We start from the raw sequence: 144,179 nt of genomic DNA, 5'->3' as shown, positions 1-144,179 counted from the left end.
TATTATGCTATCAAACCTCACATGCATGGGAACAGAACCACAATGCCTGCTGCTGTTTCAAAGACCCTAAAGCTTGAATTTTAGTTGGTAACACATACAGGCATCTTTCCATTGTGAGCTTTTCCTCACTTTATGTATATCTTTCCCTTGTGTGCTTCTCAATGCCTTTTCCCAGTTTTGTTGCTCCGAATTCCTAATGTATGGTTATGCTGATTTTCTTTAGAATTGTCAAAGAAACGATCTAGCTGGCATGGTCCTGAGAGGATTTTAATTTAAAATTGCCATTAATAATAAAATGTAAAAACAATAATAATGCTAAATTACAGCTTTTTTGTTAAAGCGCTTTGGAAAGGTAACAGCAGAGGCACTGCTGTCTCCATTGCATGGTTAAGTTGTGTCTGGGGAGAAACCATTCACACAAGGTCATGGGTGAGGTTTGTACTAGAGTCAGGAGATTAATAAGTGTTCCTGGTAGTCCATCTGTTCTACCATACGCTTCCTTCCTACAGAAAGTTTGCTTTCCTTCAGCTTTTGTTTTCCCATGTCCTGAATCTCCCTCTTGATTTTTGTTCAAGACTCCAAGAAAAGAAACTGGCACTGTGCTGTGAGCCGAGGATTAACAGACTTTGCTCAGGCCCAAAATGAGTGATTCAGTGTAAGCACTTGTACTTTCACTGTCCAGGGGATAGCCATGAAACACACAGCCAGTGAGACTGCTCCTCAGGACTCAGGGTTCACTAGGGCTCTGTAAAACAGCAGCTGCACCTTGAACTTTCTCTGTAAACTAATGCAACTGTGAAAGAAAGGGTGAGATAGGCCAAAACAAAAACTCCTAAATCTCTGCCTTTCACCCCGTACACATTGTTTCACCTGACAGGAGTGAGGTCTGTCAGCCTAGATGAACTTTTCAGTATACTTTATGTGGTTTCCTTTGCAAATCTGAATCATCTGTAAACATCATCAGTAAAGGAGCTCAAGGAAATTAGACTCCCAGGTCCTTTTGAAATCCAGTGGAAGCTGGGCATCTCTAACTAAATTCACTTAGTTAAAAAAATCTGTGACAGGGACATCCAAGAGGCTTATCAGAGCAAGCTTCTTTGAAAGACTTAATGCCATATTTCTGTAGTCATTAGTACCTGATCTCTGCAATACTGGATCCCCCAGTAGTGCTAATGCGATTGATTCTGCTGTGGGTACAGGTGGAACTTCTCTTCGGTGTGATGGAGCACTTGGTAGTTTTTCTAGGCATGCAGTGTTTTTCAGCTTTACAGGGCATGCAGGAGAGCTGTGCTTGGGCAAACAGAAGTCATGGTGTGATGGGTCTGTGACTTGAGTCGTTACGGACTCTTTTGAAGAGATATTTCTATGGACAGTTCATTCCATAAAATACAGCTTTGCTGAAGCTGCTCTGATATATTCCAGTTTCCCCCTGCAACAGCCCAGTATACCGAAGTTACACAGGAGGTAAATGCTCACTCCTTTAGTTTAGAGGTTCAACATAAAAGCTTATTCCTTATTTATTTAATTTTATTTTCTCAGTGGTGCCTGTCACTTTAATGTCTTGCTTTCTTTCCCTGCATCTTTCCTTTCCTCCTCCTTCCTCTTGCCCTTCTTTTCCTCCCTTTCTTCCCTCAGCCCTCTACTTCCCTGCCTCTTGATTAAAATGTTGACTTTAACTTGGAATTAACCTGATTAATGTAATTGAAAGTAAAAGTCCGCTGCTCAGCACTTTGGGTGATGAGTGGAGATGGATTGAGAAAGAAAGCTTTCAGATTGAATACACTTCTCTCCTCTGGCTGTTAATTGCACCGTTTACTGGTACCTGACTCACTGACCGTCAGTGTTTAGTCCAGTTAATGATGATACACAGTCCATACTTTCCAGAGATAATTAAAAAACATTCCAGCAGACACTGCTGCAGAGAGCTTTTCTATCTGTCGCAGTCAGCAGGCCCCAGGGGTTAGGGGTTCTAGTGTGTAAAGACAGAGAGTTCTCTGGGCAGGGTTGAGCTGGCCTTGGTTATGCAGGCACTTTGAGGAGTATCACAGAATGGTTTGGGCTGGAAGGGATCTTAAAGCTCACCTAGTTTTGCCCTCTGCGTCATGGACAGCGATGGCTCCCACACGTGTAGAAGGTGGGTAGTCCATGTAGAAGGTGGGTAGTCCAGCTGTTGGGCTCAGACACAGCCTGCTCAGTCGCTGTCTCTCCAGGCCAGTCTCTCCAGCTGCTGACATGCAGGCTGCCGGGGCTGCAGGCCTGCTCCAGTTGTTCCAACAGACCATCACACTGGCCAGGACTTTCCAGGTCGCCAGTAGCTAATCCACCTGATCTGGACACCTGTTCCCAGTGGCTCAAGGCTGGTGATTTCACAACTGGAGAGTGGAGCTGATGAAGCAGGACGGTGACTTCTTCACATGTTGGCTTTAGTGTGTCTGTCTCTTGACTCTGCAATGGAGTGTGTAGGTGAGCACGGAGGTTCTTTGGAGCTGGGAATCTATTTTTGTATTTCTAAAGCGCTTTGCCTAAGACATAAGATTTTTAAGTAGAGTGCTCTCCCCTCAGTCATTTGAGATCTTATCCATAAGGGATAAGAGTTCAGTGAGAACTAGACATTTAAATACTTTGTGCATCTGGATGTAGGTCTCTTGTGGCACACTTACGCATCTGCAAAATAGGAATGCTCAGACATCCTCACAGGTGGGGCACTCTCAAATTACTCTGGACAGAACTTTACAGAAAATGCCTCGGCTAACATATTCTGGCTACTCACACACACTGAAGTGATAGTAGAAAAAAAATGTAGAAAAATACATAGAAAGAAAATATTCTCCAAATATGAGAGTCAAAGGAAGCAGGCTGGCAAGGAGTGTATGAGAATTCTCATATTGCTGAAAGAAGTATTCAGGCAAAACAAGCAATCTGTAACAATGCCAAAATTGGTTAATGTATTTGTTAATGATCTGAAAAAGTAATAAACATGTGTAAGAGGAACTTGCAGGTGTGACAAAGTTTGGCATGCTGATCAAGATCAGGAAGGATGATAAGGATCCTGTGAGCAGTGAACAAGTAGGTAACAGAAAAAATATATTTGGACACAGAAGGAATCCTGAAATAATCTACCTTGACCTCCTGAGGCACATATTGTACAGTTTACATTAAGAGAGTAAGAACTCACTATTTTAGTTGACACTTTTTTTCAATAGCTAATCACAGTAAATTAAAACAGTGTTGTGTTTTTCATCTGAATTTGTGTTCTATCTTCTAAACCACTGTTTTTTGTTAAGCTTTTTTTCTGCTAGACTGAAAAAAAAAGCCCTTATATACATTGTTTTTCCTCTGTTGAGATACTTCTGTGTTAGACTCAGTGCAAATTATGCACACCCAAAGCTGTGATTTACATTTCTTGTATGCTTTATGCTGTCAACTCAGGGAAAAAAAGCTAGGTGTCACTGTGACCAGCTCAACAAACATAAGTATTCAGCATGTCCTCATCCACCCTCTCTTGTCCTGCTGCCATTTCCCTTTACACATGGGCTATGTTCAGTGACCTGACTATGAGCAGTGTTGAAGCTCTGGGGAAGAAGATGAGATTTTAATGAGAGGAGTGGGGTTAGTGTTTATGTTACAATAGCAATGAAAGGCTCTCGTGAGATCAGAGCCCGTCATGATAGGATTTGTCTCTTGTTTAAAAAAAAAAAAAAAAAAAAAAAAAAAGGCAAGCAGATAATAATTTGGCTTTGTAATCCAGCTGATCTGGAATTTGGGATGACTGTATCCTCACATGTAGGAAATCAAGTATGTGGGTTTTGAAACACAGAGGGGAGCAAAAAGAGAACTGCAATGCAACCCTCACGTCTTGCCTGTTAGTCCAGCACTGGAATTGCAAGATCCTTCAGCATCTTGGACAACTTTTGTATGGTATTTGAATACAGAAAAGAATAAGATGGTGTTTTTCTATACTGTCTTCTATTTCGAAAAGACTATAAGTCTCTATGTAGTCATGGTATATTTTATACAGTGAAATGAAACTTTTAATAGTGGTTATAGTAAATGTTAGGGGCTACAAGGCTCCTTTCCTCTGATCAGGTGACTGCTCCAGGGGATTTTCAAGCATTTAAACCTGATCCATTCCAGGCATTAGTGTAGATACCTAGCCAAAGCTTCCAAAAATACAGAGTCCTACTTCTCCATCTAAAGGCATGTGTTGTTTGGGGGCTTTTAGGGTATTTTTTTAGTTTGGGTTTGTGGTAGTTTTGTTTGCTTGGTTGGTTTTGGTTTTTTTTGTTTTTGTTTTTTGTTTTTTGTTTTTTGTTTTTGTTTTTGGTTTTGGTTTTTTTTGGGTTTTTTTGTTTTTTTTTTGTTTTTGTGGGGTTTTTTTTTGTAAAGTAGAAACCTTGAAAATGCCCTGGGAAATCCCAGCTTAAAAGAAAAAGGCAAAACGACAGAGTATGAATGAAGAACTGCATTATGGCTTTGTTTCGCAACCCTTTTTAATTTTTTGCTTTCCATTCCTATATCTGCTTTAGCATTTGTTCCATGATCTTTTCTGTGGTTATCCCGTCTTCTCTGATGCGTCTCTCTCTGCTCTGTATTGCAGCTGTTTATACCCTTCCCAACAGCTGCAAAGACATTTATCTTTGTCCATAGCTCCAGATAGTTCTTTATCAGATTTACGCTCAAGGCCATCCCATGGAGTATAAGGAGCACTTTTGTCTCCATTCAGTAACATAAAAATCAGGACTCAGAAGAGCAAAGGGACTTGGGTAGGAGCCACCTAGCAAGTGTTCACTTGGTTTGACCAGCCTCTAAGACCAAGGGTACTTAGTCACTTAAGAGCTGGATAACCTTCCTCTAGATTTTTAGTGGAATTTTTCTTCACTGAAAACTTTTCCATCATAGAAAGAATGCTAAGGTGAAAAGAGGGATCATTTCCTCTCAGTGGGCTGGTTCCTGCTCCTGACTGGCCTGTGCCTCAGGAAGTGGGACAGAGTTGCACCTGAGGGCATAACTAGTGTCCTTGAGACCTGGCCGCTGGGTGAGTTTCCAAAGGACGTTGACCTGTCACAGTAGAGAGTAGTCCTGCTCTTGGTTGCCTTGGGCTTGACCTTGATGCTGCAGTGAGTTTTTTATGGTGCCTGGATGTGGTTGGTGGGTGAGGTTTGCTGCGGCAGAGCACAGAAAGAGGATGCTGCCATGGGACCAGTTGTGCTGGCACCTGTGAGGAGGCCAGGCTGGCTGTTGTTTGCTATTCCCTGCACACACGCAGGGAGACTCGTGCACTAAGTGACATCAAGGCTCATTATTTTCATCAGATGCCACATTTGTAACCTGTTACCAAGTAAATTGTGATAAAATAGACTGGAGCAGCCCAGAGTCTGACACTCTGTGCTGAGATGGCTGCTGTGTGCACAGCAGGCAGGTACAGAGCTTTACAGAACTGCTGGCTTCAGCATCCTGAAGGAGCACAGAGCTCTCATGGATAGCAGAGAGTTCAGGTCAGAATCAGCATATGATGCATCTTTTTTGGAGATGTGTGCTCAGGATGAGGGTGCACTATGTCCTTCTAGTAGTTCCAGGAGGTATGTCTTTTACCTCCCTCCTTCTTGCTAATGGGGAAACTGAGACAAGGGAAAAATAAGTGATTCGCCCAGTGTTACATAGTAAATCTACAGCTTCATATTGTAGTTTTTGCCCCTGTGCTTGTAGCCAAGAATGTTGCAATCCAAATGGTAGTGTGAACAGCAATGTATCTGCAGTTTTCACATTCTCTTTCCCCCAAGCTGGAGTCCAGATGATGTATGCGACTTGCAATGACACCTGAGAGCACAGGAAAAAAGCAGCTGGAGTTTAGTTTCCTGTCTTTAAAGATTTTTAAACTCTGCCCAGGATGTTCAGGTTTTTGAAGAGGAACTCTGTGTTTCTGTACTAGGAGATACCAGTTGTTTCTGTTGCTTTGTCTTCCCAAGCCTGTGCCTACTCCAGAGGGAGAGACAAATATATATTTGCTCTACAACATACTATGAAGCTGTATTAAGTAATATCTTCAGTTTGTATGTGGAGAAACTGAGGCAAGTGGGGAGTTTGTTAATGTCTGCAAGGACTCTTCTGTGCCTTTGAGAGTTAGGAAGCTGAGAGTAGGAGCCTCTCCAGAGCTCCCCCTGCTCTGCAAGGTTTCTAGCTTGTTTCTGACATACACAGAAGAACATGCTGTGGTTTTAAGGAACAAATGGGACTGGTTGTGGAGATCAAATCCTCCAGTGCTATGCATGTACAGAATTGAACTAACACACTTTATTTGGCTTCAGAATGAATGTCTTTTTACAGGACTAATAGATGCTGAATAGCAAATACTAAAATGCTTCACATGTGAACAGTATGTGTTCACTTGTGGTGCTGCAGTGGAACAAGCTGGAGGTAATCATAATGATAGCTGTAAATAGAGAGTTTCTTGGGAATCAAGTATTCTGTGATCCATAACAGTTTGAGAAGTTTGGCTAAACAAGAATGAAGCAATTTAATAGCAATGTAAATGCTTCACTTTGCCAAAATTGAGATGATACTAATTTTAGAGCCTTTCTGTATTTTGGTGTTTCACAAATAGGAGAAAATGTTTAAAGTGAAAATGTTTTTTATAGAAGTACAAGCATTTATTAGAAAATAAACTGCTAATATTTACTTCCAGGCTCATAGTTAAAAATACTTTTGACTTAGCTAAATTATGAAATACTTCATTGATATGAAAGGTGTATTGAGGGCTGAAGGGAGAGTGCCTGAACATTTTTCCTAACTTTAGCCTTGTGTATCTGGACTCTGGTTACCAGCTAACTAGCACTTTACTGCAGCACTTCTTTAGTGCTTACTGATCCTTTATAAATATAATAGAAGGTGTGCTCTACTCTCTGCCCCAAAGGTCTTACAATTTAAATTGGCAGTTCAGAAGAATTATCTTCCTATTTCAGGAACTGGAGCATAGCAAGATCAGTGATTTGCTCAAGGTGACATGGAATGTACAAAAACCCAGCACCAGCTGATTCCATTGTCCAGTTGAGATCCATCCTCTAAGTTACCCCTCACTTTGGGAGCACTCTGATACCTGAGCTGCCAGGCTTTACTGCCCTAAGGCTTGAGGTGTGGACATGGCCAGTGGCTGGGGATGGGAGTGGCCAACCAGCTCTGCTGCAGCTGTCACTGCTCTTTGCTGACAGTTGCTGTAATCCATGGTGCCTGCTTTTATGGTGCTAATTAATCTCTTTTAATTAATGAAATCCTTCTACTTCATGTTCCTCCCCTTCTTTTCCTCTTTGCCTCTCTTCAGCTTCCACAGCTGAAACCTACAGTCCTCCTTGAGCAGGGGCTGATAAAATCTCCAGCCTTTAAACATCTCTGTGTACTCATCTGTGGCAGTGCTGGTGGCTCCATCTGCTTTCCTCCTTTGGTGCGGTAGCAGTTTAATCTTCATGGCCTGTTATCTTTGAAGCACACTTGATTTCTCAAAAGAAAAACAGCTAAGCATTTTAGCACCCGCTGCTTTCCTTCATAGGCTGCTACATGTCATGTAGCTGTTTAATCATGGCCTGAGTTTGCAAACACTGTGTATGTACAGAGTACTCCACTGAATAGACTTATGGGCTTGATTGGGTCAACACATCCAAATAATATTGCTTACCTGCATCTTTGCACTCCAGGACTGTTTATTTTCTTTCTTTTCATTGCTTAAGTCCTACTCATAGCCTTTCCTCTCTTCTCAGGGCACAGATTCTAATTCTTGCCCTTAAGCTATGAAACTTGTAATTCCACGTCAGGTAAATCCACAAGCAGAAAACAGCCTTGGGAGCTGCAGGACTGGGTGTATCCAGCCTGTCCACCAAGTTATCACTTCTGGTATTCCTGAAAAAGCGTAAATCAAAGCACACTGCATCAGCAATAACACACAACACAATATAATCCCCATTCTGAAGGAAATCCAGTTCTTCTTGGGACACAGAGTGCATTTCTGGACTCACAGATACATGTCACTGCTTGGCTGAAAGGTGATAGAAAATTCTAGGGAGCAGAGCCATCAGCATTGCAGAAGAAAGTTTCCATACTTCTGCACATTCTACTGCTAATCATAGCATAATCTTCCCCCTTTTAACCCCTGTCAGATAGTTCTCTGTTTACATTTTTTCATCAGCTTCTTTACCTCTCTCGATATCTAAGTTTACAGTGCCTTTCTCCCAGCTCAAGTGGCTGATGTACATACAAAAGTGATCAGCTGTGGGAAGAACAGTCTAGCCAATCAAATAAGTGACATTAAGTGGCATCTAAATGACATTACTTCAATTCTCTGCTGAGCTATGAGTTGCAGTGTGACCATGCACACAGCAATTAATTCCCACGTCTCAGGTCCCCAGCTGTAGAATGGGCAAGGTTCTGAGTTCCTGGGAAGTCCTGTGTTAGTTTGGAGTCAAAGTGAGCAGTGCCTGTGCAGAACTGAGAAACTGTGATGGTGGGATCCATTCAAACATATCCTTAGAAAGCTGCTACAAAGGCAGTTACTGAGAGTGGAAAGAATTACATTGTGTGTTGTTTATACAACAGAACAGTGCTTTTATATGAAACAAAAACTGCATAGGGACCCTCTAGTTGTATTAACTCGTGCTTTTTTTTCCCTGTTCATCCCATTCTTTTGTGTCAAAACATACAAACAGCTCACTGAAAGGTAGAATTGCAGACTGACTCTTTAACACATGGAGGTTCAGCCCCACAAAGCAGTATAGGGAGATAGAGTGAAATCAGAAAAACTTTCGTGGCTTATGTTAAATTTAATCGTTTAGTCAGAGGGGAAGAGAAAGAGAGAAGAAACAAAAAGCATGTTTAAAGAGTGATCATAGGAAAGTGATTGTAAAAAATCCCCCCCCAAAATCAAATAAAAAATTCTATCTTGCTGAATGCATCAGCTCACACTCTGATTCTCACTTTCCTTATGGACTTTCAGCTGTAAATCCAGTATTGTTCTGTTAAAGTCAACAAGAATAAAATAATTTTCAGTGTATATTTTCCATGTACTTGAACAAAATCAAGTCACTGCTGTAGCATCAAGTAATTATTACACCAGAAACTGTAAATACACTATGAAAGGCATATGCTTTTTTAACAGTAATGAACTAGATTTTTTTCCTGGTTGGACTGATGCGTATCACAGGTGATCTTTTTTATGTCAGGGTGAACCCTGACAAGCTGAAGAAAGCCTGATCAAGATGCAGAATTACCTGGAAAAGGAAGGGAGTAACAGGGAGACTACAGAGACTTGGTAAAAGCTCCTTTCATCACCTTCTCTCATGGCTGCACACAAAACATCTACCCCTACTTGGTCTCTCCCAAAAATATACCCCAATCATCCCTTGCAGAGACCTTTGCCTCTGGATCAGGGGCAGTTTTAGCCAAGCAGTGAAGTGGACATACTGACCTTTTCTCCCCAAGGATAATCTCATCCATCCTTGAAAGGAGACCTGAGCAGCAGCGTGCAGTCTCATGCCCCACCATGCTTCTCAAGTGGTGAATGAGTAGCAGAGAGAGAGGCTGTGGGATCTCCACTGACACCAAACATGTCACTGAGCTGCCAGTACAATGGGAGCTGGGAGAGCTGCTGGCCTAGGATCGAATGTCAAGGAGGACTGGCAGGAGGTGAGAAGTGCCAGGAGTGCTGCTTCCCAGCTGGCTCTGGAAACAGTTTATGCCTGTGTCCATCTGCACTCAGATCAAAGCCTCCGTGAATTATTCAGGTGCTCTTTGAGAATTCTCATCATGCAGAAAGTGAAGGCAGCTTGGCTTTACCTGCTGGAAAACAAGTACTCATTGTAAGCTCCAGGGCCAAACCAAGGTTCCTCTGCTCTCAGAATGACAGCAACTCCTCCCACCTTCATGGCAGAGTTCTCTCCTCATGTTACACCAGGTTCCTACATATATGTCTCAAGTGTGTGGGCCCTCAGTCCTTGCAGGCTTCAGTAGGTACTTTGCACCTAATTCAGCCCGGCCTTGCAGTCCTGATCCTGCCTTCTCCAGTGTGTTGGGCATGTGGATATACAGGTGCTTAAGAACAGCTACTGGCAAACCCGCCTGGATGATGTTGAGTGCTTCCAGCTAGATCAGTGAGAAGAACATTCAGTTCAGCCTAAAAAAATTTAAGATAACAAAAACTTGAGATTTCTAGGAGGGCAAGGCCAGTGTGTGATCTTTCGTGCTGGCATGCTGCAAACGTTCTGTTGAAGTAATTGGGCCCTGGCACTGGCCCCCACACTCTGAGAGCAGCAGCACACAGCAGCTCAATATAGAAAAAATGCCCTGAGAAGGATGAGATGGAATCAGAGCTCTCTGCTGTCCTTTAAGCTACCAACAACAACGTCTTCTGGGGAGTGAGTCCAGAACTCCTTGTAGTGGAAGAGGTGTTTTGGTGTCATGGGCAGATGCCAGCTGGGTTATGAGGAGGAACTATGTTCAGTCTTCATATTGCTTTCTGTGTATTAAGCCGTCTGCACATCCAAGGCTGGAATGACTCCGGCATTATAAACTGTGATGTCTTTGTAATATTTTAGTTGCATATTTTCTTTCAAATGTCAACAGCAGGAGAAAAATTATTACCCTGAAAAGTAACTTTCCCTTTAGAATGTAGCTTTACGAGCCATGTAACTGAAAGGTGAAAAGGTTAAAAGAAAGATGGAAGCACTCAGTCATCCCTGTTATTTTTTGCTTTTGGACTTTTCAGGCTGTTTTCTGACTTGCTGAACACTTTCAGATAGCAAGTCCCGTTATTACGAAGCTCATCAGTCAAATATCACTTTTCATCCTCTGCTGTTGACTAAGTTAGCAGCCTGAAGAGTCAGGCTGTACTTAAAAGAAAAGGTATCAGCAATAGTAGTGCTCATGATAGTTCACACTGATCTTCTAGAATCACAGGGTTCTTTTCCCTGATTGTCAGTATTAGTTATATTGCAAAGTCTGCATCCTTCATGTGCATAAGTGTGGATGATATTTGTCTCTACCCTCTGAAACCCCCAGACTCCTCTTCATAAATTATTATCACCTGCATCACAGTGTAATTCCCCAATAGACAGTGAAGTTTGAAATTTTCACAGGTTTGAAATTTTCACAGTAGGAACTAATGACCTGTTGTGTTTTGGCTTAGGCAGGTAAGTTGCCATGTAGTACTAGAAGACACTTTGAGGACATCCGCGTGCTTCAGAGAGGAAGTGACTATGCAGAATGACATCCACAGTAAAGCTGCAGTGCAGCTAACTGAATTTTTGGACCAGCACAGAGAGTTCCTCGAGGCCAAGGTATCAAGCAAACTTATAACAGCAAAATACAGGATGCTTCTATAATGGAGATGTTTCTTGGAGTAAGCAAACGGAAGTCCAAAATATCCTTTCATACATGGAATGAAATCTTTATTGCCTATCTTTCTAGACAATGAAGGCAATCAGAATCTCTGTAAGAAAGTCTATCCAAGAAAAAAGTAAATTTTCTGACCTGACTGTTATCAGGTCCTCCACTATCAAGACTATTTCCTATCTGATTTCTTCTGTCATGCCTGCTCTGTGAAAGGGTAATTTATTTCTGGTACCAAGTAGGATTATATTAAAATGTTTATTTTTCTGTTGTTTTTATTATTTATAGTGTCACCACAATATCTGAGTGACATCAGCAATACTTGTGGTTTCAAGGAATTCGTGATTCCTAATACAAAGAAGCTATAATCTACTGAAAATTGTTAGTCAGATGCTCCATTCTGAATATTATCTTCAAATTAAGAGAATTAGTTTGTAATATGTTTCCTGTCTTTTGTTGTTCAAGATATGCTCTTTAGAGATATTGTTGTCTCAAGGACAGGATATATCTCTCCCCCTGGCTTGTATAGAACACCTCTCTCTTAAGGAAATTGACACTGTTATTCCAATTTGTTAACTAGCCTGTGATGCTGTAAAGTGGTTGTGGAATTTTTAATCTTGGAAGATGGCCTTTAGGATAGGGATGGGTACAAGGCAGCCTAGTAGAGCCTTCCAAGGTGTTCTCCAAGCCTTAGAAGGATCAGACTGTATCTCCAAATCAGAAGTGTATGTTTTTGTAGTTTGTGATATTTAACTAAAGGCAATATGCCATCTGATGCGCTGGAGGGTCTCTGTGTATCTGAACTGCTAGGTATGTTTTCCCCTCTGTGTACCGTGATTGGCAGGACAAGGATTTCTGGCTTCTTTTAACTGAACAATGGTGGGGTTGGGAGAGGTAAAGGCAACAGCTTTTTGCCAAGATATAGCTGCAGTAGTTCACCAGCTCAGTCTTTTGCTGTGGTGTTCCTAGTGCGCTGATAAAAATGAAGAGACAGGTGAGACGTCTGCAGAAGAAATGCACATAAGTCTTGTTCTTGAATATTCCCAAGGTTAGGAAAATCCAGACCAGGAATCCAAAACTTTGAAGTATAGCTCTGTTTCTTCAGGCATCAGATGAAATAATATTGCAAAACAGTCTGACTTGGAATGGTCCCACAATGACCATCCAGTCCAACTCTGGAGTGAATGGCCTGTATAGAGACTGAAGCCACAACCTTGGCATTATTAGCACCTTGCTCTAAACAGCTGAGCTAATCTCAGGGTCAGCTGGAAGGATCCAACAGTGCAGTTCTTCACTGGACATCAAGTATGAAGGAAAAGTTGTTTCTTCTTCAGTGGGGTACTTGAAAGAGCAGAGCTGCTAGTGAGATGTATAAAATCTGCAATGCTAGTGCAGTGTCACCACTCTCAGGATTTCTTCATGTCTTTAAACTTTCTAATGGAGGATGAAAATTTGGTTCTACTGGCCCAATTGGAAAATGCATGTTCTGTTAGATTAAACCAGAATGCATCCTGTTGTTCTATAAACAGGCAAAAAAATGTAAAGAGCAACCCATGCATTATCTGTAAATCTATACCATGCGGTAGAGACCTATTTCTGTCTCTTACTTAAAGATGGAGATACATTTCAGGGCCTGGCTTGATGGTTTTTTTGTGAGGGAATTGATGTTTTCAAGTCCTAAAACCATAGCAAGGTGAAGAGCAAAGTGAGGTGGTGGAGCACTGAGATGGACTATATTGGGAGGTTGTATAGCCTTTGTTGTTGTTCTTGAAAACAGGCCAGACAAAAAAAGTTTAGTACTTTAATGGTGGTTGATCCTTCTTTGGCAAAGGCATGGTCTTATCAATCTTGTAAGGGCAACTTCAGTTTTATTTTCTGTAATTCTGTGAAAGGATAGAATTGTTGGTTTTGTTGTTATTATTTCTGTTACTACCATTTGAGGAGCACTTCTCAGAGATCAGGCATTGCCTGGTGCTGTACTTGTGTGTGAGAGAAGGATGGTCTTGCCCTCAGAGAGCTTACAAATATGAGCCAAGAAGCAATGGTTAGTATGGACAGCTGAGGGAATATAGAAAGGAGCAATGAGACGCTATTGATCAGCAGGATAGGCAGTACTCATAATACATCAGCAGCCTAACTGCTGTCAGATTTTTGCAGGCATCATGGCTAAGGAGAGTTTGAAGGAGGATAATGAGGAAGCTTTGCAAATGAAATCTCCTGGCTCTGACCATCCCTGCTCCAGAGCTGGGGAGCAGCAGGATAATGGTATGCCTTCCACTTCTGACTGTTCTTGTGTCCCCACCTGCCACTGCCCACTCTCACTAAGGGCACAAGTGGTCCTCTTCCAAACTTGCTTCTACTGTGCATTGTAGCAGGATGGCATGAGACAGAGCCAGAAAAAGGCCTGGCCCTCTATCTCACATGCTGTGGGATCTCTTCCAGTGACAAGAAGTAAAGTTGATGAGTCTGTATCAAGACAGTGAAGTGACCCCCGTGCTGCTCCACATAATTAATAAATAAAGCACTGGGGGAGTTTTTGCCATGCCGGCTGCTATGACAGGGCTGTCTACGGTGCACTTAAGCATTAAATGACCAATTTCTGTCAGACTAACTTCCCAAGCCTCTCTCTCTCTCTCTCACACACACACAAAGCTAGCTTCCTCGCTCCCTGCACTTGGAGTTTTTCAGCAACTGATGGCTCCTGGTTCATTTCTGTGGAATTAATTGGTCCCTGAATGAATTCTGTTGACAGGGCAATTTATCATGTGTTTGGGTTGACAGTGTTGGATACCGGTAAAGGGGGGGAGTGGTGTGTGAGGGGAGATGGACAGGATGGGGGTGGGTGGGAGGAAGAAGAAGAGGAGGAGTAGAAGAAAGAAGAAGTGGAGGAGGAGATTGCTTAAAAAATAAAATGAAAGAAGAAAATTCCTATTCCATTTTGGCACTCTTCATTACCACTCAGTGCAATGGATAATGCACAAGAAGGATTGGGACAAGAAGGGGAGAGGAAGCAGGTGCCACTTGTCTTGTAATGGGAGTCACGATGCTGCTTTTCCACAAATAGCAACATGGCCTGGCAGGAAAAAAAGGAAGAAAAACCCCAACAATAAAAGCTCACAGTTGTCTTGTGATGTCTCAGACAGAAGACTCCACCTGTAATGTCTACATCTCTATTTCTCCCTCATACCAAAATGAGTGGGAAGTTAAGGACACATCTGGTTAACCCTCAAAATCCTGACAAGTGCCCAAATACTTTTTCAGTAGGTACTGAGTGATTTCTAGCACCTCATGATGCATTGGTATCTGTCGTTGTCTGGGACATTCAAGGAGGAATCAGATCTTGCAAAACAAATTCTGTGATTTGGGTTCCCAGTTTTCTCTCTGTATGGGTCAGAAAGGGGTGCCTGGTCCCATATATGCCACTGATGATCCCAGGTTACATTCTTCCATATTGTCCAAGATTGAGACAATGCAGGAGTTCCCAATATAATTAAAATTACATCATCATTACATTTTCATTAAAATGTCACTGCTCTGGCATATGGATTCAGTTTCTAGTCAGAGCAATGTAGATGATCATTTTAGTGCTTTTGACTTCACAACTTCTGAATGCAGAAGAGTGGGTATGCATGCACATGCATGTGCTACAGCATGGAAAATGTTAAAATCAACCAAAGACAGAAAGAAATCAAATTTGAGTGCAACAAAAGTATTTGCATAAACATTAAATGGATTTTTAAATTGTATATCTTCTAGGAATCTCTGAGTGTCTGAAAGAGTTGTACTACAGACTTGGTCAGATGAGATAGGACTGTGAAATGTTGGTTGTATGCATAGGTAGAGGACAGGCTTCATTATCTTCATCTTCACCTCAGTCCACTCCTGTGAACTTCTCTCCACTGCAAGAGGAATGTATCAAAATACTCAATGCTGAGATCATGGAAGTGTTACCAGTAGTTTTCCTGTTCATCTTGTTGCAAGCAGCATTAGGTCAGAGCTCAGCATTTCTGGAATGGCCATCCAGAGCTTTTAGCTGCAGGCTAGTGGGTCCTGACTTGGTTTTGGAGTACTGTGGTTCAGTTTACCAGCGTTCAGTCATAATTTTTGCCTTGGGACCCAAGGTTTCATCAGTCCAGCTGTCAAAATGAGTGCCTATATCATAAACAGCCTGGAGACAGAACTGAATTTGAGTGGCAAACCTCAAAATGGGGGTGGTAAACCACAACAATGTGTGGTAGATGGTCTCTCTCTTATTTTGTTCAGTCATATTAAATACAAATGCAAATATAATTCTCATCTGGTAAAAACTATGCAACTGAGCTTTGAGGAGACTGAATGCTTGTTTGTGGTTGTCTTTGCATTGCTGTTTTTATCCTGGGTTGGGTCAAGCCTCTAGCCTGCATCCTGCTGGACAACATATGAGCATCAGAACTTCTAGGGTGCTAAAACAAAGTAGGTTGGATGAGAAGATATAGGAAGCCAGCAGCTATCATAGTAAAATTGCAAAGGATTTGAGACAGTCTTTTTGTAGAGCCCCCAACTTTTCTGTCAGTTAGACATTTAAAGTTACTGTGCTAAGAGCATGTGTATAGGAAAGAACATAGGAGTTGTCTCTTATTTAGAGTGACTCCACTCTAAATAAAGTCTAAATTCAGGTTATTTATAAAGGGATTTTCCCCCCTTAAAAATAAGATTAGTAGTATTACAGTTTATAAATATGAACAAAAATGAAGGACATATAGTTTGGTAGGAAAGAACTCTGCAACATAGTTCAATCACAGTTTCGTATCTGAGAAGCTTCAGTACCTATAAATTGATACCAGGTAAATTCAACCAGAAAAAATGTGCGTATTTCCAACAGTGCAGGTAATCAGCTGTCAAAATATAACAGTTAGGGTTCACTGTATTTTCCAGCACTTGAACCTTTACAGTTGATAGCAAATGTTCCTCAGAAAAACAGATTCTCCTACTTCAACTTCAGCTATTGGACCCACAGCAGGAATTAATTCAGAGCAGCCCTATGGGTATCTCATATCAGAGGCCAGACAAGATGATCACAGTGCAATAAGAGTCTCCTCTGGGTAGCTGTGGCAATGAACTTGAAAACAGCTATCTTAAAAGTCAATGCTTGATTCCAGTTTCACTTGCACGCTGTTTACATGTATGTTACTCTTTTGGCTTCAGAGGGCTGAGTGACAGTGGTGCATACAGAAGGCAAATCAAGCTTCTGAGAAAAATGGTTATGATCAAGCTGTCCTGAGCCAGTGAGGTGAACATGACATAGGACACATTAAAGGAGTAAATGGGCAAATTTTCTCCCATAACACTGAATCTTTGAGACAGGAACACAAACAATTTTATTAAAAAATTACCTCTAAAAATTGAAAAGAGAGAGTAAAACCTGAAAAAATACAAATCTTTCTGCATTGTGAAATACAGATGAAAAAACTCCTGCTGCTGAAGAGGCAATGATTCAAAACTGAACTCTGTACAAAATAGTGGAGACAAAAAGAACCAAAATAAACTCCAAGAGGGTTGCATTTAGAACTAACAAGGATATAGTATGTAGCTAAAGCAGCAAGACAAATTACTTAGAATTCGTCAATATGCAGCTCCTGCAGCAGGCCCCACAATTAAATGCAAGCTAAAGTTACAAGGTGTTTCCTCTCTTTTAATGGTATTTCTGTGGAGTTAGAAGTACAGGATTTGTAAGATAGGCTCATGTTTTGCTTTGTCAACTGTCTCTAGCAGTAGTTTCAACAGATTCTTTACAGTAAAGTAGAACTGTGCAATCGGCAGACAAAGGAATCTCCTTCACTTTGTCGTGAGCTCAGATAATCTGCAGAATGCTTGTTGAGTGCTCACAACCCTGGATTTTTTCTGTTTATAAAACTTCAGTCTTATATGTCCAGTCTTTTCTGGAATCTTGGTAACTTCCTGTGGTTACAAATTCAGTTGGTCAAAATACAAACTGGTGGAGAAAAATTTTAATCAGCTTTTAATTTGCTGCTTTGTAATTTAATCAATTGCCATCTTTTTCTTGTGTTCCTGTGACCTGCAGAGTCTGGTTCTGCTAAGGAAGACTGTGACTTATCTTCTGGGGGGTGTTCAGGAGCCATTTTAATGAATTCCAATTAAGAGTCTTTCTGACACCAGGGGATGCAGAGGTCAAAGAATGCCCTGAGCAGCACAGCAACAGACCATGTGGAGCACAGATAAAGGTAAGAAAATGTCACAATTATAAATTTGAACAGAAAATTCCTGAAGACATGAAAAGCCTTTGAATTTGGAAGGATTTTTTTGAGTTACTTGTGTAGCTATGATTTCTGCCTGGAGCCTTGAAGAACTATGTAAAGATTCTTGTATACTTGGTGGAGGAAGTAATAACAATGCTATGCCTCATTTATGTAGTGACTAATCTGGAATGGAGGCTTACAGAAAGTTGTAGATGGTCTAATCAGAAACAAGAGGTTTTTATTCATGTGTGACTTGTAAGAGAGAATTATTGTGGTTGCTTGAAGATAAGAGATTCCTGAGTGCCTTCTGCTGTGCTTGTGATTCAGGCAGGAGATGGCAGCGGTCTGCATAGCAATTTGTCTTTAAGCAGCTCTGTTTATGGCTAGTAAAATGAAATTCAAGGGACTAACCTCATGGCCAGGCAGATACTCAGTCAGGATCAGAACTGACAGATTCTCACTGACATTTGTAGAGTCAACCTCTGTTTTTAGCACAGCACAGGTAAGTTGTCATACCAATATTGCAGTGTTAACTAAGACTGTTAGGAGCAATGATAAGAACTCTCCAATGAGTCTGAGTGAGTTAACCACCATATAGATTAACAACCTGTAGGATTCAGAAAAGGTACAGAAAGGACAAACCCCCCCAAATCTCATTGTTCAAGCTGTATAACTGATTGTATATACAAGTTGGTTGCTATCAATAGCATGTATTTTCAAACACTGGAGTCATGCCTGAATTCACAGCAGAAACTTCAGCCCAGAGAGTAGCACGAAGGAGTTCTTTAGCACTGTGTTTATTCAAGAGACAGGCAATCCTCTGTGGAAGAGGTGTGGCTGGTGCTTTTGGTTTTAAACTCTTTCCTTTCCTCCTCCAATGACCATTTTCTTCTCACTTTGGCTTCTTTAGTCTGGGCTGAATCTTAGGTGACTTGCTGAGCATTTAAATAAGAGGTTGACAAAAGCTCATTTTGGGGGAAAAATACAGTACAGATAGATGGCAGAAAAAACATGTTGTTATTATTTTGGCCCTGCTAACCAAAACTAGAATCCTGCTTATTTCTTTTCGAGGTTGATCAGTTTAGGAGCGAGCCATATTAGACAGACTGCTCACTAGTTTTGGGTGCTGAAGGAGAAACAGTGTCAGGAAAAATGTTTTCTGTCTTTGCTAAGCAAACCAAATGATCTGTTGTTTGCAGATTTACCATGCTTTGAAATAGGGTTAATGGGACAAAGTGAGAGGACTTGCAATCACAACACTTACTTCTGAAGAGAAGGACCATAAGGAAGTTCTTGTGTCTCTATGATTGTTGTCAGTATGTATCTCCTCTGGTCTCACCATGGGATATTTTAAACTGAGTGTCTGTTTTGGCAGATAAGGAACTATTCTGAAGCATAAACCAAATTCATTAGTCTAAGCTTTCAGCTGCCTTCTGAGGCTTTTGGTTGGCCATTTAATGTGGACTCTGATGCTCACGGTTAACATACACAGACACATATTGCACAAAAACCATGCTCTGTGCATAAACAATCAAATTATTCAGGCTCAACTTTTCTGTGTTCTGACTGGTTGTGCAAGGCAAGAGATCCACCAAAACTTTGATTTTCCTGAATTAAAACCTTGGCAGTTCAGAGATGACAAAAACACTTAGTACTCTTGCCAATGTATGACTCACTTAGAAGGAAAGACTCCAAAAGCCTTCCAGTCACCTTAGAATGGAACACAAAAATGATGAGGCCCAGCCCTGTGATATGACCTTGGAAGCATCTTCCTTTCCCTGCAGACTCTTCACCATGGGTCTCAAATGTTCTGGTGTCTCCCTTTCTTCTGAAGGAACAGATGATATCTGTGCTCAGGCTCAGCTTGGGGACGCAAACAGGTCTCAGAGAATTTTTTTTTTTTTTAAGTTTTGTTGTATTATCCAAGCAAAATACAAATGAACATGTAAAACACATGAATAAACAAACAATAATGAGTCAAAATAGGCAATCCATACTCAAAACTAGAAAGGCACATTTGACAATATCAGAGATATTGATAAAGACTGTGATGTGACAACTTTCCAGAATCAAAGACTCTGAGTTACTTTTAGTTTTGTTTCCACTTCCCTCTTTTGGTGGAAACTTCACATCTGGCACTACGACCGAGAGCAGGATTTTCCAGGAGGGCAGTAATTTCAGAAAATTCACCTCCTAGGAGAAGATACGTTCAGCATCACCTGGACATTTCACAATAATGGTATTTTGTGGCCTTTTCCCCAAGAATATTTTGCTGTTCAAAGTTTATTTTGTGGGAGCTCTTTGAGACTTCTGGAGGGGCCAGGAGCCCACTATGGTACTTGCTGTGCAAACACAAAGCAGCAAGAAAATTTTGGCTGCAGGCAGTAATATCTAAATCTAGTGAGAGTGATCAGCTGATACAGACAGAAGGGGTAGCACAATGAAATAGCTGGAGCACAGGGTATAATTTAAGTTTGTTCTGATTTATACTAAAGCCTAAAAGGAAGTTGAATGGTGAATATATAATCTAGTTGGTAAAGAACAGGGTGACATTTTTCCTTACCAACCTAAACCCCAGAATTTTCAAAGAAGAGCAAGGTAAAAATAAATGAATTAATTAAAGCTAAGGTCTGAGTAGGTGGAGATGAAAATAATGGATAGATATCCAGGGGTCTTTAACAAAAAAAATTCAAAAAACCTAAACCTCAGCATATAATGTGCAACTGAGTGTCTGTACACTTTTCAAAGTCTTATAGTAAAAATACTGAGCTGTACATACTTACATACCTAGCTCACATTTGGACTCTTTAGAAGAGCTGGTCACAACTGTAGAGACTGAGCCTCTGGAATATTTTGACAAAGATGAAACCAATTAACAGAAGATTGTTGGCCAGAATATTGGCCAGTTTCTTGTTGGGCAGTGAACCTTCAAAGCAGAGTCCTGGGTTGAGAGTAAATCATGGAAGGAATTCCATTCCTGTGTGCATCTGCAGCAAGAAAAGATGAACAGGGAAAGTGCCAGGCTATTGGTGATTCTGGGAAATTGTGATGTTTGGTTAGATCCTTGAGTATGAATTACATTTTACAGAGCCGCTTTTGAGGATCTTGGCTGAGTGTCTCCCAAAAATTTGAAATTAATTAACAACTTTATGGCCGTTCTTTGGCCTATTGATGTGCTTCTGTGACCTTTCTCTTAGCACTTTATTTCCACAATGCAGCATTATAAAGTTTCTCTTTTATTTTGTCACAGTGTTTTCCAGTTTGTTTGCTTAGACATTCTGTGTGTTACATGTATGTATTCCCCTGCCAATAAATGATGCAGCAGGTAGAAAACCCATGTTAAAGATTCATGATCTTTTCTTTCATTTACTTTCTCAAGAATCTGTTAAAAAAAAAAAAAAAAAAAAAAAAAAAAAAGCTAGGCTAATTGATGATGGTGATGATGGCTCCCTTTGCTTTTATGCATACCTGCATAAAGGGCAGGAGGATCCAGTGTGCTGGCAGAGCTGGTGAGATTTGTGTGTTGTTCCTTTGCTGTCAATGATCAGGTGAGCAGCACTGAGTGAGTAATTTTCCCTTTCAGTTTTGTCTGATGATAAGTAAGCTGGTGAGGACAAGAATGATGTCTTACTGTGTACAGTACATAATGCACAGAGTCATTGTCTCAGTATCTGTAGGTGATATTAATATGGTTCATAGTCACAGTCTATAATGTGTTTTTCCAAGACTGCAGCCTTTGGCTATGCTACTTTGTGTACTCACTCAGTAGCCTGTAACCTGCCTGCTAAAAGTAGTGTTTTAGCAGTCTGTTCAAGACCTCAGGCGCTGATGTACAGATTGTATTTTGACCTTATATGTGTAGCCCAGTAAATGTGTATATGAAAGCTAGCTAGTGTCACCTGGTCAATATTTTACCAGATTCATGTCACATGAAAATCTGTACTTTGTACGTCCAGTTTGGCAAGTCTCAAACGCTCAGTAAGAACGACATGAACTTTAATGTCATAAACAGCTTTTTTGCAGTTTGATTCTAAGCTTTTTGTCTTTCGTTTTTGAGCATGTAATTGACAAAAGAACTCACAATTGTTTCAGGGAGGCTGAGATTTCAGTCTTTTATCACATATCCTTCTTGGAGTAAAAGCACAAAACTTAGATGAGTCTTGTAAGGTAACTGTGCGGAACAGTCATGTACCGTATTCTGATTTTGAGAGAACTGTTTGGCTACTGCACTGCCAAGATAATTACAATGATACCTGCAAACAATGTAAGTGACATATGAAGGCAGAGCTGTTCTGAGAGAAACAAAGTAGAAACAGAAAATACAGATACCTGAGATGAGGTTTGTGATCAGGTGCCTAAGAGGCGACATAAATCTGCCATCAAGCAACAGCTCTGTGGAGGAAAAAAGTTTCTTGGTTGGTTCAATGGTAACCTAAAGCAAGTTTGCAAATGAGAACACTTAAAAAAATAATTTAAAATCAGTTTTTGGAATACAAAAGAAAAAAAAATTGGCCCCCTTTTTTGGGCAGACAGCAGGGCTGAGAATTTTCCAGTGAAAACTAGGCAAGTTGAGATGTCTTATAAAGTTCTGCTCTCTCTGGAGGTTATTCCCAGACTATCATCAGCTCCTGTGTGCCAGCTCCTTGCAAGTCCCGTGGTGTGAACTATTGATCTTTGCTGCCATTTTTTCCCCTCTTTTATGCCTTTATATGAAATATTCTTTTGACATGCAAACAGTTTGCAGTCCCCTTCTTTCCTAGCAGACAGGTAGAAATACCTTCTCTGCTTCTCCTCGGTGGGTGACCAGATAGGCATGGTGACACAGCAGCTCTGGAGAGTGGTTTGCAATATGTCCTGTCTCTCCTCTGTGCTATTGTGCGTTAGTTCCCAGAGCCCCAGGGATATGGCATATCACATTTACTGCTCCCTCTACATCCTTTTAGCCACCAGAAAACCTGCAGTTTGAAAAATCAAAGAGCTTGCTTAAGATGTGAAAAAAGCATTTCCACAACAAAAGATGATGCCAGTTCCTTGCCTCTCACCAGTGCTGTGAAGAAAGAGCCAAGCTGCAGATTGTACTGAAAGTGAGAATGGTGAACTGCCCCTTTCTCCTTTCCCATCCCAGCCCCAACCCAGCCCCCAATAAGGCTTCATCTCTCTGAGAATCGAGTCCCTCTGAGCATGATGCTGAGCCAGAGGAGTGACAGGTGCCTCCTGATATGCCTAAATGAGAAGAACCAATCGGAGGAGCCTGCCCAGCTTTTGTTGTCATCTGGCTTTGCTCACGAAAGATGAGTTTGATTGACAGATGCATCAAGGTTCACAGTTTATTGGTTTTTGCAAAAGAGCCAGATCTGCCAATTTAGACAGGGGAGTGACACAAAACTTTCCATCTAAATGGACTAATTTTACCACAGGGAATTCCCAGGCAGAGCGCTCCAAGGCAGGCGCAGTCCTGTTTTATTTTTTAACAAGGACTGAATGACAAATATAAACGACAGTTCTAGGCTGACGGAACATCAGCATTTGACACTTCACAGGGGAGCGGTGAAATAAACAATAGGCAGAGAAATTGAATTAGAATCAGATGAGAGTCAGCTAGAGAGGGAGAGGAGGGCCTGATTCTCTACCAAATCATTTATAAAAGAGCAAACTGAATACTAAGTAGCTATAACATGCTCACATCCTGGTTTATTAGAAAATTTAACCTGCTAGGATATTATACTTGCTTGATGTTAATGGGGTTGCTGGACAAAGGTGGATGGTAGGGAGTGTACAAGGAGTTTCTGCTCATGATGGTGCAAACCTCTTGTGCTAATCTTACCCTGTTACTAATAGACTCTGCCAAGTGAGAGAGCAAAAAGTATGACAAGTTGATTTAATTTCTCTCCTGTTCCCTCTGGCACATTGTCTGAAGAGTTTTGTCCAGTCTTCCTGTATTCTGGCACTTAATAAGTTTTGGGTATCCAGCTTTGTAGCTTTGGCTCAGTTCTTTTACAGTCCTTTTTTTTTTTTTTTTTTTCCCTCTGGACTTTTCAAGTTCAAGCAGGCAATTCATGACATTATAAGGAGAATATTCTGTGCAGAGTCTGGAACTTTCTGAGTATGGACCATATCTCCTTGAGATAAAAGGTTGACTCAGCTGGTAGCATTAGCAAGCTATTATCCTATTTCTACTCAGTTTTGACAGAGGATAGGATATATAAAGTTTATTGATGGGTTAGGCAGCTAACTGTTAGCTAGATGTTGCTGGTTAGAATTTGGGTTCCTGGATTTTATGCCAGGTTCTGAGATTTGAAGCGTATCTAGAGAAGTGATTTTCAGTCTTTTTCGATTAGCAAACAGTAAGAGCAAAAAAACGAACAGTAGAAGAATATCTGCCTGTAGAGTGCATCTATGTCCATAAGCTCACCTTTCCCAGTTACATTAAAAGCATTTTCCTTAAAAATAAACTAGTGATTTTAGAAGCATACAGTAGAAATGAGTGGTCTTGGTGTTAGAGGAATGAAAATAGAGGCTTTGGATTGATTTTCTTGGTAACAATTTGACTTTCATATATGAGTCTGTGAAGTGTATACGTGGAAGTTGTCTGGATTCTCTAGGCAGTGTAACTAACCATTGCTGATGTATAAGAGGAGGTTCTAAATTCAGCTCTGTCGTTTAAACAGGATTCCCATGGATGCTGACATGGGAAAAAATGCTTCTTTCTACTGTGGAGAGAGGTTCTCTGTGTCAAGTTTCACCTTCTTCAATCCATTTGAATTTTCTGAGTGGGTTTTGTTTGTCTTTTGTAGGTGTTCAACAGGATGTGTTTGAAATTAGTCTCAGGTTAAAAGTCATTATAGAATCATAGAATGTTTTGGGTTGGAAGGAACCTTAAATATTGTCTCAGTCCAACTCCCCTGCAATGGGCAAGAATGCCACCCTCTAGACTGTGTTGCTGAGAGCCCCATCCAGCCTGCCGTTGAACACTTACAGGGATGGGGCATCCACAACTTCTCTGTACAACCTGTTCTAATGTATCACCACCCTCACAGTCAAGAATTACCTCCTAAAATCTACTCTAAATCTATCTTCTTTCAGTTTGAAGAAACCCCCAAACTCCAAACAAACCTCCTCAAAACAGTCCCTTACAGCTTTTCTCCCAATGGTTAGAAGCCACAGATGGTTGTGGTTTCAGTGGGTCAGCATTTGCTCACAAGCTCTGGCAGCAGAAAGTTAAGATGCCTGTAATAAATATGAATGTTGCCTCCTTCCTGAAACATGTTGTTCCTTACTAAAGGGGACTGTGATAAACAATGGAAACAGTAAGGATAGAGAAGGTCCTTTGGATGTGTGGGGGAAAGGGAGTAGTGTGGAGAAGCCAGTAGTACCTGAACATGGAATGTGGGGTGCTGGATGTCTCCACAGTGTGTGTGAGACACATGTCGGAGGTTATACCTGGGAGTGTAGGAGGCAGAGAAGGAGGAAGGGAGTTTACAGAGAATCTGTGTTTTCCTCATTGTGGGCAGTTTCAGGGGTCAACGTGCATGGGGCACAACTTGGAAGGTGTGGAAAGGGATCTTGAAGGAAAGGCATGGCAGGAGACAGGGCCTGCAAGAAGCAGCCAAGGTTGACAAGAGGGATTCTCCTGCTACATGGATAAGAACCAGTGGAAAAGAGTCCTTTCCAAGCTGCTACTACAGAATGAATTTCCAGGTAGAGTTTTGAACCTGAAATTATCAAATAGGCTTTGGATGGCATCTTCCACCAAAATGTCACACAGTAGAAAACAGGAAAAAGCCCAAGCCTTTGATAAGCTTTGGTATCAGACCAGCCCTGTCAGCCTTGCCAGGAGTTACTGGCCCATTTCCAGGCCTTGTGACATTTGGGCTGCTTCCAAAAGCACTAAGCCACAAGGTCCCTGTGATGCAGTGGGATGCTTCCTTTTCACTAGAAGTAAATTTCTGACTCTTGGAGAGGAAGAGGCACCATTAATAAAGTAGCTGTGGATGTCATGAGAACACTGAAACTAGAAGTCAAATAAAAGTTCTTTTGTGTTTATTTTATATACATGTATATAAATATACATATATACAAAATGGTGTTATATACAAATTACATTATTTCTAATGTATCTTGTGATTTTTGCTTGTACTTGGATCATGATTTTTAAGCATGAGGTGCTGACAATGCAAACATTCTTTACTTCACTGCAGACAGTGCCTGAATCATGTAACTTAACTGTCCAGAAGATATTCCCAGCTTTTTTCTAAAGCAGAAAAATATTAATATACGGACTGTTTACTAGGCATGTCTTCATTATCTGCTACTTTTTTTAGTGAGTGGGTCCTTCCATTAATATTTTAAAGCATTTTTCTTTGGACACAGACATCATCATATAGATTTACTAGATTATCATTTTCAGAATTAATGTTTTTCCTTTAAAACATTGGTATTATGTTTGCTGCTCTTCCATTTTTGCTGTTCCTCAGGTCCTTATAGTTTTTCAGTACTGATTGTGTGTCCAGTAAATTAATCTGCTACCTAAATAAATACCTAGGAACGTGTATTGTCTTTACTTGCCTACACTCATTAAAGAGTGTATTTAAAGAAGGTTGTCATCATCTCAGAATGTTCTAACTTTTCTTTATTTTTCTTGTCAGAGTAATCATAAAGAGGATTTCTTTACTTAATGTTGTATAAACCTTCACAATATCATTTTCCTCATTAGGAGATAGACTGTGGTGTTCTTTTTAGTTTTATCACATAATATTTTCACACCAAGAACTCCCATTGATTATGCAGGATTATTAAAGGAACATGATACTGGTTTGAATGATGGAAATAGCTCTTTCATGCAAGTGTTTATTTTTGCAAGATATATAAGTTCTTAAAGTTGCAGAAGTTTTGCTGTGGTTTTACTGTCAGTTATGGAGACTTACACAGGAATGTCAGGGTGAAGCTCTCCGGGCTGTATTTTGTGATACAAATGAGATAATCATGCTAGTTTCTAAATCATTCTTTTAAGATTATTTTACCAGGATGAATTTTGAAAATCCATTTTGCATTTGTCTGACACATCAATCTGGTGATTCCTAACCTGTCTTTCACCTTTTACAGTGAATATACATTAATAATTTCCTTTGATTCTGGTCAATTTAACATCTGGGATTCATCTCTCAATTTGCTGTTTGATTCTTATCACTTAAACGTTGGTAGAGAAAGAGAATTCTGATGCATAGAAAGTGTCAGAATTGGAGAATCCAGTTTTATTCCAATTTTGAGTGCAAGCCTATCACTACATCATATCCTAGACCTGTCTGTCTTGCAGGCAGCAAACCCTGGGAACTTTAGGCCTCCGACTTCAGCAGAGTTGCCAGGCAGTTTTGCTGCAGAGTTGTGAAAACTGAATCGCTTTTACAGTCTGTTTAGATTTAAACAAATTAACTTTCACTTACAGAAAATGTCCTATTGGGGGATTTTCAGCCTATGCTATTAATACTGCAAGGGAAAAATAGAAAATAAATGAAAGGAAATGCTTTAACTCTCTGATGAGCAAAAGTATTTGGTTTCATAACAGCACTTATGTGCAGGCTTTCCTTAGGATACAAATGCACTGGCAGAAAAAGGGGCCCACTCACTTTCATGAGGTGTTATGAAAATATTTTATAATGACTAAAAATCGTAGGAGCAAAATTGGTTTGATCTAGCCTGACTTCTTGCTACATTTTTAGTTCGCCTCTATGACCGTAAACTGCATAGCACTTCCTGGAGAACTAATGCTTAACTGAGGAGAAATTGACAAATACCTCAGTATTTAGTGTGCTTATATAATAATATAACTTGAATATAATGGCCAGCTCTTTGTTAGATGGGTGATTAATAGCTTGGAGAATGAGATATTTATGACTTTACATTGGGTTTTGCTCCTCAGTTGACCTAGACAGAGTCTCCCAGCTGGGGTTATGAGGGAACAAGCCTTAAAGGGGAAGGAGACTCTGGGCTTTGCCCCACATCTTTCTGATGTTGTGGCTACCCAACTATATTTCGATTTCTGAACTACCTGGGGGTACCTGATGTGTTATGGATCATTGGGCATCAATTGAGTGAGATCGATAGAAGAGGGAGTCCTGCTGGCAGTGACTAGGAGCATGTGGTGGCTGATGGGAGCTCAGAGGCTGGATTGTACCTGTGGGGTGTTGCAAGCATGTGCAGTGCCGTCCATCACGCAGCGTGGTGGTTTGTCAGCAATCAAAATGTTTACACGGTGCCCAAAGGGTGCCAGGTGCAGCAAATGTAACATCCCAGTGACCTCAAGGGGAAGCCACTGGAGAGTGAAGTGTTGGAGGAGTGGGGGAAGAGAGAGAGAAGGAGGAGGAAAGAGAAACAAGCCAGAAGCCACAAAAATGACATAGAAAAAAAAATTTTGCTTTTATTTCTCATGTGCACAAAAAAGAGAAAATAAAAGAGTCAAACAGAACTGAAGTAATGAGGAAAAGCCTTGAGGGGCTGCAGAAGCCTAGAATGGATGTGACCCTGCACCTGGCACTGGCCCCCTCCCTCCCTGGTCTCGTGTCTAGCTTATCCTGGAGATCATCAGCAGAGCTGCTCTACAGTTACATTTGTTATCAGTTCTGTAAGTGTTTGGTCCCTTTTTCCTGCTTTGCAAGTCTGCCACCATCCTGGGCTCAGGCAAGGAGCACACTGTGGTATTTGTGGGTCCCTCAGAAGCCCTCACTCTGTCAGTGCCAAAGGGGGCAGCTCAGCTATGATTCTTATTTCTTTTTCCAGAGGGGTGCTTTTCCTTAGGGACAAAAGGGTGGAGTTTTTCCAACAGTTCAGCAAAACAAAAATTCCTTTAGGAAAATGTAAATAAGCATATATAATTTTATACCAAAGAAAGAGGTGCAGGGCTTTTTGTTTTCCTTTTCTTGTTTAACATCCTCACATTTATGTTGTGATTAATTCCAAAGTCTTACTCTGAGCTTGATTCATCGCTACTGATGGGTCAGAAAGCATGCAAACTTCTCCCTGTTTCCACAGCAGGGCTCATTGCCACCAACTCTCCCCAACAGATTTACAGGCCACAGGTGTCAGCTTTACTGCATCCACCTCATGCAATCCTCCCCACATCCCACTGGGCCAAAAGGATGTGAGAGCTTCAGAGAGCAGGACTCAAAGGTACTGCCCAGTTTTGAATGCCATGGTCCGTGTTGTTTCCAGCCAAGCACAGCATTTTAGATTTCGTGAGATTCTTCCCCTATGATCAAGAAGAGACAGAGGAGACCCAGTCTCACAACATTTCTACTTGGTCCATTAGATAAAGCAAACATAGCAACAGAACTAAGAATGACCTGAGAAGAAAGAAGTGAAGGGAGAGCTTAAGAAGAAGAAAAAAGAAACAAAGAATGATTTGTGAGAGAAAAAAAAAAAAAAAAAAAAAAAAAAAAAAAAAAAAAGAGAGAGAGAGAGAGAAATGTCATGGAAACATTAATTATTATTCACAATAATGCTTAACATTTTGATAGAATTTTCTATCCAGAATCTCAAAGCACTGAGCCAGTGCTAATTAATTCAGCTGTGCAATCCCCTGTGAACTAGAAACTGTTGTTATTCCCATTTTACAGAGTGTTGGAATTGAGGTGTGTGGGGAAACTGGACTTGACAAAGGTTTTCTAGAGCCACAAGGAGAACTAGGGTTTGAGGTCCCAGATACCTGCTCTCATATCAATAATGCTCTTCCCTCCCTGGATAGAAAAGTGCATTGGGAATGGGAAATAATAAAAGAGAGGGATAGAAATTTAATGGAAAGACAGTATTAGAAAGAAATGTGAGAAAGGTAAGAGACAGCAGAATGGAGGAGAGGTTTGTGTTATAGACTTCATTGGATTTTGCAAAATTTTTTCTTCCTCCAATCCTTTTTCATTTTTTCCTGTAACATTTTTTAAAGGTAAAATAATTAAAAACCCCCACCTATAACAAAGCAGCTGTTGGCCTGTTGGGGAAAGGGTCCTTACAAGGTTTGGCTGTTCCCTCATGTTCTGGATTTGTGCTGTGCTTTATTGAACACATTGTTTTGTTTTCAGTGAGCACGAGACTTGCACAGTACACACAGCGTGTTCCTTATCTACAGGATGAGACGAGGCTGTTTTAATAACTACCATGATGAAGATGGAGATGAACTTATATACAAGAGGAATTGCCTTCACATTACACACATTATCTTCCTACAAAGCAGCAATTGTTTTTTGCAAATAACATAATATTAAATAATTGGTAGAATTTTTGCATTTCCTGCATAGTCCAGTCTAATGGAATCTAGATGAATATTGATGGTTTTCTTCTGCATAATATCACCACATAAATCCCCATGTCAGCTACTAGACTTGGGCTATAATACTGCTTTACAATGCATCCACCGACTGTAAATCAAAACAACCAACACAAGAAACTCTTTGGCAAATGTAATTCAGTACATTCGCATGAGGGTCTACAGATGGTGGTGGAAGAGGATTAGACTGCCCAGTCCTTTGCATAATTCTGCTTTCCTTTGAATTTTTCTGGTCAAACTACATGCTGTACTTATGAACTTTCCAGACCAATCCAATGCCTGGTGGAAATCCTCTTTTACCAGTGTAGTTAAACCAACAATAGATTTGGCCCTCCAAGGGTCAAATCAAGCCAGCCATGAGTGAGACAACTAAATCCTGCATTCAAACTCTAGCTCATATCCTCAAGTTTAGTGAAACACCGTTATAAAGACAAGCATTTCTGAGCTGCTGGCTTCTCTCGACCTGGGCCCTGGGCTGCAGGTGGCCAAGTGTGAGGTGTGACAGCCTCCTTTTCTCTGGCTTCCACAGGAGCTTCTCTTTGCTGGTCCTGGGATTTCTTGCCTCTGCACTGACTACCTGCTCAGTGAATCTGAGTGGTGCACAAGTAGAGCAGAGGTTGTACTGAGAGACTAAAAGAGAGACCATTCTAACAGGGTTCAGCATCTATCTGGTGTCTGTGAAGGAAAACAGAAGGAGTGGTGAAAGCATATTTTTAGAAATGGAACAGAATTTTTTTTCTCTCATAGAGTAAGATCAGACAACAGGCCAAATTCTGGTCTTGGTGACAGTGTAACAACTCTGCTATTTGCAGCAGGTTACTCAGAGGTAAGATGTGCAGAATGACACTCTTAATAGATCAGGAGTAACCTTTATGATTTTATTCTGTACAGGAACAGATTTTAGCTCTTCATCTTCTATGTAAATGTCCCCCCAAATACCTTTATCATTTGGACACCCCATTAAAGAAGACACAGACCTATAATCAGCTAAAGCCATGCAAAGGCTGAAAAAGTTAGGTGAAAGGGGCCTTTGGGATCAACACAGCTGTTTACTGATGGTGGATTTTATACATACAAGTTAAACTTGGAGACAGAATACCAAGTCCACTACCACATCTCCTCAGAGGTTTGGAACTTTGGATTTTATACATTATGTTGGCTGTACAGATTGCTCCACTGTTCACGTTTATGCCCTTTGGGGGTTTTATTCTCAATCCTGTCTTTGTCCATGGACAATAGTCCACGAGTTTTATCTGAAACCTCTCTAAAACAACAAGGATCTACTTTGGCAGACTCGGTGCCCTGGGGACAGGCTATAGCTGCCTTCATGTTTTCTTTGAGTAATTCTGAGGAAGTGTCAGTGCAAGGAACAGTTTATGAGTTTGCTGACGATACAGGAGTAATAAGCATTTCTATTGACAGTTAGCCTTTTGCAGAACAGTGTTTGTCCATCACTTGGGAACCAAAATGAGCAGAGAATCCCTAGAGAATCATCAGGTGAGCATTTGGGATAAGGGGTAAATATTAGGGTGCATAATACAGGATTGAAGATGAAAAGATGGGGCTGTATATTGGGTCTGGCTGGTAGGATGCAAGCATATGGATTTGAAGGGGGGCCTATAAATTAGTAGGTGTATGAGCAGATGGGTGGGGAATCAAAGGGGGGGCCCCATATAGCAGGGCTATAATGGTTGGGAAATTAGGTGTTGGACACAGATAATGAGGTGGTTGTCACCAGCAGTGGAGATCTGGAGAATGGGTGTTGGGCATATCTAAAATTGCAAAAGTTGGGATGTGGGTGAACTGAAGTCGTCACAGGTACAGAGTTTAAGGTAAAAGGACTGAAGGCTAAGGACTAGGGAACCAAGCAATTATCCCAGCCAATCCTGAATTTGTCCATCTCAGTCTCAGCTGTCCAGAGGGCAATCAGATGGGCCCACATGAAGCCCCACACTTTCCACCACACAGCGCAGTGAGAGCGCAGCTGGGCTTGTTTTCTTTGTTTGCCAGCCAGTGACATGGAAAACGTTTGTTGCCTCAGAGTGCTTTTTTTGTCGGCTGATGTATTGGTAACTTTGTCAGATGTGACTTGTCCACACTGCTCCCCAGAGACAGGATTTGGGAAAGGAGGGGGAGGAGGAGGCGACGGGGTGGAGCTGGCATCCAATCCTCTCCAATACCATCATCCCATTGTAGTGCAAAACAGAAAGGAAACAAAACCCTAGAGTGAAAGAGGAGCATCAAACATCAGAGGAACTCGTCTGCCATTCAGGTGGTGGGGAGAGATGGGGCTTGGAGTTTTATTTTTGTAGGGTTTTTTAATTATTATTTTGGTTTTTTTGTTGGTTTTGTTTGCTTGGGTTTTTTAGAAAATTGGGGATTTTTTTGTTCCTTTTTACAGACCTTCATGACAAAGCATAAAAACACAGTTATATTTATATATCTATTTATATATTTCTTCATTTCGTCGGTTTGTTTGTAAATGTTGCTCCATCCTCCTGTCTGAGCTGATTGTGTGTCACAGAAATTGAGGGTGTATGTGTGAGGTTCCTCCCAACTGGCCTGCAAAGTCACCACCCATGAGGTGCAACCAACTCTGGGGGAATCCATGCTGGAAAGTAGGGATGAGGTGCACAGAGAACCCCTCATGGGGTGCAGATCTTTACTTGGTCCTTTCTTCATTGCCAGATGGGCCAGGTCTCTGTGCTGCCATCTCTGCTCTAGCCAGACTGTTCCCTCTGTCCTGGGAAACAGGGTGAGCATCACAGGTTACACACACTCAAGAGTCCACCACAAAAGAGTATATCTTTGGGGAACAGTGGTTCACGAGCAGCATTCTCCCGTTTCCCTGGCCCTTACCGCTCCCAGAAAGGGGTCCTGTAAGGCAGTGGTTGCCAGCTGCATTGCTTCCCAGTCCCCCTGGAGTCTTGGAAGCCGAGGGGACTTTGCATGGCTGAGCTTTCCCCAGGGTGTCGAAGGGCTCCTGCAGGGGAAGCCGCTTGGCCGCAGGCTGTTCCTGGCATGGGGGAGCGGTCGGGGCGGAGGGCAGGGGGAACGAGGGGGTCTCAGTCTCATGTGGTGAGCGCTTGGTCCGGCGCCTTCGTGGCGGAGAGGAAGGAACTGGAATGTGGGGAGGAACGGAGAAGGTCTCTTCACCCTTCCCAGGGATGGAGGGAGGTGATCAGACAGGTACAATGTGGAGGCCTAAGCTGTCGCCCTGCAGTTTCATGTGGTTTCCATGGTAACTAGTGGCGGTCATAGGCAGCGGCAGCAGTGGGAGGTGCGGAGCCCCGGGATGTGGCACTATAATAATAAGGGGAACCTGAAAGTTAACACAGGAGAAGAATGGACTGGTTGAAAGGACAAACAGTAAACAAAAAAAAAAAAAAAAAAAAAACAAAACCAAAACAAAACGAAACCGAAATAAAAAACAGAAACAATCAAACTAAGGAAAGAAATAAAGGACAACTGAAAACAAAAAGAAAGGTAGAAAGAAAGAAAAGCAAAAGAACCAAAAGAAGAACTTGGAGACTGAGGTCCTAATGGGATTAGGGAAAGGCAATCAGTGGAAGCCAACTGAGGGCCACACTTCAGTCAATAGATGCTACTGTGGCCTCTGGATAGGACGCCCCTCTACAGGAAGGAGATGCTTTTGCATCCTCTGACAATCAGTAAGTAAGCCTATGAGCATTTGTGTTGGTTTTGGCTGAAATAGAATTAGTTTTCTTCACCGTGGCTGGTAAGGGGCTGTGTTTTGGATTGGTGCTGAGCACAGGGTTGATAATACAGAGATGTTTTGGTCACTGCTGAGCAGGCCTTACACAGAGCCAAGGCTTTTTTGCTTCTTGTACTGGCCAGTGAGGAGTCTGGGAGTACATGGGAGGCTGGGAGGAGACACAGCTGTGACAGATGATCTGAACTGGCCAAAGGGATATTCCAGACCAGAAAACATCGTGGTCACTGTGAAGGTGGGGAGGGAAGATGTTTGGAGTGACACTGTTTGTCTGCCGAAGTAACCATTATTCAAAATGGGGCTCTGCTCTCCTGGAGATGGCTGAACACCTGCCTGGCCATGGGAAGCAGTGAATTAATTCCTTGTTTTGCTTTGCTTGTCTGTGTGGCCTTTGCTTTCCCTATTAAACTGTCTTTATCTCAGCCCAGGAGTTTTCTAGTTTTTATCCTTGCAATTCTCTCCCTGATCCTCCTGGTAGGGGAATGAATGAGTGGCTGCATGGGGCTTGGCTAATGCCTGGGGCTAAACCACAACAAACATTGCAGCACAAATATGCCACACCTGATCTGTAGCCACAAAGGAAGTGTCAGGGCCAGATGTTCTGAGTATACATGAAAAAGTGTAATGGGTCACTTTAAAACTAGGAGGGGAGAAAAAACAAAATTACAGTGTTTTACTACTTGGAATTTGAGTTGCTTTTGGCATGAATGCTCTTTAGATGGTTATCGAATGCGTGTTAAATAGTGATTGATTATTAAGATCACATGTACTGAAGTTTAACAGCACTGGAATAAAATGTGCATGTATTATCCAGTTATTAAACCTCAGTAAATACATAGATAATAATCACAGATTATTTATTTTATGTATCATAAATATCTTCCTATTCCCCTGCAAAGAAATGTTGTACTAGAAGCTAAAGTCTCACAGGAGTTTTTTCCCCTCTGAAAAAAACCCTGACTATTTCTGAGCATATCAGTGACTGGAGATGGATATATATCCCTGCAAGAGAGCTCTACTGGCTGCTATAAATCTTGTGATGCAGCCTGTCTCCCACTCTAGACATTAGTCCAACTGGTCCAGTTGGAAGAAATTCTATGGGATTTAAAGATTTCCCAGGAATTGACTCTGGATTTAGCCTGGGAGAGGAGTGAAACCTTATCTGAATTTTTAACCAGACCCTGAAAGTATGCTAGTTGTGGCCTAAGAGTAGCAGAACTTAAATTTAACTTTTGATATAATCTGGAATAAATTGTGGATGCAGCCCATGGAGAAGCCAGAGCTGAACTGGATTTCTGAACTATCTCATGAAAGAGGAATCGGCTTCAGAACTGCGAACATGCATGAAGTATATACCCATTTCAAACTGGACTGGAGAGTGAGGAAAAAGCCCTCTCACCTACCCAAATACTTGAAAACCCTCTTCAGAAACAAACAAACGAACAAAACAAAGAAAAGAAAACGAAGAGACAAACAGAAGGAGCGCGTGGCTGGGGGCGTGCTGTGGGAAAGAGGTACTCACTTAGTAATGCAGGGTTGCTGAACCGCCAGGCCTCGTTGTAGGTGGTGTACTGAGGGTGGCTGTAGGGGTTCCCTGAGAACTCGCTCCCTGGAAGAAACCAAGGTAGATGTGAAGCACAGTTAGAGATGAAGATTTACATCTGCTATTCTGTCAGACCAGTGTTCATGCTGAATCTGTTTGCCAGCAGGAAAATTGGTGTATGTATCCTTGTCTAGCTGGAACTCTTCCCTTCAAGTCACTGTAGTGCCTGTTCAGTGCAAGTTGCTTACCCATACCATTAAGCATCACAAAATTGACTTCTTCACAATCAAGAAATCAGTCCAAATTCAATCATACAAATAAATTGTTAAAGTAGGGGTGTTTTGTTTCCTTTTTTTTCATTGCCTTCTGTCTTCCAATTCTCAAACTCTAGTAGGACTGCATATGCAAGCTTTTATGCATTTAATTATCAGCTTTCTTATGAATAACATCAAAGGTTCTCCAGTAATGTTGAGACAGCAGGCATGGAGGGTTGATGGGACAAGCTCACAAGAAACTCTTTGGAACTTGCAGGGCTGCTGATGTCAATTTGTCTTGCTAAGTTTTTTGGGGTTTTTTTTAGTTAGGGCACTGAGGGTGATGGCATATTTGTGGAGAAGAGTATCATTCATTTTTGGAAATGTTCTGAGTTGGCTATGCTTATATACAAAACAAAATGGAAAACACATGAATCACGCTCTTTCTTACTCTGAATGATGGTATTAGTCAGAAAAGTGATTCATACATTATTAACCTCTCTTTTATGCTTAATTAGTGAGTTATAGAGAACACTTGCTGCATTCTAGCTCCAGAAAATAATTTTAGGTACTTTAGGTACTGTGTTGAATCTGAAAGATAAGCTGTGCTGCAACCTCTCTTTTCACATTAGGAAAATGGGCCCAAACCAAAATGCTTCCAAGCTTTGTGATCTAGTAAGACTCCGAACCAAGATCTGAATGGTGCTGTCTTCTAAAACATCCCATTTTATTGTGCAGAAGGAGCTGAGTCTCCCTGTTTCTTAGAAGGCTGTGCAGGGTATTAGGTAACTGAAGGGGTATAGTGCTGCATTCAAAATAAACAAATCTCCCCAGACTTAAACATCTATCATTCTATTATGGAAAATCATGGCATGATCTGATCATAAGCTCAATTTAATATAGTAACAACAGACTGTGGACAATTAACACCATCTGAAAGTCCTTATGTGCTTAAAAGGCAGTGGAAGAATGGTGTGGGTATTAGCTAGCTTCTGGTCTGCTCAAAGGCAGAAGTGGAACTGTTGCAACAGAAGTGTTTGAAAAGCACCTGGCAGTTCCTGCCAGATACCATGGAACAGGAAAAGAAGTTAATGCAAGATGGGATGGATGCCTGTAATACAATTACCAAAGAATGTCAATTAATTATGGCATAATCTCTGCAAATCTCCTCTCACTGGAGCGTTAAAGCCAAAACCACAGATTCTCAGATGGTGGAAATGAAGTCTGTTCAAGTTAGGGGATTTGTACTGCTTTAAACTTGAGAAGAATCTTTCCATCAAGATTTTTAGGGATACTCAGGGTGATAACCAAAGTAGTCAGTGCAAAAATGAGTAGAATCAAACCAAATCATCATCCAAAGGTATTTTAGTCACAGTAGCTTTTAGTTTCAGCATGAAACATCATTTTGTGGGAGAGATCTTGCTAACTACTATTTTAATGATAATAACTCAGCATAATTCCATAACTAGAAACATAATGCATGGGAAATCTGATAACTAGCTGGGAAAGAACAGGTGAAACCTGTGAAGATGACCATGCAATGCACAGTCCAGATTTTTCTCTACTGAATTGGTTTATCTGTGGAATATACTGGAATGAGTTTGCTTCCCAAAGAAGGAGAAAAAAAACTATCCTCATGAGAATTTCTGCTTTTGAAGTGCTTCATATGACATAACTTCACTGTATGGGGAGAAATTATTCTGATATTTCAAGACTTTTCTCTCATTCCCTGCTGAGTTGACACCCTAAACTGTTTCTAGCGTTGCTAAAGCACGGGTTAAGCACAGGAGAAAGAGCCACAGCTATGGAGCGTGGGGAGGAGGGAGGGCAGCCACTGGAAACAGTGTTTATTGACGAGGAGTGAAAGCATGCATGCAGCAGGATAATGAGCTTTTGAGCTCAACTGTGACCAAGAGGAACTGAGCTATCGCCTTCCCCGATCACTAATGAAACAAGTGTAATTTCCTCATCAACACTGGATTCTGTTTAACGACTCCCTGCCGCTGCCGTCCCCAGCCCTCCAGCCCTCTGCAGGCTCCGCACTGCTCTGGGTAAACTTCAGCTCCTTCAGCGGGTGCTCACTTCACAGAAACAGTTTGGAAAAACTTGATGTCCTTTCTGGGGAAGAGGAAGAATTGAGACAGGGATCAAAGGTATTCTGTTGCCTTTTTAGGAAACTTCTCTCAGATATGTAGGTTAAGTGCAGCTGAATATCTGATTCATTATTCTGTGAGTGACTAACCCCTGCTTTTCTGAGTGTGTGCTCAGGACCACTGGCTTTTGTCCATGTTTACAGCCTGGGACCTGAAGTTAAAGGAAGGGCAAATGCAGGAATATGTATCTTGTCACATCATGTGCATAAATATCAGAGACATTTGCATTTGCTGGCCACGTTGCATGAATGTAGTGCTACAGCAGACAAGCTTTTCTCTAGACTGTGCAAGTAGAAGTCTAGTGAAAGGTTGTCATGGGTAGAACATAGAAGCTTTGATTAGCACTGGTTAAACAACCTTCTCAGAAACAGTTTTCCACTGGAAAATACTGTCTCATTGAAATGGAAATGTTTTGCTCGAGCTTGTCAGCTTCAATAGAGATTTGAAAAGAAAAGTTCTGAAGTTATTGCAAATTGAAACAAATTTTTATGTTTCAACTTTCTTGTTTTGTTTCATTTTGCCTTTCTCAATTCATTTAATTTCCTTTCAGTTCTTTCATTATTTTAATATGTCTTGACATCTAGAACATGTTGATGTTACCGAAATATTTCATCCTGATGTTTGCAGATTGAACCGTTGCAAGGTTCTGACTCCTCATACCAATGCAAGATGAAAACAAATATCAAGGAATTAGAATTTTGAATGGGTTAGAAATCTGGTTTATGAACAGTTGTGTGTTTAGCTCTGGACTTTTGTTTAGAGAAGAAAGAGCCTGTTTCCCATGTTTTCTCACATGTAAACAATAGGTTTGTTTGCATGTTACTATGTTTCTTAAAGATACTGCCTGAGTTGTCATCTTGCCCGCTTCTTGTTTCCAGTGTAGTTAAAGCACTGACCTCTGAACTTTTTTAGCCTGAGGGCACATAACAAACCATTGGCATCATTGTATTTGATTGTTCAAACTGGACTCCTAACAGAGGTTGCAAGTCAGCACGGAGGATTAATCTCAGGAGGCCTATATTCTGTGCAATCTGTGCTCAGGGAATCTTTACTAACACTATTTCTCGGCATCTGTATTTAAATCTTATTGGTTTAGTCCTCTAATACAGAAACGATGAGGCATGAAGTGAGCCTAGCAGGTGGCAGGTTCAGAACAAATAAAGGATATAGTTTTCACAAAATATGTAGTTTAGCTACAGAACTTCTTGCAAAAGATTTCTATGCATGTTAAAGGCTTATATGGGTTCAGGAGACATTTTTTGCATTTGTAGAGGGAAAACCTATCAAAAGTTTAATATTAAATAGAAAGATACTAAGTCTGGCTTAGAAAGTCTCCTAGCTGCAACATGGAGGCTGGGAGATCTTTTGAGAAAGTACCAATACATGCATGCTCTACTCTTACAGCCTTCCTCATGTTTCCCTGTAGGCCCCTGACAAAAAGAAGTGGCTGCAGAGATCTGCAGAGTGACCCATTAAAGCAAAATCTTCTGTTTCTTCCCAGGAAGCCTCTTTATCTCCATCTTGTTGGCCTCAGTCACACTAGAAAACAGGAAGAAAAGGGCTTCCTGTCTGGGTCTGACCAGTGGGGTGTGACTGAAACAACCAGAGCCTGATGCTCTGTTAAAAGATGCAGTACCTACTGCAGAATGCCCAGGTAGACCACTGGAGAAAGTCCCTCTGATTGAATGATGACATCAGATTTAATGTGAAGATATCCATTTGACCACAATAATTTTGTTTTACGTTGAAATATAACTTAACTTTTTTCTGTATAATTCTGTTCCTTTTCTATTGGGGAATATTTCTGGGGGTTTTTTTTGGGACACTACTGTCTTATATGCAGCCTCCACAAAAAAGAACCGAAACACCCTATTCTTGGAGAATTGATCCCTTATTTAAGTGGTCTTAAAATTTTTGTCCCAGTTTGGAAGTCAGTATCATCCTTGTCATGAGGACATTAAACTTACACAACCTAAATATTGTCAACTGAATTTACCTACTGTTACTGGGAGCAATTGTGTGAGGGGTGTTAATTGATTTTATATTGTCTTAGTGTTTGTCTGATTCTGGAGCCAAACCATCTTCCTGAATAATTTAGTATAGGACATGCTCTAAAATTTGTCACTGGAACAGGTTGCCCAGAGTAGTTGTGGATACCCAATCCCTGAAAGTGTTCAAGATCAGGCTGGATGGGGCTTTGCACAACCTATAAAGATGTCCACCCATGACAGGGTGGTTAGACTAGGTGACCTCTAAGGTCCCTTTCAACTCAGACTATTCTATGATTTGTCACTTAAAAATGATAAGACTTTGACCTGAAAACATTCCCTAACAGTTATACTTTCACTGTCCTCATTGAAGTTAATGTTCATTTAGCTGACTGTTCCAAGTTCTGGATGAGGGTTAAGTTAGGCTTTCCACTCCTAAGCCCTAGCAAATCATGTGATGTTAATTTAAGAGCTTTCCATCCTCAACTTTTTGCTGCTTTGGTTCTGGACTCATCTCTTCAGAAGCAGAGGTTGCAGAATGGGCTGTGTACCTGCCCCTTAATCTTCACAACTCAAAACTATGGGCCATAAAAAGCAGGAATCAGTGGCAGATGAGTTCTGAGTTCTGACCTACCATGCCTGAGAAAAGAAAATCTGGCCTCTTCATTTATCTACTGGGTACAACTGTCATCAGAGGAGAGTAGGTAATAGAGCCTGAGGTAATAAACTCTTCAACTGTCCTAGAGTAAGTGGTCTTCTCTTCTTCTGAAAGAGTGGGAGAATCCAAATGCTGAGATAAAGTATTTCTCCAAAGCATTGGGTATCAAAGAAAGAGTTTGTCTTTGGAGTTAGGATTTGGCTGATAGTTTCTTGGGTTGGAGGCACTATTTTACAAACAGGAAGTGGTTAAGTAGTTGGTTGTTAAAAGTAAATAGTTAGTTTCTTGTGAAATGCTGTTAATAATTTCTGAGTTTTAGTAAGTTTAGGCTATTTAGACAGTAGGTCTTCAAATTCTGCAGGTATTAAATTATCATTGGTAATTTTCAGCTTGATGCCATGGCTTTAGACAGAAGGTGAGTTGTCACCCTTAGTTAGTGGATAGGTGAGTATCTTAAGCCATGAGCAGTACATAATAATCTGCATGGGTCATTGGAAATAATTACATTAGTTAATGAATACTAGGGTTAATTAATTACCAATTAATTGCCACAGGTTATAGCTAGCTAGCTGCCATAGCAGCAATGAATCAGTTACTAGGGAGAAAGAGATACATTACAGAAAGGGTTGTTAGCTACATTGGTTATAGGCTCCTGATGGTTTCTTTATGAAAAGACCAGCTCTTCATGTCAGCAAAGCAATAGCCAAGCCAGCTGTGAAAGCTCTCACAATGCTGGTAACCATTCAAATGTGTGCACCATTACTGAGGGTTGGCAGCTGACTTACCAGGAACCATTCCTGCAAGAGTTGATGTTGGGTAGCTGCCTTGTCCAGTTGGGGGTACATGGGGTGGGTAGCCAGGCAAGGTGGTACTTGCCATATCACGACCTGGAAAGGGAGAGAATCAGGACAGGTGATCAATGCAGATAACATCTTTAAATACTGATTTGGTATCACCTCTTGTCCCACTGTCACATGGCTTGATAGGCAACTACTGCACAGCCTTCTCTTACATGAACTCTGTTCACCCACGGAAAATTCTGGGTGAAGACGGGGGAACTTTTGTTTTCACCCTGTAAGGATGCATTTTAAAACTTAGCTTTGATGAGGCTCAAAAGACTTTGGTTTGTTTAAGATTTTGGATCTTTTTTGACTAAATCAAAGTGGCTCTGATCTGCATAGAGAATGGCAGCATATTCATTGCCAGAGTAGCTGAGGTCCTGTCTATATGCTGTGGATGCAGTTCCAAAACGGTGGTGATGTTGCTTTAGGGCGTGATCAAAATGCAAGGCACTGGGAAGTGATCCAAGAGTTTTCTGTTCCTGTCTCTCTTCCCACCTTGGCCATTCACCTGCTGTTGGTTTTAGGCAAGTCACTTTACCTTTCTGTGCTTCTTTTTATGCTGCAAACTCTTTGGTGCAAGGGCACACTTTTAGAACATTTGCACAGTGCTTACCATGAAACCAATACTGGTTGGATTCCTTCCAGGTTCTGGTGTACTATATATAATAATAGGATCATGCAAATTAGTTTAGGTCTCACTTCATTTTTATTACAGGTACAAGTTTTTGTTTATAATACTTGGTGATTTCTTTTCACCACCAAAGAAGTAGAGAGGGGTGTGGACTGGGTGTATGATTGTAGTTTATTTTTCCTCTCTTAGGAAGTGCAGCTGGAGGCTTCTTGGTTGATGCCAGAGGCATTTCCTCATTTGGACTGGTTAGCCTGAAAATGGGCCAGCCAGAAGGGCATTTGCTGTTAGTGCTTATTGCATTTAAATGAACTAAAATAATCTCAGAAGCTGCTGGGAGTTTCAAGCCAAAGCAAAACAAAACAAACAAAGAAAAAACAAAACAAAACAAAAAGCTAAATAAATTAAGATAATCTTTCCCCCACAGCTGCTGAGAGATTTACAGCTCAACCTCCAACACTGCCTACAGAGATGTCAGCCTGTTCCAGACATCAAAAGCCTTTCACATTCCCTAGGTGAACTGTAGCTCACCAAGAAGTTTGTGCTATTTGTTGTTCTTTTGTTAAGTTTTGCCTCTCCTGACTGTTCTCTGGAGGGTGAGAGTCTTATTCACCCTTAGGAGTGACAGGTTAAGTATAGCCCATTTACACCACCGGAGTCACCGGAGTCACCGGAACCAGTGCTGGGATATGCCAATGAAAGAAGAAGCAGAGTTGGTTTAGCTCTACTACCAGCAGAATGATAACTGATAAAAGCAGGCCCTCAAACAAGCATGAACCTTGGCTGGGGAATCAGAAATAATTAACAGTTACAAGGCAAAGCAAAAACTAATAAGCATGGAACATTAACCTGAAGGGAGGAAGTTTCTCTGGGATGAGGTAGGCTAAACCAGTGCCATTGCTTTCACAGCTCTTGAGTAAGGATTACTGAGGTGATTTACTCAAGAAAACAGAAATGCAAGTTCATTCTTTCTCCCTGAAGAGGTTCCTGATCACTGGCTGATGTTCCTAGCTTATGTCCTCTTAGACAACTGAGCCATTTTCCAGCCACTCCCCAATACTGAATAAAAATAAATACATAATGTACCAGGGATTAATATTGTACACTCTTTTACTCTTTTGTCACCATCATTTATTTAGTGACTTGTAGCTTGTAGTATGTAATATGTTAAACGGTATGAATAACACCTAGTAGATGTAGGGTTTTTTCTCACTTTGGTTTAAGGCAAGAAATTTTTATGCTTAAAATTCTTGGTTTTAGTTTCAATTATTGACAGGCCTGAGAAATAAGAACAAGTGATGAGTGAGAAAACAGTGTCACTGTAAAGTTAGAGATAACATTATGTAGCTGCAGGCAAAATTAATTCATTTTGACACTTTCATTTAGGTGGGATACACTCAGTCTGCTACTTGATGTGTGCACTTATGCCCCTGTGTTTTTATTCAGACATGAGCACACAGAGTTTGATGTTCAAAACTGAGCATGGAACATTCGTTGGGAAGTGGTCATTTGTCAAAATCCCAGTCTTGAAAAAGAAGGTAAGGAACAAGTACTGTATCAGTAACATAAGTAAGAGTCTCACAGAGAAACTCTTAAAATACTGTTACATATAAAGAGGCTCCTTCCATAACTCCTCTCATTACAAACAGGTTATTAAATTAAACAGATTATTAAATTCTTGTTTGGCAGGGCTATGGCAAAGCTAGCTCATAACATGCTTCCAGCTGCAGCCATTCTTCCTTCTGCAAGAACCTTCTGAGTGAGGAACAGCACCTGAATCATTGTGACATTGTTTGCACTTTTGAACGCTTTGTCTCCTGTATAATTCCCTATAAGACTCCTAAGGCACATGCCTCTTAAGAAACACAGTGCCTTTTAGGGTAGAAGATGGTCATATATAACAGTATCCCCAGATATCTGTTGGAGAGTCAGGAGACTTCTTGTCTTAGGAAGTGCCCAGAACTCGGGAAGTGCCCAGAACTCAGAGGCTCTTACTGGCTGCAGTAGGTAGGACCAAGGTAGGACCAAGACAGTCTTATAAACACAAGTCTTCTCTGCTGTTACTTGCTGTTTTCCTACATGGAGGTTTAGAAATGGAAATCTCACATGACAAGACAAAGGATATTAAGCCAAAAGAGAAAAATAATATTGAAGCATGAAGGAAGCAGAGGGAAGATATGTTTCTTAAGTATTAGGAACTGTGGTCTGCACTGAGACTTGTCTGTTCTGAAGAAGTCCAGGTTATATCCTTTGAAAAATGGTCAGTGGTCACCCAAGATGATACCCACTATTTCACCCAAGTCACCTCTGAGATTCTGCAGCAATATTGCTACTGTCACCTTGCTCAGGAGTTTCCCTTAGTACCTACCTGAAGCTTGACCTTCCTCCTCATCTTTCCCTCCTGCCTGCTCCTCATAAATGCTGCCATCTTCTGCAACCTATTTCTTCACTTCTGCTCTTCCCTTAAAGGCCACCTACCTCAGCTTTGTATTCCTTTGGCAGTAAAACATACTCTCACACATCCTTCCTGTTCTTGACATTCAGACATGATGCTGGATTTCTTAACTGCTTGGTCTGCGTCAGCTGGTGTGAAGGCACCAGCTCACATTGACACTCCCAAACCAGGTGACTCAAATACTGCTCACAGCATAGCTATGGCAGTGCTCACCAACCGCCCGTGTCTGTCTGACTTAATAGTTGCAACCCATGCTGAACAACCCAGGCAGGTCTAGAGCTGGCAGGGAGCTTCATGCTGCTGTCATCTACCTTAGGCTAGCACACTGTTAAGTGCCGGCTGTACTCAGGGGCGTTTTGGCATTGAGGCAACACAGGATTTTTCTGTATACATGTTTCTATACTAAGTCCCAAACCCAATCCAACAGGGACACCAAGTTGCTTCTAGGTAGCTACAGCTTCTTTACCCATTTTATTCTAAAAATGAAGGACAGGCATGAAAAATTTTTTGATTCTTCATGGAGCTGAGAACATATGCTGCAGATACAGACCTGGAACATGATTGCTCTGGTTCCCATATGCATTCAAAGAGCTTGCAGCATTTACTGGCCTCCCCATCAGACGAAACTGAACCCCTTGCCTACAGCATCCCCACTCAGTTTGTGGCCAAGGCCGGTTACCTGCTATCAGAGGCTGGCTGCTGGACTGCCCAAAGTGGGCACCATGATGAAGGAAGGCACTGTAGCAAGGCGTGGACGCATCGTCTGAAAGGGCCATGTGGAAGGGCTGAAGATCAGCCTGCCCAGAGCCGACCGGCGTGGTGGGGGTGAAAGGGGTGAGAGAGGCTCCATGAGGCTCTTGCTTTATACTGAGGGGAGAGGAGAGGTTTTCTGTGGTAGGGTAAGGGATGGACACAGACAGACAAAGGGAACAGGGGAAGGAAGAGGAGGGTGGGGAAGGGAGGAGAGGAAGAACAAAATGGGTAAATGAAAATGGAGTGGTTAAAATCTACAGGGAAATTAATTTTAAAACAAAAATAAAAATAAAAAGGCTAGGAGTAGATCAGAGGAGCCAGTGCTGAGACAACAGCAGTAAATGTGCCTGGGGGCTAGGCTCGGACTGCAGGAAAGCCTCTGCGGGGCAGCAGGATATGAGGGGAATGGAGTGCAGTGGCAGAGAGGGGGAATGGGAGGCAAGAAGAGGAGAGGTGAGGAAAGGAACATGCAGGAGAGGGAGGGAGGACAGGAACAAGCATAGGATTGGGAAGAAGAATGCTCCGAAGCTTTTGTGCTCCCTTTCCTGCTGCTTTTTCTTGCTGGTCAAGGGCATATGAAGATGCTACACTTACACATTTTGGCCCAAGGAATTGCACCACTTTTTCTCTTCAAACCCAAGGTAACCTTTCTCAGGAGAGTAGCCTTGCTATAAGCATCTATTAAACAGATCACTGGGTGTAATGGCCAAAACTTCTCTAGCCAAATTTCATAAAAGCTTGACAAAAATGGTATAGCGGGAGTTTGAGATTAAAATACAAATGGGACTGTGCAATTAATAGGTGGATAGACAGATGGATCAATCAATTGATCTTGCTAACAGTGGCACATTTTGGAGATTTAACCATAAAAGCAGTCAGGGCTAACTCTGATTGTTCCCAGAGTGTAGTTTTGCCAGATAGATACCTTGACAGAGAGACATAATGGAAGAGAGGAAATGTGGAGGACTTATAAAAGGTCTAATTTTCATTGTTGTTTGCATTGGGCCTCCATTTCTGAGGTGCAGGTTTTCACAGGCACAATGATTCAGCTTTGACACTGCTCCTAACTTGGCTGCCAAGTAGGATGTTTGGGAATTGGAGAACTCTGTGACCTAAAGCATGGGTACTCCAGAACACCCATGCCATTGGGTCAGCAGTAATAGAGTCCTGTATTTGGACACCTGAAAGCAAAGCATGGATGATGTGATCAGATCCAATCCAAATTTTCTAGCAAACCATCCATCCTCAGGTAAACAAATTCAAGCCAATAAATGAAAGCCATCCCTCTGCTGTGATGGCAGCTATTGCCAATGGCCTATGAAATAAGTTAGTTCTGGTGGTTTTGATTTATACAGAGAAATAGAAATGTGACATATAATTAGGTCATAAATCTGACTTCATTAATGTAGAACTGGCTTAATTAACTTTAGGCACCTTGTTCCAAGGCTGTAGTGCTCACCTAGACAATAAAGGGCTGGACAATTTCTCTCTGTGAATGCTGTTTATCCTGAGATATTTGTTTCCCAAAGATTTGCTACCTGGCAAAAAACGATAGTTTGCCATCTGTGTTCTCTTCCAAGTACTTCTAACACGGGTGGCCAGCAAAGGTCTCTCATCACCAAGACTTCTTTGCAGCAAAGACATATGCTGATTTCAGTTAATTGGGAAGGATCAGTCTTGGCCAAAAGGGATACACTTCATTTAGTTTACTAAGTGAAGTCACAGGTATGCTAAGTGAGGATCATAATTTCTTTTCCCTTTTTGCTAGAAAGCTCTGTTTGGCAAGGACCTTTTGTGGAGGATATGAGGAATGGAAATTGGAGTATCTGGATTTTGTTTTACAGTTTATTAAAGCCCCCAGTGTAGGCAGCACATCAGCACCCAGCTTCTGCTTTTTACAACTATACACTGTCCTACTCCCATTAGTGAGCCTTCATGTGCCAGAGGCAGTCTCTGTAGATCAAGAATCCCCCCAAGCTATTTTTCCCATCCTCTGTCATCAGATGGGAAGGAATGCACAGATTTACTTTCAGATCAAACAGGCAGAGTCACCACCAGCATTCTGGGAGTGCTTGAAGCCTTTATCCAAATAATGTTGATACAAGATAATTTGGATGAATAGACCTATCTGCAGGCAGAGGGCCAAATGCTCCCTGGGCTTTCACAGGCTGTGAGTGAAGTGATATTTTTCAAGGAAGTCATTTGACAGTGATACGTAAATAAACTAGGGACACTTTGGTCCTGAGCATTTTCCATACTCCTTTTTCAACTCTCTTTATTATATAAGACACAGCAGGTGTGGTGAGCTGCTGAGGAGGAAAGGGCAGAGAATAAGGTGGACATGGAAGCGTGGGTGGGCAGAAGCAAGAGGTGCTATGGGCAGGGGTTAATCCTGTTTGCACAGCCCCCAGGCACGTTTGGTTTCCTAGTCCCTCCCCTGCTTTATTTCTCTTTTAAAGCATGGAATTTTCAGCTATAATCCTTCCTAAACCGCAGCATTTTTCAGGCGCTCTGTGTAAGTGAAACCATAATCTCTGGTAAAACAGACCGCTTAAGCTGCTGTAGCATTAGGCCAATCTGATCCAGCCCCTGGATTTCCGCTCTGCCCAGCCACCACAGAGAGGATTTCAGCCTGAAAGACTGTGTAAAGCCCTTGCAATGGGAACAACAGTGCTAGGCCTTGCCTTGCAAAGCTGGGAAGGGTTAAGGGACCAGGAGCTATTTGTCCCAATGTTGTAAGGCTGTTAAAACCCCTGTCAGACTCACAGTGGAGATGAGCCCAGCCCTCTCTTGAACACATCAAGGCTTTTGAAGAAAAATTCCTTGCACCTTCCAGAGGCATTGCCACTTACTCAGTGTTTGAGGGGATAAAGAAGTCAACAGTAACATGGCAAAGAGACTTGAGCACAATAATGCTAAACACTCTTCTCTCTAAGACTAGTGGAAAGGAGGCGAGGATAAGGTCAGACAGCAAATGATTGCACAACCAAAACTCAGACTTTTATGTGTCTATTTATCTGTCTGTCTATCTTCCCCTGTCTATCTTTCCCTCCACACTCTGCAACTGCACAGACATAATTTATATCCCATGTATCTTTACTGATGGATGGCATTTACCATTCTTTACTCCTTTGTTGTCCAACTCTCCACTGACTAAAAGCACCTGAGTTCTGTCTCTCGTATAATTCCTGCCACTGCTTTGCTGGAGTAATTGCCCCAGCAGTGAATTATAGCTCCAAAGCATGTCACTGTATACGAAATCAACTGATTGATCTATCTATCCACCTGCGAATGGCACAGTCTCATTTTTCACTTTAACCACCTCAAACTTCAGCTGCATCTTTCATGTTTTCAATTTTGATTTTCTCCATTCTCTAATTCTTTCATGTTTGTGATGGAGAACTTGCCCCTGCCTATCCTAATTCCCACTACTGCCAGCAAGCTGTGGAGCAGTGCCATTTTGGCTTGCCTATGTTTTGTTGGGAGTGTTCCTCAGTAAGGCTCCTTCAGCAAATCCCAAGGAATATCTTGCTCCTAAGACTGTAATACCAACCTGTAATCAAATGGTAGGGGAATGGAATGAGTTTGCAACCCCTTTCTAAAGCAGCAGATTTCTATTCCTGCCCCAGTCTCCTTTTTTCTTCTAAAAGGCAACAGTATCCTTGTTTATAGGTGTCAAAAAAAAAAAAAAAAAAAAAAAAAAAAAAATCACCCACTATCATGGTGGGGGAAACTTGAAAGTCAGCAGGGTGAGGATGCAGCTGGAAACATAGCAGAGGACAACATTTTGTGAATCACCTACTCCTCTCTTTCTGACTGTACTTTCTGAGTTACGGTTGTTTTTCTTTCATTCTCACCCTCTCCTCTGTTATTTTGGCAGAGAGCAAGAACTGGTGATCTCTAGCCTAAATTCCCTACTGCGAATGAAGGGATTTTGGGCAGACAGAGTGAAAGGAAGATTCACAGCTTTGGGTTCCTACAGACTCATCTCAGTTTTTATCATGCTCTCTCCCACTGAAGGAAAGGGAAACGAGGGGGTAGGGGGTGCTGGTTGCAGGACTAGATAAGCTGCTTGTTTTTCATTGCTGTCTTCCTGGAGGATAAGCTGTCTGCATCCAGTGCTCCTTTTCTTTATAGTACACAAAGAATACCAAGATGGCACATCCACGCGTGAGGGATGGCTTTTGCACACCCACTCAACACTTCTTACCATCTTGACAATGTTTCCTGTTCTTTTTCTTTTCCTGAGATCTCTATCAAATATTTGTATGACCCCAGTGCCCCACCCTTTACAACACATATCCTTACAGCATTGCTTAGGGATCACTCTTTTATCTATGAGGAACTGAGCCCAGAGAAGAGTACTCAAGTTCGTGTAGGAATCCTGTGCCAAAACTGGATCTTATCTCAAGTGTTTTGAATTCTATCCTTGTACCCACCTTCGACGCATCTTTTTCTGTATTTATGTTCTCTATTCCTTGGAAAAGTTTCATTGTAGTAAACAGAATGGGACTGGGTCCTCAGAACTCATGTACTGGTGAGTTTACACTATAAGCAGTGGAGTTACATCACTTTCTCTCATGTGGGAATCTTGCCTGCAATTCCAAAAGCCTCCAAATACAAAAGACCAGACAGAACTCACAGCATATTGTTTGCTTTTGCTTACTGTCATATCAGAAGAACCACTTTTTCTATTCTTAGTTTCCTAGGTTTTCTGTTGTAAGAGCATTTTGCAAGCTGCACTGAAAATAAATACTGTCCTGTTTATTTTTCTTCTCTGGTCATAACAGACCTTTGCTAGAAGAACTTACAGGTGTGCCAAGATTAACCTGCTTCTCATTATACCTTTCTTGTCTTCCTACTGGCTGGAGAATGAGCCTTGTGTGTTCAGGTTTATTTTCTGTTTCTGACACATTTATCCATGTTCTTAGCCCATTACATTGTTGAGGACATGTTTAAAGAAGCAGCCTTGGACTGCTTCCCCCTAAGAGTCAAAGCTGTTGTGACATCACATCCCATGTCAAAATTTGTAATCTATTTACCGTATTTTCTTCATTAAACTGAATGTTATAAATCTAGATTCTATGTCTGATCTGATAAACTGTTTATTTCCAAGTCAACAGACCTGCTAACTCTGTATGTTACTTTGAAGAGAAAATTTTATATTCTTCATATAGAGTAAAACATGGATCTTCCAGTAGACCTGTGATCTGGACTTACTCTTTGAAGCTACTGAAATACTGATTAATCACTTGAGAACTCCACTGAAGTCTGTTTCATGTGGCTCTCAGTACATTTGTGTAAAGATGGAACTAAAGAAGGAAGATATGCTTTGGAGTCCTGGGTGGAGGGGAGAAAGATGTGCATGCAACTTGTGCACTTGACAAACAGAGAAGTTCAGTGGAGTTTATATTGTCTCCCTTCTTGAGTCCCAGCCCATTGGATTTGGCAAGTTCTGCCTGTTTTGAAATGTCACATGTGCTTATTCCTTCTTGTTTTGTGACTTGAGTGTTACTTCTTAAGGAAGATGGTTTTGAAATATATACTGGGCAATGCAATTAGAAGTTGTTAGTTTTTCAGACAGTCCTCATTATAGGTAACTCCAAAGTTCCACGATAATGGTATTTTACTGATCACAAGATAGGATAGATCTTCCTTGGTAGCCCACAGCAGTTGCAAACTTAAGAAGATGGGACAAAGATTACTCTAAACTTCTCAATTTTTCTGAAAGACTGTAGTGGGCAATTTTGGTTACACAAGAAGTGGGCCTGATTAAATCCAGTACAGCTGATGGACACCAAAAGTTATTAATGTCTTCTTAACTCAGGTATAAAGCACAGTCTCTGCTACTCTGGGAAAATGTCTACATCGTAGGAATTTTTATCAAAATCATACTCATTGAATCCTTCATTTAACCTCAAAAGAAAAGGCAAAACCTGAATTGCTGGAAAGACAATACAATACAATTATCTTCTCTAAAAAAACTCCCCTTTTGTCCAGCAGCATAGAGTGTGGCAGCCTGCAATGCTGTCCTTTTGCTGAAGAAAATTTGACTGGGAATAACAATTCACTGCTATTGTCATTATATGACATTATTTTCATTCACTGCTATTGTTCACTTAAATGCTAATTTAAGGAAAGCAAAGATATTATTTCTTTTGGGCCCATCCATTTCTGTGTTCTTCAGTTGAATATGCCTTTAAAGCTCACCAGCTGCTTTCTTCAGCATCATAAAGTTACTGCCAGTGAAAATTCCACTGAATGCATATAAATAGTTTATGTGATTCCTTCTCCTCCACCCCATTCCTGTCTGTTTCAGGAATCATTCATCTGACTATCTATCACTCTCAGCCATTTGGTCCCAGAGAAGAATAGTAACACCTTTTGCTTTTACAAATTCCTTGACTAGATAAGAAGAGATTATCTCTTCTTAAGGAGGCGAAACAGTTGATTCAACTTGGAGGTCCTGTGGACTTCTGCCTTTGCCAGTTCCTCATCTTAAATATGAGAGGCTCACTTACAGAAAATACTGCCTTTATTTAGTGAGGCAGGATAGTAACAAACATGTAGCAGATGCATGGATGATTATCATATTCCACTTTCACAGCATTGGAGCATCCAGAGATGTGCCCAAGAGGCTGTTTGCTGGTGACTGCAGCCATGCTGCTGGGCTGCTGAGTCTGTGCAATCTGCCATCACCAAAGCTAACTTGGGCTCCCCAGCAGTTTGCTAAACAAGTTTTTCTAAGTCATATTAGTCAAGCCCTGGCCAGGGCCATTGCTTGCTGGTATCAGAGGCTAGAGTAGACTGGAGTAAAACAGGAATTTTTCACCAGTACAAACAAGGAAAAGGGGAAGGAAACAGTTCTCACTGTAACATTATAAGTACAACTGAATGTAATGGTCAGTTTTAGTCATGATTTAAAACAGCAAGCAGGATCAACTTGTTTTACATTTCTACTGTGAGGCTGTTTTCTACAAGCTTGAATTTTATGGGAGGTAACAAATATTTTGACAAATATAAAATTCACCCTAAACATACTTATTTCAGAAAGTAGATGAACTGCACATTTATTTAAGCAATTATGTTGTTTAATATAATTTGTCTTCACATATTATTACATGGCAAAATAGTGAATGATGTGTCCATATTATTATTTTATTAGATTATTAACTTTTTACTTGTTATCTGTGTCAAGTTATATTTGGATGGAAATTAGAATTAAATTAAAAACAGTATTTGTAATTATTCATGCTAATTAAATAAAATGACCATAAGTTCCCTGACTTCCTAAATATATTAGTACAGAAGAAGCAAGCTTTTCCAAGCAGGTTTTGGATTAAAAAATTATTTATTAACTGGAGGAAAGGATATCTATAAGGAGGAATTTGGACTGGTTTAAGAACCCTATTTTAAGCTAATAGATTTCATCCTCTCATTCCAACTCTAATTCACTTAATTTGAGGAAAACAAATGTTCCTGCTTTTTCAAATCCTAGTTTGTTTCTTATTTTAAATGACCAGGTTATTGAACTGAACAAAATTCTCTTTGGTTCACTTGCTAATTTGAAATGAAGGAAATACTGTCTGTTCACTTTGAAGGAGGCTAAAATGCTCAAAGGATTGTTTAGCATTTCAGAAAATTTTTGAAAGTGTCTGGCCCATGATTTATCCATGATTAGCATCACAGCTTTCCTGAAAACTTTCATGGAAATCAGATGCTGTTTGAGTACTACTTTTTTAATGTCTTTCAAGTAATGCAAGTATCCTTTTTTGTCAGTAATTCCAACTTTTTTTGGCATGCATTCATGTATAAATTAAAAAAAATAAACTGAAAATAATCTGATCCTATGCCAGAGAGGGGAGGTTTGGAGGAAAGTAAAATCTATGAACTTTTTGTTTTCGTGTATCTTTGTTCAATACATCATGCGTTGTCATCAGGATTTCTCACCCTGGATGATATTTGTTGCTTTAGGGAAAAAAATATTTCCCAGAGAGAAGAAAACATTTTCCATGTAGGACATGATTGCTGTTTTGGTGGGTGGTGATGACTTTAAAATTCCTATTAATAGGTGCTAACTGTAGCACAGAAGCACTCATAAACTTCCTCACAAGAAGAGAATGGGACACATATTCCCATTTCAGTCACAGTAGAGTTCCTGAAGTGATTTTTTTTTTCATCTTGTCTTTTACCTTTTATTTTTCTTTGTACATCTCATGGATTATAGTGGCTGGCAAACAACATCTAACAGTAAAACTGCTGGGATTCAATTAAGGGAAAATTTTCTTCACCTTTGCTGTCAATTTATGATCCATCCAGTAGGTAAATCCTCCCCTTTAGTAGTCTGTTAAAGGTTTCAAGCCATACATGAGAAGTCCATTGTGCTCTAGTACTGTCTCTCTGTTGGGCAGCTCCTGGGCTAGATAATTGAGTTGGAAAGGGCTCTATTCCCAAACTGTTAATCTAAGTCCCCAGAACTCACAACTTGCTTTGAAGACACCTCACTTCTTTGCTTGACTATTCTAATGGCTGTGACTTCTGGTGGGGCTTAAAGATGGAACTCAACCTTTGTTCTCATCTTGATTCAAGGCTTATGTGAACATCCTTGTGCTTTTATAGTATTCCTGCTGCTAGTGCCAAAATCTTCACCACTCACCTCCTGGCTGTTGAGTACTTACCTAGCTGTTGAGTACCTTCCAAGCTCAAATGTCCATGGAAAAGAGTGAATAAAAGAAAGCTATTGAGATTTACCTAGTTCTCTACAGATTTATACTCATCCGCTTTGACTGTTTGCCTTCAATAGAAATGATTGAAGTAGAACAACTCTGAACAACAGAATTCTTGTAACAGTGTTCAGCTACACATACTTGCCTTATCAAGGCATGTTTGAGCTTGGATCTTTGCTTCTAGGAATTCTGATTGGTGTCCAAAGATATTGTCCAAGAAACTGAGAGGGATCTACACCAATCCAGCTATGAGAGCCTTGCAGCATTAAGGCAAGATGCTGCTTGCCTGCTGGCCTGTGTGTGCAGAAAAAGGTGAAGTGGTCTTCTCAAGCAACTCTTAAGAGCTTTCTCTCTCTGAATCTTCACAAGGAAGTTGAAAATTTCTGCATTGTCTGTTGCATATGAAGGACAGCAGGGTGTGTTTCCTAGCCTAGTGTCCAGCTAGTCCCTAAGTGCAACTTACTGAAGAAAATTCCTTGCACATTCTTAATAGGGAGAAATGAGGATGACCTGTCTGCTCCATAGTAAAGAAAATGTTTTTGTTTACTTGCTTTCAGAGATTTGAGTAATAAATGGGCCATCTAATATATTTTAGTAGAATAATTGTCTGAAAGGAGTGTTTGATATTTGCAGTACTAGGTAAGGCTGGGCTGTACATAGCTGTGGTGCTAGACTGTGTCTTTGAATAGATGCCCAAGGACTTTGAGGAAGGCCTTTGGCATGTTGAAAAGGTGGCTGCCTGTTTTGCAGCACTTCCAGCTCTTCAGTTCCAGGAAGCCCCCAGACAGATAAACGGACTTCAGCAACACCTTAATTATCTCGTTACATTTCAAGATCTTAGATAGCTGCATTTTGTTGAAATTTTGGTGGCTTTTTGAGGGGTGTAGTCTCAGAATGGTGTGAGCTGAAAGAGCTTGCTGAGGACAACTAATCATGAGCCAGAGAGAAGGATGTTCTCTTAGGTCTTCAGAAAGGACAAGGATCTGGTATCATACGGCTGTAGTTTGGAAAGACCTAGTGATACTTATTTCTGTCTGGGAAGACTAAGCTGGGGGGACTTGCTTGTAGACTGAAGCACTAAATCTCACATTGTGAAGTGACTCCACACAGAATTTGTGCCCTGATGGGATAGATTTGTTTCACATTTGTTTCAGGTATCACCTGAATTCACAGACTGCCCTGGGACAAAAGTATGAGACATTTCAAGGATGATACCATAGCAGCAAAAGAGGTAGCCAGCAATTCAATATTTACTATTACTCTAACATCCCTTCCTGGGAGCAGGACCTGGGTGATACCAAAGAAATCTGCATGCCTCTTCCTTAATCTCCTAGCTGGGGTAGATCAGGAGGCTGCACTGAGTTCCTCACTTCTCTGGTCCTTCCTGAAAGTGTTGCCCAGCCCCATAGCAAACATATCATGAATCATTCATCTTTAATAGATTATGCAAATTGAGAACATCAGATCAATGAAGATCAATACCTGCAACCATTTAATTGCCAGCAAAAACATTTTAAGAATGAGCATTATCTGAAGCCCTTTCTTGGGTAATGGCACCATTAATCCAAACATTGGATCCTGGCCTAAGTGTACAGGAAAAATTCTCTGCCCCTCTTCCCTTGATGCCTTTCAGGGTGTTGAGGGGCTTTTTCTTCCCCTTTTCATTTCCAGTTTCTGAGTTTCTCCATCATTACCACCAGTGAACAGCTCCCAGTGCTAATAGTTCTGCTTTTGTTACTCTGCACTGATTGAAATGTCGCATACAGATTGAGATGTTAGTGCTAAGTTGCCACCTGGGAATGTCAAGCTGGGTCTGAAATGAACTTTTCTCACTCTTGAATCCAGATGGATCAGATGGGGATGTTCTCAAGCTGAGCTGGGAGTGTGGCAGGGAACAGAGTAAGGGTAGCACAGGGTGGGCAGGACATGAAGAAAATTTTTTTCCTCAGCCTATAGTCTTTTCTGTGAGACCAAATCTGTCTCCTGCTGTGCCCTTGTGAGAGTCATGTCCAAGGCTTGTGTAGTGTCCCAGCCTTCAGGAAGCCTCCACTCACATTAACAGGCTAGAATGCACCATCTTTACTTGGGCAGAAGAACTAAAAAGAGCTATTTTCATGGCCTCTTTGAATCTTAAACTTTGATTGTAGACATACCACCTTTACATTTAGTCTTGCTCTCCTACTGGCTTTGCCCCTCAAAGACAAGAAGATATTTCTTTTAAGAGATGTGGGTCTTTTAAACAGTAGATGAATTCCAGCTGAGTTTTGAAATACAAAGAAAGGTAGAACACTTTCGCCACAGCTAAGCCATGTTTTTTATGGTTGGCTAAGAAACTGCATGTCTACAAGGATTCTGAATCAAGCCTCATAGCTGTAAAATCCATGAAAAAGGTCTGGGATGTCATGCTTTCTAGACACTTCCTGAATAATATAGCTCATCTCCCATGTCCTCCACAAGATTTTGCAGACCTCACACTGGATGTTCTCTGTGTTTAAATTAACTGTTACTAGTCCTGCCTGGTCCCAAAGTGCTTGGCAGCCAAATTTGTGTGCGACAATATGCCTTTTCTCAGTGTTTGCTGAACAAAGTAATGAGTGCCTGCCTCAGCCATGGGCTGCTTTGACATTGGGGGCTATTAGCTGGGGCTTCTGCAAGAAAAAATTGAGATACAAACTCGAGTGCTCTTGATTCTGTGCCATCAGTGGACAACTTTTTGGTCAAGGGGCAAGAAGCTTCTTCCCTTGCTAACAGGACTTAGACTGCTTTGTCATGAGTTGTTTCTCAACTTCTGCCATGAGGTTTCTAAAGGGGCTACAGAAGTTGTTGAGAAAGAGGGATATATCAAGCAGGGTCAAGTCACTAGAGCCGTGCAGCCACTTTAGCTAGCCAGGAGGAGATGTGCAAGTCTGGTAGCTGTGTGAACAGCCACCAATGGCAACTAAAGCCTTGAGAAGAAGGGCTGTGGCACTGAAATACTTCCTTATGGCTCTAGACACACACATGACAGGCAGTCTAACAGCAGCATCAGGACAGTGTGGGAGACATCTGTGGTCCCAGGACAACCTGTGCCACTCAGGTTCAGCACGTGCCACCAGCAAAAAGGAAGTTTCAGTGAAGCATCTGCTACAGAGATTGCCTCCTATTTCTCTGTGTCCTGGCTTGTCTGCTTTCATGTCCTTGCTTACAGTTTCTACTCTCTCAGACACACCTGAGTTAAATGTGCCCACACATGAGGAAAGACTGTGAACAGATTTTTTGCCAGCTTTCCTAAGAGACTCATGGGCTTAAGGAGGAGGGAGTTCAGCAGTTGCAGTTCAGCAGATCTCAGTATTTAATTTGCAAATGCCCCTTCCAAGTGCCAGAGCTGAATAAAACTTAAACTATTATTTCTCCAAAAGAAAACCAAGTGGAGATCATGGGTAAGACATGACCCTCTTCTCAGATACAAAGGAAAAAATCACAGTACATATTTGGATATACTTGTCCTCCACCAACATCCCAACCTTAAGCCCCATCTGGGCACACAAGTTCATGATTCACATCTGGGTTTGCCTGTCTTTGAGTCACACCTGGACACATCTAAGTGTACCCAAAACTGCCAACACTCTGAATTTCAAACTTCTATTAAACCCTTATATTCTCCACAGTCTTTCTGTCTTTCCTTGTTTGCCACAGAGGGGTATCTTGCATTAGCAGAAAAAGCAGAAGCTAATGGTGATGAAGGAAATAAATAAAAAGCTTGGTTCTGCTGTTTGGTCAGGCAGCTTACCGGTCACCACAGGGTACGTCTGGGGTCCTGACACATTTGTCCCCAGGTCTGGGTTAGCAGAGGTGGATAGACTTGATTTGACTTCATCGAGACCAGGGGTCAGAGCTGGGAGGGAGTACTCATTACCCTGGGGAAGAGAGGAGAAAGACAGCTCGCTATTGATGCAGTGGGAGAAAGGGAAGGGTGTACAGATGGGGGGGAGGAAGAGGAGAGATGCAAACCCCTGCACAGATGGAAGAGGAGGAGGAGGAGGAAATGGAGAAGATAAAGTGACAAGAGGGTTGAGGAGGATGGTGAGGGGTGGGAGGGGGCATCCTAGGATGAACTATCCCACCTGCCTGCTTGATGCTGTGAAAGGGAATAAAGGTGAGGGATCTGGCCTGTTATCTGTGGTATGGCTGAGCCTTCGTTCGGGTGCTGTGGGGATGCGGATGGCTGTCTGTGCCAGCCCAGGGGAAAAGAAAGGGGAAATCCACATCCCCTTCTCTTAGCTGAGTGGAGGTGGGAGGTGTTTGCTCTGGTGACAAGGACAGCTGGGGCATAGGACTACAATGACATGACTAGGACAGGCAGGTTGTAGGAAGCAGCCAGTGTTGGCCCACTGTCACCAGGGTCTCTGCCTGGGTCGCCTGCCTCCCCTCCACTGTTACCTCTGTCCTAGCTTTTAAAAACAAAGAAGCCTCATCCCCTGCCTCTGTCACTCTGTTCATTGGGGTATGAAATTGGGGAGGGGGGAGCCACATGGCTAACAGAAGGGTGGGAGGGGGAGAGCCATTGAATCTGAAAGGGTGTCCTGTCCGAAAGGCTCTGGTAATTGCCTTTTTATTGTGGCAGCCTCCAGACCAGACGCGGGAGCTGGAAAAACCAGGAAGGCTACAAAACAGCAGGAAAAGTTGCTCTGATTAATATTACGTTAAATTAAAACTGATTTTCTGCTCTTTCTCCTCTGTTTTTTTCCATGCACTTCCCCAACCCCCTCCCCACATCTTCCCCTCCTCCAGCAGGTTCAACGCATGCTGCCCCCTCCCCGCCCCTGTCCCTGCTTGGCTAGGACTGCCTAGTCATTTCCAATTCCTTCTTGTATTGATCTTCCTGTAGAAATCAGTTTTGTAATTAGCTGCAAATTAGGCCTTCTACTGGGGGTGAGCCTGCCCCCTGATTTATCACCAGAGTAATTCGCTGTGATCGGAGAGAAATTAAAATGAACTCAATTAGGCTTTGGATTTGCTTTATGGGCCCTGCTCAGAGTTTCAGGGGGAAAAATGACTGTGCTGGTGCTTAATAGTCTAATGAAAGTAAATAAAGGTTATTCATTGTAATAAACCCAGGGACTCTGGGATGAAGGGAGTCCACAGCCAGCCTCTCCTTCTCTTCCTTTGTTGGTTTATGGCTTGGGGCGGTTTAAAAAGACTTTTGATTTTCATTTTATTAAGACAAACAGCTTTTGGGATAAAAGGCCGGGAGAGCGGGGGAGTAAAGGAAAGGTGAGCAGAGCTGCAGAAGTGTGGAAAACTATGTTGGACATGAGAGTCAGGTCTCAGCTTTGGGCTATGAAGGAAAATGATCTATTAAAACCCAGCCCTGTGGCTTGCTGGTCCCCAGTGTGATCTCAAGGTGCAGGTGTTTCTGTGCAGTGCTGCCTGCCAGTGAACATGGATAGGGGTGTAGGCATGTTCATGGCAAGAACAGGCTGGCACACAGACAGGTGTGTGTGCAGAGGGAAAAGAGCTCATGGAGACATAGGGAGAGCACAGTGTACATGTATATGGCAAGTTCACAAGGGGAGATAAAGCTTGAGTATACAGGAGAATCAGCACAGTGATACAGTTACAACTAGACAGGACTGTAAAAGGTACGTGCAATAACAGGTCAGTGTCAGAACAAGGGATGGAGAGGGGGAGAGGGATTTTGGTGAGGGAATCTCCCTGCCATCATCCTCTCAGTGCCTGTGGGTTCCCATTACCAGGCCAGGCCCTCACCTGCTCAGATTTGATGTGCTCTGATGTTTGAAAGACGTCAGGGTAAGAAGGACGCTCAAAAACTCGATCTAAAGCTTCCAGCTGCTGCTGGGTGAAAGTGTCGCCACGAAGGTGCTTCCGCAAACTGTCCACGCTGCTCTGGGAATCTCCATTGGGAACTGAGCCCTCGGATACATCTGCAGGGCACAGAGAAAACAGGGAGTTAGCACCACCCTGGCTTGGATTGGTAATGGATGCAGGACAAGGACAGAGTGGGAAAGAGGGAGGCTCTGTGCCCCCACCCAGGTAGCTGTGCCACTCTTGAGGGAAGAGGAGGCTGCAGAGGTCCAAGAGGAGTCCCCTCCTCTTTGATGGAGTGGCCAGGCTGCTCCAGTGGGTTCTGTGGGATTCTCCTGCCCAGGATGTGTGAGGCTGTGGAGAATGGTGCTTAGCTCAGAGATGAGTTTCGGTTCCGCTGATTTTCAGTGTTAAAAATTGCCAAATCTCCACTGCTGAGCATAAAATGGGAGCAAAGCACAGCGATTAGCATCGCTAGAAGACCACTGGAGAGGCAGTCCAGAGAGAAACAAGAGTGCTGAGCATGGGCTGTACTGGAGAGGACTGAGGGAGCCTGCAATGGGGAAAAAGGCTGTCTTACAGTTTGGAGGGGAGTCAGTCTCTATTCTAGCTCCCCAGTCCTATGAGCAGCTATCACCGTTATAATTTCATTTTCATCTGATCATATCCTAGATGAGTTTTTCATCCCCCTTAGATAACAGGAAAATCTGGTTTCTGACTCCATGTTTCACCAGAGACAAATCTTTCCCTGTGGGGCAGCCGTCCCATCCAACATATGTTGGTTTCTGTCCCATTCACCTATGTGTAGCTTGTGATTTATCATGTGATTTTCCCGTATCTCTGTTATAAAACTCTCTGCAAAATGAGATGAATCTTTGTCTCTGCCAGTCTTCCTTCTTACCCAAAATGAATTATTGCATTACAAAACCTAGTCCTGCTCAGTGGGAATCAGCCTTCCTGGTGTTACTTTGTTCTTACTAGGAATATAGCTGCCTTCTGGTAGAAGCTTCCCTAGAAGTGCATCTCTGTCCCTACAACAGCCCTCTGATACAGTCCAATCTCACAGCAGTGCCTCCTGCCATGCTCCAGGGTGTCTCTATTTCTGTTGTGCCATCCCACATCTCTTACAGCCCACTCATCCTCTCTGCTGTGAGTCTGTTATAAATGCCCTGACCCATCCAAAGTGAATTTTTTCCTGTGATAAACCATCTGATCACCTGTCTCAGTTTGGGTTTGGTTTGTTTTGTTTTCCCCTTTTATCCCCCAACTCAAATGAGATGCATTTTTCTCTGTTATAACCCCTTTTTATCTTGAGTGAATGTCCTGCTATTAGCATCTGTCATATCCAAGGTGAGTCTGTCTGTTATAACCTCCTGTCCCAGCTGAAGTGAATCTTCCTCTGTCATAATCCCTCATCTCATCTGAGGCAAGTCTTCTCATTATAATCTCCTCCAACTGTGCTGAGTATCTTTCTGCTGTCACATCTCAGTCTAACTTTGGTGTGCCTGGTTATAATCCCCTGCTTCATCCATGCTGATATACCTCCATACTCTGCATGCTGAATCCTTACCTACTGTGCTCCATCAGACACATTTCTGACTGCCTTATCACCCTGACTAACCTAAGATCAGGTTCTCCCTCTTGTGCTGTAATTATCTTCCTGGTTTTTCACTAATATGCCTCATACTTAAGCCTTTCTTAGTGGCCTCCAGTCTGTGAATATCAGAAACCTGCTGTCTGTCAAGAAATTGGTCAAGGGTTCTGTATAGACCTTTTCCTTCCTCCGTGCAATCGTGATGTGTTCATGGACACATCCTAGCGACCTGAGGTGACATTCACTGTGCAGCATCCAGAACAATGCCACTCTGCTGCTTCCTCTTTTAGCTCACAGATAGTGCCAAGATGGTATTTGCCTGGCACAGCAAATGCCCAACTGGTGGCCCAGAGTTATGACTGAGCCTGCTGCCTTCTGGCTATGAGATATATCCGTTTATAGGTGATTATACGATATGATATAATCAATAGTACATTATATACAGTAGCGTAGTACAGTACCACTCACAAGACCATAGAAAATATTACATATTGATTTGTCCCTGCCAGCAGCCTTCCCTCGAGCAGCCTCTTCTCTCTTTCTTTTCCACCCCAAGCCAAAGCAGGGCTGTTTACTGGCACTGATCCCTGGAGTCTTCTCCTCTCCCCAGGCTTATTTGCCCAAGAGAAAGTTATCAATTTCCTGAAATCTGGAGCTCATGACAGATTTGACTAAGGAAACAAAGCAAGGATCAGGCTTGGTGGACTGCACACTGTGTGGGTGGGCACAGTTTTCATGTTTTAGATGGACTGGGCTGTTTCTGCAGGTGGTGACTTTCAGGAGGATTGGAATTCTGGTCTTCCCTGCAAAAAGCTAGCACAGAACTCGTGGGTCCAGACACAGAAAAAAAAAGTTTCTGCATCAGCCTCAACCTGTCTGCAGCCTGTGAAGTTCATTGCTTTTGAGGCTTTTTCCACGTGTCAGTCAGTGTATATGATTGTACGCACCATGACACTAATGCACATGGGTATTTTTGCAGTAGATGTTTATTCTGTTATTCTTTAGATTCTGCATCACAGTACATGGCTGACCAGGCATTTGTCTGTGGGTGCTGGTTTTGGCTGTACCTGATTTTCAAGGATGGCAGTTTGGTGTGAGTGGACAGATGTACAGTAAAACTTCTACTGATTGTCATTAAACTAGATTTTACCCTTAGTGAGTTGCCCTGAGTGGTTACGCAGATTTGTGCACACATGCACAGGTATTTTGCAATTCTGTCTGCCTTTGGAGCCCTGTGCACATGTGTCTTCTGCGTGTGCACAGGCCATGCCTTTGTGTGAAGAAGCTGAAATCACAGCTTTCCTGAGTCGCTGTAAGAGCTTCTTTTCCTTCATTTATTCAGGGGCCCTTCAGATCTTGACAAATCTGTCACTCTAAATTTGCGAGAGATTATGGTGCTCTCTGCCTAGCACGGAGAGAGGTGATATATGATATCTGCTGCCCCTATTGATTGCCTGATCTGGTGGCAGAGGGCTGGCGAAATGAACTTGAAATGAACATCATGCCTCAACTCATTGTGCGTATAATACACTACTTAATCCCACATTTTTGAGCCGCTATGGAATTCAATTGATCAATCATGTCCCTCTGATAGTACTGTTTTAGGGGTTATTGCTGCTCTGCTCACTGACCTTTCTATTTTTTTATTTATTTATGTCAGAGTGTGTGCGTGTGCACGAGCACACATAAGCGTGTATGTGTTTGGGAAACCCAGGACCAGCTGATGAGAGAGGATCTGTACAGTCTGTGGGAAATGAAAGACAAGGAGGAAGGAAAGAGAAGGGTAAAGAATGGGATTAAATAAATAAGAATGATCAAAGCAGGCAAATGGATAGAGAGGGGTGCAAAAGTTGTAAGGAGAAAGACAATGGTTTAGTTTAGGTGGGAATTCCTGGAGTGGAGAGGGAGGAAGGAGGGGGATAGGTCACTCTGCCTTAGCCTATACTTTAAAATCTGTAAAAGGAAAGAAACTATTGACAGAGGCCTGTAGGGTACCTCGAGGTGAATCTTGGCTTAACAGCTTGCAGTAATATTTGGCTTAATAATGGTAGGACACGTGAATCTCAAACTTCACTGAGCAATTATACGAATTGTGCATATATATTTTACTTATGAGGCAGAGAAGGTTTCACAGAGGTGATCCTGAAAGATTTGAATATCTTGTATTGCAAATGTTGAGACATTCACAGTCACAAATTGTTTTATTCTCTTCAAAACCAAATGATTGTAAGCCCCCTATGTTTGTCTTCTGGTGTCAAAACCTACAGAGGATGTGTTTTCATTTGTTCCTTGAAACTCCAAGGGCTAAACACTTTTGTCTGGTTTTAGATCAAAGTTGCAATTCTCATCTAAGCGTATGACTCTATAAGCTGGACTATCAGGAGAAGCTTCAAATAGTGTAATACACAAAGTATGAGAGCTGACAGCCATGTGGGTGTGAGCAAAGGTGGGAGAAAAGACCAGAGAGGACTTAGGGGAAGAGATGGAGTCCATCAAAGGGCTGTGGGTGCTAGTGAAGAAAGGGCTTATGGGGAAAATTTGAACTGGGAAAGAGTAGCAGATCCCATAAGGAATGGTACTTTGCTGAGAAACAGGCACTTCAGCTGATGAAGAACAGTGCCAGGAGTAAAAGCTTAAGGGACAGGGATTTGCCAAGAAAGCAGATATTGGAAGGAGTCCTGTTCAAGGGGATAAAGGAAGGCTTCAGCTGCAGGATGAGTCTGAGGATGCCACCTGGGTAACTGTGATAACTGTACCCAGTAGGAAGCAGCACCATCACCCAGTTCCCTTTAGTGGCAAGGGATACCTCTCTCCTAAATTATAAGAATCTTAATGAACAGATTGAGAGGCAAACCATGGCCTCAGTCACTGTGTCCTTCACAAAGGCACCCATTGCTGTCAGTGTGATCAGGCCTTGCAAAAGTGACAGGAAATATCTCTCCTCTGAGGGACAGCCAAGGGAGTACGTACAGTGAATATTCAGAGTAAACCCTCAACACAAGACACAGAAATGCTCCACAGGTGTCACAGAAGTATTCTGACAGATAACAAGGAAATGGTGTGCCAAAGAACAACAGAACAACCTTAACTACATCTAATACAGGAAATATGCCCATTAAATAATTCCAAAACAAAGAGACATTCTCAGGTCTGGAAGCCACAAGGACACAATAATGTAAAAGTTGCACAAAGTAGCATAATTCATTCCTTCCCTGGCTACAAGTGACAGACAGAACTCTTGCTCAGGGTGGGACAGGACCATCTCAACAAATAACTCAGAAGTATTGCTGGCATAGGGAGATTTTGTGGCACAGAAACATCTAGGAAGGTCATGAGAAGCTGTGCAGCTACCACACAAACATGAAGATACTGCTCTATTTTAGGGAAGGGGCTGTTATCCCTATGGCATGTCTGCCCGCAGTGTCATGGGGCCCTGATCTCAGTTGGGCCCTTGCAGCTCTACCAATAAAAATCACAGTCATAATAAAAGCGAATGTGACTGGCATGAGAACTGCCAGCCAGGTGACACAGCAGAACCCATCTAATTGTCAGAGGCTGCGAGGGAAGCACAGCTGTCTGATGCAGTGGTGCTGAGCTGGCTGCTGCAATGCTGTCCCTCTGCACCAGCGAGGCGTCCCTGTCCCCTCCTGCAGCCTGCCTGCACCATCCCTGCCGGGGTGCTTGATTCACAGCAGCCCTCTCCCATTCCCTGAGCATTTGTTGGCTACATGTGCTGCCCCTTCCCAAATCACACTTTTGTGTTAAGACTGCTCTTTCCCTTTTTCCGATTTCTCCTCTCTTTTTTCCCCCCTCTGATGTGTTCCCGTGTCCCCACGCAGCCCGGGCCTGTCAGGCAGCTTTCCTGTCCATCCCCGGGGGCCTTTCCCCACGCTGCCAGTTGTTGCAGTTTCAAACTCAATTGTTCTCCTCGGTACTGAGGCAAATGGAGTCATTAATTACCTTCTATCGGCTGGGCCGAGTTCAGAACGCGATCGATAGCCGTGCTTGTCATTCACAGCAGCCAGCCCGGCGCGGACCCTCGCGGTGCATTGAGGACCCCAGCACTGCTGAGCTGGCCTTCCAGCCCTCGAGCTCCCACTGGGAACAGCAGACCTCCCACATCTGTGTCTGAACTGACCCCAACCCACAGAGAGATCAAGGGCAGAGACCTTGTCCTGGGGTAGTGGGTCACACATTTTCAGATGGTCAGCATTGTCTGGTAGTGATGTCCTGATCTACGCAAACTGATCCAGTCTAGCTGTCACAATGTTTCTAGAGATACTGTTAGCATACTCAGTAATTATTAAACTAATACTGTACTTCCCCCTGTAAGGACAAGCCCAAGGACTGGCAGTCCTAATCTGGTGATCTTTTCACCTTTGTAACTTTCTTGCCCTACTAGTTAGAGGTTTGAAAAAGGAAGGCTGTAAATTTGGGGTTACATTTCCTTCTAGGAGAATTTTTGTGGTCTTTTAGACAGTGTGAAAGAAGATGTCATCTCTAGATGGATCAGTTCTGCATTTCAGCATGTAGTAGTGTTGCAAGAATTTTGAGTGCTTTGTTTGTGATAACTGATGGGGATGAACCTCAAATTCAAATGGGAAGGATTGTAGGTGAGTACAGAATAGAGATGATGGAGGGGCTGGCAAGGTTCGGGAATGCATAGAGAAGGAATATTATCAGGGATCTACACTGCCATGGTGAAAGAAGATTCAGTACGAGTTCAGGCTATGTACAGTATCCTGCAGAAACAGGGATAGTGGGACATAAATACTGGAGGATTATCACCTCAAGGAAGACCATCAGCCTTCATGAACTCCACAGTTGTTCAGATTCCTGTGTCCATTTGCCTCAAGGGAATCCACAAACCTGAATTTCAGTATGCTAATTGATACTGTGCTGGTTCATGTGTCTCTGTAATTTAAGTGTGTCAGCAACACATAGACTGTGTGTATTTCTTTCTTACATGCTCAGGCTTAAAGCAGAAAGGCTCAGAAATGAAGGATTTTATGTTTTGAAATGAGGATATAGCTCACATGAGGAATTGGTGAGTAAGGAAGGCTGCTCATGCAGGGAAGTGAGTGTGCCTGCCTGAGGAAGAGTGAGATGTGTGCTGGTGCCTGACAGCAGTGCTTTTAACACAGGGGTTGTGTATGACTGAGTACCCTAGATGGAGCAGGGATGGGCAGTGCAGCTTTAATACAGGGCTTACATGAGCAAAAATGACAGTGCTCAATGAGACTGTAAATGTAATGAATTGTGTGTGCAAATGTGTAATGAAGTGTGTGCTCAGATCTGTCTTGGATTATCATGGGAGCATGCAAAATGCATTTAAGGAAGTGAGTGTGTATATGCATATGAAAATCATATGTATTTACTACTGTATCTAAGTGTATGATTGCAAATTTGGACAAGAGCATCTGGGAAACTAAGTCTGTGTTGGATAGTAATAATCAGCACATCCAGCCTTACTGAAAATGCCAGCAATAGTCTTTCCAGGTGTTAGGATCCAAGCAGCTGTCTCAGATGTGTATTCAACATGTACTACAGCATGTGTGGGTGTGCAGGTGAGGGGTTTTAGCCTAGGCAGTAGTTTCCCAGGTCCAGTATCTCTTACTAGTGCTATTAGGCTTGACTGTTAGACAAATAGAAATGCAGCTGCCTCTAGGATCCAGCACACTGGCTTTGTTTATGTTGACAGAGTAGCAATCAGCACTCTCACATAGTGAGCCAGATCCTCTGGTCAGTGTAAATCTGTACATCTCTTACATTCTGTGGTTATACTGATTTACACATCCTAAAAGTCATCAGGAGGGTTATCCTGATTTATGCTGTTGTGGTGTCCACAACATTGCCTTTAGTGCAGTGCCCTTGGGGACAGCTGCTGTTGCAGGGAAGCAGGGCTCCAGAAGCTATGCTATCCCTCTGCCAGAGAAGATGATGCTCTTAGCATCACTGACATGACTTAACTCTCTTCTCTCATCTTCCTAAGTATGTTTGTTGGGGAGCTACTTCTTGGCAGAATCACCCTTGGTGAGCATATAAAAAAGGGTGGCTTTCGTTAGCTCCAAAGGACAGAAGCCACACAAAAAATTACATCGCATGCAGCCCTAACTATGCTTGTTTAGAGAAACTGCTTGCATTTATGAAGTCTTTGGTGCGGAAAGCAGGGTTGCAAATGACTGCATCAGAGCGACAGTAAAGGCCATTAATTTCCTGTTATGTTTTCCTGTGTTGGGGGCTTTATTAATTTAATTTTACACTGTCGAACAACAGCGAGCGCTGACACTGCCACACTTGGAGGGTTTTTTTTTTTCCTCAAGCAGTGCTTTGCCTGACATGCAAATCAACACTGCTATCAGGACCGCTAGACACAAGGCAGAGAGCCCAGAGCTGGACTGTCACCATCCAGTTCCACCTCCCAGTTTCTGGGAATCCCTGAGATTCCAGTGGAGAGAGCACTGAGAGGACACAACATAAAGACTCAGCAGATCTGGGTCAGACCATGGACACCTCTAACGCATAGTCTAGAAAACATGAATTCCTCTTTAGACTTCTTGGTTCCATTGTCTTGGTCCTCCACTAATATGCCTCTTAATACCTCCTTTCCTTCTGTTTCCCTTGCTCTAGACTTTCCCATCCTTTCATTCCACCTATTTTCCCCTCATGCACCACCCTTTTACCCTAACCTCACCAGTCAAAGGAGTCTGTACCTGCCCCTGAGCCAGATACTTGTGAATCATGTTGTTGGAAGCTCTTCTGAGTCAGCACTAAACCAGTATTCAAGCAGAGTGTGTTTTTAGAGCTGCCATTTTTGACGTGCCATAAAACAAAGGCTCCAATCACTCAGAGTCATTAAAATTCCCATGGCATTTTTTGCAAGAGTGCAGACATTAACCTGGCTGTCCTGAACAAAATCCAGCCTGAATGATTACCCACAGCATATCTTAATTCTCCTGTGGTTTCATTTGGACATGGCACAGCAAAATTTCACAGTTGATGCTCTGTATTGTTCAACATCTGCCATGGTCCACCTGAGAGTCAGCCACATTTCAGTAGAAAATGAGATCTTAAGAATGGGAAGGTTAATAAACAACATATGATACAGGATAGATAATTGTGAAATGCCATGTAATAAAAGAGCTACAGGCTTGCAATAGGCAGAAATCTGCTTGAAATGTCACCACGCAAAATAGTTTTTTTAATCCTTATTCCTATAACAATGGTAAACCATTAGTAGAATAATTTGTCATCTTTCTGCATGAGGTCACATGAAGGCCATTATAGGTTCATGAAGAAACCTATACTGATGTGACCTCTATAAAATGTACATTGCAGATGTGCTCCAAATTGTAAGAAGTAGTCTCCAAATAAGAGAGGGCCCAGCCATGGGCAGCAATCAGTTTCACAAACAATAGAAGTCTCTGCAGAGAAGAGCCCTATCTTTGAGGATTAGCTAGTGGAGTATTGCTTTTCATTTGCTGGGATTTAATAAAGTTGTCCAAACTCTAGAACAGTTCTGATCTTCTTGGAAAGTCAACCCTTCTGTTCAAGGCCTACCTCTTCTCAGACTAGATACTAAAAGCCAAACCAAAAGAACAGCATGGAAGTATACCTGTCCTTTGTAGCAGCCTTTTCCAGAGCATTTAAGAGAGGAGTAGAAGGCACTCAAGGTTTGATGGACATTTCATACACAATAACCACCCCATTAAGGTTTAATCAGATGTCTAGAAATCTGTTCCAATGCAGATCCCCTGGCTCAAAAACAACATAGCTCCTCTGACCAAAAAAAGGCAAGGCCAATGACAGAAAGAAATCCTAACCTGATGTACATCCAAATGGAAACCGAGATACCCATGACCTCGCTCCTGTTCTGGCACTGTACTCCTGTGTGTTTTCCTGTAGCTCTTGACTTCTGTAGGAAGAGGCCTTTGTAACTAGAACCTTTTGGGATGTAAGCAGTAGGATGCTTGGATGACTGAAGGGAAAGTGAAAGGGAAATGTGGATCTAGGCATTATTTTTAGGCCCCTTAACAAAACTCTGACATTTTAAAGGGCCTTAAGACGGGCATGAATTGCATTTGACACCTGTTTAAAGCATCCTTTATTTTATCTGTTTGGTGCTTGCAAAAATCACCTTAAAGGAGCTATGGATGGTGACAGACAGAAGACAGAACATGTCTGGTGTGTCAACAGATAGATACAAACATGTATCTGTAACAGCTTCTTTCTAGCCATCTACTACTATGAGACTTGTCCTTCATATGCAATATCCTGGAGTTTAGCATAGCCTCTTCAGGTCAACACAAAATGCTGCTTTTTCAGGTCTTGCTTGATAGCTACAGAGATTGCTGGAGTCCTGAAAGTCCTGAAGTCATCATAAAATGTTCACAAACTGTTTTTTTTTAATGCAAGGTCTGGTGACAAAATTAAACCCACTGGTTTTTCTTTCTTTCTCCCCTCCAATGAAATTGCCTCCTTGGCTCTCATTTGTCCAGCCAAGATTCTCACGGGTTAATCACTTGGTGAGATCTTGTTGTTCCCCCAGGATAGTGGAACAAGGATAGAGAATCTGATACTATCACTTAGGGAAGTAAAGAGCTTCTGCTTTCCTTCCAAACAGCAGCAGCAGCTCCCATTTTGGGAGGAGGAGTTTCTGTGGCCCTGACTGAGAACAAGGTGCTTAGTGTTTTTCTTTGGCACAAGAAGACACTTCTCTATAGGAATAATTTACATCTATGAACAGCAAGCAATGCTTAACATTACATTGATGTAGACTTGGGAGTGCAGAGATAGCCAAATTAGGAGCTAATTGGTGCACTGGGGATTGACTGTTGGGCCCCTTTGGCTGCTGGATGTGATCACAAAGAGAAAGAGAGAAAGAAAGGGAGAGAGCAGGAGTCATCCTCCAGCCAACGCCTCTCTAAAGGTTGGGATTCCTGAGGCCGCTGCTGTCTAGTGCTGTCAAGGTCAGCAGGTTCAGGTTCACTGAACGGTCAGGATGGTTTGAATTACTGGCACTGCCTGCCGATTCCTCCGCTGATCATGATCTGTCTTCCAGCACCAGCTGCAGGATGATGCTCCCCAGCCATGTGCTGTGCACCGTGTGGGGCACAGGGAATGTCAGAGAGGCAGATGCTCTTGTTAAAAAGGATAAGTTTTTAGGAAGATTTAAGGACCCAAGACACTGCTGAAGAAAGGCACATGCTCCAACCACTGAGCATGTGGAGACCAGGTTTCTAGAAATAGCTGTTCTGATCCATTTTTCTTTTACCTGGATAACTGCACATTAGTATGTGCAGGTCTTTATGTAAACAACACTGCTTGGACACTTTCTCCCCAAACACACTTAGCTGTGTGACCAGGCTAAAAGGCAGGGTAGCCAGCACGTTCCTACAAGGCTGTCTGCAGAGAGCACCAGAAGGTGCTCAGAAAGCTGACTGCCACTGTGCCCTGCAGCAGGTGGGCTTGGAGCCGCTGAAGAGACCTCACCAGAGGAGGTCGGGAGGAGCTGTATCTGCAGAGGTATGAGTTTGCATAGCCAGGCACAGATGTGTGCCCGGGTGCCTACGTGTGTGTGTGTGTGTCTATATTGTACATGTGCTGTCAAAGCAGCCACAGTAGCATTGATAGCAGGAGTAAATATGTGAGAAAGACTGTGGCAGGAAAGAGCAACAAGAGAGATTTAGAAGACAACAGGGCTCTCTGGAAGTAGTGTCTAGTGTTTGTCTTAGACAAGAACATCTGCACAGGCATCTTTTACTTGCCTTTAATGGAGTTGCACTATAAAGAAGTCTGGCCCTCTCAATTTGTAAGCTGAAGTGCTTACTCTTGCTCCTTACTCTGAGCTCTGTGGTGTACCCCTGTGAGTCAGTCAGCTCCTGGTGCAGTCACTCCTGTGCTATAGCTATGGATACAGTGTTTGTACTCACACCTCTGCTTGCCACACACATTTCCACACCTGTTGAAAACTCTCTGTAGGGCTGAGAATGCAAGGGACTGCCCATACCTGGTGCCCATACACAAGGCCTCTTGCACAGCACCCTCAGTCCTCACCAAGACATGGAAGGGATCAGGGTTAATGTCCTGCAATCTGCTCCATAGAAGAGAAGCCCCCATCTCCCCTAAGCATAGCACAGTTACTCTAACAAGCTCTGTATGTAGCTTGCACCAGGAAGTACATTGTGCCTACTGTCACCTCTCTCCAACTCCTCTCCCAGTTTCCTCTTCCACTGCAGAGCAAGGGGCTATGGCAAGAAGGGTCAGAAAGAGTGCCCAGTATCATGCTGGTTTACATTAATGAGATACACACAGTGTAATCCAGCAATGGGATCAGCTCTACAAAAGGAAGTAATAGCAGGCTGCCATGAACAGAGCAGCTCAGGTAATTGGTTTATCTATCTAGAAGCAGTAGTAGCAATCTCTGCACAGACAGAGTAGCAGTAAAGTCTCTTCCTTAAGGCTATTTCCTTTGTCTTTTCAATTGCTTGCACATCCATGTGAGATAGAGAGAGAGAGAGAGAGGAAGAGAGAAAGAGCTAGAGAGAGAGAGAGAGAGAGGGAGAAATGTTAATTTGTGAATTAATGGCTTTTCTCTGCGGAATTGTAAATTCAAATGTCACCTCACAGGGTGACACTATGCTGGGCTGCTGAGGAAGCAATGATAAGATCCCCCCCATCCCCATGCCGACATATACCCATGCCCCTCCCCTCCCTGAAAGATAGCTACGAAGTGGAACATGCTACTTTTAATTTGCAGTAACACCACAGCAGAGAGATGCAAGAATGACTGCTTTCCAACCCTCCCTTCCACAACAAGCCGGGCCACATCTTTCCCTTTCTACCTCTACCTCCTTCCACCCCCTCTTCAAACCCCTCCCATTTTAAACTGTGTCCAAGACAACACATTATCTCAACTCCCCCCACCCTGAACTAATCAAAGGATGAGCTAAGGGAGGGCTCTTTAGAATGGATGCCTCTGCAACCCTCTCCTCTCCTGCAATAATCAGGTGAATTAATGACCCTGAAGTTAAAGTGAGCGCTGATACTCAGGCGTTGTGCAGCGTAGGGGAGAAAGCCTTCATTGTTTTCGAGCAGGAGGCGGGCAGCAGCAAGGGAGATTCATGGATGGAGATTGAATATGCAATTTTCTTTCACCTTGCCAAGAGCTGCCCCTGGGCTGTGCCTGGCCTAAATTTTTTTTTTCTCTTGCCATCTCTGCCTTATCCAGCCCTCCCACCTCCCTTCCATTCTTTCCAGAAAATTACCTTCAAAATTGATTTCCACTTTTACAAACAAATATAATGGGAACATGAGGGGGGAAAAAAATCTTGGGCTGTGATGAATTAGGGCTGTCAGGTACTTCCAAGTCTCCTTTGTTTTTGTTTTACTGCCTGTTAGGTTCTTTGTTTTTCCAGCAACTGGGAATAATGCCCCTGCCCACAGTCCCCATGGTCCATAGCTACCTTCACAGGATATGGCCACCACCTGATGTCATCACTGTTATCCCTGCTCTCCATCACTGTGAGCGAACAGCCACTGCTAACAGACTGCCCTAGCCCTTCACATCAGGAACAACTGATCCCGTAGAGACACTGCATGTCCCACATGGCTGGTGACCTGGGCCCTACAGCCCAGGTGCTGCTCTGTTGATTTGCCTCTGATCTTCTTCACCCTCCTCCTCTTGTTTTCCCTTGCCTTATTCAGCTGATGAACAAATTCCAGCTCTCCCTGTTCTGATCACAGATCAACCTGGGTGATTGGCATGTCACTGTGACCCATGTTTTGTCTCAGTGCCATGTCACCTTGATTCCACAGTTGTATTGCCCTTATGACTCATTGCCATGTCACTTGACCCCAAACCAGTGTCATCTCTCACTGTCATGGCATCCTCATTCACTGTTATACCAACAGCCCTCTAAAATACCATTTGCCTGCACATTGCCAGCTATTTCTGATTGCTTTTGCCATTGATTCTGTCATTCACTGTGCATTAACCCGGGATCCTCATGGATTCAGACACTATGCTCCCTCTGACTCCCATACTCTTTACAGCCATGAAAACATAGAACAGTCACCTCCATAACTGCAGGCAGACCTAATGTAAAACTCATCTAAAGTGAACAAGAAGATCCAGGGAAGCAGGCATCTAGCAAAACTAGGGAGCAGCCTTTGCACAGGTAGAATGATGTAGGAGACAGAGATGCTGGGAGGAGTTGTAGCTACCTGACTCCTGTTGACACATTAGCTGCTAAAACCCCTCCCAAGAATGAGTCAAAAAGTGGAAAAATATCTAACCACAAAATAAATACCCATAATAAACAGTGAGAAAAGCACACACTCATGATACTCACACAAATAAATGTAAAGAAAAGCTCATAAGTAGCACCCACAAAGCATAGCAAATGAATATTAAAGACACAAGAATGCAAACTGGGACACACAGAGGTACTAATACAGGTGCATGTCAGTTAAATGTAATCTCTGAATAAACAAGTTACAAAAGTATGTGTACACTAACTAAGTGAAAACCTGTAACTCACAGTATTTTCTTTAAATTAACATGTACAGAATCAAATAATGTAAACAAATACAAAATATTTACTTAAACAGCCTTTATATAGGCAAGAACAACCAATACGTGTATATATAAATATCTTTATAACATACACACAAATACATAACCTCAATGCAAATACACATCTGTACAAACTATATACAGAAGTGCACTGCACTAGCAGGCTACATATTCATATCCAGCAACCACAAAGATACAGTGATGTATCCAAATATGTAACAACACATACACTCAGAATATACATACAAATATACAACATTCATATATATGCTCAAAATGTGAATACAAATACCTCACATTCATAGAAATACATAGCACTAAAACTAAGCCATACATGCCCAGACATCCATATGATCCACAGTATGCATCCTCCTACTAGGTAATATTATACACAGCTTAACATACACATTTTCCAGGTCTCCATAGGCATGCACAAAAATACGGGTCCAACCTGCCACTCACCCCAGTACATAAGCACTGATAAGTAGAAAGCAGCAATCCTAACACAGAAATACAAAACACAAACAGGCGTGCATTCCTAGAGACACAAATACACAATCAGAGATGCACACAAATACAACTGAAGCCAGACCAGCTTGTCTTCAGAGAATACCAACCCCTGCCAAACTAAGCAGCACTACAAGCTTAGAAGCAGGGCATTCTGTCCAAACTGCTTTCTGTGATGTAAGCTGTTAACTCTGCCTTACCTGACTTCCTCCTGAGCAATGCGTACTCCCCAAACTCCCAGCGTGTGTGCAGACACACTCACACAAACACACGTTTCCTCTTTCTTCTGCTTACAGACTGACCTCCAGATTCCTGGTGCAGCAGCCCACATTTCTGCTAGTGCTGTGCTGCTTATTCATTGTCTTCTGCTTCATCCAGTTTCCCCCTCCTCTCTTTTCCCATAGATACTCTCCCTTTTCTGACATCCTCCTGCAGTTTATTTAGAGAGGTGCAGGATGAGTAGCAGGTGCTTTTCTTATGTCCTTCCAGGGATCTCACTAGCCAAAGACCTTCAGGAGGGAGAAGTGGGTGATTACCTAGAATAAACACCCTCTTCAATTTATATTTTCATCTAGAATGGCAGGGAGTGTTACCTAGACTTGTGTGTATAAACCCAGTGAGCCTGGTCCCCTGTGACCGCTCCTGTTTGCAGAGATACACCATTGCTGCAAGCTGTCAGGCACTAGAAACTCAGCTGTGCTGCATAAAACAACACAGTCCCAGGGAAAGTAGGAGAAAGACATTGTGAGAGTGTGAAAAACTCCAGAATCTGCTCAGCCCATCTGCACAGCCATAAACTGCTGTGTGTATGCCCCACAACTCTGTGTGATGGTTGGAACATGGGGTTAGCACCTGAGGCAATATAACTGCATGTGTCTCCAGTGTCATTAAGACTATTGCTGACCCGCAATAAAGCAGTCATATAGAATAACACAAACAAGTCAGCTGTGGTGACAAAAAATCACACTATGAAACAATGCAGGCTTGCCACAGACAGTAGTGCTGTTCCATCACCTGCAGGGGTCCAAACACACCCTGTTGTTCTCAACAATTATTAGGGTTTGAGGAGAACAGAAATATACCTAATATGCTCAGAGATTAGCAGACATCAGGCCGTGACACAGTCAAGTGGAATGACTCACTCATATTCTTTGTAAACATATGCAGGCAGCATAATAGAAAAATGAATGAATGCATTTCCCCACAGGACAGTTCCGGGCTAGACCTCTGCTGTGGTACAACTCCAGAACAAGCAAAGCATCACCACACTGCAAATGACAGCATAAACACTGTATGTTCTGAAATGACCCCAGTATGCTGTGGAACACCAATATCATACTTCATGAAAACACACCATTCTGAACATGGTGCTGCAGTGACATAGCTGTATTGACTTCACTGTCATGGCCAGGCAACAGTCTGTTTTCAACCAACATGTTACATCAGCTGCAGTAACAACTCTATGAATTGCAGTGACAGCACAGTAGAAACTGCACCAGTGAACCCACAATTACCATGTTCAAACAACCTTACTGCATGCCATAATGCAAATGTACCACAAGAAACAATTCACAGCTGCTTCTGTGAAGAGTGTAATGGCCTTGAGTGTAATGGGGCAGCAGAGAAGTAGTGATACAGTTAATCTCATCATTACTGTCACAAACCCACAACCTATAATGGTAGTTACAACAACAGGATAACCACAACCAAACTGCCTGCAAACACATACTGTGTGCCAGTGACAATGACAGTCATCTGAAATGTCATTGAGACATTTTGAGAGCTACATCTCTCAAATTATATTATCCCTGCCACTCTGAACAACACAAATGGGATCATACTTGCAGTGGCATACTCAGCTGCTGTATATCTGCTCAAAGACTTAGACACATTACACATGTCTCCACTCTGTGCTACGTTCCACTTGAAGAAAAATTTAATTCAAGTCTTTAAGACAGTTTATGTCCTGGGGCAATATTTTAAAAAACAACTTTCAGTACTGGGACTGTAACAGATATCCCTGCCTCACACTCCACCGGAAGGAGGCATTTGTAATTTCCCAATACAAAAATGAGATCATGGCAAGGTAGGAAAAGTCCCAGGCTGTCAAGACTGTCAAGACCCTGCTCTGCACATGAAGTCCTCTCATTTGGAGTGAGGAAACAGAAAACCACTTGTAACAAAAGCAATGATTTTCAGTAGAGGGTGTTTTGGCAATAACAGTCAGAAAATTATATAAGCAGCACCAAAGAGAAGGGCAGTGATGCTACCTATCCTATAGCTACAGGATTAACAGTGCAGATGCTCCTACAGATAATGGGCAGGACCCTGTTTGGCATAGCTCAATCTCATTTGAAGAGTATGGTGAACCATCTGCACTGATACAGCTAACACTTCTTGGAAAACACCACCAGATCTGTAGAAATCTTGGTGACTCCTCACTGTTCCTCTGCACTGACACAGCCCTGCATTACTTAGGCATCAATGTAACACACTCCAATCATCAAAATGACAAGTGAAGAAAGAGAAGGAGAGACTTGTGCCTTCTCGGGTTTGCTCCCTCATCTCTGCTGGGGATTCCTTTACTGCAAACAGCCTGAGTATTATTGCCATTTACGGTAGCAATCACTCCATCCCCTCCTCTCCCACAAACCCAGTGCTGATATTCGCACTGATTACCCTAACAAGTCTTTGGGTTTTATTACTACTGATACTAATAATAGTGGACACATTACATCTGCTCCCACCAATAACAGGCTGCAGATATGATCCCCGCTAATGCCAATAATACTGGGGGATATTATCTCTGCCATTGTCAGCACTGTAGATGTTATTGCCAGTAATGCTGTCAAATACTACAGATACTGTCAAGGACCAAGATTAATAATGCTGAGAATGTTACAGCTCCAACCTCACTAGAAGATGAATCCCAAATGAGAATTTGGGTTTAGACAGGAAGTCTGTTTGCAGCCTATTATGCAAAGAAAGGGTCATGTCTCATAAGAATGGTTTTGTAAAAATTGCCCAAGTTTCACTCAGCTGAAGATGCTGTGGTATGCTAGCAGCAGCTTGATATACTCTTTTCCTGTTATCTAATTATCTATATCTGTCTATCTATCTATCTATCTATCTATCTATCTATCTATCTATCTATCCATCTATCTTTCGCTTTCTCTGCATTTCTCCTTTTTTCTCCTTGTACAGTGCTCAAGACTACAATGAGAGTGATACTAAGTTTTTGTTAGTGCCTCTGGGTCACCCCAGTTCTCATTCTTTTCGCTGTCAATTAAGGGGTTATGAAACAGCAGAAGTAGTTGCATATTTTCCCCCTTTGTGCTTCTAGACATTATATTGCTGCTTCTTAGTGTGGCAATGACCCTGCTGAGCAGGGTACTGCGTACTACAACACTTAAACCATAAAGATCCAGGAATTCATGTTTTCTGATGTAACTTGATAGTGTAAGACCCTCACTGGTTTTGAGAGAGTCATTACATGCTGCAGGGTCACCTCTGCCTTTGGAAGATGGTGGGTGTAAGGTCAGAGGGAAGTTACAACTCCACTGGCAATGCCCACAAACTACAAGAAATGGCACACACTGTGCTACACAAATGATGGTGAACTTTTTTAGTCAAAGTATTTTCAAAATTGGAGGAGACTAACTCTATCTATCACAGAAGTCAGAAGTTTTGCAATCACTGGTTATAAACTGAAACAAAAGGGTAATGTGGTCTTAATAACGCAGATCCTGACCATCCATTCTTGGCATTCATCTGAGGAAGACATGCTGTGTTTTGAGGAAAGACTCATGGCCAGACAGTTCCTTGTTGTGACTAGTAGACACTCAGACCTGCTTCCCTGCTAGCTCTCTCTCAATGTCATACATTTCCCAGGCCACCCTTGCACTTGCAACCAGTGTATTTGGTAAGTTGGGATTCCCACTCTTCCCTCTAACTCTCTGTGAGGGACACACCTGGCTGTCAGCGTCCATCTCTGAGCCCACCTCATGCATCCGTCTGGCTCCTTCTGTCCAACTCCGGAGTTCTGCTACATCATCTTGACACATAATTATCTCTCCTCTTCTTAATCATCTGTGCTACTGTCTAATGTAGGCACCAGCTGCAGCAAGGAGGACCTGGGGGAGGGGGTGTGCTCACATAGAAGCTTCTCTGTCTTTCTCCCACCCTGTTCCCCCCTGCCATCACAGAGTTTGCTAACAAGGTTTTCAGAACTAGTGATTCAGGAATAGCTTGGTATTTCCCCTTTCTGTTGAACTGCATTCCTCACAGAGGAATCCTTGCAGCAGAGCTGGTCCAACAGAGCGGAAAGAAAGAGAGCAGTGCTGCTTCTTCTGCCTCCTTTAGGGAAGAACCACTCCCTAAATGCTTGGAAAGTAGATGTGCAAAGCTCGCAAGGGCTTTTCAATGTGAGAATAAAACCTGAAGTTAAGAAAAAAACTGCAACAAAGTGTTCAGAAGCTCTGGGAAATACTGAGAAGGTGTATGCATTCAGCATGAACATGAAATAAATACTCACATGGTATCTCTTGACAAACTTTTCCTACTTCCTATCTCAACTAGAAACAATCAGAGGGTTCAGAGCTAAGAGGATACTGCCCAGGAATGAGTGCAGGTCACTGGCTTTGCAAAACCTCACCTTGGACCCTTCTACCTTAAGACCCAGCCCTGCAAAGGGACAATATTTTTCAGCATTTCTGAAGGCCAATGTGAGCCCAGATAACTCAGCTTATGGTTAGAGATGTTCAGCAGCTAGCTGGGGGTCCCATATGAGCTTTCTCTGGGTGAGGAGCACCATGTGTCACTGCAGCAGATATCTGGGATGGCAAGAGTAAGGCACCTAAGGCAGTTGCAACTATGTCATGTAACTGCCACCTAAAACTCTGAGACCTAAAGATAAGCAACATCTGCAGGATTGTCTGGTTGGTACCTTTTTGATTCCTAGTGGAATATGTGGGCACTTGGCCAAAAGCAATTAGATGCATAGTGTCACTTGCCTAAATCAAATCTGCAATGAATTAAGGACAGACACAGAAAATAGTTCTTACCGTCAATATATCATTATGGAGTGTCATGCTCTTAGATGGCTGCTCTGTTGTTTCTATGTTTAATTCCACTGTTCCAAAGAAAGCTTAAGTTCTGAGGCTGGAAGTGACTATGTGGCTGCATCTAAAGTGGGATGATCTTTCCAGGTATAGCCTGAGCAGTAGCTAAAGCCAGACTGAAGAGCTTCATCTAATGAGATGTGGAGGCACCATGGTGGAAGCTGGTGATCACCACGTAGGACTGTATGAGAACAGGGATTCACAAAATCCCCAAATAACTGCCAGGAGATCTGCACAACCATTACAGAGACGTGTCATTCAGATTGAAGTGTTACTATTTCCTGTATATGTAATGATGGCAAATGCTGGAAAGATTTGCAAGACTTGTCTCTTATTCCTGATATTTTTTGACTTTGAGGCATTGACTCAGCCCTTCCATTGCTGCACTTTTCTCTTAGCTGGGCCCTACTGCCATCTAGCTGGGAAATGGATCTTCCTCTGGGGCCCGATCCAATTTCCAATGACATCAGCAAAAATCTTCCCATTTGCTTTAACCGAAGCTGGATTGGGTCCTTGCATCTAGTTTTACTTTGTATTAGGGAGAAAGGGAACATGATGACTGCCTTTTATTCTTAGGATTACTGTGCTTATTTGGATCAAAAACTTACAGATGTGAACTTCACCAGAACCAATGCTGACAAAATACTTGCAAAACCTCAAAATGCAGCATCTATCTCAGGTGAGCTTTCTCTTCTCACCACATATCACAGAGAACTCTCGTGTTCTCTGGCACTACACAGCCTTGGAATTACAGCACACACAGCACACTGAGCCACCTGTCCTAAGAGGTCTTTCCATCCAACTAGCAACACAACATACTGAGGTCAGAGCTGAACCAAACAAACTGGTCAGCCACTATTCTTGAAAAAGTTCACCTCCTGGCCCCCCATTTTAGAACAAATCAAATTAAAAGAGAGAGATTTAAGGAAAAGTGTTTGAAAGCCACTGTAAGAACACCAAGACCTTACCCAGCTCTCCTAACTCAGTCTATTTAGACCTGAGACTCCAGCTTTTGATTCATTTCAGGATCTTTGCCCTGAATACTTCACAGCAAGTAGGAAGCAAACGGAGATAGCTCAATCCTATTTCCTTACAGCCTTAGTAAAAGCCTTAGAAACAACCTTAGGATCACAGTACTCAGAAGACCTCCTGTTCTGCTCTCAGGCTGTTGTAAGCATGACCGTTCTGCTGTGGTAGATGCTACTCATTGAAAACTGGGCCCTTGTGATCACCAGCTAATGTAGCTCATGGCACGTCACAGGGCAGGAACTTGTTTGCAAGGGGAATGAAAGACAACTCCCACATTGCTTCTCCAAGATGGCATTTAGCTTGAAATCGAGTGAGTCAAGGAAACCGTGTTTGCCCACAGTTCAAAGTCCGGGCACCTGCTGGCACCTGGGGAGTTCAGTTCCAGCCGTTTCCAGCAGTGAATGAACTCGGGATCAGCTCCAGCAATGGAGACAGCTCTCTGCCTGCTGAGCAGATGTCTGGAGACACAGCCTGTCATGAAAGAGCCTCGGAAGAAGAGCATTCCAAGCCAGCAGGGCAGTGGCGGGGAACTGGTCTCTGTTGCTAAAACTGATCTAGCCCCTGGAGCAGCTGCAAACCTTGGCCTGAAATTGGAGCCTGTACATGGGGACAAAGAATATAAAAGGGAGGATGAGCTTCTCCCCTCCCCCTACCTTCATCACGTTTCCTCTTCTCGCCATTCGACCGAGGAATCCCCAGGATCCCGTTAATGGAGTAAGAGCCCACTGGATCATTGGAGGCACTGGAGACAGGAGGGGATGCTGTGCTGGGTACTGGACGAAAGGAAAAGGGAAAAAGGGCCATCAGGAGAGCAGCACAGCACTCAGGGATCCCCAGCTACGCATGCCACCAGTCTAATAGGAAAGCCTGGGCACTAAGGAGATTCCCAGTCCCTCATGCTGAAGGACTTACTCTACTGTATCCCAGCAAAGATGCATCCCAGCTTTGCTTGTCCACTTCTATTCTGTAACTTCACAGCCTTTCAGTACAGGGCTATTGATAGCAAGTGTATTCCATCAAGAAGCTAAAGGTTGTTACATGCCAGTTCAGAGCAGGCTTTCAAGGTGAAGTGCTGCATATTCTCTAGTGACTTCATAGTCCATCCATATTTTACTAGATCATTTCCTCTCAGTACTTTTTCACCAGGAGTGCACATGTTCTGTCGTAGGCAGACTAGCCTCTTACATGCCCACCCTAAACACTTAGTGGGAAAACTACCTTCTTAGCACAGGTTAGGAACACTTCAGTGCTGCACTAATAAATTCAGTTCCCCACTGGAATGAGTGGTTGGTGATACAAGCTACTACCCAGATTAATGAAATCTAGTGCCTTCCTTTTGTACTGACCAATATCAACAGACAGAATGCTCTGGCCACTTGGCTGTCCAAGATTGCTCATGAATTTCCAAAATAGCAAAAGTGACAAGTAATCCAGATTAGAAATGATCCCTTCATGACAATCAGGCCTTTAGAAAGTAGAACAGCTAGACCTGTGCATCCAGCAGGCATACCTACTGTGTCCCAGTGTGTCCCAGTAACGGAGAGAATATCTCAGTTCTCTTACAGGCCACTATTCAGCTCATAAAGCACTGACCTGAAGCAATCAATACATCCAATTCAAGCCTTTCAGGGTGGAGCAGAACCTTTCAACACTCTCCAATGCAGACCCACACTTCCTAGTACATCCCAGAGCAATGAGAGACTCCACTAGAAGCACTCACAATCAGTACCCCAGCTCAGCCATTGCATTCCCTAGACATTGCACTACTGTTCCAAGAAGGAATATCTGCCAGCTCCATCTGTTGTGATCAGTGATTGCCAGTCCAGTGAGCAAGTCCATATTAAAAGAGCATCCAGAAATGCGTTTCCATATTGGCTCACTGTACTCCTGAATACAGTTTGTTTACAGGATTATATCTACCAGCTCTGTTCCATGTAAGTGAGTATTTTCCAGTAAATCCTTGAGTAGTGGCAGATTCTCAGTAACCAACAGAATCTAAGAAAGTCTTAGGACACAAATAAGCCACTGTATTTCACAGTATCTCAGAATACTGCATGTTTTTCCTGCTCTAGTTTGTCACTAAAGTTATGCTAGCAAGAGCGGACATGTCTACCACACAGCCCACAGATCAAAAAGTATCTCATCACACATCTAACACAGTACCTTTAAACAGACTAGGAGGCATTTGGTCACAGCCTCCATCACCTCAACAAATCAGCAAAACAACACCCCCAGAAAAAAAAAAAAAAAAAGCATTTTCTCATGATGTGAAATGCATCCATGGGATACCTGACTGCAGAGCTAGAACAACGAAGAACTTAGTCTGAAGAAGCTGGAATATCTTAGCCATGTTTGTATATTACAAGCCCTAAGAAATGGGCCAGTTCCAGCAAAGAGTGAGAAGAAAAATTGGTAAGGAGGGAAAAAGAGAGTCAGGGTAAGGACAAGAGAAAAGGTGAAGACTGACACTTAGGCAGGACAGCAGTAAATAGTTCTCTGTAGGGAGGTGAAGGAGAGAGCATGAATTTGAAATGAACGTTAAGGCAGAATCACTTGGGCAAACCTCGATTTTGGGCTAGTTTCTGTGTGATTCACTTCTCTGCAATGCAACAGGGGAGACGAAGAATAGAAAACTCTGATTTCCATGGAGGCTTCTTTCCCCCCACCCCCTCCTCCCTTTTGCTGTGCTTAGCATCTGCTTGTCAGACTTTGTTCCCTCAACTAAGCTTCATCCCCATTTCCACTTGACCTGTCACCACCCCTCATGTCAGTCTACTTACCAATAGTATGTCCTGGTGCAGTCACACCTGTCCCACTCCCATCTGGTGTTGGGTGAAAAGGTTGCTGAACTTTGGTTCTGATGATCCTGGAAAAGAGTGAAACATTCAGAACTCAAATGCACCTTCTCTGTGCCTTTGCAGACCCACAGTCCCAGTTATCAGAACCTGAAGGCTTGATCTGAGCTCTCGGTGTAGCAGAGTGGCTTCATTTGCCTTGTGGTCCTGATTCTACTGCTTTAATAGTCCAGTTCTCAGAGAATCATGCCATTTCTGCTCTGTCATCTTTATCCCAAACTTGGGTGTTCACTGCATAAGAATGGTGTTCAGTGAGCAAGCAGTGATCTTCTGTGTGTTAACAGCTGCATTGTCATTTCTGGTCTGATTTGTGAGCATAATCACAATGCAGTCTTTGCAGCTAATTGAGACATTGCTGAATTTAAAAATGGTGTAGCTTTAATTTTGTTGTCTACCTGAAAAATACCCTTCTGACTGACTAAATGCTTTGTACTGTACTTGCCCAAAGTCCTTGCCCTTCATAAATGAGGTAAAAGCAGGAGGCATCTGTAGGGAGTGATGGTGGGATATAGATCACCAGGAAAAAAAGATCCATCAAACAGGGCAAAAATTGGTGTTTGTCAGGTGGTGAATGAACACAGCATGGGAAGTCAAAAAGACATCATAAAGCTTATAATGTCACTCAGAATGACAATAAACTGAACTGTAATTGTCAGTGGTCCATTTCTTGTTACATGAAATCTTTCACCTTTAGGTCACTGGTTTAAATCCAGCTGAGGCCAGTGGTGAAGGAAAACCACTAGTGCCTAGTACCTGACTGGCAAGGTCCCCGACTACTGGCAGATATTGGGTGTCTGTGAGTTGGGAACAGCTGTTCCACCAAGGAACTCAGTAAATAAGCCATGACCTGTGAAGGCCATAGAAACCAACTTCCTTTCTGAGATTTGAGCAAGCGTCTCCTCTCTTCAGCCACTCCATTTAGAGTGTAGGCTGCAGATTCTCTTCAACCTGAGCTTCTGGAACTCTTAGCCCCACATTATAGTAACTTTATTTTCTATCCAAAAATCTCTCCACAAAGTGAAAGCAAATAGAAGATTCTTCCTGCCCACTTGAGAGCTTCCCTTAAAAATATATTCTAAAGAATAAGTTGGCAAAACTTCAGAGCACATGTGTGGGTGGTATGGCATAGATATAGGCAGAGACATTGTGAGGGCAATTTTTAAAAAAACACAACTTCTGAGAGTGAAGTCTTCTTAGGAAAAGAAAGAGAACATCTCACCTCAGCATGTTAGAAAACTCTGCTACATGCTTGATAAAGCCTGAGCAGTAGCTGGAGTGCCTGGGATATAGCTGGAGACAGAGAATGTCAAGGTTCTAGCTGAGGATGGAGATCCAGACCCTCACTCCACACAGATCAGTGGTACCAGATGTCCTAATCTACAGTTGTTGAGAACCTATACAAAAAGTGTCTGAAGGCCTCAGGGCCAGATTCTGAGGTCATACGATTTGTACTAGGTGAAGAACTGATCTGAAAAGTGTGCTACAGCAAATTATATAACTTTTTTTTCTTCTTTTCTGTTTTTTTCTTTTTTCCCCTCTTGTCTCACATTACCCCTAAAGCCCCCTGAAGTGCCACTCTGGTTGTGTGAGTTTATTGATTTCCCCCAGCCCAGAGAAACAGAAAAAGGGGATGGGGTGCAGGCAAAGGGATGGAAATAGAATGCTATAAATTATTTGTGACAGGAAAGCAATAGTGCCAGAGTGCTGAGCACAAGTCCCGTGTCACTATTAGATTCCTTTTAGCCTGATGACACTGTAAAAGAGGTTAAGTGTCTGATGGAATCGTACACCTTGGGGGCAGGGGCAGTCCAGGAGCAGAACAAGCCACAGAGAGCGGGTATATCAATTCTCCACGCCAATAATATTCCCCTCATTGATCGCAACACAAAGTTCAAAAATCTCATTATAGCTAGGCAGTCCTGGAACTTTTTTAAAATCAAAAGAGTGATATAATATATGTATACTTTGTATAAATGTTTCTATCCATCCATCTATCCGTCTATCCAAAATCTGCCTGAGGGTGTCTAACTTAACCTACACATTATACTGTGTTATGTTCTATCGTAGTGTAGCATAGTGAATGGATTAGAAGATTTCCCCTGCAGCCTTAGATGGCATATTATAAAATGTCCTGTTAGCACTGAGGTGACATCAGATGGTTCCATTCATACTGAGATATGACATCAGATTTTCCATTTATACTGGGAGATGGCACCAGACAGCTCAGCTTCTACTGAGGGGAACCATAAGATGAGTCTAATTATACTGAGATGGCAGATCAGGCTGTGCTGAATCATGCTGCATGAAAATTGCAAAGTTTCAAAAACCCATTTAGAGTAAAAACAGCCTGTGAAACTCTGCAGGTATAAAATGCCTGTCCATAATATTCCAAAACCCAGGCAGGGGATGAAGAGGGAGGTTCAATTTCCTTCTCCATTCAGTTTGAGGTCTCTTGGCTGAGAACACCAGTTAGTGCCAGTTGTGACTGTGTTTACTGAGATGTGTCCATTAGGAACTGGAATGAGACTCACCAGCTCATTGTACCAAGTAGCTGTCAGCTGGTAATGATTTTCGGTCACTACCAAGCAGGGCCAGATTTCTGCTAGTGACCCAGAGGTGAAAGGCTCTGTTCAAAAACGTTCCCTTCCCAAGAATGGAACTGGTTTTATGTCAAAAGAAAGTGTCCGGAAACTGTGAGCAGAGGGGAGCAGTTCTGGTTGTGCAACCTCCTGTGGCTCAGGTCAAATAATTTTTGGCATCAAATGCACAGTGTGCCTAATGAGGTATCTGGTAGAACGTATTTTCTATGGCTAAAAGAAGAGGCAGGTCTTAAAAAGACTCTCCCCAGCAGTGTTCCTTTGCCCTAAAGTCGTGACTGATCTCCAGTGTTTTAAGGGAAGAGGGGAAATTTCAGGATCCTAATGCTCAGTACAGAATACAGCAATGCATCCCCCTGGGTCGATTCACTTAGGGACAGTGATAAACAGCAGAATCGCTAAGCAGCACTGCTGCTGCTTGGAGAGGCTTCAAGTGAGTCTGTCCTACACAAGACCACCTAATGAAACAGCAGATGAAAGATGAACAGAGCTGACCTGGCCCCATAGCAACAAACGCAGCATAATAATGCTGTCTTTAAACTTCAGTGTTGCTGAAAGCTTCTCACCCTTACCAGGGATTAAAATACAAACTAAGCCAGCTCTGCTGCCTGAAATCTAGGATTTCTGGATTAGGGCTGTATAAGAGGTCACAAAACCTCAATCACCTCCTGGTGTCTTTGATGGCTTGTTCTTGCCTTCTGACACTGGAGAAAGACAAGTTTTGCAGATTATATCCTCAGCCCTTCCCAAAAGGAGAAGGGACAGAAGTCCTGCCACACCAGGTAGCAGTGCTGATTTCTTGAGATAAATGCCAATATTTTCAAACATCTTTTTCCAAGAGAAATTGACACTTTGGACTAAATTCACCCCTGCTCTAATTCCATCACAATCAGTGACTCCAATAACAGCATTTGTATTTAATTAGGAACATAAACTGGTACTTATTGTAAATTCCCATTTTTCATTTTCCAGTGGAACATTTTTGCACAAGTTGACTACTTTGAGTTTTGGATAATATAAACAGATTTAATACGTAACCTTCTGAAGTTTCAGCAACAGGACATTTACAGATCTTTGATTGCAGTAAAGCAACTGAACTTCATTTCACAATCTGAATTTAATATGCAATATTATGTTAAGTGATGGCATATAATATCATTACAGTAAATAGTATCATACTGTGAATTATACATCCATCCTGGAATTCATGAGTTGCCATTGTTGCCATTGTAGTAACTCCTTGTGGACTTGAAACCAACTGCTTATTTCCAAATGCCTTTGACTTTCTTAAATGTTCAACATTAGATCATGAATTTCCAATGTTTGATTTCTATTTCATTATTTTTGTCAGTTTTAATGGAATTCCTTTTCCTGATTCTGAATACAGATGGACAGACAAAAATCTTCTCTTCTAGCATTACATTTTAACAAGCTCCAATCTAGAGATGTAACAAGAAATATTAGAAGTTAAAATTAGCTGAGCCAGAGTGCTTTCTGAGAAGAACTTTTGCTCCTTGTAAATAAGCATGTAGAAAATCACTTCTAAACTTGTCCAGAAATTAATTGCTAAAAGAACAACAGATCATAGAAAACTCACCTTGCTTCTCTGACATTTCTATCCAAATTCTCTTATAGCCTAACATACTCTGTGGTTTCTTCTCTCTTACTGTGACAGGCAAAGTGTTTTGACAGCATCTTAAATAAAAAAAAAGTCATACTAGGTCTGATCAGGGAGAGATATGGTAGATATTGAATAATCTGGAATTACAACCTAGCCATTCTTTTAATGCTGGAAGGATAGAGCAAAGTTGAATTGAAGGAAAGATTGGTATGTCCTACTGCCTCAGGAAGACCCTGACAGATTTCAGAAAGCACTGGTATCCTCACTTTCATCATATTCCTTTGTCATGGATTATTTTTGAGAGTGGAAGGATACACTCAGCAGAGCACCAAAGTCCTTGTAATTGTTTTGGAGTATTCATATTTTAAATGCTCCATATTAGAAGCACATTACAAGACCCCAGGGTGTGCATTACTGGGCAATTAAAGCGGTTCTTGGAAGGCTAACATTGTGAAGCTTCAGCCTTTTCTCTGCGCTGCGTCCAGGGGAGGCTGTGATGGCCAAGGCACACACACCCTGCTGCGCCGCGCTGCTTAATTAGCGCCGGGCGGGACTGCGAGCCGCGGGCTGCGCCGCGCACAGGGCGGGCTGCGGGGCACGCCGAGCGGGGTGAGCGGCACACAGGAGCCTTCTCTGCATCTCATGCCTTCCTACAAAAGGCCTTGTCACCGTCCCAGTGATGCTGGCGAAGAGGGACAACGGGGGATGAGAAGAGGCAGCTTTGGGGTCTTTGGTGAAAGCCCCCGTGGAGCCAACAACATCCCACCTGCAGATTGGTGCTGCGGAGGCATAAAGAGCTCTGAACGTGGCTTCAGTTCAGATACGAGACAGTCTTATGTTTCTGCGCGTAGGCTGAAACGCAGCTGAATTCACGGTTGAGAAAAAGAAGGGGGGAGGGAAAATCTTGTTTGCCCGAAGTTCAAAATGGAAAACAAGCTTTGTAACACGGTGAGGAAAAACAGCCAAGGGATTCGGGGGTGAAGGAAGGGAAATAGAAAGTCTGATAGTTAGAGCCTAATCCGATTTAGGGAAGGGCTTCAGTTCTTGCTCTGTCATGGACCTCTCTCATCAAGAGTTTGGACAAATGGCATTTCTCTCTGTGCTCTGTTTCCTGCCTGAAGTGTGAAGATAGGAGCATTGCCGTGCCACCTGGGGCACAGTGAGGACAGCTGGAAGGAGGAGTGAAGGGCTCAGACTCTCTAATAAACGGGGGCCAAGTGAGTGCTTCAGCGAGCTGTAGCACAGTATTGGCTTCGTTCTCCTGCTTGAAGCAGAAGTGACATGTACCCTGCTGACAGTGGCTGTATGTGAAGGGAAATGGGCAAAGGCAACAGGAATTGTATTTCGGCTGCACAGGCTTCTGTGGTGGTGTTTGAATTTGCAACAGCAGATGTAATTGGGAAGATCAGAGCTGCAGTTGCTACATAAAAGCCACAACATAATTTCTCATAGGAAGTAGGGTGGGAGCAGTAGAAGCTACTGCTCTCAAAATCTATTGCAACACTTGGAACCCTCAGAAAACAGCTGACATTGGCAGGAGCAGCTTCCTCGCTAGCTGGCCTGGGGCTCTGGCACTCCCTGCCAAGACAGCAGAATGCCTTCAAACTCTGCCATATTCAGGGGCCACAAGCAGTATTCACACATTCAAACTTGCTTCTATACTGAAAATTGCGTTTTCTTCTCCCTACCTTTTGGAAAAGGAGAGAGAAGAGGGGTGATCACACACAAGTATGATAGGTTAATTAGATTGATTAGATTGATAGTCCTAAAAGGTGCATCTGTTTTCCCAAAGCTTCCAAACAGATGAGAGGTCAAAATAGAGATGCCTTACATATCTCAAAACACAGTCCCAGCCCTCCTTGAGGAGAATTGACTCTGTATCTGCTGTTAATCTGTGTAGGTCCATCAATTTCACTGGGGCTAGACTGACATCATGTTCACAGACATGGGGAAAAAAGTATCACTTTGTTCCAGGTTAGCCTGCTCACTATGAACACAAGAGAAAGCCCAATCCTGCCCATTTCTCCTACTGCATTTCTTGACTGCAGTCTAAGAAGACACACAATTCATAGCATCAGTTTTACTATCTGGAGGGCTTAGTGTGGAGCTAGGATTTTTTTTTTGTTTTTTTAAATCAGTGACCCATGATGACACCATATGGTTTTATTTCATTTAATTTGAGCAGAGCATTAATGTTCAGCTTCTAGCAGATCTCTACCCATTCCAGCTCTGCTATGCTACATGGTACAAGTGCAGACATAAGGAAGAGTAGTACAAGGAAAGAAAGGGTAAGGTGTCTGCCTTCTGAGAGTAGATGTGCCAGGCAGCAGGCTGGTCTGCCACCTCATTCTGCTGAGCACTAAAATGCAACTTCATGCCCGTGGTACTGATGACTGACAGTGGTCAGCCACACGTGTATAGATTGCCTAGCCTGACCTCCGAGAGTGAATTGCTGCATGAGGCTGTAGGAACCATTTACCCATCTAGGAAACAGGTATGCTTGAATATTTGCTGTGTTATGCAAATCTGTGGCTATAGAGCCATCAGAATCCAGGCTGGCTGGCTTGAAGGTGGCTAAAGTATGTCTACACAAGCTGTGCTGAAGCAGTGACTGCAGCATAGACATGTCCTCAGGCAGGTGTTTCTACTTTTATTATGCTCAATTCATGGCTGGAAGGCTTTCTTCCAGAAATTCATTAAAATCCAAACATTTAAAAGATATCATACAGTTACCAAAATATTGTAAGCAAACTTGATCCTGAGTTTTGACATCTTGGTTTTAAGGTGAATTAAGGAAATCTTAGATGACAAAAGGATTTTTGCTGGTCTTGGATGTAGAAACACAGGCCTGGGAGGAACCACCTGGCTCATTGAGTCCAAATTTTAACACCATAGGCAACGATGGAGCAGACAGTTCACTCAGAGCATCCATCAAAGTATCCATCAAAGCAGCTACAGATCTACCTTTCCCCCTCAAAAAATTCATAATCTCTGCAACAGAAGACCAAAAGCTATAAAACCAACAGGCCACAGGAAGAGAACAGGAGAAAAGCATCGCTAGTAGCTGAAGTCCCTTTCACTAGGAAGACATTCCTGCCATGAAAAGGCCCAGATATTTTTGACCTGTTAGGAATTAAGTATTGTTTTCTGGTAACACCTACACCACAGTGATGTGTAGTTCAGAGTGCCAACTCTGGAGTTCAGGGTGTCATCCCCTGTTACCTCTAGACTGGGTGGCTCGAGTCCTGCCAGCAGTGTTGCTGCAGCAGCACGGAGCTGGCATAGGGCACAGCCCCACAAGCTGCCAGCACACAGGGACTGCCACGCTGCGCGGGCCGGAGCTGTCACAACAGCGGCTGTGCCAGCAGGAGAGTTAAGAAGACCTACAGAAACACATGGGCTTGCCAAGGTTAAATATCTTAATCTGGAGTATGGGAACTTTTAATTGAAAGCTTTGCTTTGAGCCCATTTCCAGTTATTAAAATTCAGGAGTCTGTGCTGAATTCCTTGTGGACATTCATTTTGATTAACAGAAGACATGTGTGTGCTAGGAAGGGAGTCTTGAACTGGGAGGAATCAGATAAATGTAGATAGATAACATTCTCAGCCCTCTTGCAAGTTATGCCATACCTGGTATTTTGTGTAAAGCCTCAGATCTTGAAGATAAACAATTAGTTAAGCTTTCATTTAATACCAAGGTATTTCTGGCTTTTACAACTGCAAGAACCAGGTGGAAGTGGGACCTGGCTGCCTTCCAAGGGGCCAGAACTGAAGGCAAAGGAAAAAAAAATCTTAAATAAAGCATTGGGAATGTTATGCCAGTCTCTTCATTTTGGAGGGTATTGACTCTGGACTTTTTAACTTTTGGTTTTGGCAGCATTGTGCATTAGCTGTGTATTATCTCTGTATCCTGCAGAGTGCTGCACTGCAGTATGTGCTTGCATGTGTTTGGTAAGTAAATGTTTCCCTTTACAGGGATGTCATTTTGTGTGTCTCTCTTGCACTCTTCAGAACTGGGGAAAATTTTCAGAGTGGACCTTTTTCCATTAGGAGATTGTTGACAAAATAAAGCAAACAAGTAAACAAACAAAAAAAACAACCCCAGTGCTGAGGATGTGTCTATTTAATCTAATGTTATTTTTATCCCAGCTTTTAAAGAAATCAACAAAATTGTAAGAAGAATGAAAGTCTTATTAGAATGGAAAAATGGTGGGTTTTCCCTTTAAAATTACCTTTTTCAGGTGAATTGGTGACTATGCTAAAAAATAAAAATAATATCTTTCAATTTTATTAAAAGCAGGTTCCAACTATACTGAAATTTAGAATTTTAATAAAGTTCTGATTCAAAATCACATATAAATATTCACAGAGAACCAGAATCTTTCCCTTCTGTTCTAGTCCTTGTCGTTCTTGGTATAATTTATTCCTTGCTTTATGATGTCACCCAAACCAGTTTAACACAAGTGAGCACTTCAGGGTGTGGGAGCTATATAGACACCCAGCACCAAGCTGATGCTTGTCTCTATAGAAGATTGTCTAGTTTTTATATTTATAGGACAAAGCCAGTTTTATATAGTGAAAAGATTAATCTGTAACCAGTCTGTTTGGCTCACTGTCAGGTCTAGTGTTTAGAAGTACAAGCTGTATGGTTGTGTGTCCATACCATGTTGGCAAATGGATTAGTGTTTGTTTCTATATATGTTTAATTCACCACACAGCACACTTGCAATACACAGCCAGCATACTTATTTGTCTTTACCTATTGGTCTGCATTTATAACTGTGGCTACATGGAGTTAGACATTTGGGTCACATATTATATATTCAGGCCTCGTAAAGAATTGATAAATATTTCTTCGATCATTTCAAGTTTTAATAGTTTTATGGGAAAATATTCAGATGTGTGGCTTGTAACCATTATCAGCTATCTATATAGATGTTGTTGTACAACACACACTTATTACAAATAATAAAGCACAATCACCTAGAACTAGTCTTTAATAAGACTATAACATCTATGAGGTAATATCTAACATATCTGAATACTGATCCATAATTTATGTGGAACCTTGCTGTATTGTAAGGCCCATACCTGTGTGTATGTTTGCATAATTGAATAAGTTTGTGAATGCGGAATTGCTCTGTTCTTAAAAAAACATACCAGGCTTCCATCTGATTGACTACAGAACTGTGGGTTTCTGTGAGCTTTTACCAACCTATTATATCCATCCTTTTCTGTTACAGTTGCAGTGGTTGGTAGAGTACCCTGAGCCTCTGGGTCCCCTTTTCCTGGCTCCTGGATAAGTAGAGTCTATCTCCATAGGAGTTAGCAGATAAGGGGTTTATCTACATAAGGCTCTGCAAAATAATTTGAATTAACTGCATGTGTGAAATTAAAGTGGTCTAGTTAAACTGCATTACACCTCTGACTCCCTTGTTTAGAATTAAGGAGCTTTAATTTAGTTTAGCTTAATTCACTTTGGAAATGAAGTGAACTAAATTCAATTTAGGACACTCAAATTTTGAATGAGCACCTGAACAATGTTTTAATGCTTTTAACCAATGTACTTGCAAAGTTAATTCAAATTAATTTTCCTCTTTGCCCCTTTGTAAACAAGCCTGTTTTCTATTCCCTCTCAATGAAACCATCTCAGCTGAGACTCCTTCAACAACTCTGAATTGACAACCAACCTCCCAAGAGGAGCAGTTTAAATGATCCTCCCACACGCACAAGTGTTTCCTTATCCCTACATCCCCATGCAGGCAACTTTTCTCCCAGTGAGCTTTAGTGGTCTCTAAGACTGATTTGTCTAGAGCTTGACTCGCTGAACCAGGCACTAGCTGGGGTAAACACAGAAGAGATGCAGCAATTGTTTAGCACCATCTGAAGTCCTGAGTTATAAATATTGAATTATTCAAATTTTGCAGTCAAGGATTTTGCAGTGTAATACAATATTGCAAATTATGTTATATTATTTCTGCAAATCATGATATTCTAGAGAATTTTAGTGGTTCTATTCAGTTCCATTATTTCAAAACATGGTCCTCTTCATCTGAATTAAGTACTTGTTCACCTAATAAATCAGAACGCCACCAGCTGTAAATCAGCATGTATTTAATTTTTTTAATCTAACTTAAATTCAACAAGATCAGAAGCAATCAGGATTCATAGGCAGAGGAATATAGAGGGACATAGGCAATGGTATTTAAAAAAACTATACTCCCTTTATATTTTTTCTTGAATGTATTGTAGTCTAAGAAGACAGGAGGTACCATAAGGTGAACCTTATGAAGATTCTATCATGTCATTTTTAAAAGGCAGTTGCAAAATCAATCATGAACAAAATAACCTTAGAAATAAGACAGAAGCATATTGTAATGCAAGAGTATTAATATTTTCAGGGCATCATTATGGAAATTTCAGAATTTTCATTACCTTCCTTAATTTTAAAACACACTGTGTACTTGGTCAAAAGATACATTAGGAAGGAAATGCTGTCAGATATCTTTATCACAATGCAAAAAAGCCCTTGAAAAATTGTGTTTTGGAAAATCTCATCACAGAAAGCACCTGTCCGAATATTTTGCTAAAAAGTCAACCAGACAAAAAAAGAAAACAAAACCAAAGAAACCAAAGAAAGCCACTTAAATGTCCCAAGCCATACAGTACTGTTTGATTAGATGGGTAGGCAATATTTTGTGTGCTGTTTTTTATTGAGTTATTGCTTATGAATAGTGTTGTTCAATGTCAACAGCAGTCTCAGATCTTTGAGTGGTAGAAAATTAGAATGGTTTCACTGAAAGAGCCACGGTATAATGCAATAAGGAGACAGTCCTATATATTAATATGCCTGTGCAGGATGCACTCCAGTGTATATGGGCATACATTTATGTGCAGCTAGCTAAAAGAATACTGCTGAAAGTAAAATCTAGGCTTGCAGAAGCAGTGACTTTCAGTGTGGCTGTGTCACCCTACGGGGCTGTACGGATGTATCAGTGTGTGTGAGTGTGTGCTTGTGGGTTTGTACACACAGGCCATTGCAGGTCTGTCTATCTGCAGGTGTACTCTACTTATGTATGTGATCTGGCTGCGCTGCTTTCTGAATATAAATGAGCTTAGTTAAAGCATGTATATATTTGTATCTGTGTGTGCATCTATCTGCATATGGATAGGCTTGCATGGTGTCTGTAGATCGGTTTCTTTGTGCGGTTTGTGTGTCCCTCCTGTGAGATGGATGCCTTCCTGAGGCCTGATCTTGGTCACTGTGAGTGCTTTCGTTCCTGTAAAAGGCACCATCATCCGGCAGCAAAAAACCACAAACTGGGCACCAGGAGACCTGGATCCCTGTTGATGAGCTCTGTGAATGAACAGAGTCTTTTAATTCACTCTGTCCCTCAGCTTTCTCTCCCAGCCTTTTTAAAACTGAGACTGTGGACACACACTCCCTGCTACTGTATGGCCATAATGTAATTCCCTGTGTGAATGGCTCTATCTAGTTCAGTCAAGATACTGAGTCCTGAGAGGATCTTCTGATGTTGCCACTGCCTCCCAGTAACATTCATCCCTGCATGTACCTGCCTTTGTGTGTTCGTGTTTGGAGTGTCCATCTGCGTACTTTGTGGCTGGGTGTTTGTAGTTTTTATCTTCCCCATGTATGAACAGAGCAGGGGAAGATGGAAAGGAAGGAGTTATTAAATGCCAAGCGGATATGCAATAAATCCCATTGATTTTACAAACTCCAGTTTGTCTTCAATCTCTTTCCATTCTTTATCCTGGGGGCATTGCAACAAAACCCTATTTTAAATACCTTTTCTTTCCCTTCCCCCTTCCCCCTCCTCTCACTCCCAAAAAAGTGTCAATATTTTATTTGGATTTTTAACTTCGCTCCATAACAGTTGTTTGACCTCCTGACTCATGTGAGTCACATAAATTCTGGGACTTTATTCAGGAGCCATGTTCCTTCTATTGAATAAGCAATTTGGGAGGGTGAATTAATGACTTGTGCTGTTGCTGGAAAGTCCCTGAAGAAATATTAAAATTGCTTGCAGACCAAATCAATACTCACTGAACATCCAGCATGAGGACCTGGGCTTTTTAATGGCTACAAGCAGCGGCAGTGGGTAGAGGAAGGGGAATTCCTGTACACACAACGCACGCAGGCATACACAACCAACAGTAGCCTTCCCCCAGCCTTGCTAGCTCTTTCAGTAACAGCATATTCTTGTGCACGCAACCTGCTACGAGCTGCTGCCTGCTGTGCCAGGGAAAGGACTTGCAATCCAGTTCCCCCATCTCCCTTCCAAGAAGATCATGCAGGATTTGCAAAAGCTGGCTGTTTGGGCAGTGTGTTAAGCACTTGGGTTAGCATAGTCTGGCACAGTCTGTGAGGCACAAGGAAGGTTGATTTTTTTTTTTTGGTGGCATTATGAGCCTGTTCTATGTGTCACTTTGCTTTTTTCCTCTCTAAAGAGGAAAGACACTAGTGCTGTGTTAGGTTTGGGGGTGCTGTTGTGGTTTGGGAAGAGGATTTCGTTGTGTTGCAGAGGCACGTCTGTGAGATGGTTCTGTGGCTTTGGGTGCTGAACAGTATTTTCATCTGTCCACAGTGTCATTTGTTTTGTTTGTGATATTCTCTAGGGTTTCCTTTCTTCTAATGGCTTGTGTTTTGGTGAGGCTTGAATGTCATACACCTCATCTTGTGTTAAGAGTGCCTGCATGTTACTTCTGGTCATTGAGCAGGTGTCACTTCTCTAGACCAGTCTGTTTCAAGGCTGTGGGTGAAATCCTGAATGGTTCTGAGTGCCCTGGAAGTCCACCATCCTCACTAGGACATGAATATGCTCAGTTGTGCTGCTCAACAAGGCTTTTACTATTTGCTGTTTACTAGACTGACATCTGCCAGATTTTGCCCATACCCTAAGACCCCTCTGGCAAGGGTGGGTTTTGTTACCAGAGTTTTCAAGTCTCTTTTGAGAAAGTGGCCCCATGTTTTGGTGTTTTGCCCTGTGGTTGTGAATGGCTGTTTTGTATTCGCTTGTTGGGCAGCTGTTATTGTGTATTAACACCAGGCTGGGTGTGCTTTGTATGACCGCATGTCTGTCTCATTGATTCCATCAGTATTATTTTGTAATCGTGTGATTGAGTTAGTGTGCATTTCAGGACTCCTGTGTATTGAATAATGATGTCAGGGATTGGGTTGTTTGACTGGGTAATGGCCTCTTTTCAGTGTTGTAAGTGAATGTGTCCTTCTCCTGTTTCCCTGTCTCGGCTGGGGCAGGATCATTTACACTAGGTGATTCCTTAAGATGCTCACATGCACTAAAAGAATATCCCTTTGGCTCAGGAGCTCTCCCTGCCCACAGGCCATGCTGGAGGTACGTCTCTTGTGCACGTGTGACACGTAGGGTGGCATGTCTGGCTGGTTCTCAGCTGCATGCTTCAAAGGTGTGTGTGTCTTCTGGTGTACTTAAGGATTTGGCTAAGACCTTTCAGTTACGTTTTTGGATAAGGTTCTTCACAATTATGTGCAAGACAATTCAGTGCAGTTTCAAATAGATTTGACTGAGTCTGTGCAAGGATCTATAAATTACTACATGTCTTCAGTGAAGTGCACGCTTGCCTTTGCAAGGGTCTTCTTGTATGACTTTCTACATTAATGCATAGAAGGGCATCTGTGTCAGTTAACAGATGCCTCTGATCTCTGTGTGACTGACTATCAATGTTCCCAAGTCTGAACTGACCTAGGTCTCTCATATGGAAGAAAGAATGGGATTCTGTGTCAGCAGCATTTAGCAGCAAATATATGTGTTAAGAAATTTTAAACATACAATGAATCTCTGGGTTTGTGCAGTGGCTTCTGACTTGTGTGGATATTTTGCAATAATGCTTTAAGACAATGTGGCCACGTTTGGTCCATTGGAAATGAACAAGAGAGTTCAGTTATTTTTCAGCTGATGATTATGTGTCATTGCTGCATGAATTTATTTGCTCTCCGCAGGCAATGTGTCTGGCATTGAGCCTGTTCTGTCCTGCCTCAGCCATCAGGATTTAGCCCAGCAGCAGTCACATCCAGGCACAATCCATGAAAAAGGCTGTGGAAGATCCAGAAAACTTGCATAGAGAGTTGTCACTTGTACCTCTCATGAAAATATCTCATCAGAGAAAGGTCTATGACCTCTCTGTCAGGCCATCTATATGGCTGGGATTTAGCAAGCTTATAGTTAAGCTTGCTAAATATATAAGCTTATATAAACTATTTAGCTTATATTTTTCAGTGAGATTGCTAACAGGTAACTCCTTACTCATCCTTGCATTAGCTCAAGCCTTGTTACTTCCCTTGCTCCCTTGTTTGTGCTCTCACACTCTTTTCCCCACTTTCTCCCCTGTGTTCTGGCCTGAATTTGACCTTGAACAGATTACACGATCCTTAGCCCACCCACTCTTTTACCAGATTCCACCCCTCAGACTGGGGTAGCAGCATCATTGTAATCAGGAGAAGGGGAAAAAAATGAGGGAGTGAAGAAGGGAGAGAGGGGAGGGAAAGAGGGAGAGAGACCTGTTTGAAAAATAATTGGAGGCTGTTAAACAGAGGAGCCCAGCATATCACTCTAGTAATGGAAATAAATTCCATTGTATTTGCATTTTAATTTTCCACATAAACAAAGGCCCGGAGTGAGCTGGCTTCGCCAGAATCACCGGCCAGAATTTAATTAGAAATGAAAAGTTTATAGGGTCCTCTTTAATGCGATTAATGCACAGTTAACATTTATCACATACATATGCTGGAATCGCCTTTTTTAAGCAACCACCGGCCATGAAATGAATTTCTTTTCAACTTTTTTAGCATGCGTGAGGAAGGCTGTCTCTGGTGAGGCGGTCCAGTGAGCACACTCCTGACAGCTTGGTAAACTGCAGCCCACAGAGGCTTAGTAGCCCCCATCCTCACTGAGGAAAGTTCAAGGTGGCTTAGAGGGAAGCATGGTCTAGTGGTTAAAGCCTGAGGTTGGGAGTCAGGGGATCTGGGTTGTATTCCCAACTCTGCCACATGCTCACTGCATGACTGACTTGCTCTCAGCGTCTGTTTCTCTGGGTGTTAAAAATAAAAGAGAAATCAGCTGGAAGAAGATATCTCAGCCCCAGACCCTTCCATGTCTCAGTCTCTCCAGCAACTTGCCCAGCCCTGTGTTGCATAGGATCTCGATTGTATCCTGTACTGTGCTGACCTCTCAGCTCATCTCCCTGTGCCTCAGCATTCCTATGCCGGCTGCAGGAACAGGGGAACATCCACTGAGCTTGCCTGATGTGAGAGGTTCGGCTTCCTGGAGGGACTTCTTTACAGTGCCCCTGCTGCCTGCACATTCATATACATCTCACATGGGCACGACTTCCTATGGATCTCACACTGCTTCTGTGAGATCTTCCTGCATCTTCCTGCCAAAGAGCATGAGTCAGGAGTAGAACAAACTCTGCTTTTGCAGTGTGGGAGCCTCAGCAGCCCTGCCATGAGGACCTGTATTCACTGCTGAGACAGCTTCATGTTTCTTAAGGAGATCTTCACATGCTGGTTTGGTCCAAAAAACAACTAAGAACATCTTGTGAGATACTGGGTCCATCAAGCCTGAACTTCAGATACCAACATAAACCTACTCAGGAGCAGCTACCAGCCCTCCTTGTGGAAGGGATAATTATGCCTCAGTTACCCTGAGGGGTGCTGAGAGGTTGCCCTGGGGCTGCTTATAAAAAGCTTGAGCTTGTCTGCACACGGATGCTAGGGAAAGCAAGTTTAAATTAAGAAAAATTATCAATATCCTTTCCTTGCAGAGCACAATGATGAGATAAAAGGCCAAAGGTGAACACCTTCCCCGTTAATCTGTGCCCCTACCAGAGAGAGGAGGGTATCAGACTTGTCACCTCCCTGCCTCCTCATGAGTCCCAGAGGAGACTGTGGTACCTTCCTTATGCCCCCTTCCCTGTTCTGGCTGTGTGACAGACTACAGCCCCCCTCTACTCCCGCACTTCCTTTCCAGTCTTGCAGACAAGCAGAGTAAATAAACCAGGCCCATGGACAGAGAGTGTTAGCCTGTTAGGGACACAGCAGGGGAAGGAGGAACATGAAACCTCTATTGATCCCTTGAGGAATGATGTCCTTTCCTTATCTTATCAGATTCTCTTCACTCTTCAATTATAGTCTGTTGAAATTGGCCTCTTAACCCAAACAAGATAACCTGGGTAATGAGGAAAAGAGTGCAAGGGGAGGGGACAGGAGAGAAGGGCAGAGTCCAGTGCATTAAACTATAGCTATAATTAGAAATATCTCCTTTAGTGTAATCTCCTCTGCCTCCGCTGTCCCCAGGTATCCTCTTCTTGCATCATGTATCAGGCGAGCTACCACACATCCACTCCCTGACAAATGTATCATGCCATATACACCCCTCATTCCCTCGGTGGTGCTTGGTACCCACAACAGGCACATGTTCCTACATTTGTGCATGACATTTTCTTGTATATGCGTATTTGCCGTGCCGTACGTGTTTTGTGGTCACACATCTCAGCAGATGTCACTTTGTCGTACACACGCTTGCACACGTGTTTGTGTTATTGATGCTGCCCGTCTCCCCAGCTGTGTTTCCTCAGTACAATGGTGATACGGCTGCCAAAGCACCTTATCCCCACATCTGTCCAAAAGAACTTCTGGCAAGGATATGGGCGCTGTTAGGACTCCCCCCTGCATCTGCTTAGAGCCATAGCTCATCAGTGCGTTTACAAGACTCTCTGGCCATCGGGATGCAGTGGCACAGAATCCCGTGCAGAGTCCCACATATTGCTGTGCCTTTGTTCACCACTATGACTCCCTGCCTGTAACTGCAGAGTTGTGACACTGTTTCCATGGATAAGACTATTCTTAGTTCTTACACAGACCAATAATACCTGCTTGCTAAAAGTCTATACTCCCAGCTGGACATGTTGCCCTAGCGATATGCCCATGCTCCTCCTTGTACACATGTCGTGGGGTATAGGGCATGTCTCGCCCAAATATCCATTACAGAGAAGATTGTCTAGTGGAACAATAGAGACTCAAAGGTTTATCTGCACAAATGCACCCAGGTTTCCATGCTCAAATTACTTCACTGTGCACAGAGTGATCCTGGAGCATATTCAAGTGGTGCAGAAAGTGCATTCATTTTGGAAGATGGTGCTCTGAACAGTGCTCAGGCTTCGTTTACAGGGCTGGCATCCTCCTCATGCATGCGTGCTTCAAAAGACTGTGTTCCCCAGGATCACTTTATCCTTTGTCTTTCACTGTGCCAGGGGCATTTCCTTGTGTTCACATCCACCTGAAATGGGCCACACTCCCTTCCGTTTCATGTCTCCCTGTGCCACCAGCTCTCCCAGTTTTGCTTGTGGGGCATGAAGAGCCATAGGTATGCCATAGGCATGTATTTTTTCTTTAAATATTTGCAGGTCACAAGAACTCATGTAAAGTGCAAAGGGGGTTTAGAATCATAGCACTCATCTTTTTACAGATTTGTATGTGCTTTCTCATGTGCAAGCAATATAAACTCACCCATGCAGTTCCTCTCTGCTCTCTGGCCTGCACCCCTCACAAGAGTCTGCATGCAGCCAGACCCACTGACTCTGTCCCCATCCTATCTGCCTTCATACTCACAGACCCTAAACTTGGGCACATGTGTAGCCTGAAATTGTTAAGGCCACATAAGGGAGTTGGATGTTAATACTGAATGACTTGGCATCTTATTTGGCACAATGGCCCAAACTGCCTTCTGGAAAGCCAGAGCAGGTCTGATTTTGACAGTATACAATTCAAATCTGCTTTAGCCTTTCACTCCATCCTTATCTCTTGCCCTTTCCTTATCCAAGCCCACCCAGCTGTGCTCTCTTCCTATTCTGGAAACTTCATGTTGTGGCTCATCTATTAGAGTCAACACTACAAACATTGTCTCTTTTAAACTCTAAATTTGATTTTTGTTCCATAGAGAAAGGGAATTTGCGACAATGCACATTTTCCACTCTGCATCTGCTTGCACTGTCTTGGCCCATTTGTACGTAGTGTATCCCATAAACTTCCCCATGCACTCGGTTTGCAAACATGATATCCTTTTCTTCAGAAATATTATTCCTTCCTTTTCTCTCCTTATACATCTCCTCCATTCACATTGATTTTATAAATTAATATGTATTTTTGTGTATGTGTAATTTATGTGTAAATGTTTAATTTTTCAAGTTCAAAAGTCTGCAGTTAAACAACCAAGAAGTGGCCTAAATTTGGGCACATACTAAGAGCAGGCACTATTACCTAGCTACATTGTGCTGTGGTCTTTTTACAGACAGATGACCAAAATTCGTTCTTAAAAGAATTTTTAGAGAAACATGACTATATTGAAAGACAGTAATCCCTTTAAGAAAAGCCAAAATCTTAGTGCTCAAAGAATCTAGTGCAATTTTGAAGTGAGAGCTTGAAAGTGGGCAGTGGGTAATGAAGTTGCTGTTGTATTTTGGCCCAGCTTGGAACAAATGAGGGTTGGTTTTGGAACTTAAAGGTCTGGGATATTAATTCTTCCTGACCAATGAAATGAGTACTCTTTTTGTTGCCAGAACTATGCAAATTACCCTGAAACTAGAGGTGGTATAGGGCATCCTGTCTGACAGATACGTGAGGGTTTCTTTTGTGACTTTGTTGTCTGGTTGCAGTCTCTGCTTTTCCTTGTGTAAATTAGCAAACAGACATCAGTCTTCCTTGCAAAACATGGGTACTGCCCTTCTCAAATGAAATACAGTGATGGGCATTTTGAGCAGAGCTGATCACTAATCTTGAAGCAATTTGTCTTCCAAGCAGAGATGGCTATTTAACCCTTTTGCCATAGTGAGAGGGAAGAATTCTTACCTTGGAAGGAGGAGGATCTGTTGAAAATAGAGCTAAATGTAGGAATAGTAAATTTGCCCCTAGAGAGAACAATTATTAGAGGCAAACTCCATGCTATCTCTGTATGTGTGCATGTGTTAGGGAGTTGCTAGAAGCCTGAGGAACAACATGCTGGGGAGGTTTTAGAAATGCTACAGGAACTGCAGAGCTAGGAGGTGACAAAAGCAAGAAAATTCCTATTTCTGTTTTTCACAGAGGCAGAGACAAGCCACCAAAATCTCCCTTCCTGAATTAACAGTGAGATTTGGGTAAGTGTTTCATATATAGCATTTTCTGGGAAGCGTATCTGTGTACTCACAGTCCGTTAGCTCAGGCTTTTGGCATATCACTCTTCCTCCTCTCTGTCAAAACCAGTACACACATAAATCCCAAGGCAGACAAAGGACAAAGGAATATCCTTCCCTGACTGCCTCGAACTCCTGTGTATGCTTCCTTTTTTGTACCTGCATTTTGTGTCACCATCTCCGTGCCTGCTCAGAGACGTGTTCTCTACCACATACCGATATGTAATATCCAACCAGCAGGCACATTTCACCAAAGGTACCCATCTGCCTTGCACTTAGAGTTCCTGTATAAATGTCCTGTACAAAAAAATGCAGTATAATTTGGCTTTTTTGTTCCACATACCCACCTCTGAACACGTCAACCTTTCAGATTTGCCTACCGTATAACTAATGTACCCTCTACACTCCTTCTCTACCGTCACTCCTTCTCAATGTCTGTATGGACAGACATATTCTCTCCATATGTCTTGAACATTTCATGCATATATCCTGTCATTCTTCATACCCCAACCGCAGCTATTCCTCTCCTATGGCTCCAGGATTGAACTATTGTGTTGTCCATTTCCCAGTGACAAGGGGTCTAGTTACAGGGTTATTGATTAGTTTTCATGCAGACAGATGGATCTGCCTTTGGTCTCCCCACCAAAATCCACCTCTCTATGGGCTGATTGTCGCTGCTTCAGGGATAGGATTTCACCAGGAGACCACCCTCCATGCAAACATCCTTCACCCAGGCCACGGATGGTAATAAATGGAGTCAGGCTGAGCCATAATAAAAGCAATTGAGTGGGTTACCTGTGCAGACATGAGATTTATACCTCCCCATATTTGATGTGATTGTTTTATTGAGTTCTCAGTGCAGTTAGGATGCCATTTATTTATTTATTTATATGCCTACTTATCATGGAAGAGGGGGGAGGATCTTTCAGCCTAGCTGGTGTTCAGCCTCCGTCTTGTCAAATATGAGCCCATAGAAAAGGACTCTCCACTTTTACTCTGCTTTTTACCTAGACTTGGACTTGATGAGTGAGCCCTTCCCACATATCTCATTTCCTATGACAGACAAAGATGTTTATTTCAGGATCCCTGAAACCTTGAGGACTGTCTGAATTATGAGCCTAGCAGAAACTAAGGGGCTAGTGTAAACCAAGACATGTGTATATACTGATCTTCTAAAAGTGCCTCTTGAAAGAAATTCCTATTTACACTGTGCTTGTTTTGGACGATGGTTTGTGATCTATGCACAGAGCCCTTTTATGCTATTGCAATAGATATAGTAAGCACTGGCATTAATTCTGACTCTGTGATCACATGTAAGCATTGAGAAATATTAGCAGGTGTAAATTGATTGGAAATGAATATTTGTAAGTGCACCCTGAGGAGTTTGGAAACCAAGTGATTAGATTTGTGATTTTCAGCTGGGTAGATAACCATGTAAGTGCTGCAAAATCAGCCCTCAGTTACTGGCAATAGAAAAAATTGGAGGCTAGGGCTGAATATCACAGTGTCTAGTATTTCGTCACAAGCCTAACTCTAGTTTTTTTTGTTTTCCAGCTCCTATAGTCAAGTGGTAGCATGAGAATTTCAGTTCTCATTTAATAAATGATGTTGCCAGTGCTTTGGGGGCTTGAAAGGGGACCTGTCAGCTCTCAGAAGACTCAAAGGACTGCATTGTTATGGTGTTTTTAAAGTTGTTTAATAGGAGTCAGATATCCAAATCCCCTTTAAAATTTAGAGTAGGAAAGAGAAAACAAGTGAAAACAAACCTACATTGTACTACAAGTGCTCATGATTCTTATGCCAATTACACGGTTTAGGTTCTGCCTTGGCATTTTTAAACAGCTGGGACTGATAAATATGGCAATGCAGCTATAGGCTCCAATAGATTAATTTGGATTACAGTGGAAAAAATTTTCATTCCTGTTAGTTTCAGTTTAAAAAATGATCATTTGGGAGAAGAACTCAAACCTTTCTAATGCTTTCATGAGTAGTAATCATTGTTTGAGCCATCTACACACAGATGGGATTTCCTAAACCCCCAATGAGCTATGTATATGTCAGACCAATGGCAAATGCTTTTAGAAGTCTCTAGGTTTCCATTTATAGAGACCAATACCACAAGTGCGATCTCTAAATATTTTGCTGATTTTAAGTGGAGAGCCTAAATTCTGTTTGAATTTCACCATGCCTTAATTAAGGACAATGGAATCTAAGTAAAGCTCAACCTTGTTCAGCTGTTTTGAAGTAATATCCTATTATTCGAGTAATATGAAAATATGGGGTTTTTTAGTAGGCTTTGGGGTTAGAGATGGGAGTTTTTTGACATTTGATATATGTCTGAAAACACCACTTTGTTTTGTATGCACCATGTCATCATATCATAAAAGGTCCAGCTGGCCTGCTAGACCATTATCTATCTCTTTAGTCAACACAAGATTATTTCTTATTGTATATTTGCTTGTTATTAATGCCACCTATTTATATATATTCCAAGAAATCAGGAATTCCTATGGGATGTAATTCCACATTTTAATGGACCTCCCTATCAGGGGATACCTTCTGCTACCATTTAAATGTTTCCTTTCTTATTTCCCTCCCTTCATTCCTGCCTATAGTGCTTTGTTTAAATGTGAATAATTCCTTTCCTGTTGGAAGGACTGTGCCCTTCAGATCACTATATTGTTCTCACCCCTTCGTCATTTCTTGGCCAAGCCATTTATATTTTTTCCTCTTTTCTCCCAAAGTCAAATGAGTTTTTTTCACATAATACTGATTCTGGTAAATGATGTTTAGCTCCATAAGACTCACTCACCCAGCGCAGAAGTGCAGCTACCTCTATGGCAGAATGCAGCAATAATTCCGTAGTTGCAAAATCTTGAAAATATTTAGCTTCTAGCAAAAACCAAGCTTTTTATACATCTATAAAAAAAGGAAGGGCTGGGATTTTTAGGTGATAAAGGAGCTGATATGGTTCTGAACTTCAAGGTTTGCACAAGAAGGGAGTTCAAAACTTCCCAGGCACAACTAATTCTACTTGCTGACTGGCTCTGTTGAGCTAATATCTCTGCAATATGAAAATTAGAAGAAATGCAGCTAGCTTATTATATTTCCCCCCATACAACCTTCCAATGGCCAGATAGGATGAATAAGACAAAGAGAAATGCTGTGAGCATTCATTTACTCTTTCAGCTGCAGTGGCATTGTCTGTAACCTCTGCTTTATGAGCCTGTCCTTTATTTGCAATGATAAAAAGAAGATAACACCAGGTTTGTGTCTGATGGAAAAGAGTCTGAATTTAGAGGAGTATATTCCCTGTAATGAAGCCCTGTGTGACCCGATTACATCCTTTGCTCAGTTGAAAGTAACTGGCAGTAGAAGTCTTCTACCTTGAGAGCATTCCCTGATGCAGGAAACTGCATAGGATCCTCAGACTCAGCATCAGCTGGGAGAGAAGGGTTCCTGCTAGAACCCTGAGTTTCTTCTGTGCATGTTGGAAGTGCCAGGTTACAAGTCCTGGCAATCTCTGTTGAGTACCATTGGACAAGTTTTCTTCACCCCTCCTGTGCAGCAGAACAATGTCAGACAGAGGCAACTCCACTCTATATGACAAGTCAAATATTTGGTCCCTATATTGAGAAAACTGACGTGTGCCTACTAAGTACCAGCAGTGGTGATAGGTTGGTGTGACACACACATCCACACACACACAGACAGACTTGCAGGTTAAAACTCAGACAGTTCACCCTGAGTTCACTGCAGACAATGCAGTTGTCACTGCTTTTGATGACTATGAACAAGCTGCCATTAGAGATACTCTGTACTCTTCCAGCTTCTCCCTAGGCTCATTACCTGTCTTCTAAGAGTTCCAGGTTTGTTCAGGAGAAAAAAACAAGGAGAGATTCACAGTGACTTTGGCCGGGATGTTCTTTGTGGAATTCTCAAGTGCTGCCGGCTAGCGAGGGTGGCTCAGAGCGCCGTGTTTGCGTAATACTGATTTCTTCCGCATAGAACACTGCCCCTGCCCTAATGCGCCTGTTTCTTGCCAGACAGTTGTTTGTCTCAAAACCTTATGTACCTCAATTGCACGAGCTAAAGCTTCACCTGATGTTAAACAACCTAGCTCCAGTTTGGAACTTTTTCTTGTTATGTGTTGAACTCAATGGACATTTTTAGTGAAAGATCATACTGAGTTTTACGAAACTTACTAAAAGCTGTTATTTTCATTTTGCAGAAGGTAAAACAGCCTTCTAAGGAGTCCGTGTGACCTGCCTAAGATCAGTCAAAAAATTAATGTCAGAACTGGCAAGAGAAATCTGATCTTTGAATATGCTATTCTTTGCTCTAAACTACAGGCCTGCCTGCAGCCACTGAAATTGGCCATATGCTCGATAATATTTCAACATACAAGTATATTTCACTGGTCTTTATAACCCAAGTCAATGTATGTGTCTTTCCATATGTATTTTTAAAAGCACATCATAATTGGAGACTTTAACTAGGCATCATCAGCCAATTGCCGTATTGTGAAAATGGAAACATCTCCCTAAACCGTATGCTTAACGCTAGAAATTAATTGATAGCCAATACCTAAAAGAAGATCCAAAAAGCATCCAGCAGTTTGACTGAGATAATATATCCACTAAACTCTATTCTCTGCCATGGGGTGTTAGGTCTGCTCTCAGGAACTCAGGGTCCAAAGTGTATCCGGAAGACTGACTGAACTCTGAAATCCTTTACCTTTGGCATGCCTTGGCTAAGAACTAACTGGGAGTTCCCAGTACTGAACCTGGCTGCCCAAGAACTGGGATAGAGGTACAAATCAGGGGGAGGTTGTTTTGCTTTGTCTTTCTGGACCTCATTCATTAATCCAAGATAATTCATTAATTTAAGAGAAGCAGGAAATAGTGCTTAAACAGCAATGTCTGTTGCATAACTTGCATTACTGTCCACATGTCCGTGATGTGCTCTATCCTGTTCCTACTAACATACACTGTCTAATTCAGAAGATTTCTCTGGGATGATTTTTATCTCATGAAACCTATGTTCTTAGCTAAACTATATGTTCTGCTAAACAAAGGAAAAGTTCTCACGTCTGCCTCCAAGTTCATTTTTAGGAGACTGCCACAAAGAGCATCTAAATTTAGCAGTGTCAAAATTCGGTTGAAATAGTCTAACCTGAAATGACCAAAGATAACTGGTTTATAGTCATATGATAGATGGAAATTTTGGGCTGGCAGCAAGGTGCTCAAGTGACTTAAAAGCATCAATTGCTTATCGGAGAATTAACATCTGTCATTTGCCTACTTCTCAACTACATGCACTGTGTATACGTGTGTGAGTTTACATACATGCAAGTATAGATGCATGTTTGTATGTGTGTATGTGTACATACCTACACATACACAGTTGGTTTATACTGCATAGTATTTAATGTGCGAAGTGGGAACAGGAAAACTGTTGGCATAGAGATAACTGATCTCGATCCTCTCATTTCTGGTGCACTTTGCTTATTAACACTCATACACTCTCTAGATCTTTCTCGTAATTAAAAGAAATCTACTGCATAGCAGGAGACTTTAGTATTTTTTCCTGAATCCTGTCAGGGTAGTTAAGTCATGTTTTTTTTTACTATAGCTTGTATTTACTCTTTGCCTGCATGAGTTTGGTACAAAGAAGTTTCTGATAAAACTCAGAACTAAATAACATGTTGTCCCAAATGCATCCTGTTATTCTCAGTGCAATAGTGACAGATCAGTGCAATGTAGGCACACAGAATTAAAAAAAAAAAAAAAAAAAAAAAAGGATTTTTAAAGTGTTAAGAGAGACTTTTAAAACTTAGTTGAAACAGTTTTTCTGCAGTCTCTCACCCAAAGACCTTTACTGTTAAACTTTAATGTTAGACTAATTCTCAGAAAGAAAATAAAATGTAATTAATACATTTTCAAAAAATCTTATCATGAGCAAAAGTGGGGTTTTTCTGTGTACAAGAACATCTCCATTTTGAAGCACAGTATTCACAGTCTGTCTGGGGATATAGGTAACTTCTTTTAATGTAGGTGCCTTGCTAGTTGCCTTAAGATGTTAAAATGGTCCTGGATATAGCTCTAAGTGTTCTAGACACTGGGCAAAACCAGATTTTTGCATTGGAAACTCCACATTTTGCAGAAGTAAGAGGACAGATATTTGTTGATGACTAGGTTTTAAAATTAAAATTTCTCTGACCACCAATCACAAATTGGAGCTAATCTAACACTTAGTCTCTGAGCAGCTTGAGAGAGATGACCATTTACTGCAGGTAAGGGATTTGCTGTTACAAAGAATTGACCCCATTTTATTACAAAAAAATTCATTGAATGTGAATTTTTATAATAAGGGAGAGAAAAATGTATATTTAAATTTTGAGCTTCTTTGTGTTTTGTGAATTCTGTGAGCTGGAGTCATGAAAGTCACTGGAGTGATGAAGTTCACTCTACTTTCCACGGCACTATTATTGGGACCTAATATACTCAATATTTCTTATTTCACTGCATTTTTTTCCCCTGTTCACTGTCCTGTTCTTGTCTAAGACTGACTTTCAAATTTTATTATGGGTGTTATGGGCTCACTTCCTCACACATGTGAGTTTTGGGGAGCCTCATACAAAGGCAAACAGTGGGAAGTTGGGTCTGAATTTTTAAAAGGAATGGGAAAAGACTGAATCTTACAAAGCTAAAATGTTCTTGAGCCTTGGGGACAGCACACTCAAATGCCATTGCCATAGTGGGTCACAGCTGAGCCTCTCTAGTATAATAATACTTAGCACCTACAAAACATTTGTCCTCAAAGTATTTTATAAGTACAATCTAACTAACATCTGTTTCCACCTCCTTCTGAGAAAATCAGTTTTCATTTCCAGTGTGGGGAAAGTGAGGTACAAAACTCCCAAAACCCTGCCGCAGAGTGGTAGCATGGTGGGAGACAAATCTGGTGCTCAGCTTTCTGCCCGGGACATCACAACCCAGATGTGAGGCACTGGATCCAGCAAGCGTAAGACTGAGACTTCAGTGACTTTTGGATGTTGAGATCCCTTAAGCTAGCTGAAGTATAAATATATGTTGGATCCATACAGGCTATTTCTCCAAAGAGCCTATGGCCATTCCTCTGGACTTCCATACACCAACTCAATTCCTTACAGGTGTAGCTGTCTGTCCTTCCACAGCTGCCTTTGTAAGGTGTCTGAATGTCAAACTGTTATTATTTCAATACCTGACTGAGAGAGTAACAGAGACCTGGAGGTTTTTTAGGAGGGTGTATAATTAGCCGATCAGTATTATGTTACCCTGTTCATAACTTAATAACCATTTTAATACAGATGGCACACACAGGGATAATTTCCTAGGGTAGCCTAGCAGTATATTACAGAGACAGTGTGTCTGAGGGAATCTTTCTTAGCCAAGGTACATTCCACTAGCTAATTCTACCTGCTGTTTTCAAGATGATTTGGGATAATTCCATATCATTTGCAAAATATTAAAACCCATTTATATAGGATGCCAGATTTAGAAATACACGGTCTGAGTTATTAGACATATTTTGATAAATCTGCCATGAAAAGTGCAAGACAAAAAAATACCACTGTGTTTTCCTTGCTATTTTTTCCCTTCCCTTGCTATAAATACACCAGGTTTTGGTTTTGTGGGGTTTTTTTCAATCTGGCTAATCTGCTATATATCAAAAGGGCCACTATACCGATTTGTGCATTTTATCTAAATAGACAGTACAAAAGCCTGCATGGTTATTTACACATACCCTGTGTATGTTTATTTGACTGGGAAGAGCCATACATTTGGAATTGCATCCAAAATTTCATGTATTTTTTCTCTGTTGGTGAGGTATTTCATGCCTATGCGTGTACCTTTTGCAAATATCTTTGTGTTACTCTGTTTCTAGATGTTGTATTTTTGTGGGCACAGTCAGGGTATCTGTACATACATAATACTAAAACAGTGTAATTACTTTTACTGTGTGCACAAGAGTGTTGTGTTGCCAAAGTGTGAAGATCTGATGTGTGTTGTGTTTGAACGTGCAGGCATGTGGACAGTCTGTGTGCTTTGACGTCTGTCAGTACTTGATTACATCTATTCCCTTTTCTCCTGCATCGATCCTGGTTTTTTGTCTGTCATATGGTTATTTTTGTCACCTCAAACCTGAGACCAAATCTGAGTCCTTTCAACAACAAAATCAACAAAATCTGCACCTTGGCAGCCGGGGAGGAAATGGGGAAATGGGGAAAGCGGAGTGGGGGAAAATGGTTCGCTAGTGCGAAATCGATTCTGCGAGGGCAGGGATCAGACCGAGTCGGGGCCACAGGGACCGCGGGGAGCAGCGCTCCCCAGCCGGGTAGAGAACCGCCCGGCAAATTTAGCCGTTCCCACGGGCTACCGATGGGGAGCGAGCCGGGGGAGTGGGTGCGAGGGAATCCTTCCTCCCGCGCTCAGCGGCTGGCGGCTGTGAGCCCGGCTTGGCAGAAGATGACGGCAGCCTTTCGGCTCAGAGCTCTCCTACCCTGACAAGGCTGAAGGTCATCTGCACCGCGGTAGGGGTGTTGGAGGTACACGGGAAATCCCGGCTCCGCAGCCCGTCACCCCTCCAGCCTGAACAGCGCCCAAACCTGGCGGCAGTGCCGGGCTGCTCGGCGGGAGCTCGGGCGCTCTCTGCAGCCCTGCCCCGGCCCCCGGCTGCCCCTGGGCCGGGCGGCGGGCACAAGCTGCGGCCTTGCTGCAGCGAGCCCCGGGACAGACCCGCGCACCCGGTGCTCGGGGCGGGCGCTGCGGGAACGGGCAGCTGTTTTCGGTCCCGCTGCCCGGAACTGAGCTCAAAGGTCACGGCGGGGCCGAGGAGCGCCCGCTGAACCGGGCCGGGGACTGGCGGGCCGTGCCCACGGGTCCCGCTGCGGGCAGGGGAATGGAAAAGGCTGGATCTACCCTGACCGAGGAAGGATTAGGCCGTCCTCCCTTTTAGAAGGGGTTTTATGGGGCCGTCAAGATGCGACTGGGCCGCGAGCTGCGGGGTTGCTCTTACCTGTTTATGGACGAGACGCTGGGGACCGTGTCGTTGTCGCAGATGCCTTCGGCCAATAACCTGTCCCGGATCTCCCAGGCGAACATTGTCGGGTTTTGTCTCTTGTACTCGGCGATTTTATCCACTACTTTGGGGGTGGCCACTTTGGGTTTGGAGCCTCCGATCACGCCGGGCTTGATGCTTCCCGTCTCGTAATACCTGCACAAAAGATGGTCAATGGCCTGCCGTGCTGGAAAGGGCTCCGCCGTCCTCGAGCACTCAGAGCCCCCCTGGCCCTCAGAGCGCCCCGCGGACCCCTGCCCCGTGCCCCACCTCGGCTTCGGCCCGCGGGTACGCGGCGTCGGGCCGTGGCCGCTCGGGCGCTGCATGTCTCCGCTCCGCAAGGCGCCAGGCGGCCTGACCGGGGGCTAAGACAATCCCTTCGCCTCTCTGGGGCTCGCTCTCCGTTTTTGTTTGGTTTGTTGTTTTGGTGGGGTGTTTTTTTTTTTTTTTTTTGTGTATGTGTGTGTGCTAGAATCGAGGGGCGCTGCCTCCCCCTTCCCCCGCTTTACACGCACACACTTCTTTTAGGCCCTGGGGTCGGGAAATAAAACAAAAACCCTCTCCCCGATGCAGCCGTCCGGAGGCGAAGCCCGCCGAACGCGGGATCGGGCCGGGCGGCCGGGGAGGGGCCGTGGGGAACGGGCAGTGGCGGGCTCGCACTCCCCCGCCTGGATCTCCCAGCCGACCGCTCCCGAATCGGGGCGCCGGCCGGGCTGCGGGTGCAGGAGAACGGTTTATCCCCGCCTCGGGGTCCCTCTAAAGCGGGTGCTCGTACAGGGCACCTGCAGCCCACTCCCCGCTGTCCATTAGCTCGGCTGCCGGCAGCGTTTCTGTCCCGGCCTTCGCCGGGCACGGCAGCGAGCGTACCGCACGCACCGGCGGCTGGGGCTCTGCCGCCTGCTCACAGCGCTCCGCATCCGAGCGGCTGGGCCAGGGCCGTGGGTCTCCCCGAGCAGCCCCCAGGGATATTGCACACCTCATTTGGCCATGATCGGTTACCGCGGGCATTTATTTATTTATTTGTTTGCCCTGCTGTTTGTTTATTTACCCTTGTATTTGGTAAGGCTGCTTACGGCTTGTTGTGAGTTAGGATTATTTTTTTTGTTTGTTTGTTCTTGCTGGATTGGGTTTTTTTTTTCGTTGTTCTTTCGTTTTCTTTCTCCCGTGCCTTCTCTCTCCCGCGCTCCCACCCACTCTTCTCAAAATATTTTGTCTTCCCAGGAGTTTTCAAACACCGCCGATGAGGGATAGAGGGAGGCAGGGGAGAAACACGTCCTTGCCAGCTGGAGGAGGGGGCCCTGCTCAGCTGCGGGCTCCCACTGAGCGAAGGTGCCGGGGCTGCTCGGGGTCGTGGCGGGGAGAGCCCGGTGCCGCGGGAAGGGCGGAAGGTCATACTGGAGTGGGGAAGGGACGCAACGTTGCAGTCTCAGGGGAGGGAAAGGAGCTGCCTCTTTCCTTACCTGCCCAAGATCTTGCTGACACAACCGTGGCTGACCCGCAGCTGCCTGGAAATGTCACAGGGTCGCACCCCCTGGTGAGCCAGCTCCACTATCCTTTGTCTCACCACGTCAGGTAGGGGCCTGCCGTTCACAAACACCCCCCCGAGCTGGTTCACACCCCCGTGCCCTGCTGGGGAAAGAGAAAAAAAAAAAAAAACACAACAACCCACGCACACCAGAAACACACCGTTAGTCGTGGATTCTTTTACCACTCGTACTGCAAAATCTCCAGTCATTACAGATGGATGGAGGTGACGGCGGGGGGTCGAGAGTGGGGAACAGGACGTGGGGAAGCGAGGGAAGGTAAACAGGAAGAAAAGGGGAAAGAAGGAACTAAAAACAGGGAGAATGAGAAAATGAGAGAGGTAACAAGAGAAAGATAATTAGAAGAAAAAGAAAGAAAGAAAGAAAGAAAAAGAAAGATAGAAAGAAAGAAAGAAAGAGAAAGAAAGAAAGAAAGAAAGAAAGAAGAAAGAAAGAAAGAGGAAAGAAAGAAAGAAAGAAAGAAAGAAAGAAAGAAAGAAAGAAAGGAAGAAAGAAAGAAAGGAAGAAAGAAAGGAAGAAAGAAAGGAAGAAGGAAAGAAAGAAAGAAAGAAAGAAAGAAAGAAAGAAAGAAAGAAAGAAACAGTAGAAAGAAAGAAAGAGAGAGAAAAAGAAAAAGGTAGGCAGAATGAATTTTCCCGAGACAGAGGAAGATTATTCTCCACCTTCCCGTACGCCGCCCTCCCTCCCCGAGCCGCTCTCGTCCTGCGGTCCCGACTGGGATGCCGGGGCCGTGGATTCTCACGGCCATTGTGGTGGACCGAACATGGAAACAGCGCCCGCGCCCGCTCCTCTCCCCAGAGCAAGGCAGAGATGCACTCCCAAACTCCAGAGCTCGACCTCTTAGAGGCTCCGGGCGGACTCTGCCGCAGTCCCCCTTCTCTTTACCCCTGGGCTTTTTCTCTCATTTTCTTTCCAGGATTTTCTATCACGTTGTCAATTACAGTTCCTCGCGAACTCCGCCCTCCTCACCCCGCGGCATGTCCCCCATGCAAGCAGTCCTATCCCGTTATTTTGGGATACGAGTTGAAAGGACTCACAGAGAAAAAGAGAAAGGGAACGAAATGAAGGGAGAGACGGAGAGAAAGAAAATATTTTGAGTCCTGCAGCTGGTGTTTCTTTACAGGCGCACCCTCTCTCTCATTAGCTTTCGATCTTTACAGGAAAAATTTTCCAGGGGGAAAAAAAAAACCCCAAACCACAGATTAGTACTGTTCCGCGTTTGTTTGTTGGGTGTTTTTTTTTTTTTTTTTTTTTTCCTCCCCACCACACAAATCTAATTCAGTGAGAATTTAAATTCTCCATTTTCTTCTGTTACCTCCTTACCAGGCAAAAACCTGCTCTCTCTCATACAGGACTGCTAGGATCGCTTTTTTAAAACCCGGATCTGTCTTTCTCCATTTCTAGAAATAACTTGGGGAAAAAAAACCAAGTATGCACCTGCTAAGTGTGGGCACGAGAAACGGAGTGGCGGAGGAAAAGGGAAATATCTCCTTTTGGGACGCAACAAGACGGTCGTGAATCAAACGTCTGCGTTAGAGCCGAGAGCAGTTCGCCGTTGCCAGGGCATGGGGAGATGCCCGCTCGCAGGCGGTACAGCTTCCCTGGCGCTGCTACCTGAGCGTCTGTGTCTCCGGAATATCCAGCTGATATAGCTGTGGAGTGCACTCTGTATTAAAGCTTTCCTTTCACATAACCCTAACCTCCTGTGTTTTCCTCGCCAAGAGATCTTAGTTCGTTTTGCAGTTTGCTGAAAAATGATCTGTTTGTGTTTTCGTTGAGGTTTTTTTTTCTCTCCTGCTTCTGACACTGACTTATTGGCTCTGAACTTAGTGGAAACTCTCATTGCCCTGCGATCGATCCAAGTCCTTTCGCACAAATAGAGTTTTTCCCATCTCCCCCACCCCTTCAGTAACACCTTCACACATCCCCTCCCAGCCCCATCGGCCGGGGCGCCGGCTGGCTTTCTCGTCGTTCCCCGCTGAACCGGGGTTATTTTTCTCATTCTTTTCTTAGCCTTTTTAAAAACGTATTTAGAGTTTCAGAGGGGACGGGGGATGTTTATCTTCCTCCACTAAAACCCGCGGGTATATATTGTTGTGTTCTTCCTTCATTTGTTCAGAACCCCTTCTGCACATGTTGCCTCTAAAGTTACAAGATAGCAATTTCTTCGGCAACTCCATGATAAATAATTCAAACCACCTATTATAACTCGCATTACAAAGTATTAAAAGGCAACAGATGCAAAGAGATTAAAAATTAATAATTCAAATTATTGCAGTCCGGATATTTTTCACACGAGTTTGTTTTGTTCTGCCCCGTGGTTTTCTAAGATTCTTTCTATCAGAGCAGTCAGATATTTACGTCTATTTATCTGCATGCAAGTGCCGGCATCTGTATTTGCACAGACTCAGTCGTGCCGCTGTCGTACCGATCGTGAGTTGCTGTCTGTGTGTCAGAAGCCTGTGCTCGCATCTGTATAATTGCTTAATAATATCCAGGTCTGTAGCTCTTGAAATCCACTTTAAGAAACGAATCAAATGTTGGTGGGGTCTTTTTGTTTTGTTTAGATTTGGTGGTTTTTTGTTTTGGTTTTATTTTTTCCCCCTAATCGGAAGCCAAATATTGGTCAGGAATTTCCCTGGAGTTTTTAAAAAAATCACCGGCAGTGAAATGCCTCTTTCATCTGCTGACATGTTTCGGATCGTATTGGAGCCGGAATTACTGACATCGCGTCTGGAAACAGATCGCACCGCTGAAAACTAAAATTAATGTCTAATGCAAGGAGTTTTTGATGTTAAAGCTCTTTGAAAGCTTTAACACATTTTAAGTGATGTATTCTGGAAATCAGTTATTAGGAAACAGAAAGGCAGTTACCTACATCCGCGTTTGGGGATTTAATCGTGGGTTTATATTTCTGCACCTTCCTTCTCAAGGCAAAATCGGGATTTTTTTTAAACTTCAAGCATTTCCATTTTCTATCTTTCGATTTGTGTTTTATGCAGCAGGCAGGGCGTGTCCTCAAAAGTTTCGGTGTCAAAAGTTACAAATTGCTCTTAATTATTCATTTCCTGACTCAACATACTCTCAATCTCGATTTTCTATTTGTATTTTTTCTTCTTCAGTTTAAATCTCGGAATTATTTTCCCTTCTGCGGTTTAATTAAAATCGCTGGAAATTCCTTGTTACAGTCCCTGGTAAAGGGAGCTTTTCGTGTTCCTTCATCCCTCTCTTAAGAAAGCCTTTTAAAATTGAAAATATAGCACGAATGCCCTTTTCTCTGTGCCAGGAAAGTATTTAAAATTCACAGCGGCTATCTGGTAAATAAACCAGAGGAGATCGTGACTTCTTGGGAGCCTCCGAAGCCACTCCATCTCCCAGTCACACAATTGTCCTATTTTTTCCCGCAGTCCAATCTTTCGCCAAACCAGAATGACTCACAGAACAGCCACCGACTAACCCGCCATTAATTCGAAACTGGCATCTTCCCTCTCTGCCACCGAAATCCGAAATCAAAGCAAACAGCATCGGATCGCGGGGAAATCTGAGGGGTTAAAGCCGCGGAGGGCTGCGAGGAGTCCCGGCCCGGCTGGGCACGGGCCGGGAAAGGGCCCGTCCCGGGGGCTAACGCGAGTCAGAATAAACTCCTGTGGTCTGAGGGGCCACGGGGAAAGTGCATTTGCGGGGCATAGCTCTGGTTCGGAGGGGGCTTTCTCTCGCGCACTCAGGCCACGCAGCACAGGCACAGCCTCACTCAGTCCCCTGCCCTCGGACTGGGGGTCCTGGCCCCACTGCCAGCGCGGAGCTCTGCTCCCCTCAGCTCGGGGGCTGGCCGGCATCCTTGCTCTGCTGCTCGGCCCGACAGTATCCGTCCTGCCTTCTGAACGCCTCTCTAAGCCCGGTATCGGCCAGCGTGAAAAGGTGGACCTGAAGGAGGATCAGGTAAGGAAGGATGGTTGGGGAAGGAAGAATGAAGGGATGAGAAAGGGACAGCAGCGGAAGGAGCCGGGCTCCAGTACTCACGGTGCATTGCTGAGAAGGGGTCTGCTTTGCAGTGCATATCCATGGGGAGGCAAAGGAAGGGGAAGAAATCGGCTGAAGCCGCCGTGTCGCCTCTAAAACTCAACTTCAAGACTTAGGGGAGAAAAAAATTAAAAAAAAAAAAAAAAAAGGAAAACAAAACAAAACAAAAAAAGCACACGAGGAGGAGAGAGGAGGGGAGCGGCGGGATGCGCTGGGCCCCCGGCCCGGCGGAGCGGGCAGCGAAGTACTTTCCGGGGGGCGGGAGGGCTGCGCCGGCCTTGGGGGAGTCAGCAGAGTCCGTGGGAGCGAGGGGCTGGCGGCGGCGGGGGGCAGGTGGGTGTCATGGCTGGGAGGGCTCAGAGCATCCCCGGCGGCGGGGAGGGGGTGCCGGAGCAAGGTGCGGCCGGAGGCCAGGCGGCAGAAGGCGCAGGAGGACGCGGCTTTCCCTCCTCCTCCCGCGATCCGGGGTTAGTTCATTTAAGTTCAAAGCAGAGTAGCAATCCCCGGGAAAGCGGCGAGCGGCGGGCGGGCGCGACCCCTCCTCTCGGCCGGGCGGCGGATCCGGCGCCCGGCGGACTTTCGCCCGAGGTGGGAAGTGCTTGCGAGAAGCCGGGGCCGGAGACTGGAGCCTCCGCTCCCGGTGTGTGTCTCTCTAAAAGCCGCAGCGCCCTCAGCCCCCCGCCCGCCTCCCCGGAGATGGATGACTTGTCAGACAAAGGCAATAGATTCCGACACTCTCTGATTCGCCAGCGCGCCGAGCCGAGCGCGGCCAGGAGAGGAGAGGGGAGAGGAGAGGAGAGAGAGGAGGGCCGGGCCGGCGGCGCTCGGCGCGGGGGGGGCCGCTGCCTGCGGGACCCGGCGGCGGGGGAGCCCCGGCCGCGCTCTCCGGAGCGCCCCGGGCCCTGCGTGTGCGGGGCGGCGGCGCCCCTGCCCGGCCCGCGGGAACGGACCGGAGCCCCGCTTTGTTGTCACTTGCGGCTCAGGATCCTTAACTCCCTTATTTAGCACAAGCACACACGCCTTGCTAGTTTCACCTCCCTTCTCACGCTCCACTTTTTTTTTTTTTTTTTTTTTTTTTTTTTTTTTAAACCGGAGACTTTACTCGGGGTAAAGCAGGACAGGAGGGGGATTCGATACACATCAAGGCTTCCGTGGTGTGCGGCTTAGTGGGGGAGAAAGAAAGAAAGGAGGTGAGGGAGAGAGAAGAAGGAAGAGAAAAAGGAGGGACAGCCAGAGGAGAGAGAGATCAAGGGAGGAATGTAAAAAGAAGGAAAAGAAAGAAAAGTAAATAGAAGCCAGACAGAGAGAAAGAACGAGACAGAGAGAGAAGGAAAGCGCAAGCAAGCTTCTTGCACCTCTTTAAACCAAGAGATTAGGTCCACTTCAGTCATTGCAAAGTATTCCTTCACATGCATTTGGGGAAATAACAGCAAATCTAACCTCACACTTTCCACATCTCTGCTGTTTCTCTCTGTCTGTCTCTTTTTCCTTTTTTTTTTTTTTTTTTTTTTTTTCCCAAATGCTAGAATTGGATTTTAAAAGTATTTTACAAATAAGTCTACTGCTAAAACAGACATAGCTTTGACCTAGCAGAGCAGTATAGAGCAAGTAAGAAACACCTTCTTAGGGTAATAGCTAGGGCCAAAAAGGTAGGACAGAAATTGCTGTTAGTTCAGTTTTGGTTTTCAGACATGAGAGTTTGCCATCACCTGAAATGGGCTTCCTTCTCTTTTTTTCCCTACATCCTTCCCCACCCCTCTGCTTATCTGCCACAAAACAGGCCCCCCCCCCCCCTTTTTTTTTTCCTAACTGCTTTAAGTAAAGAATGTCTGAGAGATCTTTATGAAATATTTTCCACTGTCTCATAAATCATTTTGGCACTTCAGCTGATGTTTTATCTTTCTCTCTCCTCTCTCTCTTTCCCTTGTGTGCAAAAAAAGGATGATTTGGAAAATAATTTTTTTTTGTTAGACCGCCGGGATCACATAGAAGTGAGTCCTCGGCGACTGCGGGGCTGCGCTGCGGACAGGCGCGGCGGGCACGGCTGAGGCGGCCCTGCCCGCCGCCGCCAGCAGCCCCTGCACAGGCGGAATTTTCCAGGGGATCGGGGGCTCTGCGCTGCCCGCTCAGGGTCTGCGCTGCCTCCCGCCTGGCGAAGGCAAAGGCAGCGCTCCGGCTCTCCCGGGGAGCCCCCGCCGCACGCCAAGCTGAGGGCGGCCGCTGCTTCCCGCCGCCGGACCAGGCTGCCCCGCTCACCGTGGACGCGCCGTGGCTCTGAGCCGCCGGCCGCAGCTCGCCCGCCCGGCAGGTCCCTCATCAGCGTTCCCGCCCCGGGCCCCGGGCACGGCCGCGGCGGGACCGCCCCGCGCAGGGCCGAGCGCGGCCGGGCTCAGGTGCGGGGCGGCGGCGCTCCCCACCGCGGCCTCTAGATGGAGCCCTCCGGTCGCTTGGCGGAGCGGGGACGGGCCGGCGGCGGGCCCGGGCCGCTGCGATCCCGCCGGGATCCTGGGCACGGCACGGCACGGCACGGCACTGCCCGCGCACATCTGTCGGTAGGACAACGGCAGCTGTCGAGGCCTCCCGGCAGCAGAGTCTCCTGTTCGTGGCGGGGCCGGGATCCCGCTTATCCTCGCTGCCGGGAACCCCTCCCGCCACTCGGCGCCTCCCGCGTTGCCCGTGCCTGGAAACGGCCCTGTTACAACTCTCCGTCACCGACCGGTCTAGGGCGCTTCTCGTCTTCCAGCAGTCCCCCCGCCCTCGCTCCCTTCCGCCCCAAGCAGCCCCGATTGCCCCCGTGCTTGGGGCCGTACACAGGGACACGGCCGAGCCCAGAGGCAGAGCGGGAGGTGCGGGCGGGAGCCCCCGGCAATGCCGGGTAGAAGGGAACTCCCTGCGCCTGCACTAATACTTGCTGAGTTCAGGGACCCTCTGAGAGATGCTCTGAGCCTTTGTGACTGACGATTGTACGGTTAACAGATAACAGCTTGGTGCTGGGTTGGGGCAGCCGGCAAATCCCAGACCTCCTCCCAATAATGTATTTTGCCTTAGTTTCCTCACAGTTTTCTCATATGAGTAAGAAAAAAATACATGAATAGCAAGCTCGAGAAATAACACAAAATGAGCACTCTGCGACACCAGCCTGAATCCCACGGCACGGAAGTAACCCGAGTAAACCGGGGAGCCCTGAGCCCGGTAGTACAAGACAGCTTTCTAAGGAGAGGGAAGGGAAGGGAAGGGAAGGGAAGGGAAGGGAAGGGAAGGGAAGGGAAGGGAAGGGAAGGGAAGGGAAGGGAAGGGAAGGGAAGGGAAGGGAAGGGAAGGGAAGGGAAGGGAAGGGAAGGGAAGGGAAGGGAAGGGAAGGGAAGGGAAGGGAAGGGAAGGGAAGGGAAGGGAAGGGAAGGGAAGGGAAGGGAAGGGAAGGGAAGGGAAGGGAAGGGAAGGGAAGGCTCTCCGCTTGCTGTCCCCTTCCCCCACCACACATACCACAATATCACCTGGTGCACCTTCCCACACCACACTTCCTGGAAGTATTGCTTTGTCAACATTTAAATCCACTGAACAATTCCTGCCAACCCAAATTAAAAATACCGGGCCGTCTGCGCGCCCCCGGGCATTGCCGTGTGTCCTGAGGGACCAGGCGAGGCCAAGACCACGGGCCTCTTTCCATTTCTATAGCTTTGCATCTATTCCACTTCACAAGCCCTGTGTGCTTATTTCCCTCTCTCACTTTAGATTAATCTTTTCTTTGCTTTGTTTTTCCTTTTTTTTTTCTCTCCTGCTTTTATTTCTTTTTCTCAAAGAGAATCTGAGAATCTCCCCCTTCTTCTTTAACCCAGCCTTCTCCCCCCCCACCCCGCCGCCGCCTTCCCCCAAGCTAGAAACATTTACACTTCAAAAGAGGCGGCCGCCTCTCTGCGGAAATTTCAAGAAAAATAAACTTTTTGGGGGAGTTGCAATGATAGCCATCTTTCGATCTGCTTCATTAGCTGGCTTTCTCCAGCTGATCAAGTCGAAATCTTCTCCATTGATCCTGTTTCCCACCCTTGGTTCCAATACACATAACCTCGAGGGCCCTGTCAGCGTCCCTTCGAAGTCCTTTTGAGTTCCGTGCTGCCTCGGCTTCCCTAACTTGCCGCCTCTCCTTGTCCTTGGGAACCGGGCTCTACAGACGCTGCTCTCGGAAACCTCTCCCCCTGCTCCTCTGCCCGCTCGGGAAGGGCGCTGTGCCCAGGAACAAAAGGGGTCGGGCGGCGGGGGGAGCCCCCGGGAGGGCTCCGGCCTGGAGCAAACGGCTGTGCCTGTGATCGCATTTGTTTCCAGAGCCAGGACTTGTGCCCACGTTGATTCCCTGTTTTCTATGGGTTGTTTGTAGCCAATTATGCTGGAAAACAGCTAAACGCGACCTATGGCTGTAAGATGCAGGACGGTGTGCTGCAGAGGTAGAAGTTTTGGATTTGTACACCAGGGAGATGCCGCTAAGTTCTCAGCTCCACACCCTGGTTTTTTCCCCTTGTTAAGTGCGCAAATACTTATAGCCTAAATGTTGGTAGTTTGGAGGTGGTTTAGCTCAATCCTAAATATTCTCAGCACCGTATTTATGAATTCACAGAATAAATCTACGTGACTTTCTAGCTGTAATTTCCTGACACATAGTTTCTGCGTCAACAAATTTAACTTTCAGCATGAGAAAGTCGGTGGCGAAATCCCTGTCTGTGAAAAGACAGAGGGAAAAAATGATACCCCCCCCCTCCGCACACACACAAAGATGTGAGCATTTAAGGGAAGGAGTCGGCATGTGTGTGAGGGCCAAAGGGACCTTCAAGTTAGGGGATGCTTTGATAAAAGATTATTGGACGACTTTTTGGGTGCTTTGTCTGAGGACAGAATGATTTCTGCCCTGAGATTTCTTGCTGCCTCCCGCCAACGAGCGCCCAGATGAAAGGGGTATCCCCATGTTGGCTGTAGGGGTGCTGTGGTCTGGTCATACCGGAGGGTAGCGGGTGATGGGGCAGGGCGGAGGTGCCGAGCAGTAGCATGGAGATATGCAGGACCGAAGCTGTGGGAGATTTCCAAGGGGTGCATAGGGTCGGGCAGGGCCGAGCAGGGTGCGGGGAGACAGCCAGTTTCCAGCTGCTCCTCCCCGTCCCCCCAGCTGCCCTGCCCCGAAGACTGCTCTTGGTGACTGAGTTAACAAATAAACATAAATTAGGTTTTAAACGAACAATTAACAAGAAAGAGGGCGCGAAAAGAATAAAAGACCCCCATCCTTCCCCTCCCCCTGTGTCTCCGAGCCCCTCTTCCCCTCTCCCTCTCTCTCCCCCTCTAAGCACCTCTGGTCACGTTGGAGGATGAGTTTTTGGAGAGCTTCTGGTACAATATGGAGCACCACGGGCTGCAATTTCACACTCCACAGCACATTCCCCCTAAAGCTACTTTCTTTTTTTCCCATCTAAGACCCCCTCATGTCTCCCCCTCTCTCTTTCTCTAGCTCTTTTGTGAGCCATGGGTGGGTTGCATGTCTGGGGGACGCCGGGGCCGCGAGGAGGCCGGCGGCCGGGCCCTGCCAGCGGGGCGGGTGCGTGTGTGTACCGGGGGGGCTGCGCTCCCCCTCGCCCTGCCTGCTGCTGGCTTTTCCCTTCTCTGCATTTGTTTGCCCTGAATGGTAATAGCCCACGTGTGCTGCTCTTTATTCAGTCACCGACACTTTAACCTCTCCTCTTTACAAGAGAGCGTTTGCCACAAAAACGAGACAAGCCGAAGACCTTTTGCAGCCTCATTGAGGGGGTAAAAAAAAAGAATAAAAAGGAAAGGAAAAAAAAAAAAAAAAGGAGAAAAGAAAAAAGAAATAGTGGAAGGGGGAAGAGCCAACAATGTGAAGAGATACTTCTGCAACAAAGCCGCCTCTTAGCGCACCGGGACGGCCGGAGCTGGGGCGAGTCTCCAAGCCTCCCGGGCCACAGACATATGGGGACAAGGGCGGCCTCCACACAGGCCACCCCAGCCTGCCCCTTCCCACCCTAAGGAGGCGGGCAGGGAGGGGCGCACGGGTCCCGGCACCGAGCCTCGGTCCATCCCTGCCCCGGAATATCGCACCCAGTGCGGGCTGGAGGAGCCCCCGCTGCAAGTGGGGTCCCCAGACCTGTTTCGTGTCGAGGCGGCCTCCACGGGCCGGCTTCGCCTGCTCGCCACAAAACTCCTGCCGCCGAGTTTTGTCTGTCCCGCAGTCCCAGAGCCCCTCCGGTCGTCTGCCTGCTCATTTCTTTGCCCCGGAGCATCGGAACGGGGGTGAGGGCAGAGGGGTTTCATGATGTTCCTCTGACCCAAAAACGAACTGGCCCAGATGTGAACCCTGCCTCTTTCGTGATAGGAGACTGTGCCACTGGCAAGGCCCAGCTGTCTCTTGCCTTTGCCCTGGGCTGCCGCTGGGGTAGAGGCGTGGGAGCCCCCCTCTATTGCCTCCTCCCCCCCATGCTGGAGATGTCTTCTTTTTTGTCCTCTAATTTCTCCATAAAACTCCCGATGAGTGAATTAGACGCTTATTAAAGTCTCCTTTTAATCAGCAGTAGTGGGAGATCCTCCCTCCCTCTATCTGCCCGTCCAAGGTTAGTTTGCCTCAGGGCGATTTGCAAATGTTAGGATTTACAGTTATCACACGCAAAAACATTTATATAACCCCTAACTATAATACACCCATAAAAATGGGGAGGCAGCGAAAACTGCTGCGGATCAGCGAAAAACCCTATGGCTTGCCCATTAAAGTCCCCGGAAAGGGTAATTCCAGCAGTCAGAGGGGCCAAAGTGTGGTAATGACTGCCTGGGATTCACATCTCCAAAAATGATCGCACAAAAAACCCGCCGGGGAGAGGGGCGACCGCTTCGCTCCACTCCCTCCGCAGGGCCGGCGGGGGAAGCTGGAAGCAGACTTCTTCATACATGCAGTAGAAAGTGATAAATATGCCTCGAGACTTCCTTCCTTCCTTCCTTCCTTCCTTCCTTCCTTCCTTCCTTCCTTCCTTCCTTCCTTCCTTCCTTCCTTCCTTCCTTCCTTCCTTCCTTCCTTCCTTCCTTCCTTCCTTCCTTCCTTCCTTCCTTCCTTCCTTCCTTCCTTCCTTCCTTCCTTCCTTCCTTCCTTCCTTCCTTCCTTCCTTCCTTCCTTCCTTCCTTCCTTCCTTCCTTCCTTCCTTCCTTCCTTCCTTCCTTCCTTCCTTCCTCTTCCTTCCTTCCTTCCTTCCTTCCTTCCTTCCTTCCTTCCTTCCTTCCTTCCTTCCTTCCTTCCTTCCTTCCTTCCTTCCTTCCTTCCTTCCTTCCTTCCTTCCTTCCTTCCTTCCTTCCTTCCTTCCTTCCTTCCTTCCTTCCTTCCTTCCTCTTCCTTCCTTCCTTCCTTCCTTCCTTCCTTCCTTCCTCTTCCTTCCTTCCTTCCTTCCTTCCTTCCTTCCTTCCTTCCTTCCTTCCTTCCTTCCTTCCTTCCCTTCTTTTCCTTCTTTTCCTTCCCAGCGAAGCTGAGCCCGGGCAATTTTTACACACAAACAAATCCAGCTCCCCAGAGAAAGTTGCTGCGGTCGCGTTCCTGGCAGTGGTTCCCCAGCCCTGTTGCGAGCCCTGCCCCACGCTTCTCTGCTCCACGGAAGGCTCTCTGGTCGGATGGGATGCGGCGGGAGCTGGGTTGGGGAAGGCAGGCTCGTTTCCAGCGCTAAACAAAGGCTGGAAACGCACCAACAAAGGACCTGGCGCGGCCCCTCCGCCCCGTGCGAGAGCCGCAGGTGAGGGCTGGGGCTTGCCCGGCCGGGCGCGAGGGGTCCTGCCTGCGGACCAGTGCTTGAATCGGCGGCGGGAGGGAAAATGCCAGTCTGCAGGGCTTCAGGAGAAACTGGTCGTAAGTTGGTGGGGAAACTTTCTTCCCCCTTCCCCTCTTAGTGGGAAAGCCGGGAAAACGGGAGAATTTAGCTCTCTCCTCCTGTGCCGTTCGCAAAGACGGGCTCGCTCCTTCCCCTGGCTGGGAGCCGCCAAAGCTCAAGTTAGGCGCCTAATTAAAAAAAGTGGCAGGAAGACTCATGCCTCTTTAACATGAGCTGTTAATGACCTCGGAGTTTACTGCCTCTGAGGAGGAAGACACAGAGGGAGAGGCAGAGGGATGAAGTGTGCGGGGAAACGGAGGGAAAGAAGTGGGGGTGTCTCTCAGCGTAGTGGAGGAAAAGAGAGAGAAATTAAAGGAAGGGTAGGGGAAATGGAGAATTCTAACTTACAAAAAGGAGCTGGAAGGTGGAGGGGGCGGGGAAGGACTGAACTGTGAGCCGACACCAAATCCCTCCAGTTTCCCTGGCTGCCTCATCTGGGCAGCTCGGGCGGGATGCGGAGTCAGGGAGCAACTGTGCGGGCGCGGGAGAGTGGCGCGCAGAGAGGAGAGAGACGAGCGGATCCGGGATGGAGGGACGGACAGAGGGAGCGAGGTTTTCCGAGCGCGGAGCGTTGTTCCCGGGTGCCTGCCTTTCCTCCTCCTCACTCGGACCCTGGTACTTTCCTCCTTCCTCTCCTCTCTGAGGGTTGCAAACCAAACGTCACCAATCAATACGAGCCCCGGCTCTGTGGGTGCGTGTGTGCGTGTGTGCGTGTGTGAGCGTGGTTGTTGATCCTGACCTGCTGGACTTCAAAAATCTGCCTCTTCTGACTCCCTCCCAGCCTGTAAGTTCAGAATAACAACCTTCTACATCTACGCTAACTTTTATTTGTCGGATAATTCCTTTCTCTAGGAGAAAAAGAAATTGTCACCATGTGAACGGCTGATTTCTGACACACGGGGCTTTACCCCTCCCCCAGTGTGGGGAAAAATACGTCCCGTGGATATCTTTAAACCGTGCACAATCCATAACTTTGGCAATGTATATGTAGTGTTATTTCTGCAAGGCAGTTTTCCAGGGTTAGGGGAGGTGGTTTCATTTTGCTAAATGGATCCTTTGTGGTGAGTGCAGATTTATGCCCAGTTTTGATTTATAATTAAATTAGCTTCTAATTTGCAATATGTGCGTCTGTGTTTAAAATGTATCTAATCTGTGAAATTGAGGACTGGGGCACTTTAAATGAAAATCTACCTTTCGCCTCAAGGGTTTCTTTATGAAGGGATAGCCGGGAGGGCAGCGTGCAGCAGGGAAGTGAGGTTGTAATTTCCATTAGGAGATGTCAATCAATCTTTCTTTTCAATACATCAATTAATAAATCCGATTGGTACTGCGGGCTGCTCACCCCCCCCCCCCCCCTCCCCCGCCCCCGGGGCACTCTTTTTGGCCGGATGGGGAAGTGTGAGGGGAAGGCAAACTTTGGCAGGGAAGTCCCCGCAGGCAGAGCCCGACCCGACCCGCCCTTCCCCCCTCCCCTTCTCCCCCGCTCCGGCCCTGCGCGGGGCTCCGGGACCGGCTCCAGCCTCGGCGCGGCGCTGGGGGCGGCAGGCGAAGCCGGCGGGACTCCCTCCGTCGGCTCTCGGGCTTTCGCAGAACTAAATTGACACAACTTGGTGAGATACGGTCAATTCTTTCCGCCCCCATACTGGGGGTGTGCACACGCGGTTAGATCTGGGCCCGGGACCCCCCGTCTTAGCTGATTTATATTTAGGCTTCACTTATTTAAGCGGCCCTCCCCCACCGTCCCACCCCACGCAGCTCCAACCCGGGCAATAGTACCATGGGTTTCATTGGTTATTTTCCAACGGAACCGCAGCACCTAGCTTTAATTTTTCACAATTAAAAAGCGGCCGGGATGGCGGAGAACTCCTCCAAGCCTGACAGCTCGCCCTAGCTCTCCCTGCTGTTAGCGTATGCTCCGCACCTACAAATTACCGCGGAAAGAGGGGAAAGAGGGTATTTATTACTATTTTTTTTAACGGGCAAATTCAGTAAAGCCTCTAATTTAGCAATTACACCGATTCTCCTTTATTTTCAAGTGGCGCTGGTCGTTCAGCAGAATGTCACCATGGTGGGCAGGCGAGGGGAAGCCCGAGGACAGCCCGGCGCAGTGCCCACTTGGGGAAAGTTGGCCCGGCGGGGACAGGGCAGATGTGGGGAAGGGGGACAGAGCCGGGACAGGGCGGCACCGAGGGCCTCCCGTTGGGTCTCTGCCCTTAGAGCTTCACAGTCAGGAAAACCGGACGAACAAAACTAATTCAATGTGTCGCCTCTCCCTGACAGAACATACACAGTATTTTATAGAAATCCGGCTACAGAAAGGGCTGACTTTCCTGAACCCACGACCAATGTAAAAAAGACGCTTAGAAGGAGGAGAACATCCTCAAACTACTCCGTTGTCATCGTCATCATCATCTTGTCCGTTTGATTTAAAAACAGCACGATAGGGAGCACGCTCCCACTGAACGCTGTCTCCTCAGCTTTCTTTTTTTTCCTCCCAACCGCACGGCTTTGTACCCTCAGATTTGCGGGCTACTGCTGCCGGTTCGCGTTGCCCGACACAAGCAGCGTTTTGCGTGTCTCCAGCGAGAGGGGGAACGCTGGGTGAACAGAGGGCTGCGAGTGGGAACACGGGGGATACGGGGCTGAACTTCGGGAAGGAATGGAGTAAAAAGAAGAGAGAGAGAATGAGAGTCTCCCAGGCAGCTCGATCCCATTAGCTCCGTCCTTGGGTTGCATATTTATACGGTCTAGGAGGTGAACAGATGGACTATCAATTTAATTCCATCTTCAACACCATCAGAGATTGATTTTCTACTCGCTTTTAATTTTGCCATAATTAATTAGATCATTACAACTGTTTTCTATTGATCTCCCTATTTAAACCTCAGATGCAAAGGGACTTCGGCAGATCCTTTAAAAACACAGAAGGGAAAAGGAACAGAGGGGTTTACAAACTTTCTGAAGGTTTTTTTTCCAGTTTTGACTTAGAAGATTTTCGGTGCAGAGTAGCAAAAAACTGCCTCTATGGCCTTTTCGTTTAGGAGGCCTTTTTCGTTGCCTTTGTAATTTTCTTTTACGTTTTGGTGAATCTTTGTCATATTTATGTGTAGTATACAGCATATATAATAGATTTAATTGGTTCGATTATGAAAACATAAGCTTGCACGTGTATATGCATATATATATATTCACACACAACGTGTTTAATATTGAGATTTACAGAGGTGGTGCACACACATTTATATATGGGGAAACTATCGACAGAAGAGATGTGGTTTTCTGAAGGGCGAATATTTTTATTTGCCTCCCATACGTGTCTCTCTGTTTGTGCACTTGAAGCCCTCTCTAGGTGGGGGATATTTCACCCTGCGACTCCATCAGAAATTACAAAGGAAAACCAGCGCTATTAGCTCCGGTTCCTAGCCTCGGTTCCCAGCGCCCGCCGCAGCCTTTCTTTTCCAAGCCTCCCCTGCAGCAAACGACTGGCAGCCGGGGCAACAGCACGGCTCTTTGCTGGCAGTCGGTGAGGTTTGTATTTTAAACCTCTGTATCCTTTTCCCCCCTAAAAAAATCCCTAAATTAAAAGCTCTGTTTATATACTTAATTTGAGAGAACAAAACCGCGTAATTGTGCTTTTACCGCGAGCGGCAGCGCCGAGGAAAACCTCTCCGGCGGGGTCTGTTTGAAGCTTTGTTTGCAAATCATAAAATTGCTGTCTGGGAGACGGGGGCGATCCGGAGACGCGTCCGTCGGCGGAGCAGGTTTGGGGGGCTCAGAGGCAGTCCCGGCCCCCGCCCGCCTCAGCCCCGCGCTTCGTCCCCGCAGAGCCCGGGCAAGGCGCTGGGCTGCCCGCGGGCCCCGAGGCGGGGACAACGCAGATCCAGAGCCAGCACGGCGGGCACAGTTTCCCGGGGTGGGGAGGGAGTCGGTGGAGGAAGAGTTTAAGCAATGCCCTGAACTTTCTGCGGACGGACGGGAGGGACGTCCGGGGTTGGGGCAAACAGACAAAGGCCGATGGAGGGGGCTGGTTGGGCCGCCCGGGGCGCCTGGAGGGCGGCGAGGCAAAGCGCCCGCGGCCGCCGGCGGTCGGACCCGGCCGGGAGGGAAGGGAAGGGACCGCGGCTGGGCCCTCGCGTCTGGGGGCTCCGCTGCGGCTCCTTGCGAAGCTCCCACGGTAAACACGGTGAGAACCCAGCCTTTCAAGCGGGGCTGGAGCGGGACACCCGTAAGGAAAAGGGATATTTAGCAGGTGAGGTAGCAAGTGTTAAAGGGGGATCTGGCAGGGCGAGGAGGGTGTGCGTGGAGGAGAGCAGAAGCAAGCTGCCTCCTGCCAAAGGAGGGAGTTGGGGGTGACGGTCTCATCCCTCCCTGCTGAATATTCAGCGCCCCCCCGCCTTACCTGCTCTCCCTGAGCTCTGAGCCATGGCTCCTCTGCCTAATGGCCCGTCTCCCCGGGACGGCTGCAAGCCAGTAGATCCGCCGCGGCCTTTTCTTCGTTTCTCTCCTCCCCGCTTGGGTGTCTTGCTTTCCCCCGCTGACTTTCGAGATCTAGGCGCAACCACCCAAAACTAAACGGTTTAGATAACAACATACACACACACCAGAGCACCACCACCACCACCACCACCACCACCACAAAAAAAAAAAAAAAAAAAAAAAAAAAAAAAAAAAAAAAAAAAGAGTCGCAGAGAAAGAAACGCCGCTCTACTGAACCGGGACAGGCTAAAAGGAGGGGAAAATAAATAACAATCAAAGCAAATGCAGCGCTGCTGCTTATAAAATTGGAGAGGGGCTCACCTGCTCCAGTCTATCAGGGCTGTGCAGCCAGGGAGGAAAGGGGCTGGGGGGGTCCCGCGGGGATGCTGCGGGAGGGGGGACAATGCCTGGACTTGAATCTTTCTTGAACCTTTCCCCGTTGAATCTGCTTCCCCTTGCCCCCCTCCCTCAAGCTGGCTACCTGTAGGGAAGTCTTGTTGCAACAGCAGATTAATTTGTTGTCTTATTACCATAAAAATGTTCTCAGAGAGGGGCTGGCAAGGGAGAGGGGGACGCGGGACAGAGGAGGAACTTTCTCCAAGTTGAAAAGAGAAGCGGTGGGCTCAGGCTGGGGGTGGGGGGAGCTCGGGGACGGGCGGGGGGTTGGTGTGGATGGTGGCGCAGCCCACCCGGGAGCTGGTAGCTCTCAGCTCGGGGTCCGGGCAGACTCCGGGTGGGATGGCGGGGGACGGGGATTCCGTCGTTTAGTTTGGAGGCGACAGAAGGCAATCCTCTGAAGTCTACCTCTGTGAGCGCCTAGATTTTCGCCTCTGAGAGATTATTTATCTGTCCATCCGTCCGTCCATCCATCCATCCATCCATCCATCCATCCATCCATCCATCCATCCATCCATCCATCTATCCCTCCATCCATTAATCTGTCCACTCGTCTCCTTTCTTGCTCTTATAACCACATTTTCATAAAGGCTTTGCAACTGAAAAGAAATAAATAATAAATAGAACAAAGATCTAAAGAAAAGAAGAAAAATTCCCAGTGCTAAAGACATCACTGAACGAATATTTTTCTTTCTCTCTTTCTACTCCCCCCCCTTCTATCTCCCCATTGATTGAAAGTCTCTCTCAGCTCCAACAAGGAGTCCCAGGAAAAATGAACCATTCTGCTATCGATTCTTCATTAAAATTACATTTCTGCATTTGCTAAATTGGTTTTAAAAAGCTTCCCCTGTTATTATTGTCTTGTCAGAGCCGGCGGTGCTGGGCAAACAGTATTTAAAAGCTTGGGACCTCTCCAAGATGAGGCTGTTGGGGGTTATGTGTGTGCATGTGTTTCTTTTTCTAAAGTGTTTAGGAAAATGTTAACAACGCGGACTGGAGAAAAGCACGCCCCAGACAAGTGGAGAACTGTAAAAATAAGGAAGGCGGAGGGAATGCTTTCCTTCATATCACTTAAAAATCATCGATTGCCTCTTCAAGCAAAGAGAAAAAAGTTTCATTTTAAATATTAAAATGAGGCACCAAAAGTCAATAATTGCAACAACGAGTATTTGCCTCAGACGCCGTCTCCAGCCCGGTCTGCAGCAGCCGCCGGATCTGTCTGGAGTGGTTCCTCACCTCCCTGCAGCCCGAGCCCTGCTCGCAGCCGCGCTGAAATGCTTCCTCGGTGAGATGTTTAAATAAGTCCAGCTAACCCTGACACATGCACCAGATTCCTCCGACCTTACCCCAACAAACCCCACGGAATCCCCGTCCTCCCTCCCCAGACTGGTGCGGGAGAAACCCAGAAAGGACTCTGGGAGATTTACTTTGAATTCTGCAAATCTCTCTCGAAAGAGCAGGGAAGCAGAAATGTCTTCCTGATGTGTTTATCCCCTAATCAGTTCATTAGTTATAAACAACATGACATTAGAAGTTAGGAGGCAGTTGATATTAATTTTTATTTAACTAGTTGATGTTTAATCCGTCACGCCAGACTGCTTAGAGAGAGCTGCCTGACACAAACCAGTTAGAACTTCATACACCGCGATGATCGGCCGGGCATTGGGACAAACAAGCGGCGGTGGGGGCGGCGAGGGGCAAGGAAACAGAAGGGAAGGGAGCAAGGGGGAGAGGGGAAAACACAGGAAAGAGGGGGGAAAAAAGCAGCAGGAGAGACTGGGAAATTCCCCCTTCCCTGTATAAAATGTTTGTGTGAATCGGCGGAGAAGGGAAGGGAGGTGGGGGGTGAAGCATGAAAAATACCGTCAGGAGGCTGAGCCGAGCGGGCCGAGAAGGGCAGGTGCCCATGCCAGCCACCCCTGCGGGCTGTGGGGCGGGTCGGCGGGCGGCCCGGGGGCTTGGGGCGGGCTGGGCGACAGGGCCGGGGCTGCCCGGGGCTTCAGCCCTTGGAAGGGGCGACGTGAGGCTGCGCGCCGTCGGGCAGAGCGGGGGGCACCGCCGAGAGAGTTCTCTCTTAATTAAAAGGGGCACAGGTTAATTAGCACGAGGCTAGCCGAGGGAGAACAGCAACACATGGTGGGGCCGGGATAAACGGGAACCGGACTTTTTCCGGTTTCCCGGTGTGTAACAGTCCTCTTCGGTGCGACCCTTAACCAAGGAGCGCAGGTGCTGCTACAGATAAAAAGGGTGAACAGTTATGAGTACCTCCACGGACACACGACTCTTCCTACCTTAAAGCTGTGCTGAAGTACAATCTAGCGCGAGTCTAGAATTACGGACTGTCCTGTTAACATTTCTTGTTTCTCCCCTTGCAGCTAACTGGTGCTCCACGAATGGCTATAGCGTACCTGTTTGGCTCTACACATTCTCTATATACGTGCTCTTTACCCTGCCGACGGGTTGGTCGCCCACCCTCGCCTTTGCTCCCTAGGGGAGCGCCAAGCATTATCCCAACACCTTCCCCTTCTGTGGAGGGACCCCCGGCGTTTCTTCCCCCGCGAGTGCTGCTGTGCGCCCTCAGTGTGCCCTTTCACTCAGCACTGTTTAGATGTATTAATGCCAGCTATTGTAACCATATCTGCATGTGTTTCACAATTAAAACATTTCTTGGCCAACCAGGAAAACCCTCGGCGGCAGCTCGGTGCGCTGCTTGCCCTGGACGCCTGTTCCTCCGTGCGGCAGTAGCCGTGCCACTGCGACTACGAGGAAAGTGTTCTACGACACATATTTTAATATCAATTTCCATATTAATCAATCACCTCAAACATCTATCTGCTGGATAAAGGAAATAGTTTGCATTCCGAAGAAAATTGCTTGCTTTCCTGCAGTTAATAGTTAACTCCGTAACAGAAAGTTCCCAGGGAAATGCGGAGGCAGAGGCTCTCCCTCCTCCCAGCCAGCGCTGGCCGCCGCTTCCCCCTGGCCGCGGCCGCTCGTACCATCGGGAAAATGTCCCCGCTCCTGCGCTGCGGGCTCGCATCCTGGCTGCCTGTCTGCACTTTTAGGAAAAGAAACATCAGGACGGAGTGTTTTAAGGAATAAACTCCTGATGGTGCTGTGGTGTGCAAAAGGGAGACTGACAGGCTCTTTCCCCATAGTCGGAGACAGAAAGTGATGCAACAGGTAATAGGGCAGACACTAGCGACACGAGGAGCAGGGACAGTTTCCAATGACAGGGGGAAATGCACATTGCTTGGCTGTTTGGATTGAGAACATCGTAAGGAAATGGGTGCCTTTCCCTTTGTCCACCGTCTCCTTTCCCCGTCTCTGAGGCAGGGTGGGCTTTGAGGGGTGGAGAGGATATTAAAAAGAGGACCTGCGGAGGAACGGGCAAGGACGGAGGCTGGACCCCGACCGGGGCTTAGGCACTCGGAGGCCGCTCCCTGCGGTTCGCCCGGCCGGCAGCCGTGCACAGGCAGGTCCAGCCCTTTCCCGAGAGTTTCGGGGTGACTTCAGAGTCGCGGGACGTCTGTGCCGCTGCCACTCTGCCCCGCACTATTGCCTTAGTGTTGGGCTGGCCACCTGGTGCTTTTTCATGGTGATGGCGGAACGGGGGAGGACAAGGGGAGAGGTGAGAGGCGCAGGGCAAGGAGTGAGCCTCACTTGTTCTGGGGCTGTCCGTAGAGGCTGTGAGATGAGCAGGAGTACTCTGAACTACCAAAGTTGCAGGGGCAGGGATGCTGCTGGCACGGAGAAAGGCTGTCTTTCCCGTGGCTGAGCTGGTGTCACAGCAGCGGAATGGGAAAGGCTTTGCGAGAAGTTTGGGGTGGGTGGGGTGAATGCCCGGGGGCGGTGGGTTAGGGTTGTCGTGGGGTGGAATCCGCCTGGCCGCCCGCGGGACGCAACCACAGGGGCTGTCTCTGCCTTCGGGTCTCCGACGGGGTGCCCGGCTGCTGGCGGGATGGAGCCAGGGGTGGCTGCGCCAGGCGACGTCGGTGCAGGGGCCTTGGCGTGAAGTTGCCGAGCGGGACGCGGCGCAGGGACGAGAGGGCTGGGCGGGCGTGCCGGTGGAGCCCCGGGGCACGAAACCGAGCCGGTTGCGGGAAGCCAGGTCCCCCGCCAAGATCCGGCCGGGAGCTCCTGCACCGGCTCGGGGGCAGGCGGCAGGAGGGCGCAGTTTGGTTGGCTCGGGGCTCCCGGCCTCGGCCCCGTTCCCTCAGGGCGGCCGGGCCGCGCGTCCCGCCAGAGGGGGCAGTGCAGATCGGCGGTGCCGGGCCCGGCCCGGGGGTGCTGCCCCAGCCCCGCAGCCGGGAAGTGTTAATCCCACGCTGCCCTGTGGTGACGTTTAGATTCAAAAGCGCTTCCCAGAACGTTTCCACGGCCCCGGCTGGTGGTCCCGCCTGGAGGCGGTGGCTGGCAAAACCGGGAGAAGTCTCCCCGGGTCGGGGCTACCGCACCCCGTACGCGGGGCTGGGGGCGGGCGGGCGGCAGTGCTCTCCCGAGAGCTGGGGAGACGTCGCTGTGATCTCTTACTCCTTCTCCAGGCAGGTGAACACAAGTTTCTATCTCAAGGAAGGGGACACGGCAGCCGGACGGCCTGTGGGCACACTGTGCTTAGGGACAGCCCGGGTCCGCTGGGCCCGGGCAATCTGGAGGGCTTGGGGAATCTGAGGAGTCTGAGGGTAGATTAGGATAGGATTGAGGGAGGTGGACACGTAGGAGGGGGACTTCTGCTCGCCTTTGCCAGAATTGTAGAATAGGAAAGGAAAAATAGAAGATCGTGTAAAAACCATGAGAGACTGCGGCAGCAGAACATGGTCTGTGCCAATGTGCCAAAGAAGGTGAAAATAAAAGAAGCATAGAACTAAGTGAGAAGATGGAAATCAGGATGAATGAGTAGACAGAGAGATAGACATTGATCTTTACTAATATTAGCGAAAAATGTCTGAATAAAGAAGGGGGGGTTTAATTTGATGATGAAAGGGGGATGGATGGATGGATGGATGGATGGATGGATGGATGGATGGATGGATGGATGGATAAATGGACAGGATGGGCGAAAAATAGAAAATATGAGAAGAGGGAAACAACCCTCCACCTTTCTAGTGTTTGTGGACAGAAGTAGTGAATGAAGGAGCAGAGGAAGAGAAAGGATAACAGATAAAAGGATAAAAGGAAGGAAAATAAGTAAAGAGTAAAGAGGTTTTAAAGAGCCGTCAAACACTTGGTAGACATGAAAATTAGAACAGAAAAGCTGAAACATTTATGGCAGCCTGCGCCGAAGTGATTTCCCCATTGGCATTTTATGGAGCTGCTAAATCTCAGCTTTACGCTGTTTTGAGCTCTAAGAATTATTTTCCGCCGCCCTTTTCTTTTTTAGGTTCACTTCCAGTTTCCATTGTGAGTGCTCCGGAGCAGCCGTCCCCCGAGAAAGCGCCTCCCGCCGGGCAGCGGGCAGCGGGCAGCGGGCAGCGGGCAGCGGGCAGCGGGCAGAGGGCAGAGGGCAGCGGGCAGAGGGCAGAGGGCAGCGGGCAGCGGGCAGCGGGCAGAGGGCAGAGGGCAGCGGGCAGGGGGCAGCGGGCAGCGGGCAGAGGGCAGCGGGCAGCGGGCAGAGGGCAGCGGGCAGCGGGCAGCGGGCAGCGGGCAGCGGGCAGCGGGCAGCGGGCAGAGGGCAGCGGGCAGGGGGCAGGGGGCAGCGGGCAGCGGGCAGGGGGCAGCGGGCAGGGGGCAGCGGGCAGCGGGCAGGGGGCAGCGGGCAGGGGGCAGCGGGCAGCGGGCAGCGGGCAGCGGGCGCTGGCCCTTCCGCGCCGTGGGGGACGCGGCCACTCCTGGCGCTCCGGCCCCGGCCTCCCTCGGCAGCCCGGGGTCCGGGGGTAGCAGCAGGAGCGGCTCGCAGCTGCCTCGCAGGCGCCGGTGTGGGCCGGGGCTCAGAAGCAACAGTTCCCCGGCACGTCGAGGGAAGGGAAGGAGCCGCTTTTCTCCGAGGCACGGCTTTCCTCCGGGATGGGGAGGGAACAAGCGGCGGCACGGCTGGGCTGCCTTGCTCCGCAGCTCTTGCCGAGCGCGGGGGCGAGTGTTCGGGAACGGCTAAGGGAACAACAAAAAATAGATGTCAAGGTGCAAGAAGTGAGGAAGCAGCGCTACTCCCCCGACAGCCTGCCCTTACATGCCGGCTCCACGTCGGTGGAAAACTCCAAACCTCGGTGGAAAACTCCAAGACTCCAGGCACTAGTAATGATAAGAGGAGCAATAATGACAACAATGATAATGTATTTCCGTATATTAAAGCGTAGAAAATAAATATCCTCCTACATCCGCCGCCTCCCTGGTCCCCGGATCTCTTGAACGCGCTGGGTTTTCAGTATTTTGGAGGCTGGAGTAGGTTTGAGAGAGGAACATTGAGTGTAAGAGTAAAAGCCGGGGGAGATGTAACTCGTGTGCCTTTCACCTTTGCCCGGGAACACGGCCATTGTCCTTGTGACAAGAATCTCGGTTATGGTCTGGGAGCTGTAGAGAAAAGGGAACTTTGCAGGTCTGTCTCCTAACTCTGCTGCGGTCAGCTCCCTCCGCCTCCCCTCCTTGTCCCGCAACTCCGGCAGCCCCCGGGCTCTGAACCAGTTGATATAAAAGTGTGTGTGAGTGGGATAAAAGTTCCAGTCTCTCATGAGGGGAGAAGGCTGCAGGGGCAGAAGCAAGTTAATTTCCAGCCGATTTCTCATTACTCTTCTTAACGCCTGTAAGGGAGAGAAAATTAGGCACACAGCACACGTTTTGGCCACTTCATAAAAAATGCAGATTTGAGAGATGATGTGAAATGTGCCCTCGAGTCAATGATTAAAGATAGCTGACTACATTTTTTTTTTTTTTCTATTTGGAGTTGAGATGAGAAATGCCCCTGGGCTCTGTAGGTCCAGGAAGGGTCCTTTAATAACTGATAAATTTGCCCAAGTACTCCCTCTTCCACTCTTCCCCTATTTCCCTCCGCCCCTTTCCCCCACCCCCCCCCCCCCTCCGGCCCCCCCCCCCCAGTCCCTTCCCCGCCCTATACCCTCCACCGTCACACGTCGTCGACCGTCAGGGGAGACATGCAATCCGCTGCCCTTCGCCCGGCCATCAATAGGAATCGCTCTCGGGGGATTATTTCCCGAGCGGTCCATGTGTGCCTGGACTGGGCCAGGCGTGACATCCCAGCGAGAGAATGCGGAGGGGTGCGGCCACTCCTGCCTTGTCCCACTCGAGTCAGTAACTTTTGCTCCCCACCATCCCCTTAGCTTGCCAACTTTGCCTGCGAGCCAGCCAAGAGACAGAGGTTCTGATTCAACAGCATTAAAGATTTGCACTTAAGAATACTCGATGGAGGAGATGGCCATTCTCAAAAGAGGCGTTTTCCCATCTGTTTTGAAAGCAGAGAAAGTTAAAGCTAATGGCCACGGGCATCTCTGGGAGTTGCCATCTCTACCCGATTGTCAGAAGTCGAGTCTTCCTCCAAGTTTCCTAAGAAAGTTTTGGCATCGACGGACGTCCGTGTAAAGGGGGAGCACTCGCCTCCCCCTGCCACGGCCACTCCTAAGCGGACAAAGAAGCGTTTGCCGAGCCCTGCCAGGGGGAGGTTTAAAAGCACGATGAAGGGAAACTGTCAGGAAGAGCTCTGATCTGTCTCTTCCCTGCCTGGCGTCGGAGGTTACAGAACGCCAGGGCTGCTGGCTTCCAGGGCTGGCATTGTCGCTAAAAACAGGAGTTAGGAATGCTGAGGGTGGGGCGAAGGAGAGCAGTGCCCTCCAAACAGGCGCTTCAATTTCTTTCTCAAAAGCATCCTTCCCTGCGGTCCCCATCACAAACTTGAGAGGAAGAAAAAATAGAAAGGGAAGCAAAGATAAGAGAGAGGGGATGGAGGGGATAAAATCAAAGCTTTCCAGCCCGCTGGAAGAAGAAATGTGTATTTCTTTTTTCTAAACACTTCTAATTTTTCAAACCAATTGAAAATAATAAAATGTATAAAGAAAGCAGGGATGCAGTTTTCCAGAGCTCAGCTGCTGAATAACTCCTCATCAGCCGCACCGATTTCTTTGATTAATCCCGAGGTCTGAAGTGGAAGCAGTTCCAGTGTGATACCTTACACGCCAATATGCTTCTGCTTCCCTACTTTGTTAGACTCGTTTATGCGCATTTTTACACAATAATTTCGACTTATTTTCCCCTTAATAAATCCATTTTTTGAAGCGGTACCTGCTTTCTAATTGCCCTGAATAAACACCTTTTCCCCCCCATCTCCAGTTTCCTACGTCCAGTGGCACCCCAGTGGGAAGGAGGTCGCAGGCACCAGGCCGGGGGACCGGACCACCCCAGCTTCTGGCAATTTCCTCCTGCTCTTCAGTCAAAAACTTGTAATTGTAATTTTGTGTGCGAAACGGTGCGGACCGCCATTCACTGTCTTAATGGGACTTAATGTAACTGCACACGATCCTTTATGCAACCATATATATTACGAGCGCTCTCGTTGCTAGACGTATTGCCAAGTCTCCGATTCCCTGTGTAACTATAAGTATATATGTTATGTTCACAACTACGCACGCATACCCGAAATAGATTCGTCTGTGGAGAGGAATAGGTGGCAATATATCAGAAATCTATAATATAAACCCGAATCTTTATATCAAAACGAGGAGGCTTTAATGTATATATATATTATTGCATATAACTATTTCTTTTGGAGACAGCTAGGGAGCATTTAGTACATGGCGAGATGCACCTGTGTGGGGATCTGAGCGGGAATGTTCCCTTGTGCTTGCATAGCCTATGCTTATGAATATATTTCGCATGTATCTCTCTCCCCCTTCTTCTCCATTTATAAAATATCAGTGTGATGCTTTAGAAAAGCTGTGAGCTCTGCACAGTTCTTTACCCTTTTGCCAGATGATGCCGTTGTTTATAAAATCGCACTTCTCTGCCAGGCGGCTTGCACCCTCCGTACTAATTCACACTACCGAGTCATTTATCCAGCTTTCATTTCTCCCTGAATTACCCGTCTCGGAGTCAACCAGAAGCACCAAATTCCTGCCTTTCTGATGAATGGACAATATTGTCTGCTCTTTTCAGGGCGAGAGAAAAATAGCTCGGGCAAACGAGAGCGAAGCCGGGGGCTTCTCGGCGGCTGCCCCACAGGGAGCCGGTCCCGCTCCTCGGCCGAGCCGCCTCCGGCCGCGCGTGGGTGATCCGCGGGTGCGGCTGCGGCCGCGGGTGGGAGACGCACCGGGGAAGGCTCGGACGGGAGCCAGGCTGCCCCCGGCACCGAGAGCCGCAGCCCGCCGAGGACGCGCCTGCCTCCGCTCCCCGGCGTGCGGTGCCTGTGTGCGGTTTTCCTGGGCTGGCTTTGGGCTGCTTCGCAGGAGGCGCTAATTAGAGTGTAACTGCCAGGTCATTGATTTCATGTTACCAGAGTTGTTGTTGTTGGCTTTTTTTTTTTTTTTTTTTTTTTTTTTTTTTTTTTTTTTTTTTTTTTTTCCTCCTCACGCATGAAATATCAGCCCGGCTCAGAGGCAGTAAGGGCTGGGTTGGGGATAGTCTCAGAGATCCCCCAGACCCGCAAAACCCAATTAACCTAATACACGCACACTGCTGGCTTGGGAGTTTCAAGCTCCAGACCCGCGGGTCTGTCTGTTTTCCCTTTGTTGCTTTGTTGTAAGTCTCCTTCTGAAGACGATATCTGAATGCAGGGAGCATTATCAATGACTTTTAAATAATAACAAAGGGGAAAAAATAAAAATAATCAGCCCCGCCTCTTCTAGTTTCAATTACTCTAATTAAAAACCCGAAAGGCAATTCCTAGGCAATACCTAATAATAGAATTAGCAATCGGATCCATCATTTCACACGGGGATTTACTTGCAGGGGTTCTCTGCGAGCTCTATTAATAATAATAAAAAATCCTGCTAACCCTCTTTTTAAAATTAATAACTCTGTAATTATAATAATTTTATGTGCCTTTTTATAAGAAGAGGTTAATGTTGCCACAGTCTGGGGATGGGAAGGATGAAGTGAAGCGAAATACTGCTGCTTAAACTGACACCTTCCTATTTTATTAGGAGACATTATTATTATCAGACATCTGCAGGTAGAGAATTAAAATTAAAATCGCTTTCAACAATTCAATACACTTTTTATCAGCCATCTATCTGAAAATCATGAACATTCATCATCGGAGGCATTCTCCCTGAAAACAAGAACCCATTCAAATTTTATACAAATTATCATATTTATCATAGTCTGAAACTCTGGAGTAACATCTCCACAAACTGTCTGCTAACTCCCCAGGGAACTGAATTCCACTCCGCAGTCGCTCAGAGCAATTCTCGCTCCCTCTCCCTCTCTCCCGGCCCTTTCACACTCTCTGCTTCCCGCGACTCCGCAGCCCCCAGAACAGAGGGAGCGAGGACGCAGAGGGAAGGGGGTGGGGGGAGAAGGATGCGGCGACAAACAACATTAAAATAACACACAACAAGGGGAAATGCGTCCCTACTTCTTCCAAGAGAAGTAAGTTTCGCCTGATGAAGGAGACTCTAAAGATTAAAACTCTCTCTGCTGATTTTGGGAGAATGGCATCGGTTTATCTTTGAGGTTGATGTCTCTGCATGAGCCCATTATTAGGAGCAGAATATTAGTAATAATAGTAATAATAATTTCTGATCCTCGCCAGTTTGGTGGGAGTTTTGGGTTTTTTTCTGGGCTTTGGTTGTTTTGGATTTTGTGGGGGTTTTTTGGGGGTTGTTTTTTGTGTGGTTGGTGTGTGTGGGGGTGTTTGGTTTGGTGTCCCCCCCCCTTCCCCTTGTAGAACTCCACCAGCGCAGGGAAAGATATTGGCTGCTATTTGTGTGGGCACTAGGTGCTGGTGACAAATGACACGAATCCGTGCTTCCTGTTTGCGGGTTTGGATGAGACAAATCACTTCCCACGCTTTGCTAATGACATAAAGTTCATCAGTGCTGAATCAGGGGCTGGAGCCGCGCCGGCTCCACGCCTTCGTGCCTGCCCTCCGCAGATGCGCTGCCGGGCCCGGGGAGCGGCAGCGCGGAGCGGCTTTGCCCCGGCCCCGCCGCCCCCGGCCCCGCGCACCTCGGCACCGCGGAAAAAAGTAGTTCCAATACAATGTTTGTTAACTAGGTTATCTAGGCTGTAGAAGATTTTAATGTTGAATTTTATAGCTTTACCACGCTCTACCGTCCTTGTGAATATTGTAATATTGCATTTTTTACAAGTTACTCTTCTGTTAATGTTCCAGCTAGTAACTTTTATAATCCTCCTCAATGAAATTTTTTTGTATTCTTCCGCACCGTTAACCTCAATGGCGGCACCTCAGCCCCTGGCAGGAGGCAAAGATGAAATGAATTCCTCTTTAATCAGAAATAATAATAATAAAAACACACACAAGGCTCCCTCTGCCTTTTATTTCAGTTTCCCTTTTCGGGGAGGGGGTGATGCCTTGGGAGTCCCCAGGCCCTGACCCCTCTGTGCTCACTGGGTGTGCCTCTGGCAGAGCTGGAGGTGGGCCAAGGGTGGTGATCGCCCAGCCCTGCTCACTTCACTGGGGCTGGGGGCTATGGCCTGCCCTGCTCTGGTCCCTCTGCCCCCACCCTCTCCTTTGCTGCTGTGTTTTGCTGACAGCCTGGAAGCTGGCAGTGCAGCAGGTGTGAGCAGGAGGCCTTCTCAGGGCTGTCCACAAGAAGGGAAAGTAAGGCACTTATTTTCTCTCTTTTCTGTAATTCTCTCTGCGGGTTGATTGAGATGCTCCACAGAGCAGCAGCTTTAGAGCAAGTCCTGCTGGTGTCAGTCAGTTGAGCTCAACTGGCTCTCTGGTTTCTGTTGACCTCAGCTGGGCTGGAGGTGCCCAAGTCCTAGCTGTTGGTTTTGCTGAGTAGTCTGAGATGCATCTAGAAGAGGTACATGTTCAGAAAATGCGCTCAGATGGTCTTCTAATGAAATAAATCCCTTTGGATGTAAGTAAAGCTGGAAATCACCTCCCCCTCACCCCCACAAGTCCTCCAACTTCTAGAAGCTCATAAAAATTAATCAGACTTGCAAGCAGAAATGATCATCAACCAGCAGAAAAAGGAATCGTGCAGTAGCAATGAACTGAGTGCCTGTTAGCTGAGGGGCTGCATTTTGAACAAGGAGTGGATGCAGTTATTTCCCTTGGTTGCTAGCATTTAAGAACTTTGTCTAAGGCTCAGCCGGAGTCTTGTGTCAGTGAAATACTGAAGGAGTTTCTGTATTCGTTGCAGGGCATATGTGAGGGCTGCTTCTCAGCCTTATCCACCAGCTACCTTCCGAATCTGTCCTGACAGCTCTTAGAATAGTGTCCCCAACATCACTCTAACAGCAATTTGGCTCAGTCCCACCTTCTGGAGTCAAGTGATTAAATACAACTCTTAGTTTTGATGTATTTTCAACTAATACAGTTGTGAGGAAAAGTCTAGCTCAAACTTTAACAATAAAATAAGAAGGATGTAAAGTTTGTAAATTTGTTTGTATCTCAAGTTATAACTGATTGATGACTGATACAAGGTTTGGGGATGACAATGGGAATCTTGTGTATTTTATGAATCGAAACATTTTTCTTCTTTAAAAACACACAACAAGATCACACATAATTTCTGAGTATAATTTTTCTCTTAGAAGTCTACAGCTGGGTAATCACATAAATTCATATGGTCTAATGTTAAAGACCCGAAACCAAAGCACACAAATAAAAACCCCTAATTTTTAAAAATTATTTTTTCAGTTATAGTATTCCTTTTAAAATTTATTTTTAAAAGATGAACAAGTCCAATAGATGCAAGTTTCTCTTCAAAAATAAAATAGTTCAGGTAGGCTAGATTATTTTAATAGAAATTTTATTTAGCTAGTTAATACTCTGGTATCACCTTGGAAGGCAAAGATACAGACCAGTTTTTGCTCTAAAATCTTCATTTAGGAAAGAACTTTTCTTCAAAGCACCACTCTGAGAACCTTATGGGATGCTTTTCAGAAATGCTTTCCGAAGTTAGTACAGAGCAGATAAGTAGAAAAAACAGATATAATGTTTCAGTGTTACTGGTAAGAAGCAAAGGCAAAAATAGATGGAAGCCACAGAGAAAAAGCAAATGTAGCAAATCTGGGAACCAGATTATTGCTAATGTGGTAAACAACTATTAAATAAAATGTTTAAGTTGCCTCCTCAGGCTTGGACAAAATCAAGAGAGGTTTGATTTTCTCTTGTCTAGAGACCAGCAGGTCACACCAGGTTTCCTGAATCCCACAGAGAAGCAGCTCCTCTTGGCACAAGTTCTTGGATGCTCTTTCTTGGGATGTCTGTGGAGTGGCACAGGCTATAGAGCGCTCTGTTCCGAGCTGGGCTTGGATGTTAGGCTGCTTGCATCCTACTGGGACAAAATACCTTTTCCTGAAAAATGGCATCAAATGTCCCAGTGGATTTTAATGCTCTGACCAACCTCACCTGTAGCCTCCACATGCCCCACACCCTCCACCCCATGGGCTGAGGCCCAGGAGGTCTATTTAAGCTCAGACCTGAGCCTCACTCTGTTTATGCAGTCGGTGGATCTGTTTTCCTGACCCTTTGGATAGACTTTAGCCTTGCATTGTAGGTAGCTCTTTTCCTGGCTACCCCCCTTTACACATCTTACCTCCAGTTTACCCCTGGTTATGTCTGCTAGCTGTGACTTTTTCCTGGCCTTTAGGCCCCCGTTGTAGTGGTTTTTTCCAGTCCTGTCTGACCCCGTCTATGGAGGCTGCTGGCAGCTCCTGCCCGTGCCTGCTGTGCTCAGGGACTGTGCAATCCTGCCCCACCACTGCGTGCCTGTGGCCCCTGCCTTGTTCTCCATGAGTGCACAGCTGGCCCTTGTTCTTCCCTTGCAGATGTCTTTGCTTATCCCACAGAGATACTGCAGCCCTCTGCACTTCCTCTGGAGGTTTGCATTTTTTTTTTTTTTTTTGAGAGTTGATGTTGCAAACTGAGGCCTGAAGGCTCCATCAAGGGACTGCTTGAGGTTCTTGACACTGTTTGATTGTACCCTGGCTGCAGTCAAGAATTGGAAAGATTATCTAAAAGCCTACACTCCTCAGTGTTTTTCACCATGAGAGCTGAATAAATACTTGCAAGGTAAGAGTTTAATAT

General features: G+C 44.7%; 1 protein-coding gene across 9 annotated transcripts; it reads right to left on the bottom strand.

Annotated features, from left to right (window-relative positions):
* Positions 1-30,743: 30,743 nt before the first annotated feature.
* Positions 30,744-129,926, bottom strand: PAX2 (paired box 2). 9 transcript variants are annotated; one of them, XM_066323945.1, is made up of 11 exons: positions 129,540-129,926; positions 113,142-113,310; positions 111,640-111,837; positions 83,062-83,147; positions 80,935-81,054; positions 59,398-59,573; positions 57,419-57,545; positions 44,850-45,059; positions 41,031-41,132; positions 35,172-35,258; positions 30,744-33,219 (listed from the first exon to the last, which is right to left on the bottom strand). In XM_066323945.1, exons 1-11 carry the CDS (start codon positions 129,562-129,564, stop codon positions 33,098-33,100), a joined length of 1,422 nt encoding a protein of 473 aa, XP_066180042.1. In that variant the 5' UTR covers positions 129,565-129,926; the 3' UTR covers positions 30,744-33,097. The 9 variants fall into 9 exon arrangements, with proteins under 9 accessions (XP_066180042.1, XP_066180043.1, XP_066180041.1 ...); XM_066323946.1 differs by lacking the exon at positions 129,540-129,926 and adding an exon at positions 117,246-119,452 and having other exon boundaries at positions 30,744-33,238; XM_066323944.1 differs by lacking the exon at positions 129,540-129,926 and adding an exon at positions 117,246-119,452.
* Between the last annotated feature and the right edge of the window lie 14,253 nt (positions 129,927-144,179).

Source organism: Sylvia atricapilla, chromosome 8 (assembly GCF_009819655.1).
Source record: "Sylvia atricapilla isolate bSylAtr1 chromosome 8, bSylAtr1.pri, whole genome shotgun sequence".
Lineage (NCBI taxonomy): Eukaryota > Metazoa > Chordata > Aves > Passeriformes > Sylviidae > Sylvia > Sylvia atricapilla.
The sequence above is the reverse complement of the archived record's forward strand: the minus strand, read 5'-3'. Positions and strand labels throughout refer to the sequence as shown.

Excerpts from the sequence above, each read along its gene's own strand:
- PAX2 (XM_066323942.1), bottom strand. The coding sequence starts at position 113,416 with ATGACTGGAGATTTTGCAGTACGAGTGGTAAAAGAATCCACGACTAAC. Across the intron at positions 57,546-59,397 it reads AGCACATCAAATCTGAGCAG|GGTAATGAGTACTCCCTCCC; the intron begins GTGAGGGCCTGG and ends TCTCTTCCCCAG. Across the intron at positions 35,259-41,030 it reads TCTTGCAGGAATGGTTCCTG|GGAGCGAGTTCTCAGGGAAC; the intron begins GTAAGTCAGCTG and ends GGTTTCTTCCAG.